At 43.7% G+C, this 142997-nt stretch overlaps 4 protein-coding genes and 1 long non-coding RNA gene across 12 annotated transcripts; 2 read left to right on the top strand and 3 right to left on the bottom strand.

Annotated features, from left to right (window-relative positions):
* Nucleotides 1-1564: 1564 nt before the first annotated feature.
* On the bottom strand, nucleotides 1565-16729 carry MCTS1 (MCTS1 re-initiation and release factor). Its single transcript, XM_075940986.1, has 6 exons — nucleotides 16527-16729; nucleotides 13483-13635; nucleotides 12632-12729; nucleotides 11659-11792; nucleotides 5283-5350; nucleotides 1565-1783 (listed from the first exon to the last, which is right to left on the bottom strand). Exons 1-6 carry the CDS (start codon nucleotides 16535-16537, stop codon nucleotides 1702-1704), a joined length of 546 nt encoding a protein of 181 aa, XP_075797101.1. The 5' UTR covers nucleotides 16538-16729; the 3' UTR covers nucleotides 1565-1701.
* A 4549-nt stretch (nucleotides 16730-21278) lies between these two features.
* On the top strand, nucleotides 21279-65441 carry CUL4B (cullin 4B). 3 transcript variants are annotated; one of them, XM_025180874.2, is made up of 21 exons: nucleotides 21279-21414; nucleotides 27106-27609; nucleotides 31239-31354; nucleotides 38492-38595; nucleotides 40185-40254; nucleotides 40725-40798; nucleotides 43275-43437; nucleotides 43542-43631; nucleotides 45194-45276; nucleotides 48400-48467; nucleotides 49643-49761; nucleotides 51409-51601; nucleotides 52754-52858; nucleotides 53169-53279; nucleotides 55273-55358; nucleotides 58187-58294; nucleotides 58601-58714; nucleotides 59277-59382; nucleotides 59456-59628; nucleotides 60312-60464; nucleotides 61796-65441. In XM_025180874.2, the coding sequence occupies exons 1-21, from the start codon at nucleotides 21396-21398 to the stop codon at nucleotides 61889-61891; spliced, it is 2655 nt and encodes an 884-aa protein (XP_025036659.2). In that variant the 5' UTR covers nucleotides 21279-21395; the 3' UTR covers nucleotides 61892-65441. The 3 variants fall into 3 exon arrangements, with proteins under 3 accessions (XP_025036659.2, XP_025036661.1, XP_006115461.2); XM_006115399.2 differs by lacking the exon at nucleotides 21279-21414 and adding an exon at nucleotides 25839-26205; XM_025180876.2 differs by lacking the exon at nucleotides 27106-27609 and having other exon boundaries at nucleotides 21286-21414.
* Nucleotides 61903-74131, bottom strand: LOC142831249 (uncharacterized). Of its 2 annotated transcripts, none has more exons than XR_012906926.1 (2): nucleotides 73739-74131; nucleotides 61903-63321 (listed from the first exon to the last, which is right to left on the bottom strand). It is a non-coding gene; the product is annotated as an uncharacterized LOC142831249 (long non-coding RNA). The 2 variants fall into 2 exon arrangements; XR_012906927.1 differs by having other exon boundaries at nucleotides 73715-74131.
* Nucleotides 74132-76434: 2303 nt separating this feature from the next.
* On the top strand, nucleotides 76435-99452 carry LAMP2 (lysosomal associated membrane protein 2). Of its 3 annotated transcripts, none has more exons than XM_006115401.4 (9): nucleotides 76435-76592; nucleotides 82047-82165; nucleotides 83323-83533; nucleotides 84167-84328; nucleotides 85105-85325; nucleotides 85964-86083; nucleotides 86809-86887; nucleotides 87911-88078; nucleotides 96979-99452. In XM_006115401.4, the coding sequence occupies exons 1-9, from the start codon at nucleotides 76514-76516 to the stop codon at nucleotides 97119-97121; spliced, it is 1302 nt and encodes a 433-aa protein (XP_006115463.1). In that variant the 5' UTR covers nucleotides 76435-76513; the 3' UTR covers nucleotides 97122-99452. The 3 variants fall into 3 exon arrangements, with proteins under 3 accessions (XP_006115463.1, XP_006115462.1, XP_006115464.1); XM_006115400.4 differs by lacking the exon at nucleotides 96979-99452 and adding an exon at nucleotides 93552-96001; XM_006115402.4 differs by lacking the exon at nucleotides 96979-99452 and adding an exon at nucleotides 89332-91604.
* ATP1B4 (ATPase Na+/K+ transporting family member beta 4) lies at nucleotides 92925-138617 on the bottom strand. 3 transcript variants are annotated; one of them, XM_006115403.4, is made up of 9 exons: nucleotides 138477-138617; nucleotides 138016-138080; nucleotides 130385-130547; nucleotides 117444-117572; nucleotides 114639-114743; nucleotides 113102-113298; nucleotides 112098-112154; nucleotides 111285-111380; nucleotides 92925-108659 (listed from the first exon to the last, which is right to left on the bottom strand). In XM_006115403.4, exons 2-9 carry the CDS (start codon nucleotides 138076-138078, stop codon nucleotides 108498-108500), a joined length of 972 nt encoding a protein of 323 aa, XP_006115465.2. In that variant the 5' UTR covers nucleotides 138079-138080; nucleotides 138477-138617; the 3' UTR covers nucleotides 92925-108497. The 3 variants fall into 3 exon arrangements, with proteins under 3 accessions (XP_006115465.2, XP_006115466.2, XP_075797103.1); XM_006115404.4 differs by lacking the exon at nucleotides 138477-138617 and adding an exon at nucleotides 138219-138446; XM_075940988.1 differs by lacking the exon at nucleotides 138477-138617 and having other exon boundaries at nucleotides 138016-138135.
* Between the last annotated feature and the right edge of the window lie 4380 nt (nucleotides 138618-142997).

Raw genomic sequence — 142997 nt, forward strand, 5'->3', positions numbered from 1 at the left:
ATAGCCCCAAGAGGAATAACTTACCCTTCACTAAGGCCATTGTATTTCGAAATAGCAGAAGTGGAGCATCAACACACGTCTTATTTCAAAATAGCTATTTTGGAATAGGCATTATTCTTTATAGAATGAGGTTTAAAGAAGTCAGAATAAGCCATCCATTTTTTTCGAAATTATTTCGAAGTAATAGAATTGCTGTGTAGATGCTCACATAGTTTTCAGAATAATTGCTGTTATTCTGAAATAACTTTGGTGTGTAGACACACCGTATGGGAACTTTGCCAATATTTCATCTTTTAACATCAACAAGGGAGTCAAAAGGAAAGTAGAGCCAATTCCCTGTGCAACCCCCCGACAATAAGTAGCAGGAGCAATATAATTGTGTAATTTCCAAAAGAGAAATCTTTAACTATGAAGAAATCATCAAGCTATATATTTCATACGCCATATTTGTAATACAAGTTTAGGATAAAGGAAGAGTATTTCTATTTCAATAATTGTTAAATTAGAGGATCCCAAACAAAACACACACATAGAATGAGACAGAAGCCCTTTGATACAAAATTAAAAACTGCAAATACAAATAATAAAAATATTCACATTATTAATAAATCCTTCAAAAATGAGTCATGTAGTGTTATTATTCTGTTCATTCCATAACTGTTAGAGGCTTCAGATGGTTCCACAAGACACAATGTTCTATCTGCATGCACAATCACTTAAATACAGGATGCATCTTGTGCATGCAATCCCCATTTATTAATAACAACAGCACGTGCACAGGTGAATGAGTGCACAAATGGAGGCCAAGTTGGTATTCCTTTTAAAGTTTGGCCCAGAGATATTAGTTTCTGGCTACATGATTTTCATCATTGTGTTTTGGTGCCACGGCTGTGTTGGACCGTTCTACAGCTCTCAAAAACAGGAAAACAAATTGAACAAGGAGCATGAGACAAGAGCCTGTCTGCACTTACCATTGTAGACATTTCCCTTTTACTACTACAGATTTCCAATGCATTGAAAAACTGATCTCAAATATCTTAAAGTAACTGATCATTTGAACACGATATCCTGTGTATCTTGGTAATGTCACGTGTCTCACAATTCAGTGTTTATTTCATAGTCCATAAATCCTATAAACTAGCTGCATCTTTAAAAATGACAACTCACCTGAGTAAAACATTCATACCATTACTGTTGGACAATAAGTTAAATTAGAATTTGACAAAGTATATGGAACATAGAAACATCCAGTCTGAATGTTTAAAAATCAGAAACTATATCATCTTTCTAGACTTCCTGTTACCAGAAGTAAATGCACTGACATTTCAGAAATTTTATATATACAAAAGTATTAAATATATCTTAAATCTAATTTAAATTGTGCTATGAGACAGCACAAAATTTTACATCTGTTAGATTTCTCTTTTCTTTGCAGGAAATGTTCTACTCACTGTTCACATATGACTTTTTCATCAGATATAATCTTCAAGCGTTCCAAAATATGGGTTTAAGATAAAAACTTAAGAACTGTAATAAAGTCTCAAACTATTGCTGCTAACAGGACTTCAGTATTCACTTGATTTATTTAGCATAGCCACGGAACAAAATTTGTACATTCAGTCACATTAAAAACAAAAGGAATTACAAAGCAGTCCATTTACTCTAAGTGCGTTCCTTTGGAGTCACACTGTTTCTTTTGCTTCACTTATATGTCTTCATATGCCACAGGCCATCATTTAAATAATGGATATTTTCAATGCCAATCCCTTTGTTTACTTTCTCACTGTGGAAGGAAAAATTAAATGTAAAAGATAGATATAATGGTTCATTACCATATACCTACAATTCAGCCCAACTCTTTGGGCTCATCTGCATTAGTTTGTAGTCATGTTTGATAACTCAAGGTAAAATATATTTGAAAGCTGTGTCAAAGCCTCTATGTAAGCTGATTTTGACTTTATACCTTAGTTTTTGAAGAGCATATTTACAAAATAATGACGTTCCAAATACATAATTCTTGGAGGAATCAAACTTTACTGGTCAGCTGCACCTTACATCGCAATCAGAAATATCTGATAATTAAGTGATATGAAACTAGAAAAACAAACACCATCTAACAGAAAAAGGCTAGAGATGTTAAAACGGTTAACCAGGTTAACTATAGCACAAAAATGGTTAACCATTTTAACTTGGGGCCTGCTGCCACCCCACCACTCATCCTTTCATGTCCAGGTTTACACCTCCCAGTATGTCTCACCACCGCAGTTCACTGGTAAGCATACTAAGCCTCATGCTTACCAGTTAACCATTTGACATCCCTCTAAGAAACAGCAATAGAAACTGTTAGACTGAAATGAAATATAATTAGAACATTACTTTTGTCATTAGATGGGTTGAGCGGAAGCCAATACATCATCTATATTAGGGATGTAAAATCCCGTTTAATTAGTTAACCAATTAAACTTACGTTTAAGCAATTAAACAGAGATGGACTCGAGAATCCATGCCAAAATAAACCCTGCTGCAGACAGGGGCTGCTCTGGACTGGCTGGAGTGCACCCCCGTCTGCAGTAGACCTCATGAGGCTCACACAGCCCCTTGCCTATAATTGCACCAGCCACCATCAGTTAATCATAACCGGTAAGCCTCATCCATTTAGGGATGTGAATCGTTAACTGGTAAGCCTCACCCATAGCTATATGCCTGCTTATTCTGCTCCCAAGTAAACTTCCATGGCTTCCTGCTGGGAAGGCAGGTTGCACAGTCGCCTCCAAATTCATTGTTCTTATAGTCTTAATGAAGCAGCAAGAGGTACTAATTATCTATGATCAGCTCTATCCCTCTGGATACCAGTTATCTACTGATTTAACACTTCATTTTTAATGGCCTAGATTTAAATTTTAATTTAGGGTCTTTGATCAACATGGCCCTTCCATATCAGAGTGCTAGGGACATTATAGAACTGAACTTCAGTCATCTTAATGACCATGCAATGTACCATTACCAAGCCACTCAGATATGTTTTAGGCGTATTTTAAATTCTAAGCCACATTTGTGCTTCCACTTATTTGTGGTAATTAACAGCATAGGCTGTTTCTATACATTGGAATCCTTCAATTCAAATTATCTAATGCCTGCTAAAGTGACAAAAGTAATTCAAGCAGCAGAATTCGCCCAGTTGTCATTCTGTCAATTTGTAATTGCACCCTTTTGATAAAACCCTCAATTATTCAATCAACCCTTCTATTACTTGATAAAACTGCTTCACTTTCTTCAAACTTCCAATTCATTCTGGCTGTGTCTACACTGGCACCCTTTTCCGTAAAAGGGATGCTAATGAGACACTTCGGAATTGCAAATTCCGCGGGGGATTTAAATATGAACATGGCTGCCGCTTTTTTCCGGCTCGGGGTTTTGCCGGAGAAAAGCGCCAGTCTAGACGGGATCTTGCGCAAAATAAGCCCTTTTCCGGAAGATCCTTTGAAAGTAGGAATAAGGGATCTTCCGGAAAAGGGCTTATTTTCCTCAAGATCCCGTCTAGACTGGCGCTTTTCTCCGGCAAAACCCCAAGCCGGAAAAAAGCGGCAGCCATGTTCATGCAAATGCCGCGGGGATATTTAAATCCCCCACGGAATTTGCAATTCCGAAGTGTCTCATTAGCATCCCTTTTACGGAAAAGGGTGCCAGTGTAGACACAACCTCTAGGTTTAAGAACTAGAAGAAATGTTAGATACCTCTGGGGATCTTTATTTTTCATTTTTTTAAACAGCAGCACATACCTCATTAAGCTAATGACTAACCCAACTGTAAGCAGTAATTTGGTTGGTTACTTTATCAACCTTCTGTCATTATTTTCTGCAGCTACAATCAAAGTGCTGGGTGATCTCAAAGAGTACATTAAAAAGTAGAAGATTATGAAACAGTATTTTGCATTAACCTAGGCACTACCTCCCACAGCAATGGGAGAATCCCTCTATCACTGTAGTGTCTACTCTGAGTGAATAGTGCAGCTGTAGCACGGTCACATTTTAAATATAGACATTGCCTAAGTTAGTTAGGTGTTTCTGAAATTAAGGATGTTAAGAAGCGGATAACTGGCTAATCGTGCAGTCGATACAATTTGTATTGGCTAGACAATTAGTCGATAAGTGGAAGCTCTCTGACCTGACTCATACTGGGTCCAGGAGCTACCCCAGCTGTGGCTCTGCAGTTGAAATGTAGGTGGAGCTGGGTGCACAGGCAGCCCAGCTCCTACTACATTTAAACCGCAGAGCCACCATAGCAGGGGTAGCCCCCGGAGCTGGTGCGAGCTGGGACTCAACAGTCCCTGTTCGTGCTGGCTCCAGGACTGCCAGGCTCTTATTACATTTAAAATGCAGAGACACAGCAGGAGGAGCTCCTAGGTCCCACTGACTCTGGGACCACTGTGGCTCTGCCTCCCCTTTCTCCCCCTTTCTCCCATACTACAGAGGCAGTGCTGGGGAGGAGCCAGCTCCTGTTTCGAGGCAGCAAGGGCAGGCAGAAAGCAAGTAGTTGAGTAATCACTCGACTAGTTGCTTACATTCCTATCTGAAATAACACATTAATAATAGTTAGAAGACAGACCCCCACCCTTCCTTTTGCAACTAAAGAAACATCCTGTTAACCATTCTCTTCTCTGCCTCCTCCTTCTCTAGTATTTTTTCCACTTTGCTTCTCTCCCACCAATAGGCCTCTTACTTAGCTAAGCTACCTAACCTCAGCAGTAGGAATTTTATGCATGGGAGATCAACTAGAGAGATATGACTAGATCAACTAGAGAGAACAAGATGAAGAAAACATCAAGAGCTAGAAAGTATCAGTAAGACTTCTAATCTTCAGAGCATGAAAAGCTTTCCTCATCACTGTGATGGACTCAAGCCTCCTAGACTTCAAACTACAACTCTCTCAGGACATCAAGTCCCATATGTTAGCACATACTTGTATACAGATGCTTCTTTTTTTAGGTCTTTATGAAAATAAAACAAGCTGACACTCTCCATATTTGAGAACTAGAGCTATCTTCCCATTACCTCACACACAAAATAAAATAATGGTTTGCATTTCTGCTGAGGGGGGGGGGGGTGAGGCAGGGGGGAAGGAATCAAAATAGACTGTTCTCTGTGCTTCTTAGCAGGAAACATGGCTGAATGAGTTGAGTCTAGCCACAATGAGAAACCCTGACTTAAGTCATTGTCTTCTAAATGTAATTAAGAATTAACCTACCCCTTGTGATATAGATCAATTTTAAAAATGAGACTCACATGTCCTCAGCTGACATCTTCATGACTCCAACACACAGTGCATGTTGTTTTCCTTCTGCCATTATTGCCTAAAACATACCGCTAAGGAATACCAGTGTGTGCTTGTTTTAAAAAAAAAAAAACATTTCAGAAAAATAAAAGCAGAACATTAGGAAACACCTTTTCAGAAATATCATAGTTACTAGAGTAACAGCACTTTATAGACTAACAAAACATGATCTTTCGTGGGCACAGCCCGGACGAAGAAGTGGACTGTGCCCATGAAAGCTCATGATGCCATCTATATGTTTTGTTAGTCTATAAAGTGCTACCAGACCATTTGCTGTTTTTTAAGTTTATCCTGTACAGACTAACTTGACTATCCCCTACAGCTAATAGATTAACAGTTATTCTTTTACTGTTCTCAAGAGACTAGTTCTTAAAAGCAACTGTATGTACAAGATTGTATTGTGGCAGTGTCTAACACAATAACATGGGTCAGAAAATTAAACTAGTGCTCTAGATTCACTCAACAGAAAAAAAGTGCATTAAACTGCTGAGTCAACATGCAAAGACACACACAACCAATTTGTATTGTCTTTAAACAGCAGTGATATTAAAAAAACAACATGTAACGTTAAACTGATAGCAATACAGGACTAACTACTTCCTCTGTGTCTATTAAAGAAAGATGACGTCCTTACCCTTCTTAAAAGAATGACACATTGATTAAAGTGGTGCATCTGGGATGTTTCTTTAAATACCAGGAACCAAAATCCTGAGGAATGTAACACCAATGACAGAACTAAAACAATATTAAGACAACAATAAAGTTGTGATATAGAAACTCCAAATCAAAGGACCCCCTGTTCTTTGCAAATAATTCCCCCCTTGGACCAGACAAACTCATTATGCTGATCGCAATTTGCAAGGTATTTATCCATAAATAATAATATGTAAAATATCTACAGGAAGCCCATAACTTATGAAGATTCATAGTAATTGTGAGATGTACATACAGATAATAATATAAGGAATAACGTAATCTATATTAAAAGTATGCTTTATGGGCTTCAAGAAAAAAAGTAAAGATTAATCACTAAGATGTCTTAATGGTCCATTTAGGCAAAGGGGAATCATCAACCTGCCAAGTTTGGCCAGTGGGACAATGCAAGGCTCAATTGTTTAGCATTATGCAATACATGGTTTCATATTCAAAGTCTATCAGAGGTAAAGAAACCTAAAGGTGAAAAAAGAACATTACAACAGAGCTTTATGCTGGCTGTGAGTTGAAACAAAAGCTTGTTTTTAGAATAACAGTGTTGGGAAAAAACACACTGGTTCCATTTACTGACTGGGACGGTTTCAAGAAAAATTTGGATCCTGGCTACCGAGGAACCACAATTGTGCACTGCAAAACAGACAGAATTTCGAGCTGGGGGAATTGAATAGGCAAGGTAACTATTGAAAGTATAATGAGATTTGTTTCAGATTTTGTTTTGCATCATAAGCACTTGTTTCCACCATACTCTATTGTTTCTAGTTAAATTATCAGTCTCTCTTAGAATAAAACAGAAGGTGGTTGAAGTGCTCATGAATACTGTGTCATTTACAGGAATGGCGGTTTAAAGTAAAACTAGTAAACTTTGGAATGCTGCAGAGGATTTAAATTATGTGAACAGCCAGTCTCAGGGGCTGGATATCACAAAGGGATTTGTGAAGTAGGATGCACCCATTGTTAACTGGCAGGCAAAGGAAGGGCTGAAATAAGATCAGAGGAGAATACATGAGTGGCTGATGGGCTCACAGTGTCACGGAACTACCAGAGACTTCTCCCTTGCTGAAGGCAGGGGATAACAAAATATCTGGGTAACTCAGATACCAGCAGAGAAGTCAGATGTCCTTTCTTTCATTACTAAAATGAACAATGACACATGCTAACAGCAGCAGCACAACAGGGGCATTTGAGTTCAGCCAAGTTGAATCTACAAATTCCATTCTCAGTAAGTGGAGAAGCAAGACCAGAGTCCATCACAAGCACAGAGTAAAAGATTAGCTGCACTCAATCACAAGAGTCTCTGACATCAGTGGGACCACTACTTCATCAATATACAGTTGAGCAACACTCTCAACTCATTTCTTTATATTTGCTTTTGTATTAGGAATGTTAAGTTTCAATCAACTAACTAATCAAATAGTCACTGGAATTTCCATCGGCTATTCGATTAGTCAATAAAGACTAGTACATTTCAAAGGCGGAACACCGCACAAAAGCCCCAGCAAAAGCCCTTGTGCATTTCAAAGATTGAAATGCCATGTGCAGCCTGGGGCCAGCGGGGAGTCCCACTGACACCAGGCTCCATGCAGGTGCTTCCACTTTGAAATACAAGAGCGCCATAAGAACATAACGGCCATACTGGGTCAGACCAAAGGTCCATATAGCCCAGTAACCTGTCTGCCAACAGTGGCCACCACCAGGTGCCCCAGAGAGGGTAGACTGAAGACAATGATCAGCGATTTGTCTCCTGCCATCCTTCTTCAGCTTCTGACAAACAGAGGCCAAGGACACCACTTCCATCCCCGGCTAATAGCCTTTTATAGACCTAACCTCCATGAAATTATCTAGATTCTCTTTAACTCTGTTAAAGAGCATAGCCTTCACAGCCTCCTCTGGCAAGGAGTGCCACAGGTTGACTACACGCTGTGTGAAGAACTTTCTTTTATTAGTTCTAAACCTGCTACCCATTGATTTCATTTGGTGTCCTCTAGTTCTTCTATTATGGGAACTAATAAATAACTTTTCTTTATCCGCCCTCTCCACACCACTCATGATTTTATATACCTCTATCATATCCCCCCTCAGTCTCCTCTCTTCTAAACTGAAAAGTCCCAGTCGCTTTAACCTCTCTTCATATGGGACCCGTTCCAAACCCCTAATCATTTTAGTTGCCCTTTTCTGAACCCTTTCCAAGGCCAAACTATCTTTTTTGAGGTGAGGAGACCACATCTGTACACAGTATTCAAGATGTGGGCGTACCATAGTTTTATACAGGGGCATTAAGATATTCTGGGTCTTATTTTCTATCCCTTTCCTAATAATTCCTAGCATCCTATTTGCCTTTTTGACCACCGCTGCACTCTGTGTGGAAGTTTTCAGAGAACTATCCACAATAACTCCAAGATCTTTCCTGATTTGTCATAGCCAAATTAGCCCCCATCATACTGTACGTATAGTTGGGGTTATTTTTTCCAATGTGCATTACTTTACACTTATCCACATTAAATTTCATTTGCCATTTTGTTGCCCAATCACTCAGTTTGGTGAGATCTTTTTGGAGTCCCTCACAGTCTGCTTCCCCTAAGACCCGTCCAGCTCTCCTTCCTTGAGGCCTCATCCACTCTGTTCCCCTCCTCTCCATCACTTGCTATCCCCAGCCCTTATACACTCTCACTAGGTTGAGACAGGAGGTGTGGGGTGGGAATGAGGGATTTGGGTGTGGGAAGGGATGAGAAGTACAAGCTCTAAGAGGGAATCTGGATGCAGGAGAAGGGGATGTTGGCTTGGGGAAAGGGATCCAGGCTCGGAAGTGTTGGACTCATGTGGACGGTTGGGGTGCTAAGCAATCAGTGGTTTGAGCATTGGCCTGCTAAACCCAGGGTTGTGAGTTCAATCCTTGCAGAGGCCATTTAGACATTTGGGGCAAAAATTTGTCAGGGATGGTACTTGGTCCTGCTGTGAAGGCAGGGGACTGGACTCGATGACCTTTCAAGGTCCCTTCCAGTTCTAGGAGATTGGCCTCTTAAATTATGGAGATTGCCTGTGTAGACAGGCAACATGAATTTCTTCCGCAAGAAAGCCCTATGGCTAAAATGGCCTTCAGCACTCTCTCAGGCAAGAGAGCGTCCACACTGCCATAGATGCTCTTGTGCAAAAGCACAGCTCGCACATGGCAGTGTGGACGTGTTCTTGCACAAGAACTCTTGCGCAAGAAACCGCCAGTGTAGACATAGCCTAAGAGTTTCCTTGCATGAGCAAAATGAATTTTGTGTTGTGCACCAGTACTGAGTTCATGTGGCTTGTTTGGATGTGCCACTGTGGCACCCAAGTTATTAATAAATATTTTTAAACCTTTATCTTTTCTCTCTGATGCCATATCTCCTCCCCTTCTTCCATCAGTTCCCCTGGTGCCTGCTGCCTCCCAACTCCTCACCCTCCTCTGCTGTCCTGACTCTTGCCCTTCCCACTGCCCTTATCCCTCCTGCAACCTGCCCCCTTCCACCAGCCCTTCTCTTCTCCCTGTGCCCACTCCTCCAGTAGCCCCACTCTGATCATCTGAGCTACCCCTCCTCATCCCCTCTTCTAACACCTCCCTCTACAAACCTGCCCTGCGTCTCTCCTCTGGTGCTGGTCCCTCCCCTGCCGGTGTCTGCCCTTCTGTTTCACCCCCAGAATCCCCTGGCACCTGCACCTTCCCTTACCCCTGCACCCTCCTGGTGCCTCCCCCTTCCCTTACTGCCCCTACCTCCTTTGCCCTTTTTCCCTGATGCCCACCCCACCACCCTCTGCCCCCGTTCCCATCATGCCCCTGTGCCCTCACACGACTTGCTCCATCCTGGCCTTCCTCATGCCCACCCCTTCTTTCAAGCCTTCTCCCAGCACCTCCCCCTCCCCCCTCTAGCCTCCAATGCCCTTACCCTCTCCCCTCCCAGCACCACCCTGTCCCCCTCCCACTGACACCTCCCCTCCTGCCTTTTTCCTCATTGTCTGCACTTGGCCCCCTGGCATTTGTCTCTCCTCTACCCTGTCCTTTTGGTGCCTTCCCCTCTTCCCCTTCTCTCCTTCCCCTCTGCTCAAGCTCCTTCCTTTCCCAGTGCTTCCCCTACCTTCTGCCTTCCACTTTGTGGGGCTGGACTCCGCGCTCTGTCCCTGGACTCCGAACCCGCAACTCAGCCATACGGCGCAACGCAGTGCCCAGCAGTTTTAAAATCCCAGGCCGTGACGTTACGTCACGCCTGGGTGTCTCCCCGCCTACAGGTTTGAGCATGCCATGCAGGGCAGCAGCACCCAGCAAGGGGAAGCTCAGTGAAGGTTGCGCACAGCAGGGACGAGACAGGACGGGACAGGGATGGGGATGGAGGAGAGATGCTCTAGGGCCGGGGTGGGAGGATGCGCAGGGGGGACCGGGGCCCACTCCAGTTCCAAATATTGGTGCAGCATGGGCACCACGAGCCCATACAACTCGCTGTCCATGCCTGTGCTAGCTAGCCAGCTCTCTCTCTTTCAGAGGGGGTGGGGGATTGCCGGCTCCTCACGGAACCCCTAGTTTCACTTCGCGGAACCCCAGGGTTCCCCGGAGCACCAACTGGGAAACACTGCCCTAGACGATCGAGATATAAAAGGAGAAATCAAGGATGATAAAGCCATTGCGGATAAACTAAACGATTTCTTTGCTTCAGTCTTCGCGGCTGAGGACGTTGGGGAGATTCCCAAATCTGCACCGTCCTTTATGGGTGATGAATCTGAGGAACTGTCCCGGATTGAAGTGTCATTAGAGGAGGTTTTAGAACAAATAGAAAAACTTAATGTTAACAAGTCTCCGGGACCGGATGGCATTCATCCAAGGGTTCTAAAAGAACTCAAATGAGCCCAACGGGGGGCTCTTGTGCATTTCAAAGAGGAAGCACGGCACGGAGCACGGGGCCAGCAAGGACTCCCCGCTGACTCCGGGCTCCATGCGGCACTTCTATCTTTGAAATGCATGAGGGCCCCAGTGGGGGCTCTTGTACATTTCAAAGATAGAAATGCGGCTGTGCCCCTGCCCCCTCTCACAGAGCTGGAGCTGGGAGAGAACCAGCTTTTAAGCCGGCTCTCCCAAGCACCCCTTCCTCTTTTCCCCCTTGCTACCTTTGTTATAGAGGCAACAAGGGGGGGGGAAGCGACTAGTGTATCAACTATCCAATAAGCTTTTGCTTATCGGATAATCGACAAGTCGTTTAGTCACTTACATCCCTATTTTGTATGATGAATTCTCTCTCCTCCCAAATTTCCTTTTATGCTCGTTTGGATGATTTGATGATAGGACCAAGTTGTGCATTAAAATAATTATGTTTAGATTAACAGAACAGCATCCCGACCCTCAAATAAGCACTTAAAAGAACTACAGACAAAACTGTACTCTTTTGTTATGTTGGTTTTGGTGTATACTTACTAAGAACTTCAGAAAATCTTCACTCTGCAAAGGATCTGAATGTCTCTGTCTCTTATCAGGCTATGACAAGAAGGGCCCTTGAAAAGCCAGGATAATTCATAACAAACTATGATTAACTTGTAAAATACAGTGATAGACAATTCACTCATCTTGTGGCCCGTGTGAATGTAATTGACCAAGAAGGATACAACAACTGTATCAACAGCAGCAGGGTAAAGTTTCGCTCCAGGAGAGGTAAGGCCAGGACACATTATGTTTGCTCCACTGAGTACAAATTTAATGGCTCCTTTATCAACCTGCTGATGTGGTAGAATAAATGGATCTAGGAGGGGGGGAAAAAAGAATTACCACACTATAGAAGCGATGAAAACATCAATAATCCATACCACTGACTCTGTAATACACCTGCATGTTCTAAATCAAATTAAAAAAGACAAGACAGATTACACATATCATGAATTTAGTTTATTATGGTAGGCGATTTACCATTATCCTGTCATTTATCTGGAGGCTGTGCTGTTTGGCAACACTGGCTCCACAGATCTCATCACTACTGGACCAAAAAAGCTGTTTCAAAAATACCTAAGTCACTTAGTAGCCCAATTCCATTGATTTTCCATTGGATTTAGGAGCTTTTGCAAATGTTCTCCTTAAGAATCAGAATAATGTAAACAAATAGGAACTCAGAGAAGAGTAACAAAAACAAACAATTCAAAGGGATAGTTCGATCAAAGATATGTTTTGCAGAATGGGCATGAGGGGTAGAGTTGCTAAATACATATAAAAAGGATGCTGACATGATAGCCACCTATAATTATTTTTTAAAATAATCAAAATAAATATTGGGTAGAACCAGGGGTCATAACATGCAGTAATAGGATAAAACAACAATTCAGAATAAATACCAGGGGAAAATCTCCCAGAGAAACTGGGGAACGCTTAGACTATTTAACAACAATACTACACAAAGCATCACAAAAATGCTGTTAGGGAACAATCCCTTATTTGCAGCAGAAAGAACTCAGTGACTTTGCAGCTCACTGACTGGGTCTATCTTCCTTTTATCTATGGCTGATAAAATTTACCACTTGCATCTGTTTTATATAGTAATTAAAGCCTATTTGAATTCCACTCATTATGCCCCGCTCCCAAGAGACTTACATTTGTGAAGTAACCTTAGAGTTGGGTAAAATGTCCCTTCTCTTTGCCTGAAGAACAATAACTCTCCATTTACTGTGAGGATTTCTATATGTTCATGACTGGAAGATAAAAAGAGTTAATTAATATTTTTGGGTAGTGCATCTGAGCATGTCACTTCATACTACTCAGTTTCTCCTGCATCTCAACATTTAATGCAGAAATGGGGCATTCCAGCAGTAACATTTCAGTCACAAGTTTCTTTACTAAGATCACATACCAATTTCCTCAGTATTCCCATCCTCCCCCACCACCACCACCAATATAAAAAAAGAGGCACAGTCCTTCAATCACTATGGATTTGCTTTCTCTGTTTTTCTAATTTTAACATTTGACAATGAAGTTCAGTACAGGTATAGTATATTGTGAACTGTGTAAAAAAACGGAATCAGTTAACTCAGAGTTGGAAAGCCAAATAGAGAAAAATATTCCCCAAGTTTCCTCCTCCTCATAATACAACTTTCCAACCCAACTTACCCAAGCTTAAGCAAATTAGATTTGAAGACTTCTACATTTATGTTTGTGTGTGTGTAATAACAATCTCAGAAATAATTATTTCCAGTAATGCCAGATATGTGCCAGGTGATGGATCAGTTATTCAGATGAGTTCTTACATAGCTTTCCTAAAGCATAACGAACATGGTTACTTTTGAACTAGTCATAATTTATAAACTCCTACATAAACTTACTTCTATGATATTCAAGAGAAAAAGCATTTCTCAAAATAGACTCAATTTTACTGGGACACAGAAAAGTATGCAATAGGTAAACATCAAGGCAATTTGGAAGTGGAGGTTACAAGAAGAGAAACTTACCATCTTACTATTTTGACAGGATCTTTCTTTGGCATAATTTGATTTAGCCATGGTTCAATACCAGGAAACTGATCTATCAGTTGGTTCTTAATACCTTTAATAACTGATGTCTTCAGCTGGATGCAGTTAGATACATTCTCCTTTTCATCGAACCTGCCAAGTCACAAAACAAGACTTCAGTGTCTGCAATCTCCCAATATGATGACTATTTTTTAAATGTTAAAGGGACATGTAATTTAGGTATCAAATGTCTGGCAGTATTTCAGTTGTACATTTTTCATAAAATTTTACAATGGAATGCCCACCTGTGCCACTCATAAAAACATTTCTAACTTTGAATCTGCAACTCATTTCTTAAAGGAAATACATAATCTGATATATGTAATACAACATAATTTGCAACATTTAGGTGGCACTTAAATAGCGTTTAGATGCAAACTATTTGCTTTCATAGCAAGTAAAGCCCAATTTTATAGTTTTGGACAGTCCCATTGAACTCAATCTTAAACATAAGGGTTTCCCCAAAGGCTGGATCCTGCTCCATTAAAGTCAATGGGGGTCTTTTCACAAACTTTCAGTTTTTAGGGCTTGATTCTGCTCCCCTTGAACAACTTGCATAATTGGGGCCTTAATTTGTCCCAGTTGGTTTCAATATTACAAGTTATGTTTTTCTGGGTTATCCTTGCTTTGCAAAGCCGCGGAGGGGCTCGGGCAGCGGAGCAGCCCAGGCGCGCCTCGGGGGAAGCCGGCAGGGGGGCATCCCAGGCGCGCCTGGGCTGCTCCGCTGCCCAAGCCCCTCCGCAGCTTTGCTCCGCGTCTTTCTGGTCTGCAGACCAGGGAGACGCGGAGCAGCTTTTCTCGCCCCGGAGTACACGGGCGGCGGGACCGCGAGGTCCCGCAGTCCGTGTCCTCCGGAGCAAGAAAAGCCCCGTTCATAACTGCGGATCCGACGTAAATCAGATCCGCGTAAGTCGGGGACTGCCCGTATATATATTTAGAGATTTGTGCATCTATCTGTTCGTGAGTCCATCCATCCCTTCTGCGAATCCGTTTGTTCAAGAACTCCTAAACGGTAAGAGCTAAGGCCACCAAATTTGGTATGCACCTGCTTCTTCTCCTACTTTAAAGCAAGGTCAGGATTTGGTAGTTCCAGGAAAATGGCATGTACCTGGAATGGGATTGTTTTCCATAACATGGAATGAGAGAGGGCTGATTGGAGGGACAACAGGAGGCTGGGAACCCCCACAAGAGACACACCAGGGCCAGGATCTGTCACCCAGAAGGCACCGAGGCCCACTGCATCTTCCTCTGACCATAGTTCCCACTAAGGTACATGCCTGCATGGCCACGCACAAAAAATTCTTCCTCCACCAACCTCCTTTGGAGAGCCGCACAGCAGCACTCACATGGCAAGCAACTGCCCCAGCAGGCCTACTGAGATGGTGAGGTGAGGGAGCAACTGGAGCAGGTGGCCAGGACCTGCCGCAGCCACGTGGCAGGGGAAAGGAGGCCTGCTCCAGCGGCTGGGGCTGCCATGTGGTGGAGGAGCTGGAGCCAGGAAGAGGACCTGTCACATGATGCTGGGGGTGCATCTGCTCCACTGGCCGGGAATGGGACCTGCAGCATGGCCGGGGGAGGGGAGGGAGGTTCTGCTTTGGCAGCTGGGAACATGTGTGTTAATAAATTGGGTGCCATAGCGGCACACATCCAAAACAGCGCACCTGACCTCAATATTGATGCACAAGCCAAAATTCACTCTGCTCATGGTGGAAAATCTTAAGAGGGAACACTGCTCCTACCAGAACCACCTTCACCTCTATGGGTGGCCCCAGTACCCCGCTCTGATCCCTTACTTGCTGCTCTGATTCCTGCATCCACCCCTGCCCTAAGCCCCACCACGTATCCAAACCCAACCATGTATCCCCCGACAACTCTCACCCCCTGCCCTCACTCTCACATCCCAAACCCCCTAACCTGAGCCCGCCTACCCCAAACCCGGTGTCCTGGGCTCCCCCACACACCTCCCAATCTTCTGCCTTGATTCCTGCACTCCCGACCCCCTGCCCTGAGCTCTCCTCCCCCCCCCCAAACACACACACAAACACCTCCCAATCTCCTGCCCTGATTCCTGCACTCCCCAACCTCTGCCCTGAGTCCCCACAAGAACCCAGGTAAATCCTCTAGTATAACTACATTAGACACAATAAATCAGCCCTCACTAGATCAATTGCTGCCCATTTATCCAGCCTACAGCAAAGACATATCCTCTGTAATCTACTAGCTAAATAATAGCAGTAAAAAACCTAGACATGAACACTTGCTTTTGACAGGCCTAACAATCTCAAGAAAAATTAATGAAGAAGAGTGCTAAAGATTGCATTGTATCAGTGTTTAAGACACTTCTTATTTGTATCAGTTACTGGACAATTACACTTTCAGAGAATCACAGAATTGTAGGACTGGAAAGAACTTCACGAGATCTAATGAAGTCCAGTATCCTCTATGCACGGCTGGACTATGTATTATCTAGACCCAAGCATTACCTAAGTACTATGTTTAGGTATAATTGAACCTATCAGAAGTCTTCATGGCCTAATTGTTAGGCAACATTCATTGTGTGAAGATCAGAAATGCACAAACTACAGCATTATGAAGAGAACATCAAGCCTACAGCACTGAATGAAATTGTCAACTATCCGTGTGCGTGTTATTCCCTACGGCAGTGAACACACACACACTACCCAGCCCCCTGCTTGCGGTTGCAGCTCACGGCACAGGGTTGCGAGGGCGGTTCTGCTCTCTCACACGCACCGAGGGGGCGGGGGGCGCAGGGGCGGGGAGGCCCTGCGGTGAGGAGAGGCGAGCGGACCCGCCCCTCGCAGGGCTCAGGAACTCGAGCCCGGCCGCAATGAACAGGTGATGAACCCGGCGCCCCGCCCCGGAATCCGCAGGGCTCAGCGCCGCCAAGGAGGGCAGGGCCCGGCCCCACGAGGGGCGCCCCCCGCCCATCCCCGCCCGCCGGGGAACACGCCCCCCTCACCTACTTTTTGAACATCTTGGGGGCGCTGGGTGCCGGCCGCAGGCGGCGGGCGGGTCCCTGGGGGCCGCGCGGACGGAGGGGCTGGAGGCGGAACTGGCATCCACGGGCTCCCTAGGTTCTTCACACGCGGCTCCGGACCTTCCGTCCGCCTCAGCCGGAAGCTGGCCTACTTTACGGCATTGTCGCACGGCACCATCGCAAAAAAAAAAAAAAAAAAAAAAAAAAAAAGGCGCGTGACGAGCGGCCGGAGGGGGGTTGGGGCGCGCACTACAACTCCCGGCGGCCAACGCGCGGCACCCCCTCGCCGGCAGGTCTGCCGCCCCGTGACGCAAATCTCCGATTCCCGCGCGGGGCCCGTCCCGCCTTCGCTCAGCCGGGCACAGAGCCCGAGCGTCCCCCTGGCTCTCCGCGCGCCGAGGCGGGACACAGCCCCTCGCGACACGCGCGTGCGCGTCGCAACCCCTGCAAGCCCCGCTCCCTCTGTCTGGCAAGCCCGCACCTTTCCTCGGGCTGGCTGTGGGGAACCCTGGTTACAGTGCTGGTCTATGGAGCTATACCTAGCCGTCTCATAGCGCTGGAAGGGACCAGTCCCCTGCCCTCACTGCAGGACCGAGAACCATCCCTGGCAGAGTTTGCCCCCGATTCCCTAAATAGCCCCCTTAAGGTTTGTGCTCGCAACTGTGGTTTTAGCAGGCCCATGCTCACACCAGTCAGCTATTCCTCCCCGCTGCGAAGGAGTTACTTCCTGAAGTGCGTGGACTCAGGCTCTGCCACTTAGAGACTGAAAAGCACGTTTAAGAAGTCAACATGCCCCAATGCTATCTTCTAACTTAGGGTACGTCCAGACTACATGCCTCCATCGACGGAAGCATGTAGATTAGCCAGATCGGCAGAGGGAAATGAAGCCGCGATTAAAATAATCGCGGCTTCATTTAAATTTAAATGGCTGCCCCGCTCTGCCGATCAGCTGTTTGTCGGCAGATCGGGGCAGTCTGGACGTTCCCCTGTCGCCAGAAAACCCTTTTGTCGACCGCCCCGTTATGCCTCGTGGGATGAGGCATAACGGGGCGGTCGACAAAAGGGTTTTCTGGCGACGGGAACGTCCAGACTGCCCCGATCTGCCGACAAACAGCTGATCGGCAGAGCGGGGCAGCCATTTAAATTTAAATGAAGCCGCGATTATTTTAATCGCGGCTTCATTTCCCTCTGCTGATCTGGCTAATCTACATGCCTCCGTCGACGGAGGCATGTAGTCTGGACGTACCCTCAGATGGCAAAGGAGAGAAAGGACAAATTTGGGGGGGAGGGTACAGTGGAGGGGAAATGAGGCCATGGCACCAAAATCAGGGGTGGGCCACAGATTGCCTATTTCAGTCAACTGAAAGGCGGCTGGGGGAGAGGCAGACTGGGACAGTGCTTCCTGGTGCTCTCATTGTCTGTGGACAGTAATCCGTGGATACCTGTCGAAGCACAGGTAAATATGGAGGTTGGGGCCCACCAGGAACTAAACCTGCAGGCTGGAATTTGCCCATCCCTGCTCTAAATCCTACTATGTGGCAAACAGGTTGGTAGTGTCAATATCTATACCATAAGACAAATACCCAAGTCCTCCATGCTTGTACTGAAATCCATGTTTCCTTAGGGAACATTCTACTACCTGCTGCACATGACAGCAAATTATGCCTTCTCTCTCCCATAGCTTCATGAGGATGAAGCTGAATGAATTGCAACTAAGAGTTTTCTGACTACTATGGGGCAGGGGGCGGGGGGGGGGGGGGAGATTCAAAAGGAACTCACTTTCATTGAAGACTAACCCTTGGTGTGGTTTCTCAGAGAAGCAGTTCTTGAGAAATTCCAAAATAACAAGTCTGAATTATTTTCAAGTGAGAAATCTGTAAAACAATCTGATTCACTTCAAACTGGGAAAATTTAAAACACACACACTAAAATAGACCAGAGTCAGATATCATGCAGATTGGTTTGAGAAAAAAAGTTATTGGAGAAGGCCAACTTTTCCTGCAAAAAGGGCTCCATCAACACACGTACAAGAGGAGACTTGGGAGGGTGGCCTTGTAGTTGGTACCAAGTAGGCATGAAGGAAATTTCAGTTAAGTTCCTGGCTCTCTTGATGACTTAATAGACAATCATAGCCAAGTCACTTAGGCCTGTAGTAAGTTAAAGGCCTGTAACATAAAAACAGCAGGCCTGAAATCTAGTGAACAAGACTTTGGCTCAGTGAAACCGGAGGCAGGAAAGAGGCTTGGCTAAAGAAAAATAATATAAGCCAGGTCAAGCATAAAGAATGCCAAAAGGTACCAGGCACAGGCTGCAAACACATTCCAGAGAAGTTGTAACAGAATGCCTGGCTAAGAAACATCTTGGTACCAACCGCTTCCCCACAAATAAAGTGCATACCAACCTAGGTTCAGGACCAGGTCGAAGTTGACAGCATGACGGGTTGGCTACGTCTAGACTACATCCCTTTTTCGTAAAAGAGATGTAAATTAGACGTATTGCAATTGCTAATGAAGCAGGAATTTAAATCTCCCCTGCTTCATTAGCATAAAAATGGCTGCCGCTTTTTTTTCGGCACAGAGCTTTGCCAGAAAAAAGCGCCAGTCTAGACACTGATCTTGCGGAAAATAAAGCCTTTTACGAAAGATCCCTTATCCCTCTATGAAATTGCTCTGGCCCCGGCTGAAGCCTGTAAAATCCCTGGGTTTCATGGGAATGCCTTCTTCAGGATAAGCAGTGGAATGAAGCAGGGATACAACCCCAACACACAGAAATGTCAGCGCCCCTTATTGTCAAAGTAGTTCCTCAAAGCCTCCCTGATATTGATAAGCCATCTTACGGGCTCCTCCGACAGCATGATTGTCTGGCTGTTCAAACTGTGCATCTGGGTGCTGTCTCTCACTGTTCCACCCACAGGCAAACACTTCACCCTAACTCTCATACAAATTATATGAGCAACAGCATGCAGCCACCATCTTGGGGATATGATCCTCCAAAAAGTCCACTGAGACACCTCCATTTCCCTTTCAGTCTCCCACAGGCACATTCAGCAATGTGGCATCAGCTTAGCCTGTTGCTGAACCGCTTCTTACTACTGTTGAAGTGCCCCTTGTAAGGCTTTATGAGCCAGGTCTGTAAGGGGTAAGTTGGGGTTACCTAGGATCATTTCCACTTCCTCCACTAATTTTCTGTTATGGAAAGAAAGTCAGCCTGAGGCTTTCTGTACAGCCACTGTTCCTGAAAACGCATGCATCGTGCACTTCTCCAACCACCCCATATTTATATCTGTGAAATGCCTACAGTGATCCACAGGTGCCTGAAGCTTCATGAAGAAGTACCCTTCCGATTGATGTAGTCTGTGGCAGGCGGGGTGGCGCTATAATGGGAATACATGTGCCAATTGCCCCGCCAGTTTAGAAAGACCATTTCAGCAAAGTCAACCACTATTTATGTCATCCACATTTCTCAGACTCCCAGTCCTACACAGCAAAATATGATTTATTGCCCTGCACACTTGCATAAGTGCTGTCCTGACAGTAGACTTCTGTTACCTACAAGCTCTGTGTTCTTGGGGAACCAGGGTGTGGTGCTCATGGAGGACACCCACCTCACTCCAGCCCTCTGCTTGAACCAAAGACAAAGACAGAGGAAGACACACCTAAACCCTCTAGACAAGGGTGATAGGATTAAGTAAACACCCCTATACAACAGCATGGAAGACAGGAGAGGACAGACAGACATCTTTATTTGCATACAGAATGGAGAACAGCACTTCCCTGGTGGGAAATCTCTGCTCTAGATGCTAATGAACCCATGCTCAAACCCAAATCAGTAATTATCAAACCAATTTTAGCAATAGGCCCTCTATTGATATCCATTATATGATTTACAATATAAATCATCATGCTTCAGAACATAAGCCAACTTCTGCATGAGAGGTATTAGGAAAAGTCTTTCCCTGTGAGCAGGTTATTCCATAACTCTTCAATCTTTCTTTACACTTTCCTGTGAAGCATCTGGCAATGACAGCTATCAGAAACTGGATACCGGATGGGTAGGAATACCGGTCTGATCAGGTATGACAATTCTTATATTTCTCTGATGCTAGGGTTGAGATTTCACAGTAAGATACATTGGACAGAGACCTTAAGTTCTCAAAAAGGAAGGCTTCTATTTTACATTTTTATGTAATTTTGTAAAATTAGCAGATAAATACATCCTAAATTGATCACAAACCTACTGCACTGTAATGGTTCCACATTATTTTTCCTTGTTAATTACTAACATCTGACTACATCCTGATACATGAATTGAAATGTTGTCTTATGTACCACTATAAAAATTTTACTAGCTATTGCACAACAAAGCCTTCATTATGCTTTCAGAAGCATTGCTTGTTTGTTACTTGCAGCCTTAACACTACTTTCCTGGGTGTTATTCCCCACACTCAAAAAATAGTCCATCAAAAAGAAAGGAGAAGTAATTATTAACATTATTCAACACAGAGTATTTTGAAACTACAAAATAGTCTTAAAAATTAACAGAACAAAAGCTATCCTTCTCTCCCCTCTGAATTCCAAATAAGGCCCCATGTATTGCAGGGTGGAAAAAGATCCGTTTCTTGAAGACTGAACACTGACACTGGTTAGGGAGTGTGTCACTGGAGGAGATCCTGGCACCAAAGGTAAGGAAAGTTAAAGAGCCATTTCTGAAGGTCGAGGTGGAGTGGAACAACAGTGGCCTCCTATGAAGATCCCAGCTGCTGGAAGGGGGAATGGGTTCTGGTGAAGACAGTTATGTTTTATATATTTGATTAGGACCAAATTATAGCGTATCTGGTGATGGTTCTGATAACTGGATGTACAGTCACCACCATGGTAATTAGCACAAAGATCATAGATTAAATAAGTTACAATAGATTAATTTAAGTATCCATCAATATTTTATTGGGTCAGACTAGACATAAATGCTTTTGTTCTTTATACAGCTGATAGAAAAAGGAAAACATACAGATGAGCTCCAATCCTGCTCCTATAGAAGCCAATGGTAGATTTCTAATAGACTTCAGTGAAAACAGGATCAAACCCATTGAGTATGCAAACTGCTAGGTTATTTTTCTAGGCAAAGTGAACTGAACAACCTTGATACTGTACAATTTACTAGGGCCTAATGTTTAATAAAATTATAACTATGATACACAGTATAAAATGATACCTGCATAAAAAGCAACATTTATTCAAATGGTAAAATAAACATACTCATGGAGAAATGATAAATATATGAAATTCAGAGAGATTAAGGAATTCCAACATTATATAAATACTCAAGTATATAAATAAGTAATTTAAAAAGCAATTATTTGTAGTCTCATTTGAAAAAAATAATTAGGGACCTCATTCAATACAAATAGTCTTGTTATTCTCTCACTGGAGTATAAACAAGGGGGAAATTTGACACTAACTATTCCAAGAGGATTTTCTTTGAGCTTTGTGGAAGACATTTATTTTCTGTAATACAGCTACATCTTAGTAAGCATAGCCTTGCTAGACATGGTTACCCTTTTTTAGAGGGCTACAGTTAAGAAATTACTGTATTCACACAATATGCAAATAGCATGAAGAACAGGCCAAATGTTGCCCCCAATAACACAGCCATAAACCTGGAATGATTTCAGTGTACCTAAATATATAACCAGTAAAACTGAGAGCATAATTTGGCCACAGGGATCACACAAAAGGCTTCCACCAGGAAACTAGTATCTCCCGTCTTCTGATAAGATGAACTCTTTCTGTCTCACTGGGTTCCAAAACAGGATATCCACCACCTCTGTTTTTCAGTTCTCCCAGGTTCTTTTCTGCATATGAGTGTCTTTGGAGGCACATCTGCAAACCAAGACTTCAAGGCTACTTTAATTTTTGCATGATTGGAATGTTTGCATATAGACTGAATAAATTCCAAAGCATTTATAATGAAGTTTTGTAATGCAACTGTTCATCATTATTAATCTCACCAAGATTTACACGGAAGCCAGGGCACTCCCTGTTTCTTAGCTTGCATAACACCTTAATTAGCAGTGGCATTTCTACACTGAGTACCTCATGCAAGCTACTTTGCACTCTCAACTCCAAATGAAATCACCTAGCAGGTTCTAAATAGGGATGTGAAAGGTTAACTAGTTAAACAGTGTGGCCTAGAGCAGCTCCCCACTTGCCATGGCAGCCCCATCCACAGTGGGCCCAGGCACCTGCAGGCAGGGGCTACTCCAGCCTGTCCAGAGCAGCCACTGTCTGCAGCAGGGGAGGAGAGGACAGTCAGGATGTTAAGAGGCAGGTAATTGTATTGACTACACAATTAGTCTATAGGGGAAGGTGCTAAGTCCCAGATCATGCCAGATGTAAGAGCTACTTCCAATGCAGCTTTGCAGTTTAAATGTAGTAAGAGCTGGGTGCGCAGGCAGCCCAGCTCAGTCCCAACTTGAGCCGGGTCCAGGACCTACCACAGCTATGGCTCTGCATTTTAAATATAGTCAGAGCCAGGTGCACATTTTACTACAGGTTGAACCTCTCTAATCCAGTACTCTCTCATCCAGAAACATCTGTTGTCCAGAATGATTTTAGTTAGCTGGATGTCCACCTTTCATGGATGTGGCCAAGTTTCCCACAGTCCAATAAAGTTTGTTTACAGCCACCAGTCCTAGCTCTCAGTGGAAGTGTTGGTAATGCTGCTAGACAATACTGACTTCCTGTAGTCCAGAAAATCCTCTCGTTCAGAACTGGTCAAGTCCCAAGGGTGCCGAACTAGAGAGGCTCAATCTGTACACTTAAAATGCAGAGCTGCAGCAAGGATAGGTCCCAAACCCACTACAAACTGGGACTGAGCCAAGCTTGCTCAGTCTTCACATCAGGTCCAGCAGCCACCCCCAACCCTCTACCCCTCGCAGACAGGGACTGCTGCTGGAGCAGCCTCTGCTCACTGCGAGCCTGAGCCCACTGCGGCCAACCTCTCCTTCCCCCCACTACACACACACTGCTGTACCTGATAGAGGCAGCCGCACAGGGGAGGGGAAGGCTTCACCAGAGAGACGGTGCTGGGGGAACGGGCTTTTAAATCAGCTCCTCCCAGCAATGGTTCCTGCTTCCCCCCCTTGATGCCCCTCATACAGAGGCTGCAAGGGGCAGGAGGGAATGCAAGTAGTCAGCCTAGGCTTATCGGGTAGTCAAGAATTTGACTGCTCTCTTACATCCCTAGAGGAGAAGCAGCACTGGGGTAGCAAGACTGCTCCACCCCAACTGGGCTGGGGCACGCCCCCTCCCTTTACTCAGTTAACCAGTTAAACAATTTGTTTAATCAGTTAACCAATGAAATAGCATTTTACATCCCTAGTTCTAAGTATACAGCATTTAAAATTCTCAAATAGCTTCGGAGACATGAAGAAGCAGACAGGGAAGAGCAAACTGATAAAGACTAGCTAAACTAACTAGACTAAAAAGTAATAAAAGCAACACTTATATTTTACCTTTCTTATTACACTATTAGTAACCACATAATTGCACACTTATTCTATTACACATCGGCTCAAAAGCAATTTCCAAAATATCTTGCATATGGAAAAAATGCAAGGTTTTAAGTCTGAGCTCTTTATTTCTAGTATTCAGACAAAAAAAGATTTCCAGCAAAACTCGGTAAAATTTCTTCCAGATCTCTGTAAACCATGCTTTCTGTCAAGAAACGTTAGTGTTATCTTTTTTTAGCATAACATAGCTGCCAGCAGTCTTTCTGAGGACCTCTTCTGTCAAAAAAAAAAAAAAAAACAGGTGTGAGCTACTATGAGGAATTCTTTGAGACTTTCTGCAACAGCAGTGTCTGATAGCACCCACAAATATCTCCCAGTCCTTAGTGACTCACAACAGTACATTCAGTGGACTATTTTTTATATTTTTTCTGATTATGAAAACATACCACTACCAAAAAAGGATGTTCTGAAAGGGATCTAATTATCTCCCTCTCAATGCCAATGGTTCTAACTCTAAAACCCAACAAAAGCCAAACTTATTTTGATTATAAAGTTTTGTGAAAATTTGCATTAGGCTAAATTTTAGCAGAGTTATAATGATATTAGTGGTGATAATTGGGAAAGCTATCTTTGTAATGGGGTAAGATAATTTAAGTCTTTATTCAAACTTAGGCGTAAAGTGTTGAATTTAAGCATGAATGATAGTTCAGAGGACTATTCTTGAAAGAGAATCCTCTGAACTGTCATTCATGCTTAAATTCGACACTTTACACCTAAGTTTGAATAAAGACTTTAATTATCTTACCCATTACAAAGATAACTTCCCCAATTATCACCTCTAATATCATTAGCTCACAGACATTTACCTCCCCGCCCCCATGCCCCTTCTGTTCTGAAATTTGATTTGTCCTTTTCATATGTGTTCATTTTTAAAATTGTATCCTTTGGTATATAAGGTTGTGACAATTTTCTTCCGCTATTTGATCTGAAGAAGTGGGTCTGGCCCACGAAAGCTCATCATCTAATAAACCATCTTGTTAGTCTTTAAAGAGCTACATAGTCCTGTTTAATATTGTCAGAGCATCCTCAGACAGAAGGCACCAGGGAAGCCCAAGTATTGCAGAATATTTCCCCAGCTGTCAAGTAGATAGCTTACAGTATGCCTTCATAGGCAGGGCAAGGGTTACAATGCACTTACATTATCTTGGCTTCAGGGGTAGCAGAGTTAGCCTGTACAGAATAAACTTTAAAATCATCAAATGGTCTGGTAGCACTTTATAGACTAACAAAACATGTAGATGGCATCATGAGCTTTCGTGGGCACAGCCCACTTCTTCAGATGATCTTGACTGTGAGTTTTTGCAGTAATGCAACCATTCAGGGTTTGGGTCAAACCCCACCCCCAGACATTTCTACAAACCCCTAAGAGGGGCGGTAGGAAGGCAACGCAATCTGCAGCTGAGGGCCACAAACAGCTGAGGAAGAGTGGGTGGCGGGCGAGGTTCTGAGACCTGCCCAGGGCAGCAGGTCAGACCCGATGATCAAGGCGGTGCTGTCCGGCTCGGGAGAACAGGCCCATCTGCCTGAAAGGCTCAGACCGGGGCGCAGGCAGCAGGGCGAGGGAGGCAGGGCCGTGGGACTATGGGCATCCCCCCGGCCAGGAGAGGCAGGTCCCAAGACTGCCCGGCCCCAGGGCGGGAGCGGCTGCAGCCCGCGAGCTAAGTGGGCGGGGAGGCGTCCCCACCCCACGGGGCCGGCTCTGCCAGCGGCTAAGGGGGAGGGAGCAGTTCTATGGAGCCGCGCCAGGGGGCGCCCCCGCCCACTGAGCGAGCGTGACAGAAGCCGGGCCCAAGCCGCCCCATCCCTGATCTGGGCAGCGGGCGGAGCCCAAGGACCACGGGGGCCTGCGCTTACCTCACTCGACAAGGCGGAGGTACGGCAGCCGACAAGGATCAAACCAACCCCGTCCACGGTGGGGTGGGCGGGCACGGGATCCTACAGGGAGCCAACCCAGCCCCTCCCCCTCCTGCTGCCACGCGGAGTCGGGCTGTAACCACGCCTCCTGCCGTCCGACGTACCCCACGCTCCGGAGCGCGAGGGGATAACGACCCGTTCCGTCACCCGGCGCGAGCAGCCGGCACCATGATCACTTCCGGTAGGTCAGAGGGTAGCGGAAGGGGTGCTAAAAGGTGGCAGGTTAAACTAGCCAGCGAGCGGGGAGAAGGCCCCGCAGGGAGACTGTTCCCCGCCCCGTTCTCCGGTCTGTCGGTGACGAGAGACCCTCCCCCACTCTCCGGCTTCCACTGCTCTGGGGGCCTCAGCCGAGTTTCCGGGCGGTTGCCTCCCACAATGCCTGGCGGCCGGATGTGCCGCCATCTTTAGGCTCCCTCTCTCCCTTGTATTGACAATAACAAGCCCCGATCCGTCCCGGGCCGTTCCTCCCTCCCGCGAGGGAGAGAGAAGGAGGGAGAGAGGGGGAGACGAGAGAGCGAGAGCGAGGGAACTCAGGCGAGAGGAGAGGGGAAAGCGAGCGAGGGGGTGGGGGCTGAGGAGAAGAGGAAGGAAGGAAACGGGGAAGGGAGGAGGTGGAGAAAGGGGTCTAAAGACCAGAGGGAGCGAGAGATACTCACTCAGCCGCCCCTTTTGTTTCTTCTTGGAGAAAGCGGGCAGGAGCAAAAGAAGGAGAGAGGAGTTGAGAGACCCCAGTGGGAACAGAAAAGGTAGAACCCGGGTATAGAGAGGACTGGGAGAGGCTATAGGGTGGAGAGAAGAAGAAGGAAGAGAAGCTGCTGGGAAGCATAGAAGCAAGAGAGGCATGAGAAACTGCTGAGAAGAAACAAAGGAGCAGTGAAGAGAGGAAATAAGTCATTCTGTTGTGAGAAGAAAGTGAAGGAGGAGGGAACTGAAAGACTGTCCTGGCAGAAAGGAGGAGTTAAGAGACTCCTCTGAGAGAAAACAAACCAGAGACTGACTAACTCTCTCTCTCTCTGTCTCACACCAAAAGAATTTGATGCCCCTCAGGCAGTTCACCTCTGTGTGTTCATGTTTCCCACAGGTTTCTCTTCCCCCAACCCCCCACCAGCAGCTCAGGAGGTCAGACCTACCACTGATGGTAATAGCAGCAGCAGCTCCTCTTCCTCCTGCAAGAAGAGAAAGTTAAACAACAGCAGCAACAACTCTGAAAAAGAAGAGTTTGATTCCATTTCCTCCTGCTCCTCTTCTCCTTCTAAAAACTCATCATCTTCCTCTATCATCACCGCCTCTTCTGGTGGCCCCTCATCCAACCATCACCTGCAGAAGAAGCTGCGCTTTGAGGACTCCCTGGATTTTATTGGACTCGATGTGAAGATGGCAGAAGAGTCTTCCTCATCCTCTTCTCCTGCTGCCTCTTCTCAGCAGCAGCACCAGCAACAATTCAAAAATAAAAGCCTTTTGATTTCTTCTGTGGCTGTGGGGCATCATGCAAATGGCTTGACCAAAGCTGCCTCCTCCACGGTCTCCAGTTTCGCCAACAGTAAACCTGGCTCTGCCAAGAAGTTAGTGATCAAGAACTTTAAAGGTAACAACAAACCATAATTTGATGAGTTGATACTCGATTATGTGTAATTTCAACATGACAAGCGATCTAGTTGGCTTGTAAATAGGATTTACTGGAAATACTCTTCTCTGGTAAATACCTACATGTGAATGTAAAAGGGAAAACTTGACAAATCTTGTACGCACTTGGAGGCAGACACCATAGTTTGGGATTACTTTTAAGGCAATTTTCACTGTTTCTTGAGAGGAAGAATTTGAGACGTTGTACTCCTGTTTTTTGCTTTTAAGTCACCCTTATTTCAAATGATAACGTTTGCTTATTCCTGAGGTAAAAATTTTGACTGAAAAAAATACATAGGTTAGTCCAGGTTGTTTGACAGGTCTCTGCAAAAGATAATTGTATAGGCACAGCACTTCTCATTTTGTCCATTACTGTCTGGTCTGTGCTTATTTTAATTCTTTTTAAATTAACTTACATTTTTAGGTGATTACTAAGATTTTTATGATGCACATGACAAAGTGGGTCTTTGCCCACGAAAGCTTATGCTCCAGTACATCTGTTAGTCCTGTGGCACCTTATAGACTCCTTGTCGCTTTTGCAGATACAGACTAACATGGCTACCCCTCTGATACTTGAGATTTTTATGATTGAGTTCTTCCTTTCTCTAGGCCTGTTAATGGATTGGCATACTTTTTTTTTTCTTCTCCTTGTTGCTCCACTTCCACCCTCTCACCAGTAGGATTTGTGCTGCTCTTGTTACTTGAGTTTCGGAGTGCTATGTGAGGCCAGACAAAATTATGGCAAAGCTGATTGCTGCAAAGCTTAAGATGATGTGATGTGGCATGTGAGCTATTTTAGCAAGTAGCTGCATTATGAGCCGCTATAGGAGCAGACAAGGAATGCGCATAGCTTTCAGTGAGCCGTCTGTCTGTGTACAGATGTGGTCTCCTCACCTCAAAAAAGATATTTTGGCCTTGGAAAGGATTCAGAAAAGGGCAACTAAAATGATTAGGGGTTTGGAACGGGTCCCATATGAGGAGAGGCTAAAGAGACTGGGACTTTTCAGTTTAGAAAAGAGGAGACTGAGGGGGGGATATGATAGAGGTCTATAAAATCATGAGTGGTGTGGAGAGGGCTGATAAAGTTATTTATTAGTTCCCATGATAGAAGAACTAGAGGACACCAAATGAAATTAATGGGTAGCAGGTTTAAAACTAATAAAAGGACGTTCTTCTTCACACAGCGTGTTGTCAACCTGTGGAACTCTTTGCCAGAGGAAGCTGTGAAGGCTAGGACTATAATAGAGTTTAAAGAGAAGCTGGATAAATTCATGGAGGTTAGGTCCATAAAAGGCTATTAGCCAGGAGATAAAATGGTGTCCTTGGCCTCTGTTTGTCAGAGGCTGGAGAGGGATGGCAGGAGACAAATCGCTTGATCATTGTCTTCGGTCCACCCTCTCTGGGGCACCTGGTGCTGGCCACTGTCGGTAGACAGGATACTGAGGTAGATGGACCTTTGGTCTGACCCAGTACGGCCGTTCTTATGTACAAAATCCAAGGTTCATGCAGTTTTCCATCTTTCTTCTCTTGGACCACCACATGCTAATCTGACAATATATTTCCCTGCCCCTCTTCTCTTCACTTTGAGCAAACAGTGGTTTATATAACATTTTCTTCCCAAAGGATACTGAACTACTTCATGTGCTTTAAAGACATATAAGAGTAGAGGAATTTATTGCCTTAATCAGGACAGTAAATTTGTCATGCATCTATATCTAGTGCTTATTTAGAATATTCAAATTAGATTATAACTTTGCTTCTGGTATTCCTGATACTACTTACAAAACTTCTTCCTTCCTGCGTCAGAATGCACTATCCACATTTAGTTTGACTCCGTTCTGGAATTTTAGGATCGTGGTACATGATAGAACTGAAATCTAGTCTTCGTTTATGGCTTCTCTAACAGCTCGTAGGTGAATGGAATATGTGCAGTAGCTTTACACAACTTTTGTAATGTTGGTTAAAATTGTAGATTACACATTCTTGTGAGCACCTGTTGCATATTATGAATTGTGTTGGCTGACACTTCAAATATTTATCAGCTCTGTGACTGCTATTAATTTAGTCAGTATTAAATGACAGGTTGAAAACATTTTTTTAAATTATAACCCTATCTGTGTTACTATTAGCACCTTATTAAAATTATAAAAAGTTTTTAAAACTGTAATTTCACGTGTTTTTTTTTTTAATTCATTTAACTTTGATGATAACAGGGGGCTAATTACATTTCTACTTAGTGCATGAGAACCTAAATAGGAAATGTATATTTAAAACAAAATGCCATCTTATTTTGACTCCCTCCCCCCAAAAAATGACAGTAAATTTTTCTGTTTTAATTTTGTTTAAAAAATGGATTTACAAAACCTAAACTGTGGGCCAAACTTTATCTGAAAGTGTATGCATCTTTCTCCTTAAACTCCTCCCACCCCTGGAACCTGTAGACCTGCATTGGTTCAAACCGGAAGGTTTTCTTTGCAAACAGAAGTCTATAATCATATTTCCTGTGTAAGTATAGCTTAAATCTGCATACATTGATGGGACGAGTCTCCTTCACCAGTTTCCCACTTGGGACCTAAAACACATCTCTACAAGGGCCAAGGAAGTGTAGTACATACTAATAATTAAAAATGTATATGATATGTATAGTTCTCTGTCTTGGAACGTGTGTTATACATAAAAGGCTGTCTTCATCTTACTGATGCACAATGATAAATCCATATGTCACTTTCTAATTATTTTCACTGTGCTGTTAGCTTGATAAAAATCAGTATTAATGAAAGTATAGACTGACAATATTTTTTCACTTGAACTATTAAGACCTAGGCATTGCAGAGTTTATGGACCAGTGATGGTATCTGTGCTACAAGCGCTGTGACGTGCAGGCACAACAGAGTGACTTAAACACTGTGAATCAAGTTGAAACTTAGAATTTCATTGCTCTACCCAATAGTGAAAGCAGAATCTGATTTATACCTAAAGATATTTTTTTCATATATGTTTAGTGGAAGCTAGGGATGTAAAAGTAGTAGGCTGCCTGATCAGCCTAGTAGTTCAGTCAAATGAACTACTAGCATTTCCCCTTCCCATCCACCCTCCCTCACCTCTTCCCCCCTCCCCCCATTGCTGCCACTATCTCAGAGGCAGCAAGGCGGAGGGGAGACAGGAGCTGATGCTGAGGGGAGCCAACTTAAAAGCCACAGCACTGTCTCTGTGGTGCCGCTTCTCTCCCCCACCTCGGCCATGCACTGCTGCCTCCATCAGAGGCAGCAGTGCAGGTGGGCCAGGGGAGGCTGCTCAGGCCAGCTCATGCTGGGTCCAGGAGCTACCCCACTGTGGCTCTGCAATTTAAATGTAGTAGGAGCCGGGCTGCCTGTGAGCCTGGCTCTTACTACTTTTGAACTGCCGAGCCACAGTGGGGTAGCTCCTTCTGAGCGCCTTATTGAGTAATAGTATAGTCTATACACATTGTACCCACCTCTTAACATCCTTAGTGGAATGTTTATTTGCGAATTTGTCATCTTTACATTATAAAACAACTAGAATTTTCTGTTTTCCTTAAAAAGGATCTCAAGTATTATTTTTATCTCCTAGATAAGCCTAAATTGCCTGAAAACTACACAGATGAAACTTGGCAAAAACTGAAAGAAGCTGTGGAAGCTATCCAGAATAGTACTTCAATTAAGTACAATTTAGAAGAGCTCTATCAGGTAGGTGGGCCTGGTCTCTGTTTAAAGCCCTTCATTCTAAATAACATCTGAACATGCTCTGTTCATTTTTCACATATTAAACTTATTTGTGATTTTAAAAATAGAAAGGAAATATGACATTTTGGAGCTGCTTTTCCAGAGAGCAAACTGTTTACTTAGAACAGTTTCTCAAAATGAATTTAAAAATCCACAAGAGAGGATTTTCAGAAGCTAAAGTTGAACTGAGAACTTTTTTGCCTGCCAAGAGCATAATCTAAGGTGTAGTTTCCCTTGCAACAGTTAACATTAATTAAATAAGGCAAGAAGCTGTATTCCCTTTGCTACTGTTTTTGAGTTTGTGCTGTGTAGCTGCTCAAGGAGAAACATGAACTTTTAAAATGTTTGGTGTTTAGATAAGAAACGGACAATTTGGATTAAAATGTAATCAATTTGTGTCTGTCTAAACGCAATCTATTCATAATTTGGAATCATGAACAACCATTTTTAATTTAAAAAATCGTTTAACTTTTTAAGTAGATATAAAATGCCACCATAGTTTCTCATTAAAATCATATTCACCTGGTTGTCATTGCTAGCCATTAGAATTATGTATATTTACCTGTGAAAATATTTTAAACTCCTTTTTTTTTTCTTATGCCTCAGTAATGATTATTTTGCCCTGATTTATTTTATTTTAAGAATGCTGTCAGGTCTAAACTGAGTAGTAGGCCTTTTTAAGCTCTTCACTGTTTATATAATTACATTTCTACTTCTTCATGTGTGGTTACATTCCTCAAACTGTTTAGGAAATCACAGTTACTTTGGCTAAACTTAGGGGAGTTTATACCACTTAGTGCTGCACCTAGTTGTAAATAAGTACACCTATTCTCCTCGAGCTTTTATCATTTAAAAAGGCTTTTATGTTTTTTTCAGGTGAATTTTGAATGTGGTTTTGGCTATAGTAAATATGTAATGGCATTCTGTATTGAGGTCTTATTGAAGTTGAATTGCCTGAACACGTACTGACCTTTTTTTTTTTTTTTTTTTTTTTTTGTCCCAATGTTTTACTGCCCGGTGCATATATTACATATACTTCAGATTCTTGTTTTGGACTTTTAGTCAAAAACAGAGAGGTTTTGAAATTTCACTTTTGGCATATACATGGTTCCACAGTAAAGCGTGTCTTGTTTGCAGCATTTGAAGGAATTGATGGCAAATTAGATACAAAAGCAGTTGTTGATTTCCAAGTATTTAAACTGTGTACAAATGAGGTTTGTACCATATTGAATAATGAACTGCAAATACGCCTTTAAGAAAAATACAACCTATCATAAGAATGTAATGGTGTAGTCGATTAACCGATAAGCAGAAGCCATGCATTTCTCTCTCCCCCCCCCCCCCCCCCTTCCCCTAGCCAGTACATTTTTTAGCAGGCTAGCCAGCAGCCTGCCTCACCCCTGACTTGTGATGTGTCCGGGACCTACCCTGCTGCAGCTCTTCATGCAAAGTTTATTAGGAGCCCCACGGGCAGGCAGCCAAGCTCATTTTCATTTTCAGGTCCAGGAGTTCAGACGTCCCCTAGACAGGGGCTGCTGCCATCTCGTGCTGCTGTCTCTTTATCAGAGGCAGCAGCATTGCGGACTGGCTGCCTGTCGCCCAAGGGGAGCTTGGCTTCTCAGGAGTGAGGCCGGAGCACACTGGTTGCACACTGCCAGAGACTTGGCACGTCAATTAACCAATATTTAACATCCTTGATCTACCACTCAAAGGACAAACTAATCAGTTAACTAGTAGAGATGGCCTTTATCTACAAAGTCTTACTGAGAATCTTGACATTACTTTAAAGTAATAAATGAAGTTAGCCTCTTAGAGGTTAGAAACAGACCAGGTTTCACTATGCTTTATGCTCATGGAGAGTGAGTCACAACTACTTTGCGAATTGTGACTTTGAATATCCTGGTATGTGTTGAAAATCTCAACTATAATGTTATAATTATTTAAATATATTTAAGTGAATAGAAATATTATGATTGTACTCTTAAGTTGAATCTAAAAATAAATGTCGTATTTTAAAAATAGTAATAGCTATTGCTAGTATTTAAAATGCTAAATAAGCCAGTGCTGCATGTGAACAGCTGCTTGGTAAATGGATCCGATTCCAAATATGCTTTGGCAGACGTTATTATCCAAGCAGAGACGGGAATGGCCAAAAAGAAGCCTATGGAAGTTCCTTCCCACAGTTTTCAAAAGGATGTATTCAGATTTTGTTTTTTAACAGAGTTAAGCTTCTTGGTTTTAGTTTGACATATCTGTGTGCCAGTAAAATCCCACTGAGTGAACATTTTTTTTTTTAAGCCTTTAATTTTTTAGACTACTAGCCATTAGGGCTGTGTTAGTTCATCTACTTCTGAAGTTGAAGTTGAGGAAGAGTGTACAGAGATAAGCAGCTAAATAATCCTGGAGAACTCAAAGCTTTATACAAACACTTATTTGCTGGAATAATTTTCTTAAGTACATCAATACTAAAAAGTAGAGGCCTAGACTTTGGCAGTAATTACCTGTTTAAAAAGTTGATTTTATTTGTAATCGGACATTTTAAACATTTCTCCAAGTGCCTATTGCTAGGGCCTGAGACCTGATCTCTCTCTCTCTCACCCCACACACACCTTATTATCCCACAAAACAAATGTAAACTAACCCATTGAATATCATGATGAGGAGGCTTCTTGGTCCCATGTCCTGAGTATGGCTAATACATTTGGTAGTGTGGAATCCCCAAGCAGGGCCTTAATACTGAATAACCCACTGCTGTGAATCACAAGTAGGAACATCTGAAGTCACAGACATCTTTTCAGTATAGTGTAGCTATTTGCAGCATTAGCAATAACAAAATGTCTTGAATACAATAATTTTAAATATTGATTTATTATAATGTTGCAATAGCAGTTGTACAGTATATATGGAGATACTTCCATTTAAAAAAAACCCACTGTTTTCACATGCTTGGCAATTCCCTCTACCTGTGTATTTTAAAAAACATTGTGTGTGGTTTTTCTTAAAATTTCGTACTTGGTGTGGAATTTCTCCATTAAAATGCATGTATTTTGTAATTGACATCTGGGGTCAAAACAAAATATTTGAAAATCCTATTTGACACAAGCGAGTTGTGACTTTTTTCCAATATGTATAACTGTATGGAACTCCAAATATACAGGTGCTCATGCAGGGTTGGATTAAGAAAGGGGCTTTAGGGTCTGTAGCCCAGGGTACTAGGCTAAGGGGACCGCTTCAGAAGATCTCCAGGCTACCAAAAGTGCAGATTTTTCTGCAGAGTCCACTTAGCCTAAGGCCTTGGGCCACCAACACTAAAGCCTCTGTGTTCCAGCTCTACCTGGCCATGGGGTTGGAGGCCATAGCTCTGTGCACTGCTGTCCCCCACATGTTACAAACAGGGCTGGAGTTGCAAGTGCTGGGAAGCTCCATCGATGCACTTCCCTTGCCTGCAGCTCCCATTGGCCAGTACGAGGCAGCACGCAGAGCCAACTGCTCTCTCTCTCTCTCTTCCCCTGTCTGGGGCTTGCACCAGCAAATGGGAGTTGCTCCCTCCTGCAGCCTAACTCCCTCCCCATCCCTACACTCCAGCCTCCAGCCCTGAGCCCCCTTCCCAGCACTCACAGCTCTAGACTAAACCCTTTTGCCCCAGTCTGAAGCCCCCCCGCTGTACCCCAGACACCTCATCCCTGGCTCCTTTCCAGAGCCCTCACCCTTCCCATGCTCAACCCTGCGTCAGCCTATAGCCACCTCATGCATTCTCTGAACACTCATTTTTGGCCCCACCTTGGAGCTTAGGAGGCTTCCGAAAAACTGACAGCCCTTGATCCGCACAGGAGTTAATCCAGCTCCGCATGCGTGCATATGTCATATATTAAAAATTTCACTTATTACACATTGAAATAAATGCACATGGTTTGAAATCCATCCATTCATAATGGACCTAGAGAAAGTCCTCCAAAGTGCGTAAGTCCCTGCGCTGATGCAGTATGGGAAACAGAGTCGCTATGCAGTGGGTATGTATGCAGCCCCTGTTTTCAAAAGTCAGGGGGTACAGAATTCTGGAACGTTTCAAAAGAGGCTGCCTAGGAGGGACAAAGCGGAGATGGATCAGGTGCAAATGGATTGGCCAGAAACCATTTTGCCAATGGAGTACAGAGGGCTAGACACTGTTAGCTGTGCTTATTAACTAAAAGATTGAGGACAGATAGGGTTACGTCTCAGAGGGGTAGCCATGTTAGTCTGTATCTGCGCAAAAAAAAAAAAGTACTGTAGCACCTTAGAGTCTAACAGGTTTATTAGGGCATATGCTTTCATGGATAAAGCCCACTTCATCAAATGAATTGGAGTGGAAATTACAGTGGCAGGTATGTGTGTGTAATATATATAACCTCTCCTCTCCCCCCCAAAAAAAGGAAATTATCAAGTGGAGGACCAGTGTTAATGAGGTCAGTTAAGTCAGGGTGGATGTTGTGTACCTGGCTTGAGGGTGGTGTTCCATCTTTACATATCCAGTTGTCATTTCTCCCAATCTCAAAGCCCATGTGGATGAAAGAGGGGTTACATTTTGTATCCTGTGTTTACTTGAAAGTTTGATCTGGCTTTTTTCCACTTGTTAAAGATCTGTAAGTTAGAAGCTGATAACATAGGCTATAGACGCATGAGAGAATGAGGGGGAAACTTATGTGCCATCTGAACAAAGAACTGTACAGTGTTTTCCTGTTAAATCAGTAATTTTCAGCCTGTGGTTCACAGATTATGCCTAAGATTTCCAAAGGAGTCCTCTCCTCCATTCAATTTCTGTTAAGGTCAGCAAAGGAAATATGGTTGAAAATCATTGTTTTTTAAAAATTATATTGATGTAACTTAAAACCGAGAATTTAAGCTCTCAAATATCAGAAAATTCAGTTGTGACTTTCCCAGCAGCTTATGCTTATGTAGCACGTTGTATGATACTTTTATTCATGAAAACAATGTATATTGAAAATACTATGAACTCTAACTCAGTCAGTCTGCATCCCATATATTCCGAGTTAACTGTTAGTTTCTGACACAAGAAGTTCGCACTATTTTTTTATTCCTTGTTCTCCCTTTAGAGTTAATATAATTATGGGTGAGTGAGCAGCATTCATTTCACAGAAATGCTAACTTCAGACTGTGGAGTCTTTACTGCTGGTGCTTGATGCAGAAGCTAGAAAGAACCGGGCTTAGCTGTCAGATCCCATGCTGAGTTAGTGGCACTGGCAGAATGCATTTTTACTTTGAACTGAGTAAATGCAGTCTGAAAATCACAGAGACGATGCATGTGGAACTAAAGATTAGCTACCCACATATTCTGATACCCATATATTCTGGTACAAAAAACCTTAGTTAACCTAACTGTTACAGTTGTTTGTGTGCATTCAGTATAAATACAATCAATAAAAGGAAAGCACCAAGGAAGGGGCCATCCACATAATAAGCAGGGTCACTTCACAATGCTATTATTCCTACTGACTTTACCTTAACTGCCTTTTACTTTCCACTTAAACATTGAGGATGCATGCATCTGTGTTTTTTTTTTTTTTTCTAATTCACACCCAAATGGTCATAGTTAACAATGCCCTCAGATAGCTTAAGATAGTGATTCCCAACCTCTTGACTGCCGGGCCACAGTGGCTCCAGAGACCAGGGCTGAGGTACACCACTCTCGCTGCAGCTGTTGGGAGAAGCGTGCTGCCCTGCTTGTCAGCTAACCGGTGCCACGCAGGGAAGTGCTCTTCCGTGGTCAGGAGAAGACCCCACCCCTACCTGGCACTGGTTGGTCAAGAGGCGGGGAAGGACATGTATCTCCCAACAGCTGTGGCTGGAGGAGAGACACTGGGCAGTGTACCCCAGCGCTGGCTCCCAGAGCTGCCACTACGTGGGTACCAGCGAAGGGCTAGGTGAGTGGGCAGGGCTAGTGCTGGGAGGCTCTGGAAGTTGAGCTAATAGTGGAGGGGAGTTATGGGTTAGGGCTGGCACTGGGGTCCTCTGAGGGCGGGATGCTGGAACGGAGGGGGGGGAGGGAGAGGTTGAGTGCAGGAGATTCTGTGGCTGGTGCTAGGGATAGTGGAGGAGTTGGGGCTTTTGAGGTTAGGCCTGGCACTGGGGGCTTGGCTTTTGGTGGACTGGAAACATTTTATTTGTATAATCATCATTTGCATAATTAGTATTCAGATATGCAAATAACATGTTACTGATCTGCCAGATGTTTTTGAATGGGTTTGCCAGTTGCTGGTATCGAAAAGGCTGGGAACCACTGGCTTCAGATATATATACTGAGAGAGTATAGAATACAGAGCACTACCAAAAAAGTCCAAGTCATAATTAAGCTTGTGTGACCTGGCGACATGTGGCAGAGTTTAGAGGGAACTTGGGGTGGGTGTGAAAGGGTGAACACTCGCGAATGTGCTTTCTTGCACTTCCCTGTCTCTCTCAGTGGAAGTACAAATGGCTTAGTAAGATCAGTAGCTCATAAAATAAATCCTGAAGTGTCTGTACTTCAAAATAATAAAACCCAAAAATTGCTGGAAAATTGATCCCCTGTAGGGACAAATCATACACTTCTCACTTAGGCAATTAAGGTATGTCTACATTGCAGTTAAGCACGTGCAGCCAGGATGGGTCAGCTGACTCGGGTTCACAGAGTTCTGGCTGCAGGGTTGTAAAACTGATGCACAGACATTTAGGCTCAGGCTGGGGTCCCTGAGCAGGGAGGATCCCAGACTCTACCATAAGCCTGAACATCCACACAGCAGTCTCTAGCCCTGCTGCCCAAGCCTTGTGAACCTGAGTCAAGTAACCCAGATCAACTGCAGCTGTGCCACAGATCTTATTCCAACACAAACATAGTCTGAGTCCCATGAAGTCTGTAGATCCATGGATTGTGAACTATTTAGGAGCAAGCCCTTTTTGTCTCGTTATAGCTGTAATGTCATTTATACATCTACTGTGCTCTAAGCAGCAGTATGTTATGTAAAGTTCAAGAGTGGGCGAATCTTGCTCAAGGATCAAAAACTTGTCGTGCTATTTTTTTATGGAAGGGATAAATCCATCTTACTATATCTGTTTCATTATTTATTTTAGGCTGTTGAAAATCTCTGCTCCTACAAGATTTCTGCAAATTTGTATAAACAATTGAGACAGATTTGTGAAGACCACATCAAAGCACAAATTCATCAATTCAGAGAATATCCTTTAACTTTAGGTGAACTGAAAGTCTGTTCACCTGAGAGTCTCGTGTTTCTTTTGCATCAGTTGATGGTATTGGAAAGGTAGCATTATCTTATAGTTTGGCATTGTGGGTGTTCTTTCCATTTCTGCTAAACTACTAGATAAATGTTTGTAGAGCCATTTGAGATCTTCACAGAAACAATGAAGTGTTACTTGTGCAAAAAGTGTTACTGAAGGGGAGTGCAACAATATGGTTAAATGCAGTCCGTGAACTGTTTTAGTTACAACGAGGGTATGTCTACACTGCCACCCTAGTTCGAACTAGGGTGGCTAATGTAGTCATTCGAACTTACAAATGATCCCGGGATTTAAATATCCCGGGCTTTATTTGCATGTTCCTGGGCACCACCATTTTTAAATGCCCTGTAGTTAGAACTACCTGCCCGTGGCTACACGTGACACGGGCTAGGTAGTTCTAATTAAAGCTCCTAATTCGAACTACCGTTACTCCTCCAGCAATGAGTTCAAACTAGGGTGGCTAGTGTAGACATACCCCTAGGGATGTAAAAAAATCATTTAAAATGTAACCATGTAACTGCTAAAAATGCTAGTAGTTACATGGTTACATCTGTTGCAAACTTACATGTGTATATAAGCTTTGCTACTGAGCCCGCAGTAAAGCCTTCCCAGAAAGCCAGAGTGTAACCGTAACGGAAACCAATAAGCTGATTCTTATTGGTTAACCATTTAAACGGTTACACTTTTACATCCCTAGTTACAACACCCTTCAGTGACACCTTCTAAGAATTAGCAATGGAATCAACTGTTGTAAAACACAAGAAGACTCCTGAAACTGCTTTACGTGCAGGTAAGAAGAGGCAATTAATTTCAGCAACTTTTATCTTAAACTGTATTGAGTCTAGAAATAGCTAGTACTCAGTTACTGGTTTGGGATCTTTAGCAATTTTTAAAGCTTTTCTGCTTAACTGGAAAGTCTAGTAGTTTATTAAGAGGCATACTTTCAATAACCAACTAATATTACACCTGCATATTGTATGCCCACAATAAAACATAATGCAAATGGTACATTTAGACATGTACCTATAAGATTTGGGGTCATGTGTCTGGCATTAGCACCTTAATTCTGGCATTTGTGCTTGGAAATGATCTCGTATGTAAAATTTAATTTTGAGTCCCTGTGAAAATATGATCTGAAACTATAACATTCTTGTCTGTTTACATTTTAATAAATCATTGTGTTTTAATTTTAAAAAATATGTAATTAATGTTTTTCATGTTAGCAAAGTACAATCATTAAAGTAGATTAAGCTTCTAAGTTTTTGGTTTTGATAATGTTACTGAGGGACTGGAGTGATTTTTAGGTGCTTTTGATAATTTTACCCTGGCCCTGAACTGTTAATCATGACTCTGATATAAACTAAAAATAAGTAAAATATGAAAAAAATTGTGATCTTTTCTAAAGGTGGCTAGTAAATTTGTGATGCATTCTTCTGAAAACTGTGAAAAAGTAAACAAGTTCTCAAGCTTTTTAGGTAGCTAATGTCAGCAATGAGATTTGTTGTAATTTTCTTAACTGCTTTTTCATGGATTCGCTGGATAGTGTTCTTTTTCTAAAGAAAATAGACAAATGTTGGCAAGATCACTGCAGACAAATGGTAAGTTTTAAAAAAAACCTTTTATATTCCTAACAGTTTACTTTTTTTTTTTTTTTTTTCCAAATACACTTTGTGCTTCTGAAATGTTATCTAATGTCTTATGTAAAGGCTTCCTTTATAGGAGGGAATGACACTGACTTAGTAGAAATGTAGCTTTGAAAGCACTTCCCCTAGCTGAATCTTTGAACATATGACTTTGGTCTTCAATAAACATTTTTTTGGGGGGTGGGAGGGAGAGAATCTTAATTTTACCCTTGGTTCATGTCTAAATACTACCTTTCATTCTTTCCCACTCTAAATTAAATGTCATGTTGATCATCTTATTTAAAACATCTCACTGCATACTAGTAAATGCAGAATACTCCAGAAATTGTAATGATTTTGGCACATATGCATATAGAGGTTTATGACATTTGGAATTTCAATTTTAATGGATATAGAAATGCTGATAATTTTTCCCCCTCCAACAGATCATGATTAGGAGTATCTTTTTGTTCCTGGATCGAACTTATGTTCTTCAGAATTCAATGCTGCCATCAATTTGGTAAGGATGCAAAGAATAAAATTGATGTTTTTTTTTTTTTTTTTTTTAAACTCTTTCATACTGTCTTACTACAGGATGAACCTCTCTAGTCCGGCACACTGTGGTCCAGCAACATCTGTGGTCTGACATGATTTCAGTTTCCCATGGTCCATAAAGTTTGTTTACAGATACCAATCCTAGCTCCCAGTGTTCTGTGCTGTTATTTAGCTCTAATTTACCCCTAAGTGTCTTCTAAAAGCCAGGTAAGCAGTGGGAGTGTTGGTAATGCTGCTAGACAATAGTGATCTCCTATGGTCCAACAAATTCTGTGGTTCAGCACCAGTCAGGTCCCAAGAGTCCTGGACTAGAGACATTCAACCTGTATTTTGAAATATAGGGATTTCCGTTAGTTTATATTTTTCACTCCTTGGAGAGAAATGTTTTGAATTTCATTTCCATGAAATGTGTGAGTTTTGCAGTGACTAACACCAAATTTTAACTGAACTGGTATAATCTAATTCCAGTTTGCATAATAAAAGAAAGCCTATTCAGTAATTGAAAATCTAGGATTTAGGGTCAAAGAGTTATTTGCTACACATCTGCTTATCAAAGGTAATAAGGATATTTAGTACATATGTAACTTTCTAAAGATAAAATGCTTTAAATATATTGGATAACAAATATGAACAAGTTCTACTTTTATAAAGGGAGAAACTAAGGTTACATCTACAGTACCAGCTAGGGCTGTGATTCCCAGGTCTCCTAAATGTACTTACACTAGTTCTCATTGAGGTAATGCAAGTATAAATAGAAGTATAGCTTCAATAGGACAGACAGTAATGGCATGGCTTACCCATTTCAAGTCCATATTTACAGGTTAAGCCATGCCACTGTTGTCATTGCCTTTGCTATGCTACTGTTTATACTTTCAATTGCTCTCATCACACTAGTGCATGGGTTCTCAAACTGGGGGGCATGAAGAAATTCCAGGGGGGGGCGCGAGGCAACCCAGCCACACACCCCCGCCTCAATCCCACCCCAAGTTTTGCTGCTATTTTTTTGGGGTGGGGGGGGCGTGAGGGTTTCTCAAAAATCAAAAAGGGGGCGTGATGCCGAAAAGTTTGGGAACCACTGCACTAGTGCAAGAAAGTGTATGAGCTGGGAAATCATACCCCTGGTTCCAAGATTCACAAACTGTTTGGCAAGCTCCATTTAGGTGGTCTAAAGTGCATTTAAGTGGCCACACACAAGAGAAGATTGCCCACGTAACTAGTGGCTTGCAGGCATGAATCCATTAAGTAGGTGCCTGGACCCTGGAGAAGATGCACATGTAAAGTGAGGTGGTGGCCTTCACAGGAATAGGGAGTAATTGGGAGAGCGGCAGTGAAGTGGGGAAAATAGGTAAGTGGGGGGGACAGTAGGGAGAATTTAGGACATGCAGGGCTGTAGCGACCAAAGAAAGGTGACTCTTCCCAGCAACCACAGCTCTGGATCTGGGGAAAGCCAGCCCTCTTTTCCAGCCTCAGCTAGCCCTCTTTTCCAGCCTCAGCTGTGCGGTTGCTGTGGCAGGAGAGAGACCACTGCTGATTTTAAATGAGTCGTGTGCTTTTATTTGTAGAACAAAAAACATTTATTGTTAAGGTTTTTTAATATATAGCACTTTTACACAAAGCACTTTACACTACTTTGCTAATGGTACAAACAACATTTGGAAAGATCATCAAGGGGTCTGGTGAAACAATCTGCAATTTTCAAGTGGTCTGTGGAGGAGAGGGGGAAATTTGAGAACCATTGCCATTATCTCATAGTGAAGACATGATCAATGAGAGGTTGAGGTCAGCTTTTTTTTAAAGTGAATTCTGATGACTGAATTGCTTGAGTTTGGACTGCAACTTGATATACCTTAGTAAAGGTCTAATTTTTCAGAAAGTTATGAGTACCCATTCACCAATCCATTTAAGGTGTCAGGTTGGACAACCAAAACTGAGACCCTTGCCTCCAAATTGCCATTCTCCATTTAAAATCTTTGCCCAAGAACACCCAATGACAGAGTTGAGATTAGTACCTTGGCTTACATTCTATGTTTAGTTCTTTTGACAAATCTGCTTTATCTTTGAATAGATGCTAGCATTCATATTAAATTGAGGAAATAGTTTTTAAGCAACATGAGTTTTTAATCTTTCTGAATCCAGCTAATTCAACCCAAGAATGGTTAACTTCCTAAAATGAAGTGATTATCAAAACTAAATCTCTTACTTGTATGCACAGATATGAGAATGTATACATGAGTTTTCCTTTGGTGGTTGTTTGCTGTTTGTTTGTGTGTATATGTGTGTGTATGCATTTACGTGCCTCTGAAATGTCTTGGGAAACTGAGACAGTAAATACTCGAGCATCAAAATCGACTATGTACTGTTGGTTTTTATTGTGATAGTTAAAAATAAATCAAGGATGGTACTGATGTCAATTATTTAAGAGGTTTTTTAATCCTTTTTAGGGATATGGGTTTAGAGTTGTTTAGGACTCATATAATTAGCGATCAGAAAGTTCAGAACAAGACCATTGATGGCATTCTTCTCCTGATTGAGAGGGAAAGAAATGGTGAAGCTATTGATAGGAGTTTGCTCCGAAGCCTTCTAAGTATGCTTTCTGATTTGCAGGTGAGTAGATTTTCTTCAGTTTGCAGAAAACTGAAAAAAAGCATCGCACTTGTATTAAAGCATAGTGTGTTCTTAAAACTGAATTATTATTCTTCATTCCCTAGATTTATCAAGATTCTTTTGAACACAGATTCTTGGAAGAGACTAATCGTCTTTATGCAGCAGAGGGACAGAGGCTTATGCAAGAACGAGAGGTATTTTGTTTTAATCTTTTTCCTATTAACAGCCACCGATGAAACTTCTGAGCTCCAAGAGAGCAGAATGTGTTCCTGTACTGCATTCTCTGTGTGCTAGGATAGCTGGAAATAGTCTCAGCAGTAGTATAACCTACAAATTTACCTTTTAAAAGATGTACTCGTGCTAGATGTACTCAAGCACCATTGCTCTAGGGTAGGGATGGGCAATAATTTTGGATGAGGAGGCCACTCCAAGAATTTGGAAAGTGGTCAAGGACTGCACTCTTCTCCAAAATGTAAGGTAGGAGATACAGAGTCTGGGATGGAGGTAGGGCACAGAAGGGAGCTCGGGTTAGGGGATTGGGGTGCAGAAGTGGGTGTGGGGTGTGGAAGGGAGTTTGGGTGAAGAAGAGGGTTGTGACAGGGAGGGGGTACAGGGTCTGGGAGGGGGTTGTAGCCTGGCGCAGGGGTTTGGTTTGTGACCTCTAGGGCAGGGGATGGGGTGTGGGGTCTGGGAGGAGGTATGGGTGCATGAGAGGATTCTGTCCTGGAGGAGGGGTATAGGAGGGGGTCCAGGGTCTTGGGAGGTGATTCTGACCTGAGTCAGGGTGCAGAGAGTTTGATTTGTGACCTCAAGCAGGGAGTTGGAGTGCAGGAAGGGTTGGGGTGCCAGGTGCAGGGTCCCAGCCAGCAGCCCAGTGTGACCCTCAGGCATGCTCCCTATCTGCTGCAGCCCCACATGTCGCTCAGAGCAACCCAGGCAGTTTCCTAAACTGGCCAACGGGAGCTGCAAGATTGTGCACCACGCTCATTCCCAACACAAAACCCATCCCTTCCCCCTGGAGCAGACAGAGATCCCATGTCCCCCATTGCCAGCCACATTGAGTAGCATGCAAGTGTATGTCAGGCAGGGAGCCTGCTGGGCCTAGGGATGTAAACGAATAGTCCACTACCCAATAAGCATGCGCTTATCAGGTAGTCGAGTAGTGACTCGAGTAGTTGCTTCCCCCCCACCTTGCTGCCTCCATCCGGGGGAGCAGGAGCCAGTGCTGGGGGGGAGCCAGCTTAAAAGCCGGTTCCCCCCAGCACCATCTCCACGGGGGGCAGGAGAAGCAGAGATGTACTGGGGGGCGACCAGGCACAAGCTGGGAATCAGCTGTCCTAGCTCATGCCCGGTCCCCCCCATGGTGCACATCTGCCTTGTAAATGCATTAAGAGCCTGATGGCTCTTAATGCATTTAAAAGGCAGAGCCACAGCAGGGTGAGCTCCCGGAGTCAGGAGCTAACTCTGCTACGGCTCTGCAGTTTACCCACCTTATCAACTGAGTACTTGATGGAAATTCCATTGACTGCTCGATTAGTTGATTAAACACAATTTAACATCCATAGCTAGGTCATGGGACAGTGCCAGGACGGGTTTGGCAGGACTGATGCAGCCCATGGGTAGTATTTTGCCTGTTCCTACTCTAGGGCCTGGTGTTATTGGACCTAAAATTATCTGTAGCTGCTGTTAGATTTTGGTCCTTGCATCTCTTCAGATTTTCTTCATAATTTAAACAGTATTTTCTTTCATCTTTCAGGTTCCAGAGTATCTTCATCATGTCAACAAGCGATTAGAAGAAGAAGCAGACAGAATTATCACATATTTGGATCAGAGTACACAGTAAGTGTGATATGCCTTGACTTAGTCATTCTGTTTTAATTCCATTGAAGGCTTTTGCCACACAAAATAACTACATTCATTTTCTGACTTATTTGCATATGAATGTAATGTAGGCTGCCAAACGCTTCTCCTTTTCCCCAGAATTACTAGGAGCCAATTTTGTTATCTTGTACAGCTAACTGGGAGTGGTTGATTTTTAAAAACTGATTTGACTTTGGGCGATTAATGTGACTTGTTTGGCATTTTAGGAGGGAGAGCCTGTATTCCTACTAGCAGTGGCAACTACAGGCAGTCCCCGGGTTACGTACAAGATAGGGACTGTACGTTTGTTCTTAAGTTGAATCTGTATGTAAGTCGGAACTGGCGTCAGCCGCTGCTGAAACTGGTCAGTTTCAACCGCGGATGAATCTGGATGCCAGTTCTGACTTGCATACAGATTCAACGTAAGAAACCCAGGCATCCCAAGTCAGCTGCTGCTGAAACTGATCAGCGTCTGATTCCAGGAAGCCTGGGGCAGAGCAACTCTGCCTCGGGCTTCCTGTAGTCAGCCGCTGGTCAGTTTCAGCAGCGGCTCCTCGGCGCTACTGGAGCAACCCAGCAGCACCCCAACTGCTCTGCCCCAGGCGTCCTGATTCAGCCGCTGCTGAAAGTGACCAGCAGCGGCTGAATCAGGACGCCTGGGGCAGAGCAGCTGGGGTGCTGCCGGGTTGGTCCGGAGCGGCGCTGCGGGACCAACCCGGCAGCCCCCAGCTGCTCTACCCCAGGGGTAGGTAAGAAAAGCCTGGTCTGCTGGGGGGGGGGGGGGGGGCACTAGCTGCACCCCCTTCCCCCCCCCCCCCCCCCCCCCCAGCAGACCAGGGAGACGGGGGTGGCGGGACCGCCCAAGTCCTCCACGGCTTTGCTCCGTCTCCCTGGTCTGCTGACCTGGGAGACGCGGAGCAAAGCCACAGAGCACGTGGGCAGCGGGACAGTCCAGGCGTGCCGCGGCTGTCCCACTGCTGGCGTGCTCCGAGGCTTTGCTCCCCATCTCCCTGGTCCGCTGCTCAGACCAGGGAGACTGGGAGCAGCTTTTCTCGCCCCGGAGGATGGGGGCGGCGGATCATGGCGCATCTGGGCGTCCCGCCGCTCCCGTCCTCTGGGGCGAGAAAAGCCCCATTCGTAACTGCGGATCCGACATAAGTCGGATCCGCGTAACTTGGGGACTGCCTGTACTCAGTTAACTTTCCTAATGAAAGTAGAGCAAGACCAGCAAAAATTATTAGGTATCTCAGTGGGAAAATTCCAAGGAGGTAAATACCATTTATAGAAGAAAATGTTTTGAATATCCGTTTCTCAGACAACATATTCATCATCCTGGAAACTTAAAATGAAGATTATCTTCTGGGGTGGCCTCAAGCGTAGGAGGTGGCTGGCAAGGATGCTGGAATTCCCCTAGAGAGATGTACTCTGGGGCCACTTCTGTGGTTACTAGGAGGGAGAGGAGCCCTGCAACAGGACATCTGGCCTCTTTGAGTAGATGGGCAGCAGGACTTACGTTGGTACTGGAAGTGAGCAGGCCACTGAGGCCTCTTAGGGTACATCTAGACTGCATGCCTCTGTCGCCAGAGGTATATAGATTAGGCTACCAGACACAGGAAAATGAAGCGGCAATTTAAATAATCGCCGCTTCATTTAACTTTACATGGCTGCCGTGCTGAGCTGACAAACAGCTGATCAGCTGTTTGTTGGCTCAGTGCGATAGTCTGGACGCGCGGGTTTCGACATCAAAGGCATTTGTCGACCACCCAAGGTATGCCTCCTGGGATGAGGTATTCCTGGGTGGTGGACAAATGCCTTTGATGTCGACACCCGCGCGTCCAGACTGTTGCGCTGAGCCGACAAACAGCTGATCAGCTGTTTGTCATCTCAGTGCGGCAGCCATGTAAATTTAAATGAAGCGGCGATTATTTAAATCGCCGCTTCATTTTTCTATGTCTGGTAGCCTAATCTACATACCTCTAGCGACAGAGGCATGTAGTCTAGACGTACCCTTAATGTAGTGCAGGGGTTCTCCCAATAAATATTTTGGTGGCTTCAAAGTGTGGCCACCAGCCCTCTGACAAACCAGTCTCTGTCACTGACCCTCGTAACTCTTCAGGAAGTGTCTGTCCCCGAGAGTAGGGTCAGGAACTCGCCAGCTGCCTGTGGAGTTCCCCAGGTTCCTCATGCCCCAGCAGTTGGGAACAGGTAAACTGCCCAAGGGAGAATCTCAGTGACTGAACACTATAGCTACTTCCAGTGCTGTGCATACCGGCCCCATGTGTCTCCAGAAGTGCTACTTAGAGCCCCTGAGGAGGCTGTGTGGTCCAGGATGCCAATCTCTTCTGGCAACACCAGAACAAACACTAAGGCAGTACATCTCACTGCCTTTGGTGACTGTTATTCAGGAGCAACAGCTGAGTATGGCAGGGAGAGGCTGCTGCTCTCCTTCCCCCTCCCCCCCCCCCCCCCCGAGTCTTCACCCCACGCTTTGGAGGCTGTCCTGGCAGCAAAAAACACCTGCTGGTGGCTGCATTTGAGGAATGCTGGATGAGGAAGCAACCCCAGGGATAAACTCTTTGGGGGAAGAATTCGGGACTGCTGTCTGTGTGTGCTGTTTCTCCAGGCTTGCTGTCTCCTCACACCACCACCTCAGCCACCAGCATAAGAAGCTGCTAGCTCCTTCAATGGATCCTTTCTTCCTGCATGCATTATTAGCAAAGTTCCCTTTTTAAGGAGCAGTTGGTTCAGATACCTGTTGTCTTGCTTTGTGAGGGCCTGAATGCCCTCTTCCATGAGATCGGAGGAAACATATTTCTTAACTTTCTGCCCTATTGTTGGCTTCACCTTGAGGCACTCAGATACCATAGTGATGAGTTTACTATAAATCTCTAGTGAACAACCAGACAATAGGGTCACCTACTGAGGGAAATAAGTTAAATATATTTATATATAATTTTGTGAAACACACAGTCCTAAGTTATGCATCAGGAGTCTATCAAGTGCTACATAGAGATTTAAGACAGGCTAGTCTGTTCTCCAAATAAGATTTAAAGCTGTCAGTGATAGAAAAAGGAAAAGTAATTGTAAACATTTCTTCTATAGGAAGCCACTAATTGCTACTGTAGAAAAGCAACTGCTAGGTGAACATTTAACAGCCATTCTTCAGAAAGGTAATCTTTCTTCTTTATAGAAATGTTTCTAATTACTGCTTCGGGGCTTTCATTCCTGTGCTGAAAAGAAAGTGACACATTCAGGTGCTGGGGGAGGACACAAGCCACATCATTCTTTAATACCCCTTGCTACTCAATTCATGAAGTAGCACTGGAACATTTTGCAGAAGGGCAAGTCCCATTCTCCTTTTCAGAGGTAAGGAGCCACGATGGTGTCTTCAAATACATTGCAAAGCAGAAGGAAAACTGGAATTCAAATAGAGATGTTGAGTTGAGGATGTCCAGTAACATTTTGAAGACCATGATTGTAGGTAGCTTTTGCATTAGGCCAGATATAATAATAGAGACGATTTAGGATTAGCAAGCAAACATGCTACTGTACTTTAAAGAAAGTAAAAGCAGTCAATGTGAGTCCATGTGTTGCTCTATGGCTGGTGAATAATGGATACATGAGTTCAGCCTACACAAATAGTGCATCTGATCTCCTTTTTAATATTTTGTCCTTTGACTTGAAAATTACTAGATCTGTGTTTGCCAAATGCTGTAGTTGTATTGGTCTGGAGAGAGGTCTTCTGGTGAGAATCATTGCCATCACCTATTCGCAGCTACTAGAAATGAGGGTGTTCGGGGATTCTTACTTACATGATGTCCCTGGACTCTGCTGTAGTTTTTTTTTTTTAGAACAAGTGATTAATGTGAAAGATGAAGATGCTACTTGGCTGCGTGAAGAGAATTATATTTTTATAATGTTTATAAAACTTAATTTTCTGCAGAAATTGAAGTTTAAGACTTCTAAGCTTCCAAGCAAAGCTTCCCAGAGACTATTAGAGCTTAAACTACTTTATTACTGAATTTAAAGTAGCAATGAAGTATAAGTGATCAAAGCTTATGTGATGACACAGTTACATATAATGCAATAGTCCAAGATATCCATGGCCCAATATAACCAGGGATTTCAGGTACAGAACTAATTCAGATTACCATTCTATTTTTGTTGTCTAGCCAGTTTGACTGCAAAAAATACCAACAAATTAATCTGTTGGAGAAGAAATGGAAATATTGAGTGATATGAATGGGTTAACATGAGATTTGAAGTTCTTTACATTCTGTTGGCATGCATGGTTTGCTTCCAATGCTTATACCTTTTTTAGATGTTTAAACTTTCAAACTCACAGGTTTAAACCACCTTCTTGATGAAAACCGAATTCAAGACTTGTCTCTTCTGTATCAGTTGTTCAGTCGGGTCAGAGGTGGAGTGCAAGTTCTCTTACAGCATTGGATTGAATACATTAAGGTATTGATATATATCCAGGGGCTAATACTGATTTTTTTTTTAATATAATCACTGGGGATTGTCCATAACATTTTTCTTTGTCTAAACAAGTGTTGGAGCTTAGTAATACAACTTTAGTTTTAACAGATGACCTGGGAACTTTTAAACAGCATACATATATGCACCTGAACAACCTCTGAAATTGCACTGGGAATGATACATTGTTTTAGATCAATTGAATATTGTCTAAGGATCGGTCATTTTTTGTTTTGTTTTATATACAGAAAAAACTTGTAATAAGTTCTTTCCTCAACCACTACTAAGCCAAATGTACTTTGTCTACACTTAAAGCATTGCAGTGCTCAGTAATGACGCTACCTAAGCTGGTGGAAGAGCTTCTCCCATTGGCATAGGTACTCCACCTCAAAGAAGTGATAGTGGCGATGCAAGGGGAGAAGTCTTCCATCAACAAGAGTGCTGTTTGTAGTGGGGGTTAGCTGGGATAACTGTGTCATTTGTGTGTGGATTTTCTACACTCCTCAATAATGTAGTTATACTAATATAGGCTTGGTCCACACCACCATCTTAAGTGATACTTCAGTTATCATTTTTTTTTAAAGCGTTAACATGTTGGATTACATTAATTTGTTCATAAAAGTTCACTTTAACATTTTAAATCCCAATTTTTATTCATATGAATTATGTGTACCAAAGGAAAAACACTTGCCTATTTCTAGCAATGAAGACTGCATGAATGTATTTTGATTACTTTCATCTGTGCACTAGCATCAAGCGTATTGCCAGGGTAAGAACTTGTCTAAAAGAGCAGTTTGCTGCCAACATCGCGTGTGGGGTTATGTTAGTTTGTTGATGCCTTGTGTTGCACATAGTGCTTTTGGGTTTTTTTCTAACTTTCAGCAATAAATTTAGTGTGTTTCCTGATTAAATGGGAATACACTTTCATACATGCAGCATTTGTATTCTTGTGTGTGTAAGTATAGTGCCACTATCTGTATTGCTCCAGCCTAAACTGAAATTCTCTGATTTCACTGAGTGGTAGATTTAGGGGGGAAAGCTACTTAAAAAGCAAAGGACATACATACCAGATTACAACACTAAAGACCTTTTATTATCTTTCATTTATTCATAGGCAAACTCCCATTGACTTCAGTGTTCAGTGGGCAGATGATTCTGTACCTTTAATAATATTGTCACACAGGCATCCTAATTTTGGTAGGAGAATGCTTTCTTTGTATTACTGTTGTGGTGAAATTGACTTCACTGGGAGTCTTACCTATGTAAGTGTGCAGAAATGAGTTCTTGCAGCATGTAATATTTTGGCTGTATATAATTTGACTATCATCTAAGTGTTGTACCATAAAGTTGGCTTACTATTGTGTTTGCATCTCTTCTGAAATGCAAGTTCTATTATACACTGACTTTCACCAATTTTTTTTTTTTTATTATTATTATTATTATTATTATTATTATTATTGCTCTCTATCTTGGTATGGCGATTCAAAATATAAAATGCTATCTGAATAGCAAGTACATTCTACCATTTTAATCACTGTGTTAGGGAAGCAAATCATCTAACCTTTGATTTGAAGATTTCATGCAGATCTGGTATTTAGAATTTTGGTTGAAAGATGAATTTTTGTTTTGCAGGCATTTGGTAGCACTATAGTAATTAACCCAGAAAAAGATAAAACTATGGTCCAAGAACTGCTAGACTTTAAGGATAAAGTTGATCATATTATTGATGTCTGCTTTTTGAAGAATGAGAAATTTGTCAATGCTATGAAAGAAGCTTTTGAAACCTTCATTAACAAGAGACCAAATAAACCAGCTGAACTGATAGGTATACTTTTCAGTCCCTCTTCCTACATAGAAACTGTTCTCCTGTGGTGATTTGTTTTTTGTGGGTTTATTATTATTATTATTATTTTATTAATTTTGGGATTTTTGGTTTTAGACAAACAGATTAGGGGAATGATGGGATTTTACATATGAAATGAGATTTAACAGAAAGCATAACTAGATAGTAGAATCTCCTCCCACAATGTATATTTCTGAAAAAGATTATTAAGATTCCAAAAAGCATTGGATACCGTTGTGAAGTCTGACCCTTTATCATTTCATTGGCTAGGTTGTTTTGTTTTCAGAGGGAGGCAGGGAAACAGTTGAGGGATGTCAATCACTAACAGAGTTTAGGCAAAAGCTTCCCTGATAGTGGAATTAGTTTGGTCTTCAGGAGTCCCCATGTGACACTTCATATGTGCACAGAGCAATGTAGGTAGGTGTCTGCAGCCCGAGCCATTATGGATCCACCAGTCATAAAACCTTCCTGCCTGTCCCCCTCCCTCCCCCCATCAAAGTAAATGGAGCCCCAGTGGCATACAGAAACTCTCACTTTCTTGTGTAATTGAGCCATACCTGTTAAGTTATCTGTTGGACTGTATACATTTGTGGGGGAATATCACTGTCATTTTAGTGGAAATTCACTTGAGTGCCTTAGTTTTCAATTTTCTGCGTTTCAATCATTTTAGCAAGTATTATCCCACCATTTGAAACTGAAACTGGCTGTTGAAATCAGCTATCATGTGCAGTTTTTCTTCCCAAGTTTAAATTTCTCGATCAATTTTAACAGATCTTACTCTGGTGCCCAATGCCTTCTTTTGCTGCTACATTAGCTATACTAAGCTTGGGTCTTTAGTTAAGGACCTTTATGTGATTATGATAGTTACAAGTTTGTGAATTTTCATTGTCTCATATTTAAAGTGGTATCTCACTCATATGAGAAGAGGACCTTGAACTATTGCAATTTAATATTGTTTTCACAGCGTATATGAAAATGCTGTCAGAATGGCACTGCTAAATTTGTTCATAATAATGGCTCATTGTTCTGATTTTCCACAAAGATCTTGTGTTTTGTCACAATTTTAATATAGGTTCATTCTGAATGCACAGCAGACTCAGGTTTTCAATTTCTTTTACCTGTTTTGCTTTTTAGCTAAGTATGTGGATTCAAAACTACGTGCAGGCAACAAAGAAGCTACTGATGAAGAACTTGAAAAAATGCTGGATAAAATTATGATTATATTTAGGTTCATTTATGGTAAGGGTTACAGTTTTGTGTTTAATTATTTTATGTGTAATAATATAATATTTCCTTCCAAGTTGATTCTAGTCTATCTGCCTTTAAAAAGTGTACAGTATCTCCGTGGACTTAGTTTTTCTTCCAGTCATTTAGTTGTAGAGTGCCCATAATGCTCATTTGGTACCTGATTCAAAGCTAATTGAAGTTAACTGAAAAGTTCCCATGGACTTTAGATGGGGCCCATTTAAGAAACCTTTCATTTAAATGTTGCTGTTTTCACAAACAAGTTTTATCTGATTGTTAACGAATCATATCTTTTACATTACAGGAAAAGATGTCTTTGAGGCCTTCTATAAGAAAGATCTAGCAAAGCGGCTTTTAGTTGGGAAAAGTGCATCGGTAGATGCAGAAAAATCTATGCTTTCCAAACTCAAACATGGTGAGTATCTTGCCCTGCTTTTTCCTGTTATCAGTTTAGACCAGTGGCGCCAGCTGGTCGATCTTAGTGGCTTTCCCCATCTATTCTGATCTTTGGTGGCACAGTGGAGTTGCCCCAAGGCAGGCCTCCTACCTGCTGCGTCCCCACACCACTGCTGGAAGCAACCAGTGTGGCCTCATTGGAGTGGGGAGCAGTGGGCTTGGCGCATTGCTCCTGCTTTCAGACACCGCCCCCACAGCTCCTATTGGCCAGAAACAAGGAACTGTAAGAGTCGTGTTAGCAGAGAAGGGCAGCATGCAGAGCCATGTGCCCCCTTGCCTCCCTCTCACAGGGGCATGTTGGCTTCTTCTGGGAGCAGTGTGGAGCCGGGGCAGGCAGTTGGCCTCACTGCACCTACAACTGAAAGCTGCCCACAGGAAGTGCCCTCAGCAGGAGGTCACACGCCCCACCCTTCTCCAAGCCCTAATCTGACCCCTTTCTGAACGCCAACTTGCCCGAGCCCAGAAAAGTGAGTGAGGGTGGGGGGAGAATGAGCAATGGAGAGAGGTGAGGATGGAGTCTGAGGGGTGGGGCCTCAGGGAAAGAGTGGGGTAGATTCCGAGATGCCCTTAATTTCAAAAAGTTATCATGGGCATAAAAAGGCTGGAGACCACTAATTTAGACTATAATTTCTATATTTTTCCCCTTGTCAGGTTTTTATTTTAATGTTGCCTTTTATTTCCTTTAAAAAAAAAAAAGGAAAAGTGCATGCGTATGTACGTACGTACACATCTTTTTCTGCACTGCTGTGTTTATATAATTCCATTCTGTTTTAAGGAAACAATTTCATATAAGCAAATATATTAGTACCAGGCATAAGTCACGAATTTAAAGTTCAGACTGATCATCTAGCTCAGGGGCAGGCAAAATAAGGTCCATGGGCCAGATCCAGACCACCAGTCATTTGGATTTACCCCACCATGGGCCTCTTGGGCAGATTCCCTGTCTGCCATGGTCCCACACGCTGCTCAAAGTGGCCAGCTGCTGGGGCCAGCATGTATCTCTGTGAGGTGCACCCCTTGTGGGGAGGGAGGTCTCCACATTCTGTGCCTACCCCCTGAATAGTCCTCGCAGCTCTCATTGGCTGGAAACACACTAGGCCCAGCAGCCAGTCTCTTTGAGCAGCATGTGGGGCTGCAGCAGACAAGCAGCCCTGAGGGTCACAGTGGGCTGCCGGTCAGGAGTCACCTACAGTAAGCACCTCCCGTCCAGAGCCTGCACCTGGCACCCCAAGCCCTTACTCCAGGTCACAACCTTTCCTGCCCCAGGACACAACCCACTGCCCTCTCTCCTGCATTCCTGCCCCAAGTCATAATCTCCTCCTATATCCAGGCTTCCTCCTAGACTGCACTCCCTCTCACACCTCTCCCCCAGGTCAGAATCTTCTCCTACACCCCAGTACCCTTCCCAGATCTCTACCCCAAACTCCCTTCTGCACCCAATCTCAGTCCCAGACCCTGCACTACCTCCATGAATATTGTAGAAAAGTGTGGCTCATGACCAAATTTTTGGAGTAGCCAGCCCCTGCTCCCCCAATCAAAAATGATTGCCCAGCCTTTATCTAGCTTGTACCATTTGGGTCTTTGGGGGTAAATCAGAGGGCATCTAGTACAAAATACTTGTGCTATGAGAACTTAATGTCCTGCTTCTTCCTGGGTCATTGTTTTTATCCAATATAAAGACTCCCAACCCTGTATCATTGCCAGTGAGTTCTTACTGATGGTCGTTCATTGTTTCATAACACAAAATCTGGTGCCTGGTCAGCCAGAATTCCTAAGCTCTAATCCAGGCCCAAATTTAAGGAGATAAAGATGACGCAGGAATTAGGAATGAGATATTTTCTGAACCTGTACGTGTGTGCTGTACTTGAATGGCTCTCTGACATATGGTTTAACCATTTAAAGTGTTGTTTCTTAATTTTTGACTAGCTTTTTATTATAAAAACCTCTTACAGAATGTGGAGCTGCTTTCACCAGCAAGCTTGAAGGAATGTTTAAAGACATGGAGCTTTCAAAAGACATCATGATACAGTTTAAACAGGTATAGTTGTAAAGCCTGCCGTGGCTTGTCTTTTAGTATTTTATTACTTTATGGGTATGTAGGACCTACCCCAGGGGAACTCACTACTACCTGCTTTTAGCTTGAAGGAATCTTGGCCTGTGCAGCACACAGAGACCTGCTGCATCCCTTCCTTCACAATGTAGACACATATGCTGGCCTCAGCAGCTGGTTGCTTTGAGTGGTATGTGGGGGCACAGCAGGCAGGGAACCTACCCAATAGTCATGGTGGGCTGCCAGCTGGGAGCCACCTACAGTAAGTGCCTCTTGGCCAGAGCCTGCACCTGGAACCTCATGCGCTGTGCACTCCTACTCCTTGTTCCTGACGCCACCTGTGTCTGGTAGCACAAGCGCTATCCTTCAGGCCTCACTACCTCTGGAATTCACAATATATAGACACAAATTCTGGAGTCTTCAGAGCATTTCCTGCAATGTCCATCATCTTATCCACTGAACACTCAGAATTACTAGGCCTTGCTGTTCCCAGAGGAGCAGTACACACCTGCTTGTGAGATTCAACTCAAGATCACCAATGTACTTACCTCCACAGCACTTAAATTCATTATGGAAAACATAAATCTCTGTTCTTTGATCAACTTAAGTGGTAGTAAGAATATTGCAAACAAGCAGTTACATATAAAACAAAATCATAACATGCTTTCTACTGACTAAACAATTTATACTCCTTTAGAAAAAAAGCTTACTTCAGCCAAAGTTCTAGCCAGCATATTCAACAAAGCCTGATTGAGGCCTGTTTTTAATAAAGAAAGTTCTGTCCATCTGCTTGCTCAGTGAAGGATGTTAGGGTGTCATCTTTGTGTCCCAACTCCCCAAAATACAACAGAGCAAACCATTGGACTGCATCTGAAGAAAAGGTTTTGCTCCCACCCAACTGCCGTTGTCTTGTTTTATGGGTATTTTGGTGTTTTTTCTCTTCCTGTTGGTATTTCTTAAGTTCCTATAATCTTTCCCTAACATCCAATATGAGACCCAAGGTGAACTATACTTTAATTTACATCTAAACAGACAGAAAATCTGTTGTTCATATTTGCTGGTGATCAGTCCCTTAACCAGTACTGAGCAATAACTGGCCTGTGGGCCGGACATGGTTCACTAGAGTTAGCCCCTGGCATGCCACCACTGCTTTATTTACTTACGCTGCCCAGCTGTGGTCGCTTTTGCAGCTCCCATTGGCCACAGATCAGAGAATATTAGAACTGGAAGGGACCTCAAAATCATCAGGTCTAGTCCACTGCTCACAGCAAGACAAAGCACAATTTAGATCGGGGTGGGCAAATTCCAGCCCACAGGCCGGATCCAATCCATAGGGTTAGTCCCTGGCAGGCCCCCTCCGCTGTTTTCCTGCGTCTCCACAGTTAGTGGATGATCACAGCTCTTGTTGGCTGTGAATCACCATTTGCAGCCAATGTGAGCAACAGGAAGCAGTGTCCCAGGCCACACTGCTTCCTGCTGCTCGCATTGTCCGCGAACAGCAGTTTGCAGCCAACGAGAACTGCAATTGTCCAATGCCTGCAGAGGCACAGGAACTAACCTTGGTGAACTGCTGCCATTATATTGCCCACCCCGATCTAGATCGTCCCTAATAAGACTGAGACACTGCTTCCTACAGCTCTCCTTGGCCAGGAAAGGTGATCCATGGCCAATGGGAGCTGCAAGTGGTTGTACCTGCAGAGGTGCAGGTAAATAAAATGACAGTGGCTCACTAGGGGCTAACCATGGTGAACTGCTTCTGGTTTATTGCCCACCCTTGCCCTAGACACAGACCTTCAAAACAATTTTCAGTGTAGATATACATGCATTTTGAGAGATCCTGTTGAATAGCATGACATTGACTTGTATTTAATACTCTGAACAAGAATGTACATTGCAAACCCAAGAGATTCCTATAACCCTACTGTACTTCTTGCCAGTTGGCATTGGGGGGTTTTGGGGTCACAGTGTGTTATGGCCAAAATGTTTTGTTTAAATATATAGAATATGTCCTAGTTGTAAATTATTTCCTTACTATTTGAACTTTACTCCTTCAGAAGACACAGAGAATAATGTGTACTTGCAGGGTGCAGTTTTTAATGTGTTTCTTTTTTGTACAAAAATCCGTGGGAGGGCATGGTTTTTCAAAGGCAAAATGCAGTTGGAAGCACAACTCCTACTGAAAAGTCAGTCGGCAAGTATTCAATATCCTACTAAATACTCCAATCCTGTTTGTGCCTTTGTAGAATCTTCCACTTTAGTTTACTCTTTGATTTCAGACTTATTAGTATTAGTATTGACTAATAACAGAGGAAAAATCAGCAGAAAATGTACCTATAGTGGGAAATACATTGAAATAAATAAGCAAACTTGTTGAATGTGTACCTTGAACAGCATTACAAGCTGATGAGCCAAGAACTAATGGATGGAGTATACCACAACTTAGTTGTGTTTCTGGATCTGCCAATGATTTGGTGTGTTGACATTAAATAACTTTAACTTTTGCAAATTCTTGGCTTCAGTTTCTCTCTTTTTTTTTTTTTTTTTTTTTTTTTAAAGAGTCTCCTACTCACAATGGTGGTATAAGGGTTTCTTTGTGCTGTTTGTAAAGTGCTTTGAGAGCCTCTGCAAGATGCTGTCATACTCGTTCTAATACTCATGTCATTAACTGGCATTCTGTGCAGAGAATATATAATGAGGTTATTTGCATTCTGTGCAGACATGGCACTGATAATGCCAGTTTAACTTCCTGGTAGTTTTACCTGTAAGAATAAGGAAACAACACAACTTTTTCAAAATGCTTTTGTTTCTCTACACAGTATATGCAAAATCAGAATGTACCTGGCAACATTGAACTAACAGTGAACATCCTGACTATGGGTTATTGGCCAACCTATGTGCCTATGGAAGTCCACTTACCACCAGAGGTAAGGATAACTTTGCTGCACTTTGCATACAGAAGTAGAACACTTCTTACTTGAAGCTTGCCATTAGTTAACATTTAATGTTTAACTGCCTTTCGAATAAAGGGTTTAGGAATATAGCCACTTTTTAAAATAGATCAATCTTCAGGACATAAGTATGTGGTTAACATCTTTTTTTAAAAATAAAACCTTAATGTGTTTTTTGTATCTAAACTTAATTCTTCCTTAAACTGTTTTATTTTAATTTATTTAAGTTTTTAAATAAATGGAATTCAAAGTGGAGTTTTTCTTTTCTTTCCTGTTCTCTAGATGGTAAAACTTCAAGAGATTTTCAAAACCTTTTACCTGGGAAAACACAGTGGTAGGAAACTTCAGTGGCAATCAACACTAGGTCACTGTGTGCTAAAAGCAGAATTTAAAGAGGCAAGTACTTGGGTCTCTAGGTTATTTTCTGCTGTGGTATTCATGAAATCTGGCTTTTGTCAATTTTGAGGTACTTTGTAATAGTGGATGCCTCTAGGAAAAATTTATGCAGTATGGTTAATATTTAGCATTGGTAATAGCCACCTTGAATATATCTTAATATAATGACTGTGTGGTACCATCTAGATTGGGTAGCTCCTGCAATGGCACCAAAGTATTGCGTGTGAATGAATCTGGGTATCTGGTCTTGGATGGTATAATTCTGTCTTCTGTCATAGATAAATTACAGGAATTTTACTTTTTTCTACTTTCAGACCTATACATTAAGTATATATACCATATTTGTAGTTGTTGGGAACAAACTGTCTAAGACTGGTGCTGTATTTCATAGTTAGCACATAGTGGCTAATAATATTCCTTTTCAGACTCATGAGCTGAGTAAAATGGATAGCTTTCCTTCAGGCTTAGTTTTCATTTGAATTAATGTACAACACATGAAGAATAATTTTTTACTTTCTTTTCAAGAAGACTTAGTAACATCTGGTCATTTCAACCTCAACAGGGAAAAAAAGAGCTTCAAGTCTCTTTGTTCCAGACACTGGTGCTACTTATGTTTAATGAAGGAGAGGAGTTCAGTTTAGAGGAGATAAAGCAAGCTACTGGGATAGGTCAGTATTAAATGCAGTTAATGGTGTCTGAATACTGTTGTCTAAAATACTAAACAGTTTGTTTATGTTTTAGAGGATGGAGAGTTAAGGAGAACACTCCAGTCATTAGCTTGTGGCAAAGCTAGAGTACTGACTAAAAGTCCAAAAGGCAAAGATGTGGAAGATGGTGATAAATTTACATGCAATGATGATTTCAGACACAAACTCTTCAGGATAAAGATCAACCAAATCCAGATGAAAGAAACGGTATGGGTTTGGGGTTTGTTTTCTTTCAATTGCTGCCCTCTTGCCCTTTCTCCTGATCCATAGTTTGATTATTTTTGCATGTGTTAAAAATACAGTAAATTTTCTTTGTCCAGTGTTGGGTTTGCATATTTGGTCACCTTCATGAAGTATGCAGGTGTACTTTGTGTGGCAAGTGAACCATAGGGTTTAAATTTAAATTTGCAAACAAAATCAGATTCCCTTGCAAATATCCTATTAATCCAGTCTCATGATCTTCCCATATTTCTAGGAATGTGACAGACTTTAAATAGAACTTGTAGTTTGTGCCATTTACCTTTTTATTTTCTGAAGCTGTACTAAATAAAATGTTTGCAAACTGCTATGGCTTAATCTGATTAGATTACATGGGAATAAGAGAATTCAGAGCCTTCATTGAAATTTTGTTTTCTATATTATGGCTAGGTGTTAACTTGTCACTGGATTCCTCCTAATATCAGAAACAAACTATTTTAATCACCTGTATGAGCGTGTTTCTCTTTGTAGACAGCCTTCCAAAAAGGACTTTAGAAGGAAGTCAGACAAATATTTGACACCAAAAATGCTGTGGTATATGTGCAGCTGTCTATAGGTCAGATAACCAGAAAAGGATTACTTTGACTATTTTAGTGTGCTTTTTAAAACTTCTTTTTAAACTGCTCATCCAGGTAGAGGAGCAGGCAAGCACTACAGAGAGAGTATTTCAGGACCGGCAGTACCAGATTGATGCTGCAATTGTGCGAATCATGAAGATGCGCAAGACTCTGAGCCACAATTTGCTTGTGTCAGAGGTGTACAACCAGCTTAAATTCCCAGTAAAGGTAAATTTCTGATTTTCTTTTGTTTTATAAGTTATGGTCCCTTACTATACTTTCTCCTAATTGGTGTTATTGGCTTTGTCTATACTTACCGGAGGATCGACACTCCGGCAATCGATCTTCTGAGGTTCAGTTTAGTGGATCTAGTAAAGACCCACTAAATCAAATGCTGAGGATGCCCCTGTCAACTGCAGTACTCCTCACAGTCACAAGGTGTAAGGGAAGTCACCACCTCCCATTGTGGGGCCACCTCATAAAATCGATGAAAGGTGTATCAACTCCAGCTATGCAATTGTTGTAGAAAGAATTGCATAACTTATATTGATTTTTCTCTGCCAGTGTAGATCTGGCCACAGAGATCTGTCAAATAAATAATACAGCCAGTGAAATACTCTTATTTGGAAGGGAAGCTATTACTTCTAGGAATTTTGTTAGATGTGCCAGTATTGGTGCTGCTTCCCAACTGCTTACTTCAAACTTCTCTATAAAGAAGAGACCACCATATACCTAATACAACTTTTCAGACAAATAGTTCTGGCTAACACTTTGTGGAAATTAAGATTTAAAAACACCTTTAGCTGATGGTTGTTTGAAACAATGACCAAGATACCTGTATCCATAGTGAGAGATCCATCCAAGTTCATATTGAATTCGGATCTTAGTTTGCGAATAAACGTGTACATAACTTGTTTCATTCTTAAGCCAGCTGTAACTTCTGGTATTCTCCAGTGCAAGAAATGTAAAATAGAAAGTATTGCTACTTTCTTCTGTAGCTTTCTTGAAAACACCAAGGTTGAGGCTTATGAGTTAAACATTCACATCCCTACCAGGCACGCTCTTTCTCCCTTGTTCATGATGGGGGTTTTGCCTTGCAGCAGCCTAGATATATTGCAGTAGCCTAGCATTAAGCAATATGCTTCCAAATGTACAAAGTACATCTCTGTTACTGGGTGAGAGCATGGGTCAGAAGCATTTTTTGTTTTGTTTTGTTACAAAATACCTTTTTATGATCTAATTTAGAAAATACGCAAGCATTACATTATGGGCAGTATGTTTGCCTGAACTCCAGTTTTAATGGGGCTTTCTGTTTGACAATCAGGCTTTGGCTTTTTATTTCTGTGAAAAACATTTTAGATCTATCATGCTTTTGTACTTACAGAAATGCCATGGAAAATCCTTTAATTGATCAATAAGATATTTAAGTATTCAGGTGGTAATTTGAAAAGTGTGTTGATGTAATGTTGAAGTAGAAGGAATTGAGTGATCAGAAACTTTGTAAAGATGTCTGCAAAAAAAAAAAAAAAAGAATACTGATGATCTGCATTATTTTACAGCCTGCTGACCTTAAGAAGAGAATAGAATCCTTAATTGACAGGGACTACATGGAAAGAGACAAAGAGAACCCAAACCAGTACAACTATATTGCATAAACATATGTTGGCCTTTGTTTTTCTGCACATTTGGTGTATACTAAATTGCCGGTGGATAAACTAGCCTGTTGATCCCATTATTTGACTTTTTATACTACCGAGGAATGAATGAAAGCGGTGTAATGGAAAAGTATAGTAGAGTGAACTTTTTTCAGTGGTTAACATGCCCATTTAAAGAGTACTATTTACATTTTAAGAAGAATGCTGTTGAACTCTTTGCATGTTATTTAGTATGATGTGCAGAAAACTGTAAGAAAGTACCTGGTCTTTGTGATTCCATTTGTCTCTGAGTCTGAAGAGGAGTCCCTTGGTATATGGCTAATGTTCTTTTACACTTGTATGAAGCAGAAGGTTAATTAACATACAGAAGAGAGCCTTTAAAATGCTTAAACTGCATGCAAACTTTTAATTTACTGTACAGAATACTGGATATATCTATCAAATAGCAAAATGACCAATGATTTTGATTCACTCCTATTTGGATTTCACCCTTGGGGCTGGATAATAATTACCAAGTCAAGTTATGCTTATTATGTAGAAAACATCTTCTCTTCCAATTCAGACAAAATGTAAATGAATTCGTAACAGCATAAAATGATTTGTAAGGTTACAGAATATGTGCCATTCTTTAAATAACTGTGCTATAGTAAAACTCTAAACAAGCTTAGACTTGTATTTATATGGTTTACCCCAAAATGTAAAGTATTTGCTCTCTTCTTAATATAAAACAGCAGCAACAGAAACTCAGTTCTTACTAGCCATGGGCAGGAGAGTACAACTCTCTGCAACAGTACTCAGCAAAAAATGTATTTTAAAGTGAGGCAAAAAGCAACTGTTTTTGCCAAAAACAACAACAACAACCCTACATGAATAAAAATTACAAATGGATTTTAATACTATTTTTCTTTGCAACAACCTAAATGGCTTGAACTTCATCTTAGGTTTAGAAAGGGTGAGAATCTTATAGACGTGTCCTGCCTTGTATTGCTTTTAGGTATTAACTCAATCCAACCTAAAGCTTTAAGAACTCAGCCCTGGACAGTAGCAGGCTTTGCTTCCAAGAGCCCAAAGTCTACCTCTCATACAGAAAGATACTTAAATATTACTTTAAGACACCTAGATCCTGTTTTCTTCGTTTACATGAGCATTATTTGGATCTTTATGAAACCTGGGAGTAAAAAATTGCTTGAATACAGAGACTCACCAAACAGTGCTTGACATTTTTGCAACAGGAACCTTTTTTTCTCTAAGCAGAATATTTCAAGATCATAAAGTGGCAGCATAAGTTATTTTTTCCAGTTTTTACAGATATTTGAACACTCCTCTGCACATCATCTGGTCAGTCATCTAGTTTCAGCCATGCTGCATAGCAGGATGAAGACTCTGATCCACTTTCAGGCATCTACATCCCTGAGAAATGCCAGACAACCCTTGGAGGCAAGAAAATGTTACTTTATTTAAAAATAATAATAATGGCCTTTCCTTAACCTGTCTGATTGGCACTCACCTATTCTTAATCTATTCTTTTGTCAATTTAAGGCCCTGTGGAATACATAATCCCTATAGTGAGTGTGTGAGCACATATGTATGGTATAAGTTGTCTCAATTTTTTTCCTCAAACTTTTTACCAAAAGTGCTCACTTGATAGAAGAAAAGAAGGTAGCTTGTCCCAAATAAACAGTACCGCTTATTTCTTATCCTTCCCTCAAAGCTGACTTCCTGTAAAATGTGCACAGCTCTCCACATGAGCCATAGTAAAAAACCTGTTAGTTTTTTTGCCTACTTGTTTGTTGTCATTCTGATCCAGTGAGAGACATTCAGAGCCACCTTTACCTTCAAGAGGGATAATTTTTCCAGGCGGGTGTTTCTTGCTGGAGACTGCTTTGGCAGGGAGTCAGACAAGCCTTTAATTATTAGCTCACAATCAGAGAGCCACTAGGGAGAGTATAACAATGAAATTAAGATCATGGCTTTTCTATATTATTTTTAAATTTCTTTCAGTATCAGTTGCATTGTGTGTCTCTTCTCCATGTATGTGGGGATTCTTTTCTCTCTAGGATATTGTTGGGGGAGGGGCATCAAAAGGTTCCCTTTTAGGGAAGGATGGAAACCAACATATTTGACTGCCCCTGCTCCAATCTGTTGCAGCAGTTAAATACAACCAAAGCCACATATTGAAAAATGAGATGGTTAGACTCTCTAATTAGATGGGTGTTAAATTTCAACTATAATTAGCCAGAAGATTTTGTGAGGGTTTTTTGTTTACTTTGATAATTCCATTTATTTCAACATGTAAATGCAGAGACTATTGTGTAGGAAATTCATGTCCTAAATTGTCATCATGCTTCAAAGATTTGACACTGAAAACCAAATTAACCTTTTCACTTGGAGTTCAGCTATTCAAGTAACTCAATGAATGGCTTATGAGAATGCTGGCTAAACTAGATACTGAAGAAAAGCAGGGGAAAGTATGTCCTCATATCCCTTTATTTACCACACTGGCATATCCCCCAACAAATTGTTCATTTCTTCTCTAGTGGTTTTTGCTCCTGGTTAGTGACAAAGCTGTAGCCAAGATTAGCATCCAGCTATACTTGCTGGGATCATGTGCCTGCCTATTGAGCCACAATATTAATTTTGTTTTAGTGGGCTTGGACCACAACTCATTTGGCTATTGAACAGATTGTCTGTCTGGCCACATTTTTAATCCTGACTCTTGCATGCAGTTTATAGCAGACTTGTTCATAAGAAAATGCAGTTTATTCTTAGAAGTATATATTTTAGGTTTTTAATCTTTATACCCATAAATGGACTTTTTTTTTGTCTTGGCTGGTTTAAAAAAAGTGACCATTTTGTTTAAATGCTGTAATTGCGAAAGTGTTGTAAACATTGTTTTGTTCTATAGTTCACACAAAGGTGCCAAAGTAAATAGTTAATAAGAGACCTAACAAATTTGTTAAGTTGCTTTAGCTGTGGTTTATATTTTGATCTAATGCTCATTTTTGTCACAGTATTTTTCATTTCCCTAAACATATCATTTGCCCTAATGCTTTCTTTTAAACAATGTTTTATTTGTGCATCTAAAAAAAAGTTGAAATGCCACTGTTTTTTAGTGATTTCATATAATAGGAAGAGTATTTTCTTTGAAAAGTTACAGTAAAGTTGTAAGAGTACAGCAGCATTCAAAAAAAATGTAATATACTTTTTGTATAACAATTCTTCAGAAGTATGTCTGGAGTGGGAAAAAACTAACCCTGTTACTTTTAAAAAGCCTCTTCACTCGGCCACTAGACTATAAAATTGTGCTTGTTTACTGCATCAAAATGTTATAGTTATGCAGATTTGCAAATGGGGCATGTCACCTTTGCGTCCTCTAATGCAAAAAGCAAAACCTTTTTAATGTTTCATAACAAGTCTAAAATGGGTACAGAGAGTCTTTGTTAAGTTGGTAAATAATGTAAATATATGTCCTTTCAAAGAGTGAGTCTGTTATCTAGGTATTTTGTGTCATTTAATAAATATTAAACAGTTTTGTGTTGATAAACTCTTATTTGTGTGTGTGGTGTGTCTTTTTAATCAGACTTGCACATATTGGCGTGCTACTGTGTTTTAACACTCCCTTTAATATCTTTGGGAGGTATTTTGATAACAAGATTTTTGCTGTCTTCCTGATTTCATCAACCTTTTGTTGAGGTATCCTGCTCACTTGGGTTTCCATTCTTTGATTCACTTTTTGTTTTAAACATTGTTTTCTGAGAATTTTAAACCATCTATACCAGCCTAATGGCCTGCTCCAAACCCTATTAAATACAGTGACTTCACTGAGCTTAGAATCAGGCCCAGAATGCACCGGAGTACTAAAAACTGTACTAAAGTATTGAATAGGGCTTGCTGCCTGTTTTCACAATATAGAACCCAAATACAAGGTTCCTAGGCTAGACTGGGGAATGACTCTTGAGAAAGAAATGGGTGAAGCTAGCCTTAAGTCAGTGTTTCTTGTCTTATGTGAGAACTTGCTTGGATTCATTGTAGAGCTTAATCTGAAATATGAAGGACACTTTTGAAAGTACACATTGATACTTACTTCTGTATTGATGCTGGGCCACCCTTATGGTGTGTTGTGCCATCTGAAATTTGGTGCTTCTTGGGAAAACTTGTTACAAGCATAGGACTTGTCTGTGCAGACTTCACTACAGTGACGCTCTCCTCTCACAAAGCAAGCCCCGCTGATGTCAAAGGGTAAATAAGGGTTTGCTAAATCAGCTGCTTTTACAGTGAAGGCATGAGGCATATGTTTTGAAAATATATTATGGCAGGCTTGAACAGTTTGGCAGCTTGGAGCAAAGCAAGTCACTCATTCTTCGTGCAATGCTCTATGCTGAAAACTAGGATGTACTGCAAGAACAGCAAGCCTGAATGATAATGCTGAGATGCCGTCTAAGAAGTTAATGCTACTTACTCAATGTGCATTCTCTATGTGAGTATAAGCTGTCCTTGTGCATTTGGAAAGGTAAATCTAAAGGTAAAAGTTGCATGCAGTGCCCTCAGACACATCCACCTTCCTTCCGTATGCTGTAAGACACCTGGTACTTAATATATTGTTTTAGCCTGAATCTGCCTTCATGTAACAGAAACCTTTGGGATAAAGTGATAATTCTTCAGGCTTTCCATAACCTTATCGGTGTAGCTGGTATTATGAGAAGAAAGCGTGGTCCTGAATTGCACTGAAATTTCAGACTGCAGAGCCAGGGTTAGTGGCCCCTATGCTGTAGTGCTGAATTTGTGTTCCCAACAAGGTCTAGTCCTTACAGATCCAATCAGGTCCTAGTTAACATGGCTATGAGGCCAGACTGCTTCTGTGACCAGCCACAAGGTTTCCAAGAAGCCTGGGTCAGACTCAGTTCCTGCAGTTCTCTGTCAAGCCCCTGAGGCTACAGATGTCTGAGTGAAGAGCCATGTTACTGGATCTGACTGTCATGTTTCTAGAAGTATGGTTAAGAGTCAACTCAGCCATGCCCAGCAGTACTATACCTTGTGCCTTCTGATTATTGGAAGCTTGTGGAAACCCTGCAGTTGCAGATCAGGGTCAGTTCCACCTTCTGCTTCTGGATTCAGAAAGATGGAATTGATCCGTCTGCCAGAATCTGAGCTGGCAGCTCCTTTGGTTCCATCTACCACAGCACCAAACAAGAAGCACAGAGACAAAACGTCTGCTGTTACCAAAGCTGGCTCCTGTGCCAACAGTTGGATCTGTCTGATTCTGACAGGACTGGTACGGTGACAAAGTGGATGTCTGTTCCACCTCTGACTTCATAATAAAGTAGATACAGTTGGGGAAAATGTTGGATCTGAGATTGTCCATGTCTTTGAATCTATCATTGGTTCCTGGCCAGTCTCAGCTACATCTTCTGTTCCAGAGAGTTCTAGACTGATGACTGCCCAAGTTCATCTTCCAGCTCCACTTGATTCATCAGTTCTGAGTGGAGGAAACAGTTTCCAAAAGGAGACATGTTTCCCTAGTTCCACATTCTTCATCATCCACTGTTAGGAAGAAAAGCTCAGAGGTTGCTATTGGTCTTCCTCCAGAATTCTTTCCTCCTCTGGACTCTGATGGAGACTCCAAGACCTGGATCTCACACCTACATTCAGACCTGCTACTACCCTTAGTACAGTCTTAGTAAAGATCTTTACTGGGAAGAAGACAAAACAAGAATATAGCGATCTGTGGCTTGTTTTGAAACACATGCCTGCAGAATGCGGATCATATATGTTTCCTGCACCCTGGTTCTGGGGAGATTGGCAGTCCTGGGGTTCATGGCTGTATTGGGAGGCCACTTCAGCAATTTTTCAGTTATCCTCCAATCACATGGAGAAGGAAATGTTTTATCTGTTAAAGATCTGACAATCCCAAAATCCGTGGGCCCAGCTCCTGATCCATCTACTTTACCAACAGAGATGCCCAATAAAATGTCTAAAGGAGAAGGTGAAGCGGTAGTGCCTCTGTTTGAACAGAAACATTCCAAAATGGTTTATGAGCCCATCTTATCCCCAGGTGAACAGGTAGGAGTGGCTTTGGACTCCTTCCCCTTCTGAGGATGCTACACAGTTCCACAATTTGGTCGATCGTATGCAGTCCCTTTTAAAATCTTCTTACAGTGCCTGCAGAAAAGACATGTGGTGTTTAATATCGCTGATGCTACTTCATCATCCATTGGTATTAGGTTGGTTAATTATCAGGTGGTCACTACCTGTTCCATTTTCTATCTGTCAGCTGCTGGTCTTCTGCACCAGAGGTCAGACTTGAAATATGCCTTTCCTGTGATCCATCTACTATATATTTGAGAGCGTTCAGTTTGTGTGTCAATTATCTGTGTGTTTATCTGTCTGAGAGACCGTTTGTTCAAGAACTCATCCTAAATGGTAAGAGCTAGGACTCCAAATATGTATCTTCATCCTCTTATCATAACTTAAAGCAAGGTCAGGGTTTGGCTGTGCCAGGACAATGGGATGTGCGTGGAATGTGATTTGTTTCTCATCAAATGGAAAGGGAGGAGGCGAGACAGCAGCAACAGTTATACTTATGAATGATCACAAGGGGGCAGCAAGCATATGGGACAATTGTAACACAGAATGACCATGGGAGCAGCTGCTGGCCAGGAACACAATCCTTGCCACTGGCTACCCCAGGAGTACAACTGGCAGCACATCCACCACCCACCCCAGGCTGGCCCCTACCATGCAGCCCCTGCAGAGCATCTGCTGCCCTGAGCCGTTCCCAGGGAGCTCCCACACTCTGAAAACCTCCTCACTGCCCCCAACCTTGACTCCTACACTCACCGACCTCCTGCCCTGAAAGACCCGAGCAACACTGGGTAAGTCTTCTAGTAAGGTAATGAGAAAGATATATACTATTTACGTAGGATTTTTTCCAAACTTAAAAATAATGTACAGCTGTCCCTATTTTTTACAGGACCTAAACAAAATAGAAACACAAGATGCTTTGCACAGCCATTTTTCCCCCCCCCCCCCCTTCCTAGATGTTTCTTTTGCTTTTTAGGTTATTTTTTTAGACTTGCTAGCCACTAAGTTTACTGTGGAAAAATAATATTAACAAACATACAAATATCTTTTTTTTTTTTTTTTTTTTCACAGCAGACTTACTCTGCCTCAGGAAGCCTAAAGACAACTTAAGCCTTAGATGGGTAGGTTGGTATGGAGGCATGATAAACTTTGGGTCAGATCCTACCACCTCTTAGCCAGAGCACAGAGCCTGGAGAAGCCACGTGGATACAGCCTGCCATTTTAGACCTGAATCCTGACTGCACCAGCCCCAGGAAGGTGGGCAGCTCCCTGGATGCTTTTTCATCCAACTTTGGGGTTCCACAATTGGGTCCTGCCCCCCGGCAAAGCCCCAAAGCCACTGCATTGTTCCCACTCCCATCACCAGGCAGGAGGCTGTGGTAGCAAGAAAAGCCCCTGTGGCCACATTTGAGAAATGCTGTCCTCAAGAAGGAAGAGCTATGTGGAGTCCATGTGCTGCCTGTGCTCCACCTCACCCTGAGTGCTAGCTGTGCAGTTCCCATTAGCCAGGAGTCACAACCAATGGAAACGGGGGGAGGGGGAAGGTGCCTGCAGACAGAAGCAATGCACATAGCTGCCTAGTTGTGCCTCCAAGTCGTAGCAGCAAGGGCATGTTGTCACTTGTGGAGATTGCCCAAGGTGAGTACTGCTTGGATCTAGTGCCCTACCCCTTGCCCTAAGCCCCCTCCTGCACCCAAACTCCTTCCCAGAGCCCATCCACCACACCTCCTTTCACATCCAAACTCCCTCTCCAAGACCAACCCCACTCTATCTCCACACTCTGAACCCCTCAGCCCCATTCTGGAGCCCCACTCCTGCACCCCAAAAAACTCATCCCTGGCCCTGCCCCAAAGCCTGCACCCCCAGCTGGAGCCCTCACCCTCTCGCACACTATCTTCCCATCTACATCCTGAACCCCTCATTTCTGACTCACCCTGGAACCTGCCCTCCCATACTAATCACTTTCCCTCGCTGCAGAGAAGCCAGCACCCTCCATCGCTGTCTCCAGCGTGCAGACCAGGCTTTTCTTGCCTACCCCTGGGGTAGAGCATCTGGGGGCTGCTGGGTTGGTCCCACAGCACCGCTCCGGACCAACCCGGCAGCACCCCAGCTGCTCTGCCCCAGGCGTCCTGATTCAGCTGCTGCTGGTCAGTTTCAGCAGCGGCTGAATCAGGACGCCTGGGGCAGAGCAGCTGGGGTGCTGCTGGGTTGCTCCAGTACAGCCAAGGAGCCGCGCTACTGGAGCAACCCAGCAGCACCCTAGCTGCTCTGCCCCAGGCGTCAGCCACTGCTGAAACTGACCAGCGGCTGACTACAGGAAGCCCAGGCAGCTGACTTGGGGACGCCTGGGTTTCTTAAGTTGAATCTGTATGTAAGTCAGAACTGGCATCCAGATTCAGCCGCGGTTGAAACTGATCAGTTTCAGCAGCGGCTGACGCCAGTTCCGACTTACATACAGATTCAACTTAAGAACAAACCTACAGTCCCTATCTTGTACGTAACCCGGGGACTGCCTGTACTGCAGAGCTCACAGCCTGGGTAAGCGTGTAACCGCTGAAATGTTCAGCGATTACATGGTTATCCTAATCACAGGTTTTCACATCCTAACTCTATAAACATGCTGTGCCCAGAACAGATCTATACTGAAACTGATGCTGAAAAAGACATGAACGAATCACAAGACCTGGGTGCCATTTTATTTAAAGACTGATAATAAATCGCTATGGCCTCAAGGAGAATCAGACAGGTAATGCAATCAAGTTTAAAAGGATCAGCTACTGATTACTCAGTTATACAGCTCCCCATGTTGAAATATTGTCTGACACACACACACCCTTATCATTCTAGTCAGCTCTCACAAATCATGTCCCCATAGTTTCAGAAAAATTCTACTTCTGAGCCTGTTCCTTTTTGCTGGAAGTTTGGGGTTTTGGTGTTTTGAGGTTTTTTTGTGGGTTTTTGTTTTTTGTGCAGCATGATGTAGTTTCTCATTAAAATGCATCAGGTGACAGCCAGAGTCTTGACTAATCATTTTCATTAAGGTGATTTGAATTTGTGTGGTTGACTGTTCCTGCCTCTTTCAGACAATCTACATTACTTACTACTATGGTTATTAAGAAATTGCTTTAAATATACCAATATGGCAGTCCAGACCTTTCAAGATCTAATTTTTTTCCTAATGTTAAAAAGCTAATGCTTTCATGCAGAATCCTCATAATGGTAACATCCTAGTGGATATTATCTGATCTTGATTAAGCTGTTGTCCAGACGATAGCCAAATCCACATTGCATAGCCTGCATACTGAACCACGAATTTGGCCTCAATGGGAAAAGAAATATTCCTGAAGTGGCTGCAATAATGCAGAGGTGTCTGTGTCTGATGTCTCTCTATTGTGCATATCCATAATCCCCTCTTTCTTTTCCCTTCCAGGGTACAGACTCCTTGTTATTGTTTTGTTTTTTGTATGCCAGGATTAGCTCTAGGCAGAAGAGGCTTAAAGTAAAAGTCAAATCAAATGACTAAACTTACCAGGATAACTGTGATAACCATTGCATTTCATGTATATTATCTCTCCTTTACTGGCGGCTTGTATATTCCAACACTAGAACTGTATGGCTACGTCTAGACCGGCATGATTTTCCACAAATGCATTTGCAGACAAGAACGTCTAGATTGGCACGGACGCTTTTCACTTTTTGTGGAAAAGCGTCTGTGCCAATCTAGATGCGGTTTTGCGCAAGAAAGCCCCTTCGCCATTGGGGCTTTTTTGCGCAAAACAGTTTTTAGCTGTCTACACTGTCTACTCTTGCGCAAAAACCTTTCTGGAAAAGGGCTTTTGCCCGAACAGGAACGTCAAAGCATTTGAACAAGAAGCACTGATTTCGGACAGTAGAACGTCAGTGCTTTTGCGCAAAATCAAGCGGAAAAACTTGCCAGTCTAGACGCAGCCAAAATCTTCTGAACATTTGGTAGGATGTTCCAAACCTCCATTCTGAAAATTCAATACATCATGGAGCACAAATGCACTGCCACATAGAAATATCCCATTTGTTAATTTCAAATCACACTGTCCCAATGGGAAATGTCTCATTAAATCTGGATCAAGTGGCCATCAACCAGGACTTCCCTAAATCATACCAAATGCACATGAAGTCTTTCTCGATACAGTCAAATGCAATTTTTTTACTTACTCCTCATCTGCTATCCCCTACTCCTTGGTTGTAAATAATTGATCATATAGGCCTGAGCCTTGATGTCTAAAGTCAATGGGATTCACCACCAATGTCATCAAATCAAGAAGAAAACTATTCATGTTGGAGCCACTAGGCTTGTTCCTTCCCCCCACCCCTATATCACCTTCTAAGAAAATTGCAGAGGAATCAGCCAGAAACTCCAGCTGGTAAGAAAAGTAGGTTTATCAATTTTGATTGGACACATTCCTGGAGGTTTCATGTGATATTTAATGAAAGATTAATATCGAATTTTCGGAGGCTCCAGGACATTCCTAGAGGGTTGGCAACCATAAATGCAAGCCAAAGCAGCGATCTTGGGACATTCCAAGAACTTTTTATAGTTTTGATTAGATAGCCTGGCTGCTCCAACCTCCTCATCCCTCCACAGAGTCTTTTCATCCTGAGCCTCTTCTTCCCTACCTTATCTCCTTTGTCCCTTTCCCTTCAGCTTATCTTCTCTTTGTTATTAAACCCTCCCCCCCCCCAAAAAAAAAAAATCACAGCTCTAACATGCCATTTGCTGCTATCGCAGTCTTCATTCTGCTGATGTATTCTATGCATTCCTTCACTCTGTTATGTCTTGTCGATTTGGATTGTAAATCCTTTGGGGCATGTACTGTGCTGCTCTGTTAGTACTTGGTACAATAAAGAACTAGTCTTGATTGGCTCTTAGACACCAGGGTAATAAACAGAATTAAGAGTAAGTACTCATCAAAGGCTGGATCCTGTAAGGTCCTCGATTCCTATTCCCTTCAGCAGGCCGAGAAAGTGTTCTGCACCTTTCCGGATAGGCACCCTAAGTCTGACCCTCACCAATAAACCTTGCCATCATGCTTGAGGAATAAAAATGGGTGTGGGTTTACAAAATCAACCTGACAGTTTTTGTTAAAGGGAGGATTTATTTTGTCCCTTCCACGGTGGTGGGGAAAGGTTTGGGACTTGCCAGAAAGAACTGTCATGCAGACTCCATACCAGCCCTTTTGGGGCCAGAGAGAATGCCTTGAAACCCAGCCATTGCTAGTAGGATCAAGATAGCTAGAGTCAGATGAGTGAGAGAGAGAATGAAGATGCTGTTTAGAATATGCAAATGTCCGCTGTTCCAGACTATACCCAACACTTAAATGGTGCTGAATGGTAAGTGAAAGCCCTGAATACTGCAGACCAAATTCATCTCTGGACACAACTCCATTAGCCTCACTGGAGCTTGCATTAATTTACACCAGGGTAGAATCTATCCCTGTGTTTCCACAGGCCAGGCTTACAGAGGTCCTCCCAGACTCTACATTTAGGAGCTGGGACCTACAGAGATTTTCCCATGGGGCTGTCTCATCATTATCACTACAACTAACAGAAATTTGCAACCACAGACCCAGAGCAGCCATCAGTATCTCTTGTTTCAGAGTGTGACAGGAAAATAAGTTAACTAAGACACAGTCTGTATTTTTGTACTGTGTGTGGGCTTGTCATTTTTATTAAGACAAATTAAATCCTGTTCCCTCTCCCACTTACTTTAATGCAAGTTTTGCCACTGACCTCATTGGGAGCAGGATTGGGCCCTTCAGTTGGGTGAGCAAAATTATCTATCCCACAATTCTCAGGCTTGAACTGTCTCATTTTTCTCTTGCTTGAAACAGCCAACAGGACATACTAAGAAGCAGTTTCAGCCAACCTCAGAATGCACAAATGATAATGCACAAATGCACGTGATAAGCTCATAATGAGATGAGGTGACATCACAGTCAGTCTTACAAAGGGCGTTCTTAAAATTAAAGGAGACACTGTTAAGGGGGCAGTGGTAGGTTAAAAATGAGATATATGTTAAGAAATCCCTTACCTGTTTCTAATCATACCCTGGCATATTTGGTGATAAGCAAATCTTCTTAACATTTGTTAAGTTTTAATAATCTATTTGGTCACTTCTATGAATCTGCTAAACTCAGACAATAAAACAGGCTGTTATCAGGTTCATTTTAGTTTCTGCTGAATTCCTGGTCCTGCTCACGTTCTGGTTCTGATGTACTAAGTAAAGGCTGTCGTGTAGAATACAAATGTCACAAGGAAACATTTAAATTCACATGCATTTAGGAATTAATCCAAAGGCCCTGAAGTAAAGCTCCAATTGATTTAAAAAAAAGGAGCATTCCAGAACACAGACTGCTACACATATATTAACCAAATGACCCCCTTTCTTTAGTGGCTCCAGGTTAATTACAATCATAGTCTAGTTGAAGGTCTCTGTTTTGATATTCAAACTGCTTCCTGCAAATGGTCCTATGTGCCTGAGAGATCACAGTTCATGATCCTGAAAGCTGGACCTCGACTTCCTGCAGCTCCCCTTGGCTGCAAAGCACAAAACGGAGTGAATGGGAGCCACAAGGCTCTGTGGCTGCAGCACCAGTAAATAAACAAACTGGGGCGTCCAGTTAATGTGTTTCTGAAAGTGATTTCGCAGAACGCTTTCAGAAACACTGCTCTAGAAGGCTGACCCACACAAGGGGGTGGATGGGACACACACTTTGCCAGTGTGTTTCCTGGATATTTGTTGACAGCAGAGATATATTGAGATTCAGGAATCCTGAGTTCTATTTTAGGCTCTGGAGGGAAGTGTTCTGCCTGTTTTCACCAAGACTGACACTGTCTGCTCATGCCCTTCTACCTGTCCTGGTCCTGTCTCTCTCCTTTCTTGGCTCCTTATCTACCCAGGTCCAGCCTCCATAACTCTGGCTTCTCATCCCAGTCCCACTCACTTTTTATAGACTCATAAGACTGGAAGGGACCTCGAGAGGTCATCAAGTCCAGTCCTTTGCACTCATGACAGAACCAAGCATCATCTACACTAGTGGTGGGCAACCTGTGGCCCTTGGGCTGCATGCAGCCAATTGGGGATCTGTGTGGCCCATGAGACTTGAGTTTACTGTTGCCCATGGGCAGGGTTGCCAGATTCTGCTATTTTCTGTCTGCATAGAATTTTTTTCGTGCTGGCATTACTAAAGTGAAGCAAAGGCATGTGAAGTTAGGTGATGTTTGCTTTTTTTGTAACAGTGTCACATTATTGACTCACATTTAGCTTGCCATCCACTATGGCTGCCCCATCCCTTTCTGCAGTACTCCTTCCTAGACCATCATTTCCTATTTTGTATGTGTGCAACTGATTGTTCCTTCCTAAGTGGAGTACTTTTCATTTGCCCTTATTGAAGTTCATCCTATGTTTACCTCAGACCATATATCCAGTTTGTTGAGATCACTTTGAATTAAAATTCTAAAAAGTACTTGAAACTCCTCCCATCTTGCTAGCATCCACAAACCCACCCAGTCTGAGTCTTCTACTCCAAATCATTTGTTTGACTCCCAATTTTCCCCTTTCCACAGCCAGTACCAAATGCCTATTATTTCCACCCACCCACCGCAACTTCTTGTCCACAGTCTCCATGCCTCCTCCTTTCCCTTCCCTTCTAGCTCTCTGACCAGTCTCATTCCCAGGACGACGACTCTAATCTCAGTGTAATCTGTTTACCCACCCACTTCCTGATTCCCTCAATTGTCTCCCCTTCCCGGTTTCCTTGTCCCAAACTCGCCCACACCTTGTCCACCCTCCCAGTCAACTAGTTCCTAATTCCCACTTCTTTCCTCTGCTCCCAGTCCCCCCCCCCCACACTTAGTCAGTTTCTCTCCCTCCACCTCTTTAGTCCCGTATCAGTGGGCTCCTTGTCCCGTTCTAGTCCCTCCCGCTATTCTGATAGAAATGTAGCTGTGTTAGTCTGGGGTAGTTGAAGCAAAATGCAGGACAATGTAGCACTTTAAAGACTAACAAGATGGTTTATTAGATGATGAGCTTTCGTGGGCCAGACCCACTTCCTCAGATCCCGCTATTCTAGCACTAGAAATTCTTAGAGAAAAAGTTCTTCAGCACTTTCTAACACGGGCACCACAACTTAGTTTCCCCTCATGTCATTCTGGGAAATGGTCTGGTGTTAAAATATTAAAAAGTGTTTTCAATGTATAAGGTAGGTCGCACGCAGTTGCTTGCTGTGTGAAAGGGGTCCCTAGCACAAACGTTTGGGAACCGCTGATGTAGACCTTTTTCCCCCTTATTCTCAGATGTCCCCTTAGTCTTATATTGGACCCTTAGTTTGCCGCCCGCCCGCCTTAGTTATAAATTCGACTATGCCTGTGACCCATAAAATTAATGGTGGGGTGAGGCGCCTCTGTGATTGGTTGCCCGCCGAGGGCTCCTCCCCTTCATATGACCGGCCTTGCGCTTTCACTGCGCCCGCCCGTTCGTCACGCAGAGCCCCAACGCTGGTGAGCATGGCGACGCGCTGCTCTTGGTCGCGGCCCCTCAGCCTTACCTGCGGCTGCCTCCTGCTCCTGGTGCTCGGCGGCCCCGGTGAGTGCTCGGCGGCGGCTGGCTCCGCAGCCTGCGGGCGGGGGGGGCGAGTCCCTCGGGAGGGGTCATGCCGGGGGGGGCGGGGACGCTCTGAGGGGGGGCGCTCTGGGGGCGGGGACGCTCTGAGGGGGGGGCGCTCTGGGGGCGGGGTTGTGAGGAGGGGGGCGCTCTGGGGGCGGGGACGCTCTGGGGGGGGCTGTGCGGAGGGGGGCGCTCTGGGGGCGGGGACGCTCTGAGGGGGGGGCGCTCTGGGGGCGGGGTTGTGAGGAGGGGGGCGCTCTGGGGGCGGGGACGCTCTGGGGGGGGCGCTCTGGGGGCGGGGCTGTGCGGAGGGGGGCGCTCTGGGGAGCTCTCTGAAGGGGTGGGGGTGCCCCGGGATAAGTGCAGGGGCTGTGGGCGCGGGCTTTCTGCGCGTAGGGGCGCTCTGTGCGGGTGGGGGTGGACTTTGGGGGGGGCTCCTGCGTGTAGCGCGAATGTGTTTTGGAGGGGCGGGGGGGTCATGTCTGCGCAGTGGGCGATGGCTGCTGGGGGCCGGGCGTTGCGTTGCGGATCTCGCTCGCAGGTGCGCCAAGTCCCGGAGCTTGGTCCCTCGAGGCAAGGCTCAGACCACGGGGAGAGGTTTTTGCCCTGGGAGTGATGGGGATGAGTCCCCTGCACTCAAACCAGCTCTGCTGGGCCCTCAAGGGTGTGCTGGGGGGTAGCCCTGAGAAGGAGGCGGGGTGAGCATTCCTGGCACTTGTGTGAGAGCTGAAGTGTGGCTGCTTTTCTGGCACCTTTGGGAGGGTGCCCTGAGAGCACAACTGGGCTTCAGGCAAAAGCACAGTAAAGATGCTCCAACATGATATTCGGGGCAGTCATAACTCTCCATTTCTTCTTTTCCAGGGTGTGCTCCCTTCCTTGCCCCCCAGTCTTCCCTTCTTCTATGTGTTAAACAGACCCATGGTGTCTGTGAAATGCTTCTTTAATCCTTCCTAGTCTACCTAACGGCTTCATTTTTTTGTTTTGTTTAATGTGGCATTTCAGTTTGGACTCTGTACTATAAGGCCTGGATTTTCTCTCACTGCAAACTCAAACTGGCTTTAGGTTTGTTTTTGCTACTGTTTAGGATAGAAGTGTGTACCATTATATAGGGATGAACAGACATGGACTAGAAGTGCTAACTCTAGGTCTTCCCAATGTGATCTCCTATGCAAAGTGAAAATGGTGCTGAATTTGATTTCTTCTAATTAATTGCAATCCTGACTTGTTGAAAAGGCTGTTTCCAGCCTTGGTGTATTGATATTTTTACAGAATTATGCTGTCAGGTTAATATTAAGTTATCCAGAGGGATAGGAGAATAAAATGAAAAAGGATAGGGGAGTAGTCGCCAGCTTTTTGTCATATATCTCTCAACTTATTTGGACCAACAGACTGCATTTTGATGGCTTTCTGGGCTGTTGGATTAACATTGTTACTTGAAATACTGGGTATTCCACAAGAGCACTCTAAAACTGTAACTGTAAATACCTGAACAAGAGTCTCCTCCTGTAAAACATGTTCTTACTTGTAGCCAAATTGGTCTTTACAGTTTTGCAGGTCCAAATAAGCCAAGTAGAAATCCAAACTGTACAGAGTATGCTGGAGTAATACTCTGCTGGGTAAACTTTAAGTGGCATCTTTCCCCACACCTTAATGGATGCAAGTAATTCTTCATTTGGTGCGTTTGGCACAATATCCTTTCACACTGGGTGAACTAATCCAAAGTGAGAGTAGCTAGCCTGTGGTTTTCACCAGACAACTCAGCAGGTGAAGTGTTTTTCAAAGTGGCACTTCTCTTTTGGATCAGGAGTCTGGTCTTTGACATACTTCTCTGCCAGAACAGCTATTTCAGTCACAAATCACACTTCATCACACCTCTCATTGGCCTAGCTATTCCAGCAAAACTTGTAGTGGTAAGTGCCGCCACTTGCTACTGCTAGTGTTACCGTATTCCAGATTCCCAAAATAAAGGATGCTTGGGGAAGAAGAAACCTGGGGGATACTCAGTGGAGTTGAGGAAAGTGTCACTTGGTGTCAGTGTAGCAGGGCAGCTGGCACAAGCCCTTTGGGATTCCTCCCCTAGGACTGGGGTGAGTGTGGGAGGGATCCAGCAGCTGTGGCTTGCAGGGAATGGGCAAATCAGATGCAGGGAAGGGAGCAATAAGCGCTGTTTCTGAGCTGCAGCTTGCCTGCTCTGCAAGCCTTCTCCCCACCCCCCATGTTTGAAATCTTTTCTCACCCAGAGAAAGCAGGCTCAAAGAGGCTATTTCTGGAAACTTTTGATGTATGGTAACCCTAGCTTCTGCTGCATCCACATCACATCAGAACAAATTACTTTCCCAGAGGAATCAGAAGTTATCATTGTTTTCAAATTTATTTCTGCAGGTGGTGATGGGTGGGTTAGAAAATGTAGGCTTGAGGTAAAACCAGGTTATCCAACTTTCCATTTTGAATAGGGCCCACCACTATAACCAGACATCCTTTGTAATTGTTAGTAACAGGAAGAGCACTTTTTACATATATAGGGTATTGCTCTAAATTCTGCTGTCATTCTTCTTTCTTATTGGAATAGTTCAGCTGCAAGACAAAAGGAGAATGCTGCACTTCAGTTGTACTTTTGTTCAAATATCTTTACTTTATTTGAAGGTGCATCAGTAGCTTTTTTTTCATAAAATGAAAATGAGGCAGACTTATTCAGGTGCTGCAGAGCAAGTCAGCAGCACAAAATAGAACCGAGTCCTTGCTATGAGTGTCTTGTCTTAAAAGCAGCATAGGATTAGGCAATATGAAGATAGTAATTTCAGTGCTACATGCATTGTGCTCTGTGGCTCGTAGAATACGTATGAAAATTTGGACTGTCTTAATAAATCATGTTGTGGTCTTGAATAACTGCCATGGTTTTAAAGAACTATCATAATCTTTAATATATAATAATGTGAAGATTATGAAGTTTATATTACTGCCACTCTTATGTCTATACCTCTGGACTTTATTTCCATGTGACTTCTTTTACTAACATCTTGCTGTAAGACTGCTCTCCTATCTTATCTAGAGCAGGAAATGGTAGCGATTCTTATCGAGCAACACTAAGCATCTCCCTTACTGAATGTGATGGTAAAAAAAAAAAAAAACCCACACGAAAGTGAAGCATTCTATAACTGCAATATTCAGGTTTCCAGTCTCTAGAAATAGTTTGTTGAGACAAGTTCTGGTAATGGTCACGTGCAGAGGCGTTTGGACTCTCTCTGTAATGGGTACAGTCTGCTAAGCTCAAAGATGCATGATAGCCTGTCATATTAGAGTAGAGGGGCCAGGAGCATGGTGAAGGCAACATTTTTGAGAGGTTAAAGAAAAATGTCTAGTACTAGGCGCAAGTTTTTCTCTGAAGAATGGGGGGGGTATTAAGTAGCTGAGGGCTGACTAGTACTTACAAGGTCTGGTAGGGAAGCTTGAATGCTTGCTTAAGACCAGGTTTCGCAATTCCTTACAGCTCAGTCAATGCTTACATATGTGCTCTCCAGTGGAAGTTGTTTTGAAACTTGTACATTACAGACTTTGTTTTGGTTTTTAAAGTAGAGTGTGTAGATCAAAACTGTAAACCCTTAAGTACTAACACTGACTTTTTGGAGTTTTGACTGGCTTTTTCTGAACACTGAAACGTTATTAACAAATGACCATGCATAGGCAAGCTGGCTTATGCATTGCGACACTTGTATTTAAAATTTCTTAACACTTACACTTTTTGGATAAACCAAACTGGAGTCTTAATCACTTGCTATACTAAAAGCATCTAAGTGTAATCTCCCTAATTTATAATCTCTCTAAATAAAAATAATTTGTAGTGGTAACAAGTACAATTTAATATTTCAAAGTTCCTTCAGTAAAGCTTCTGAAACTTGGTGTTTGGTGCTACACTTTCCATAATAAGAGTAAGTCAGTTCTAGCTTGTCAATAATGATAGTGTGTGACTCACTATCACACACTGGCTATCACTATCACTTAAATCACTGGATTTAAGTAGTCATTTGAATATAAAAGATAATATTTGGGAAACAATAGCAAATTGTAGCCCAGTCTCAAAGCTGATTTACCTGTCAGCAGCTAGGGAGTCTACAAGCTGAACCAGTTTCCACTGTTAGATTTTTTTTTTTATATACTGTCTCTCTCAAAATGCCTTTGAGAATAACTCAGTCAAAAATCTTCAGCATTCTGTAGGAAAAGAAACTTGAGATCTATGCTGCTAAAACAGGGTTTGTGGTGGTTTTTGTGGAATGGCTTGTTTTTTATTGGTCAAGTCCTGCATTTTTAGTCTCTTTTCTGGAAGACTGGTCATCTGGTAAGCTAGTAATATAATGTAGATACCAAGTAAGTGAAGTCTGACTAAGAAGTGCCCATAAGTTAGACTTTTAAACACCTGTAGCATTGACAATCTATAGTCAGAAGGGGAACTAAATTTACTAACTAGGCTCTTCGGTTAAAGTCCAGAAACTAAAACACAATTTTAAGAAAGGTACAGAGCCACAGACTCTCAATTTGCAGGCCACCTTAGTTCAGGGGCGAGCAAACTTTTTGGCCAGAGGGCCACATCTAGGTAGGGAAGGTGGGTGGCAGGCTATGTGTGTAGGACTTGTGCAGAGTTGGGGGCACAGGAAGGGGTTCATGGCTGGAGTTGGGGTTCAGTTTCCCCATTCCTGGCCAATGGGAGCTGCAGGGATGATGTCTGCTAGTGAGGGCAGCACATGAAGCCCTGTTGTCCCCCTCACTCCTCCCAGGGACTGCAGGGATGTGCCAGTGATTTCTGAGAGTGGCATGGGGCAGGAAGTCGGCCCTAGCCCCAATGTGCCACTGGCCTGGTAATCCTACAGGATGGGTCAGAAGCTCTGTTGGGCTTCATGCAGTCTGTAGGCCATAATTTGCCTAGCCCTGCCTTAGGTCATATCTGTTGCTAAAACAGAGCATAATGACTCTTTACGGCCATTCTTACCATCTTGTTTAGGGAATTCTGTCTTGACATACAAAACTTCTTCAGTGTTCAAATATTAATTAAATGAATTAATGACATAACCTCTTAAGATCTGACAAGCTGCTTATCTCAAGTACAAATTCCAATGTGCTCAAACTTTCTAAACATCTTGCTTCCTAGCTACCTTTACGTAAAATGTGAATTCTGCTGAGCTAAATGTCTGTGTGAAATGTTCTTTACTTTGTAGCAAGACAAGATAAAAGCTCCAGAACTTAACTTAAATCTAGAAGTTATATCGTGTTGCTAATTCTAGTATTAGAAAATCAAGTAGCCTTCATGTCTCTAGTAAAATTAATGTAAACCCGAAAGAATTTGCTCTGTTTAAAACATTTTGTAGTGAATTAATTTGTGAAATACACTGTAAAATGAAGTATCAATGTCTTACATGCAAACAATTACTGTATATATTATAGGGGTTTTCCAGTCACATGCAGTGGAAGTAGAGGTGAAAGATTCCTCCAATACTACATGCATATATGCAAAATGGATGATGAGCTTCTTGATAAAATATGAAACAAACAGTAGTGAATATGTAAGTATTGAATTTAATGCTAACTTCTGCTGTTAGAAGTACTATTCATTTCATTTCCATGTTCAGTCTTGAGAAACTTCAAAACAAAATTTTCTTTCTCCAATAAGTAGGCTAAGTATCAGGCTGCTAATCTTGTAATATTTGTAATATTTGATTTCTAAGTCCTTCCTAAAACTCAATCACACCATTCAGTCATGCTTAGGGCCCTACCAAATTCATGATCCATTTTGGTCAGTTTGTCATGGGATTTAAAAAAATAGTAAGCTTCATCATTTTTGCCTTTTTAAACTTAACATTTCATGGTGATGTAATTGTAAGGGTCCTAACACACAAAGCAGTGTGTAGGAGGAGGGGTCACAAGATTATTTTAGAACAGGCCTGGACAAAATATGGCCTGCGGACTGAATCTGGCCTGCCAAGCCACTAGATCCAGCCCATGGGTGCAGTGGGGAGCCCCAGGCAAACTCCCTTGCTTGCCCCACACACTACTCAGAAAATCAGCACCTGGGCCATTTCTCTTGCAAAACTTTGATCCAGGGCGGAGGCTTCAGGTACTGCCCCTGCTTCCAGCACAATCCCATTGGCCAGTTTCTGGCTAGAAAGTGGCCATTGGGAGCTGCCTGCCTGAATAAAAGCCAGCACACATAGCACCAGGCTAGTATCAGAACATCCCTAGTTCTGATACTCCTCAGTCAGCACCACTCGGCTCCTTTTGAACCCCAACCCTCTGCCCCAGCCCTGTTAAAAGTCAGTAAATGAGAGCAGGGGATGGAGTGAGTGAGGTGGGACCTTAGGGAAAGGTGGGGCACATCTTGGTTTGTCCTTACACTTGGAAAAATACCAGGAATAAAAAGGTTGGAGACCACTAATCTAAATGCTAGTGTCTTGCAGGCAAGATAAGACCTTTGGCTAGATTTTTCAACTTCTATTCTGAGTCCAACACAGCACTTTTCTAATTCCAGTGGTGGTAAACTTTAGAACAATGTGTATAATGGAGTAACTTTCTTAACCCTTCTTTGAGTTCAGTTAGCTGTTCCACACAACATTTCCTAATGGAAACAAATAGGAAGCTTCCACTTCTACAGAATTGAGACTTTCCAGGAAATACTCCAGAATGAGGGGAATGTCTGTCTGAATTAACTACCTTTCTCTTCTAGAAAAATGTAACTCTAGAACCATCTACCAATGTAACGCATAAGGGAAGCACCTGTGGCAATAAGACACATGACCCACTACTAGCAATACAATTTGGAGCAGGTCATTCTTGGAGTTTAAACTTTACTAAGACAAATGAAACTTATCGAGGGAACATCATCACATTTACCTACAATACCAGTGATGTAGCCTTTAAAGATGCTAAAAAAAAAGGTAAAATGTGGGATTTTATCTTGCGATGTAGCTGAACATGACCAAAACTAGCGTTTACTGCAGTGTACCATACTGCTACTGTTTTTATAGCTATTCGTATCTCTGCCCTGGTCTGTTTTTCTTACAACTGTTGTAGACCAATAAGAGCATCTTGTCAGTTCTTATGAATGTTGTAGATTCAAGTTACTGTTTATAATTGCAGTGATCTACTAGAATCTTTCTCAATATGGATGAGGAAAGTTTTACATGCTTGCTGATTTTAATGAGTTGGTCAGTCTCTAAAAATACTAGTGCTACAATACAAATCTTTACAATTCACAGCACTTCACTAAAAAGATTATGAATCTTGCACAGTTAGTAACAAAGCAGTAGCTTTGGATTCCTTTCTTGTACCTTGATAACAGTTTTAAAAGGAAGTATCCTGCTGGGATGAGCAGTTTATTTTCTAAGACTTGTTTAGTTAGCTCTACAATACTTGAAAAAGTAGACCTGAAGGGAAATGCATAGCAAAGAGATGTTAAAGGTAACTACATTTATGGGAATTCTGCTCCTTGCATTTAATTCAGTTAGCGGTCTTAAATTGTAAACTTTTCTCTCAAACACATGAAGATTAAACTGTACTCTTGCTTATAGAAGTGATTACTATTGTTGCAAATGACACTCTGCATCCAGTCCGACTGAATACTGTCTACAGATGTCATCACCTGGACTCTGTTGAGGTTGCAAATGTGTCTCAGTTCTTCTGGAATGTCACTCTGCAGGCTTTTGTTCAAAATGGCACTGTTAGTAAAAATGGTAAGTCGCTTAAAATTGCATGGTGGCTCTATCCAATGTGACTTTCATGTTGCAAAATCGTGAATTGCTACTTACCTTGACTAAACTCTTGAAACAACATTAGTATGAACATGCATTTGTCCTTGTGCACATCATGAGCTAACTGCTGATATGAAACTAAATCAGTGATGCAGACACATTAGGAAAAATGCAATTCCTAATGAGTATTTACTAGCTGACTTGGTATTTTTGAATATGCTGCTGCAACTAATTCAAGTATCACTAAAACTAGATTATATCTGAATCTTAAGGTACCTCTGTAAGCAAGTTATACTGCCTGTTTGTTATATCCAGTATTTTGATTGTTGGGGGCCAGTTTGGCAGTGGCTAACAAATAGCCTCATATGCTTTGTGTGCATCTTAGTATATGACACCTTTTGTCAAAGGCTTATATTAAGCTTTTTTCCTTTAAAGCCAGTAGCTTGGCCAGAACTTCCTCTGCCTACTGCCTTCATCTGCTATATTAGCATGGTGACCACTTCCTAACTTTGCCAGTGCAGAATGGAACTATATTGCTGCTTCTGTTACTCTTAATGGAAAGACTATTCTGTTTGAAATACTTCACTGTTACTGCATGCTTTATTGTGAAAGATTTTACCAAAACGAAACAGAGCAGGAGACACTGTAGTATACTTAAGGCTAAAATACTCCCCTCTGCAAAAAAGACAGTAGAACAGTCAGTTGTTGGAGGTTCAGTTTTGTAGCTGTGAAGTCATGTTACTCTCTTTTTTTTTCAGATTCTATATGTGATGCTGATAAACCTACTGTTTCAACTACTGTTATGCCCACTATTGCCAACTTCACTTCTTTACCTAGCACTACTGCTTCATCACCTTCCCCAACTACAACTTCTAAGCCAGCGGAGAAACCATTCATTGGAAACTATTCTCTTAAAAATGGTGGTAAAACCTGTCTTCTGGCTACAATTGGGCTGCAGCTGAATGCCTCCCAAGAGAAGGTGCTGGTTTTAGTATCTTAAAAGCAATGACCTCTTCTAAGATTGCTGCAATAGTGGGGGATTTTGCTTAAATATAGATACGTGACTAAAGTCTCAACCAATATTTGGCATTACCTTAGTGTTACATATGTCCTCTCTATTCCATATCTATCTGAGGGATACTCTGTAGCTCCAAAACGACCTACCTGTTTAAAATGGTAACTTGCTGAGGCATACCATGCTTGATATTGTAACTTAACCAGGGCATTTCAGTAGCTTAAGGCTGGAGTCTGCAGATGCTCTGCTTAACTGCAGGGGGAGCTCGAATTAAGGCATCTGATTGCCAGAGCTATAATATCTGATGCACAAAATAAACAAAGGATATGTCCTGTGCTCCATAACCGTTGAATGGGGGAGTGTCGGTGGGCAAGATCTTTTCCTATCTTGTCCAGTACTGCTAGCCTTTAGTGCCACTAAAATGTTTTGGCTAAATAGGATTCTTCATGCTGTGGTAGACTGACTTACCTGGTTTGATTCTTTCTTCTAGAGTAAGACGAGATATTGAGAGAGAAATAGGGAATCCTTCTGACAGCAGCAGATTGTCTTTTTTTGAACAGCTAGAAGCTTCTTGATTGACAAACGTTTGGTTTTAATTTCAGCCTGCTTTGATTAACATCAACCCAAAGACAACTGCTGCCACTGGTAGCTGTGGCAACACATCTGCTACTCTGCAATTGAACGACAGCAACAGAAGGTTTATTGATTTCACCTTTGCTTTAGTAAGTAACATATTACGAGTGAGCACTAGACTTCCAATAAAATCTTCATTTCTTGTGTAAACATTTGCATAGTGCCTGTGTCTTAAATGCTTTTTCATTGTTTCTTACGGGGTTGTAGAGGTGGCTGGCATCTTACACTTCAGGTGACGCAACTGAGTTTCTTAATTGACTGCCCAAGATTACTTTTTACACCCCCTACTCTAGGAGTAATTTAAATGTAACCACATAATTGTTAAAAATCCTAGTGGTTACAGAAACTGCACACTCAGTAGTATGAAGCTTGTGACGGGGGAGGGTGAGCTGGACCTCCTATAGGCAGGGGTACTCTGAGTCACTGACTGGAACAGCCCTTGCCCATGGTGGGTCCTGGGGGGCTGGAGCAACCCACTTCTCAAGGAGGGCAGGGAGCTGCTCTAGCCAGTACTAGTTAGCCAGAACCAGTAATAGAGTGAGGCTTAGTCGTTAACTGGTTAACCATTTGCATCCCTATCCTAGCACACATTCTAATTTTTTGCTGCTAGGTGTCCTGGTTCAGTAACCTGTCTAATGCACAGATGTACGTCCTATTAAAGTGACTGAACTCACATGTAGCCTTTCAGTAAATGCTTTTTCATGCTTGTAGTTTAGAAGATCATTCCTGCAGTATGTACTTTTAAATGTATATGTACTTGTGTGTATGGGATAACCTTCAATTTTAACATCATGGGAGTTTTCTCTTAAAACAGAAAAACACAAGTGGAAACGTACCAAAATTCTACCTGAGGGAAGTGAACGTCACCCTGATCAGCTTTGTAAATGGCTCTGGTAAGATGCTTTATGGCTTAGTATCAGAGGGAGGTATGGGGGATCATTGCTGGGGGAAGAAGGGATGGACTGCTGGGAGGGGAGGACGGCCTTCAGAAGTCCTACCAAGGACTAGGCAACAGCACAGAAGTAAGGGTGGTAATGGGCACAAAGTCTGATGTGAAGTGATATTGATAAATATCACTTTACCATTCTCTTCCCCCCCCCCCCCCCACACACACACACACTTCAGCACTGCTGCTGACACACAATTGCCTTCAGAGCTGGGTGCCTGGTAGATATGCAAATCCACAGATATCTGCTTTTTATCTGGGTCTCTACATCTGTGGATGCAGATATCTGCAGTTTTTTTGGGGATACAAAATTTTGTATCCCCACAAGTTTCTAGTGCCTGGTATATGTACTGCCCCTGTACAAGTATAGATTTTCAGGAAGGCGGAGCCATGAAGGATACAGATACAAAGGGGGGGTGCTATGAAATTCAGAACCACTGTTCTACTAAAACACTTGCTTAAACATCAAGTTTCCCATCCATATAGAACAGCCGTCTTCTAGATCACTGAGATCTCTGTAGCACTCTAGAAACCAGTTTTTAATTTTAAAATTCTTAAATAGGGGTTGGGGGCTTGGGTCATGCAGGCCTACTGTTAATATGTTGGCAATTAATATCTATAACAAGATGTCTAAGCCAAAAAGTATAGCTGTATAAGCAGTTTACATTGCAGTGATGCAAGGCAATGCAAGAACACGTGAGTAGATTAGTGACTTAGATCTTCTGAAAATGTAACTGCTTTAAGTCGCCGCCTTCTGTACAGAAGCTGAATTCCTCTAGTCAACAAACTAGTAAATCTTCTAAATTGCTACATGACCACACCTCAGAGTGAACAGTGCTGAGAAATGGACTTGGTGGCCTTCAGCTAAATAGGCTTATTTTGTTAGCACACCTTTTGAACTTGGCACACTTGTAGGCTTTCTTTAGTCTAGAGAAAACTCAAGTGTCCATATTAAAATCTTTATTTTAAGAACCTTTAAATGCTGGAAACAACAACCTCAGCCTCTGGGACACCTTCCTTGGCAGTTCATACATGTGCCAAAAAGAGCAGTCTGTTGTGGTGACTGAAGACCTTCAAATACATACTTTTGATCTAAGGATTCAGCCATTCAGAGTGGAAGACGACAGATATTCTAAAGGTAAGACTAACACAATATCAAGCAGATTTGTAGGATGCTCTAACAAGGTTCATAACATAGGGGTGGATAATAGCTGTATGGATACTAGCATAACTAATTGGCTGGTATGTTATTTTTGCTTAGGCTAAAATGAGCCTCAGACTCCCATTTGGAAACAGCACCAGCCTTCTCTCCTGGTTGATATGAACACCTGGCTTTTAATTAGTGATTAGCCCTGAAGTAACTTGCTTTAAAAAAAAATCATATCACAAACTGACAACAGGACCTTTATATAAAACCTAGGGAGTTAGGATTTCCATACTATTACTGAAAGCTGCAAATGCTGGGAGTGAGGGAGGCTATCCAGACTGCCCCAGAAATAATGGGATGAAGCTTGGAAAGACCACTTCTGCTGAATGTTATCCAAGCTTTTTCATTGGGCTAGAGGAGGAAAGGATGACTCCAGTGATAAGAATCCCAAAAAAATGGAAAAAGCTCTTACTGCAAAGAACAATCTTGCATTGACTAAGGGTGTGGAAAATAATCTTGTCTAGTAATTCTGAAGAGATGCAGTATAAACAGTTCTAGTTCTCATTGTGGAAGGCCAAATGTAACATACTGTACCTAGTTTTCAACAGATGCTCATTAATGCTTGCAGCTCACTTCTGAGTTGTAGACTGAAAATTGTAAGTTAGAATGGGAGGTGAAAAGCGTCTCAAATCTTTTTTTGGAAGACCTCACCTCATAGTAATGTTGAATGCTGCCTTAAACATTACTAAATGAATTCTTACTACAATTGGTGCTCCCTGCTATCATCATCCACATGTTAGCTTAGTGCATCTTCATCTGGATTTTCAACACTGGAACCATACATTTGTATTAATATAAAACATCTGTGTATGCACTTCAGCCTGGCTTGCACTAACCTGGCTTTTTTCTAGCTTTGCATTTAAATCTCCAATAGAATTGATACTGTAATTTGATAAACTGACATAAACTTACGCCCTACAATATCTTCAAAGCCTGTTAAACATTTTTTAGTAAATATGCTACTTTCTGCACCAAAAGTGCATTGATCTGCTAACTCTGAATAGCACATAGGGAAACTACCCATGAATCTGTACAGTATTCTTACTAAACTATACAGATATGAGAAATATTTCCAGTAACTTTGAGCCTTCATGTTAAGGAAAATAGTTTTGTTTCCCAAGAGAAGTACCATAGCATACTGTCTCTTTATTTATTTCTTGTTACCACCTTTTTCTCATCTACAGCCCAGGAGTGTCCGCTGGATGATGACACCATTCTAATACCAATTATAGTTGGCGCTGCTCTTGCGGGCTTGATTATCATTATAGTGATTGCTTACATAATTGGCAGAAGAAAAACCTATGCTGGATATCAAACCTTGTAAATCTGAATGTGATTACTGTTCCAGTCTCACTTTAAATGAAGCAAGTGCGAGTTCCCAAATGCAAACAAACTTCAAGTAAACATTTGCATCATCTATTTAGGGCTGGAGACTGTGGGTGCTTTCTCTTTTTGATTATTTTGTCAGATAAACACTGGGGATCTAACTCTGCTTCCTGAACAAAGAAACAGTTTTATAACTACTAGAAGTGGCATACAAGTCTTATTTGACAAATTATTAGGTTCAAGTTATTACCTTGCAAGTAACTTGAGAATCATGTATGTATTACGAATACTAAGTGACGCAGGGAACAGCCTAAATTGGAGCACTAAAATGATGCACTGGACAACTTGTAAAATTGCATTAAACTTGTCTCACCTGCATTCCTCAGTTACTGTCACAATTTGCAGGATAACCTGGGTGCCTTTAATGATGTATTAAACCTGGAATGCTTGCCAGGGTCTTCAAAGTGCCTAGTACATCTTTGGCTCATAGCACTAAATGCCATGCTAATGGCTTTTCAAGCAAGCTTACATTGAAGTGACAGGAGTAACCCATTTAATTCCAATGAGCTGCAGTAGCCTCTCATTTTGGTAGCTTCATTCCTGTAGTTTACATATGAAAATTAAGGGGGTAACTTAAATTTAACTTGGCTTACCTTGTAGTTAAAGCCGTTTCAAAATGCTTCAGAAAATTGCAGTGCACAAGTGAACAGGAACCAATTTACTGTTTTAACCTGGTATCCTCTAAGATATCAAAACTCAGACAAATCTACCGTGGTACAGTATTCTTGCTGGCACCAGTCTTTAAAAGGGAATAAATAATTATTTCTAGGACTTAAAGGGCACTTAATTCAAGCATACCTTGCTCAAAGTCTGTCTTGTCACTTCCTTTGTCTGTTAAAGAAGCTCTCAGTTTAATGGTCTAAAATCAATTCTCACAACTTCACCTGTTTTAAATATCCATATTAAGTATCCATATTAAATGGTTCTTTGCTAACAATTTGCATTGTAACTGTCACACGATGGCATCTAATTGCTGACTCATGAACTTTGTACTTAATTGTGTGCTGTGCAGAAATGTGAAAATTGTGCATTTGTGTGTAGGAGTTACTAATGCGGTGAAGAATGCAAAAGTATGACTCAGTGCAACTTTCTCTTTATTTGCAGTAGGTCCTCCACTTAAAACACAAACCTGTAATGCCATTGGACTGTTCCTTAAACTGCAGCTCTCCAGGGACTAGCCCTCACTATCTAAGAGCTTATTTTCAAATCTCCTAATTAGTGGTGTAATTCATAGTGCATCATATAAAAAGGTGGCCTTTCCAAAAAGGAATAAGTTTTGTGTGATAAACTTGGATTGGTCATATTAATGAACATAGGGCAGGCTGAGTTTCATGGGGAAATCTAGTTACAAATTTCTTAAAATTGGCTTGGAATTGTCATGGTGGTAGATGCTTGTTAAAGTTATACAGAGCTATATGACTTTTGTGCTCTTAAAAATCTAATACTAATTGGGTCTCAGTAACAACATGAGATTTAATAGCAGCTATTATATATTTAAGACAGTTCTTCTAAAATTGAAGGAACAATTAGATAATGCTTATTCCCAGCAGAACTCAGGCTTAAGTCTATCAACCTTAACAAAACTAGACATGTAAATGGGAGGAACTATTTTCAAACTTAATTCTTATTTTGCAAATTTCTCCAAAAACATAAATTATATTAAAATATTTAATTGTAACACTGTCTTCATAGAACGCCAGAAATTGTTGTTTACATGTGCCAGTTAAGTGCTGATTAAAAATATACCTATTACAGCTATTTTTGTCCATCTAATATTTTATATTTCCCATGTTTCCATATGCAAGCTCTATTTCTGAATTTCAGATTAAACTTTCACCATCTCTTGAAGGTGTAAAAATATTAACTTAAGAAAAAACACTGGATTTATTCAAGGAATTAGCTTTCCAAATACTAGATTCAATGTGCAGGTAACTAGCTCATGTAAACATCAAGTTTCATACATGTGTTTAAACCACTAGTTTTCTGTATTGTATTTCTCCGTGGGGACTTGCTTGTCGGCTTAATCTACATATTCCTTTAAACAATAAAGATTCTTCTATTTCTTAAGGAATCTTGGTAACTTTTTTAATTAAAGCAATGATTTCTTTGAATTGTAGTAATCACAAAAAAGACTTCCTCTTGACTAAAAATGATTGAGTTCTTATATTAGATCAGTCTCCAACCTAATTGCTGGAATTGTAGGACAACTTTTCTTAATCTTCTCTTGTCCTGTTGTTCTCCATCTTTCTGAAGTGCATTAGCAGGGATTGTCTGCTTATAGAGTAGTCTCTTTTCTAAAAACACTAGTATAAATATTAAATTACTTTCTTTAGAATATTGACTGTCCCACTTGTAGTGAATTGTAATACCTCTCTATTCAAGTGGACTTACAAAATATAATTAATTTCAGTAGTCAAACTTAAACAGACTAGGTTATAGCCAAGATTAATAGGTCAGTCTCTTTACAATGCTTCTCCTATCAAGCCTAAATTTACCTAGGGATAACTTCATTCACTATAAGTAGAGAACTATATGGACTTCTTTCTTGCTGGAATTTGTGCATGCTTTGTAAAGGCTCTTCCTGTACACTAAGATCTAAGTACTGTCCTTGAAGGGGATAAGCTTTCCCAGAATACTGCAGGAAGAATGTTACCTAGAGCTGATTCTGCTAGTTCAACTGCCAGCAAGATGTAGGTGTCATTTACAAAGCTCAGAAAAGGTGCCTAGCAATTGCCTCAGTTATACTCCAAGTGGTTGCATGCAACTTTCATGTTGCATAAATCTGTCTTGCAGAAATCCAAAGAGCAGGCATAAAACTCGTTCTGAATAAGGGAAACTTCTCCTAACATTTCTATAGTTAATTCAAATGCAGTACTTGATGTAAGTGCTTTCTTTATTGCTTTTAAGTTAGAATTGATCACTTGTTGCAAAACTCCATAAGAGCTTTTTTGACTAACAGCTATGTCATGGGAAAATGTTGGATAGGTAGGTCTACTCTACCCTGGAGAACTACTCTTATCGTTTCATTACAGATTCGGTGCATTAGCTGAAACGTCACACCATGCACTAATAATTATGCTGTAACATATGTTTCTTGATTCAAGAGTGAATACTAAAATCTTCACTTGCCCACCTCTGTTACTAGTCTGACTTGACAGTGGGGTTATATGTTTGGTATACAGAATCGAATTGGCAATAGTCTGATTAGGGAGGGGGGATGAGTAAAATCAAAGATCCTTTTCTTTTGACTCCTGGCTGTTGGCCTAGGGTCAATTAGTAAGATAATCTCACTTTCATATCCTCCAGGCATCATTAGTCACAGCCTGTGGTGTGATTAAAGTCAAAAGCAGTTTAAATTTAATCTAAGATCAGTGAACCTTCACACTTTAAAAAAAAAAAAGTTCCTAGAAAGTTAGGCAAAGTCTAAACTTCAATGGTGATTAAGCACCTAATTCCCTTAAGCTTCTCTGAAATATCTTCCAGGATGAGACCAGATGGTAAAATTGCAAATTACTAGATTTGCATCTTGTAATGAACTTGCTCATCTTGCAGTGCAAAAACTTGGATGACTGTTCCAAAGCATTTTACTCTTGATTAAAAATTTAAATAGCTTTAATAAAGAGAAGCAGGCTGTTCACATCTTCAACTGCACTACACTCAGATGCAAAGCTAACAGTTTTCAGCATCACTGCCTTATTTCCATTTAACTATGGAAAATCTGCCGAAATAAGGCCTGCAGGTTCTGCGGAGTGGGGGGAAGACAAGTGGTAAGCTCCAAGAAGGGATTTGGAATATTACATTTGTTAATCTCATCATACACACACAATGGATTCTATGGGATTTCCTATTTAAAGTCTTTGAAATGGGGAGGGGTAGCATTGAAAACTATAAACAGGGTCTGGCTGAAGGAGAGCTCTAATACTAGATGGAAAGCTATGTGAACAGTTATGGAGAGGTTGCAATGTTCATTATTTCTATTCATCTGGCTTTCTTTTCAAACTTCCCTTTTTCCATCTAGCTGAAGACTGCAGCCCAGATGTGGACAACTTCATTGTGCCCATAGTAGTGGGAGCAGCTTTGGGAGGATTAGTTGCTCTAGTACTTATGGCTTATTTTGTAGGCCACAAGAAACGCCGTAATGCTGGGTATCAGCAGTTTTAAATACGGGAAAGCTTTTTTTATAGGGGAAAACAACTCTCCTTACATCTGAATAATTTGACAAAACCATTTATTGAAAGTGACTCTTGTTTAAGAAACAGATTTTTAATTAGTACTGTGTGAATCTGACAACTCCTCTTGAGTGACTTATTCTGGTCAGTCATACTAAAGTTTGTTTCATCTTCTGGATATGGAAACAGTGCTGCCAAAAATACCACATCAGTAATTCTATGATCTTATGTACAGTGTGATTATATATGAATGAAGTTTTGTTCCTAATTGCTGTGAATGGCATCAGTACTAAACTAGCTGTGGATGTCATCAAGTATTAACATACTATCGTACATTGCAACATCCAATACTAATAAAGGTTAGTGCCTTATATGCAGTTTGTCAAATACAGCTGTTGTGTGGCTGTCTCTAATAGAATGGTTAAAACTGACTTTTGCAACTTAAAGATGCTCTGTATATGCAGTTCTCTGGATACAGCTTTGAGTATGCAAGCTTAACTGCACTTTGGTTCATTTGCTTTGTACAGCTGGTCTACAGATCAAAAATACTGTTAAGGATATTATAGTCTTTTGAGCTACTAATTAATGGCATTCATGACTCTCTCTCCAATGTCAAAGCTGATATTCAAGAGAAGGGAAGATGGGTTGGGCAGGAACTTAACTCCACAGTCTTTGTGAATTCACATGGCCAGTCTGCATAGCTTCCAAATGCCTCAGAGAATGTACCCCTTCTGTCTTGAACAACAGACTTGCAGTGATTATGGGTTCATCTACATAATGCTGCATTTAGCTTGTGTGAACACTGCTTGTTGGCACTTTTGCTAATAAAGTTCCATCCTCTAGGGGAGAGTTTTGGTCTGTTGGCAGGAGAGCATGCCTGCTGAGAACAACATTCACGTGTGCATTTGCCATAGCAAAACTTTGTTCATGGGTCCTTAAACCATGAACAACAAATTTTGTCCAAGTGTAGACACAGCCTTAGTAGTAGAATCAATGTACAATTAGCCGTATTTCAATTTGCAAACTTGGTAGCCACACCAAGCTTTGAAAGGTTAGGTTCCAAACCATTTATTTGATCTGAGAAAACTAACCTGATCTCCCTGCCTTGCTAATGTAAACTTAATCTATTGGTGGCTACTTGGCACCTTTCAGTATTAAATCAGCTTGTGTTCATATTAATGACTTAGTACCGATGTGCTACTTAGTGTTCACGTAATCTTACCTTCCCAAAATTCAGAGTAGCAGGTGGCCAAGATGAAATTGTAAATACTATATAGCAACCTGAAAGAGTTGTGATCACTTGTAAAAATAGCTCGTACCATAAATTGTCCCCTTCACAATGCTGTACTGCACAGCAGCGGCCTCTGAATTGGAATGAACACAGAGGCTAGACTTTTACGTATTTTGGTTGGATAGTAGGGAGGAAAATGTAGTTTGTATCCATTTATTCTCTGAAAGCTGGGTTTATAAGTGGCAGTTTGTTAGCAAGTGTCTATCTGAGATAAATTTGTCTCAGTATCTCTTCTAAACCTGTGGCTTTCAGTCTGTTTGGCATGTGGGCTATATGTGCAGTCTGTGTTGTGGCCTACATCCACACAGGGCAACACTGAGGGTGTAGCTGTGCGCTGATTGGTCTGCAAATGGCCCACAGGCCATGGTTGTAAGTTAGATTCAACTTATGGGGGAGTACTTAAGTAGTAGCTGCTACCTTTTTAGAGTGCTACATCTGTCCAAGATGCATCTTCTGTTCAAACGTAAAAGTAAACAAACCCTATTCTTCAGCAGCAATCTCCCAAGCTTTTACAACTGGTTTCAAAATCATACCACCTGAATTGGGGTGAACTAGATTGCATGTCTATAAAAGTTATTTTAACTCCTGCCTCTTGGTAGTGGTCATCCAGCAAAGACCAATAGCTTGGGGGATTGGATGCTCACTTTGCTTTAAAAAGAACAGCAGTGTTAAATGACGTCCTTGCAATTGGCTAGTGAGGGTAAGTTTCTCCCTAATTTACCAATAGGGAAAGTGAGCTAGGACTGTTGTATAACTTGCCAAGGGATTAGAGTTGGCATTGGAGCTAAGTCTGAATCCTATGCTCAGAAGCCCATACTGACTCTGAATTTATCATTTATAACAGAAGAATTAATGTGTACTCCAAAAACTGTGCAAAACCACTGTGGCATTACAACAAATGTTTTTATGATGCTGTTGATTTCAATGAGTTACTTAATTCTTCAAGTGATTATCTCCATGATCTTTGTACTGAATGGATGGAAAAAAAATAAAGCTATATGCGCCTGTGGTGTGTGTTCAGTATTTTCAGCTGCCCTGATATATTTTTGGTTCTCTTACAGCCATCTGTACAGTGCTGCTTTCTATATCCTTTGTGTTCTCATTTTCCATACACTTCTGAAAATGCAGTGATGTATGAAGGAATGAAATCAGTTGGGTGGGGATAAAATGTGCCATTTTGATGCTTTAATCCTGGTAAAATTTCTCTTGCATAGTGATCAACTAGTATGTTCTCTCAATTAATACTTTGTCCTGGGTTGTGGCTGCCATCAGTGAGAGAGCCAGAGGTCTGGAGAGAGCAAGAAATTGCAAGTGAATGCTAATGTGAAGATCTGAAGACACCTTCACTCAGAGTGGTATATGGGGCCAAATGTGACAGATTGCTTTGAACACTTCAAATGAACCTTCTAGCTGTAGGCAACCCAGGGATATTCATTGTCAAGGAAAACAGAGCAATGGCCTGAGAATGCAGTAATTTGACTTAAGATACATTATTCACATGGCTAGAGTCAAGCAACTGGCGTTGATATACCTTAAGTCAAGTTACTGCAGGGGGAGGGGAGGTTGACAGGATAAATTCTCCCATCCACTAACTCAACTTTTTTGTTAGGGGTAGAGTACAGGGGTCAACTGCAAAACAATCTGTAGCTGATTTTGTGGGTCTTCAATCAACCAATGGTTGATTTGAAGGGTCTAGTGATTTCAGGCTGTGTACACGTTTTTTTGCAGAAGAGGATATGCAAATGGCATGCTCATTTGCATATCTTCCAATTCTTTTTGCGGAAGAGGTTTTGCTGCTAAAAAGCCCCATGTAGATGTGGCCATTTGTTGGATAAAAACCCTTTTTTCGCAAGATCCCTTATTCCTCAAAAATAGAATGACAGGTTTTAAAAAGAGGGAGGGATTAAATGTTAAAAGGGTCTGTTTGCTCCCTGCTTGTTTGGTTTCTAATGCTTCCTCTCCCTCACTTTTTTTTTCTTCTACAGCTGAAGAATGCTTTGCAGATTCTGACCTGAACTTTCTTATCCCCATCGCAGTGGGTGTGGCGCTTGGCTTCCTTATCATTCTTGTCTTTATCTCTTATGTCATTGGAAGAAGGAAAAGTCGTACTGGTTATCAATCTGTATAATCTTTCGTGCTGCCTCTGCTGCTTTTTTCCCTTAACAAAAGTTATTAGTTTATGGTTTTCTTCAACTAGATATATTAAAACAAAGGATAGTATATTTGTGCATATGATTGTGAGAACAGACATAGCTGAAGCTACTGTAAGACGTTGAGGTAAAGTAAAACAGCTCCAGGAAACACTTATGATGAGGACCAATATCTGTCCCTTGGGCAATGTTATTTGATTGAAAAGACATGATGGGAATGCCGTTTATATGCAACATTTTTAAACTCAATTCTTTTGCATAATCTCACAGTTGGCAAGTGTTACATGCAGCAACTCAGTTCACTTCTGATAATGCTCAAGTTAAACACTGCTAGATGTTTGAATGCTGTCCAGCGAAGGATTGTATATGCTGTTGGAAAGAAATGCAAAATCTTTCCTACTGTACTACTAGAAGCAAACTTACTACTGCTGCCTTTTTCTGTTTTCCATCTAACTGCTTGTTCTCTGGGGTTAACTTAAAGCTGCTTTTCCTGTTGTATCCAAAGGTGGTCCTTGTTTTTACAACACATAACCCAGAAGTTTTCTCTTAGTAACTAATGTATTTGATATCAATCTGGAAAAGATGTTTGTGTAGATGGATTGGGTGAGTCCTAGCATAAGTTGCCCAAGAACAGAAGAACCTGATCTTAGTGAACGGACAAAGTTAAGGAAGCCTGCTACTAGCTCTAGGTATTCTGTACTGATCTTGTCCAAAGAGGACCACATTAAGCATCTTTGTGTTAACCAAAAGGTGGTTCTGCTTCCTGACTTTGGGCTAATGAAAATTCTGAATTCACTAGGTCCAAGTTTTCATTCAGTCTATTTAAGGAGAGGGTAATTTTGATCTTTCAGCTTGCATTTCTATTGAAGGAACTAATTTTAAAACTTTCTTCCAAAGTAATCCTGTATACAAAATGCTGATTTTTCTAGAACCTCGTTCTTTACAACCATAGTAAAGAAGTGATCCCACCAAAGAATGGGCTGGTACATTGTATCCAATTAAACTCCCTACCTTATCATTAATGTTGTCATACAAAGGCCTTCAACATGTTCCACAGTTTGGCTGGAGCAGGATGGAAGCTAGTTATTATTGGCTAAATTATGCCACCCTGAATGGATCCATTGGGATAGGAGCATCTTCCTTCATGGACCTTTCTGATGCAGATCTGCAGAAGCTGCTGTTGTGCTCTTACACTAGGTTTTGGGACTACCTAATGGGCTGGCAACTTTTTAACCCTCTTTGCATGGCTGTTAGTAGCTGGTGGTTAGACATTGTAGGGAATGTGTTTAGCAATCTTCTGTATTACAAGGTTAAAATGTTTCTGCCCCAGCAATGGTTCAGAAAGAGCATCTCCACCTGATTTACAGATAGGCTTTGGGCCTTAACTTTACAAATTGTTTGGATCTTGGAAATGGATGCAGGTAATTGTGGAAGAACTAAGTCAAATCAGATGAGAAGTGAACTTTCATTTCTGGAATGACTGGTTTACAGAAGGAGTGCTCCTCTTTGGATGGGCCTACTGTCAAAAGAGCCCATGAAGTAAGCTCCAATCTCCCTTCTCATTTGATACCATGAAGGAGGATATAGCATGTGAGGTGCTGAATGTAAAGTAGAGTTCATACGGAATGTGGCTTTCTTTAGAAGCATAGGTGCCTGAAACAAAGTTTAGTAAAAGCATATATGGGGTTGGTCTATAGAAGGTGTTCAAATAGACTTAGATTTGAGTAATATTGGGGAGGAAAGTTCGTTCAATGCTGACTTACATTTCAAAGAAACTATTTAGGCTCTTATCACATTGTTAGTTCTATTCTGACTACAGCATCATACATGAGCTGTCACTGTTCCTTCTAAGGGACAGAATTAGAGCTCTGAATGGATTAGATCCTTTCCAGATGGGGACTTAAATTAACCCTTGTGCATTGGAGTTTTTGTCTCCCATTTTTACTGTACTCTTGCAATGCTTTTCCTGAGGGAAAGTGCTAAATGGGCTACTTTGAACATAAAACACCCCCCTCAAAACATCACCTCCACAGTGACATGAGTAGGTTCTATTCCTGCTGTTCTGTTAATCAGATCTGAGATTCATGCATTGCATCCTTTTAATCCAGCTGGTGACATTATTAAAGTGCGGCAATTTCCTAAAAGTAAAAATTATTTTTTATTTAATCAGAAGTCAAAATCAAGCAAGCACTTTAAAGTTACTGTGCCATGAAGAGTGTTAGAAACTGAGTGTTCTGGATTTTTGGAAAAGACTGTACAAATCTGCCGATGAAAACAGAGTGTATATATATTAAACAGAGTTGACTATGTTTTGCTCAGTGTTTAATATTCTTTGATAGAGGTGAACGCATCTTTTAAAAGCTTTGCATAAGGGGCTGGTGTGGCTTGAATTTCAATGGATTTGCAAACACAGCAGTCTCTTGCTCTTTTACCCCAAACTCCTTTCAGTTAAGGACTAAACCAGGACAGATGGGTGGCATTTGTGCTGCCATTGCTTGGTTATTCACAGAATGTGGCTCTTGCAAGTTTAAGAGTAGGGGGTTAATAAAACTGAACAGGAGGAAGGGTAACTTATTTTTTATAATTGCACACTAAAGATTATAGTCAGTATGCTGTTAATATGAAAAGGATTTTAGCATGTGGTGATGAAAAGAAATATCGATGTGCTCTCCATGGCTCTGGTGCCTTTCAACTTCTATGAAAGTTTAGCAGCAAGGCTCAGCACTCAGTCTTCAGAGTTCCATCTTTTTAGCTCACCAATACAACCAATAGCAATTATAAAAAGTGTTCATGTGTCATCAAAATTGCCAATAAAACTGATTACTGGATCTTTATTACCTATGGAAGCCTTGGCTATATAGCAAGCACAGCTTGATCTTCGGCTGCTGGGAGGGAAGTTCTAATACTTTTGCCTTATTTTATCTACCCTAGATTAATCTAGGTGGTGTTGACAAAGGGCTCATTAAAGGTAAGTTACTAGAGTAATTCTACAAAGTCCTATTTAGTGAATGCCAGGCCACATTTTTACAGCTAGGTGCTAAACCTAAGTATATGGAGATACCTCAATATACAAGTCTGAATATTTTTCAGAGATGCTGAGTACCCATAAATCAAGATGTCTTGGGTGTTGAAGATGCTTATTTAGAAGTCTGTACACTTAAGTTTTTGAATACCCAAGTTCCAAAACTTTGACCAAAGTTAGTATCGCATGATGATCTGTCTTTTGCTTGGAAACCTAATGTGATTACAGCAGTGGTGATTGTTCATTATGATTAAATACCACCCCCTCCAAAAGACTTGTGCTGGAAAAAAAAGTTAGTGGTCAATACCCAGTTATAACGCTCAAAACTTAAGGGGCCACTAAGGCTGCTAGAGATGTCATACCTGTGAAGTTTGGATTGTGGACAGCTGGGTTTGCCATGGCCAGGAGTACCACTTGGTGACCTGCTTGCCTGCTGTGAAGGTGTGGATCTTTTGAGACCTCTAGATAGACTTATGTATAGTGCTGAGGAGGAGCTGGTGGTCATACATGTACAAAGCAATGATGTAGGGAAGGATAGGAGAGAGATCTTGGAGGCCAAATTTTAGGCTGCTAGAAAAGATTGAAATACAGGACCTCAGTGGTTGTGTTATCTGAAATGCTTCTAGTACCCCATGCAGGGCCAAGTAGATAGGCAGAACTGAAGGCTCTCAATGTGTGGATGAGATGATGGTGTAGGGAGGAGGGGTTTAGATTATTAGGAACTGGCAAAACTTTGGGGAAGGGGCAAGCCTACACAGGAAAGATGGGCTTTACCTATAACAAAATATCAGATTGCTGGCGCTTACCATTGAAAGAGCTGTAGAGCAGTTTTTAAAGTAACATCTGGGGAAAAGCTTCCAGGTACAGAGAAGTACATGGATCCTACAGAACATTACTAGGATATACAGAATCTCTAATAGACCCTTCCCTAAGGAAAGAAGAGAGGATGTAATATAAAATACAGGTAAGTTCAGCCGTCAATGTCTGTCATGTGTCTGTTTAGTTATCTGCCATTATAAGTTTTTAAAAGTGCTTATGCACATTCTATGAGGATAGTGATCCTAAACTTGGTGGAATGAGGCTAATCAGTAGATAGCTCCTTCTGGCACAAGAGCCTCTTCTGCAAAACTAGTGGCTCATTAGGTATGCAAATGAGGCTTGGTGCTATTCCATGCTTAGCCTCATTTGCATATTTCTGCCACAAGAACCTGAGTGTAGACATTGCCTATAGAGAACCACAGAAGTGCCACAATGGCTTAACAAAGTAAAAGAAGTAGAGATGAAAAAGGCATGGTTCAAAAAGTGGAAGTTTAAATCCTAGTGAGGAAAAATAAGAGCATAAACTGGCAAATGAAATATAACTATGATTAGAAAGGTCAAAAAATTTGATAGCCAAAAGTAGTAAAAATTAAGTACATCAGAAGCAGGAAGCCAGCTCAATAAGCACTGTGGCCACTAGGTGATCAAGCTCCTAAAGGAACACTGAAGGATGATGTCATTGCCGATAAACTAAATGAATTCTTTGTGTTTTTCACTGCTGAGGATGTGAGGGGAGATTCCTAAATCTGAGCCTTTTTTTTTTTTTTTGTGACACATCTGAGAAGCTATCCCAGTTTGAGGTGGTTTGGGAATAAATTGATAGTGATAAGTCATCAGGACCAGATGGTATTCACCTGAATATGAAATCACAACACTTCTAACTGTGGTTTGTAACCTATCCTTAAATCATCTTCTGTACCAAATAACCAGAGGGTAACTAATATGGTACCAATTTTTAAAAAGGGATCTAGAGGTAATTCTATCAACTATGGGCCAGTAAGTCTAACTTAGGTACCTGGCAAATTAGTTGAAACTATATTAAAGAACAGACTAACTGGACTCACAGATGAACATTATGTCAACACCATTTCTGCAAAGAGAGCATCCCTCAGAATTCTAGTAGGTTTTGTATCAAGCCTGTGGCCAAGAGGGAGCCTGTGGAAAGCCTTTGACCAGGTCTATCAGTGAAGACTCTTAGGCTGCATCTAGACTGGCATGATTTTGTGCAAAATCTTGCTGCCTGTTTACACTGGCTGCGAGTATTTGTGCAAGAACACTGACTTTGTAATGTACAAAATCAGTGGTTCTTGCATAAATAGTCTGATGCTCTCGCTCAGGGATAAGCCCTCTTGCACAAGTATTCTTGTGCAAGAGGGCCAGTGTAGACAGCAATGTTAATTTATTGCGCAAGAAAGCCCGATGGCTAAAATGGTCTTTGGCACTTCCTTGCACAAGAGAGCTTCTACACTGGCATGGATGCTTTTGCGTAAAAGCAAATCTTTTGCACAAAGGCACATGCCAGTATAGACGCTCTTGCGCAAATACTTTTAACAAACTTTTCCGTTACAAGTATCTGCGCAAAATCATGCCAGTTTAGATGCAGCCTTAAAGTAAGCTGTCATGGATTGGTAACTGGTTAAAAGACAGGAAACACAAGGTAGGAATAAATGGTCAGTTTTCAGAATGGAGAGAAGTAACTAGTATCACATGGGATCCAACAGAGGTCCGGTCCTTTTAAATTATATATAAATTTTAGAATGCCTGTCTGTTTCTCTGCAAGTCCATGGCTGTGTCTACACTGGGCCACTTATTCCAGAAAATCAGCTGCTTTTCCGGAATAAGCTGCGAGCTGTCTACACTGGCCCTCGAATTTCCGGAAAAGCAACAATGCTCTACTGTACAAAATCAGCCGCTATTCTGGAAAAACTACTCTGTTCCCACTCGGGCATAAGTCCTTATTCCGGAACGCTGTTACAGAAAAGGGCCAGAGTAGACAGCCCAGTAGTCGTTTCCGGAAAAAAGCCCCGAGCACGAAAATGGCAATCGGGGCTCTTTGCCAGAAAAACGTGTCTACATTGGCCACAGACGCTTTTCCGGAAAAGGGGCTTTTCCGGAAAAGCAGCCTGCCAATGTAGATGCTCCTTTTCCAGAAAAACTGAAAATGGAATAGTATTCCATTTTAAGCATTTCCGAAAATTCATGCCAGTGTAGACACAGCCCCTTTAAGAACTCCTTAAACGATAGGATCTAGGGACTCTAAATTTAGCATGCAGTTTCCTCTTCTAACTTAAAGCAAGCTCAGGCTGTGGTTGTTCCAGGGCACACAGAAATCTTGGGAAAAGGACTGTTTTCCATAACATGCAGAAGGAGGGGCTGATGTTTGAAAGAATGTGATGTGAGAATGTCCATAGAGGCCAGTGAGCCTGCAGGGAAGAGCTAGCCTGCAGTGTTTACTGGGGCCCACCACACCACTAGGAGTGGCTGATGGGCTGGGGCTTTGTCATCTGGCTTGCCAGCACACCAAATCGCTCCCTTTCCCACCTTCTTGCCCCTTGCCTAAGGTGTCAAAGAGGGAGGGAAGAAAGACAGACAAGCCCCTGGGGGCTAGGAGGAGGTTGCAGGGGAGAAGAGGCCTGTGCCCTGAGCCCCTCCACACCCCACCCCTTCCAGCCTCCTCTTCTCCCCCATCCACATCCCCAGGTCCTGCCCTGACTCCTGCACCTTTCCACCACCATCAGCCTTCTGCTCTGAAGGATCCAGGCAAAACTCAGTAAGTCTGACAGTATATTAATAAATTATTTGAAGAAAGGTTTATAGAAGCATGAGATATTTGCTCTTATTTTCTATTCCTTTAATAATTTACCTATCATACACCTACATCTTGAATATGGCATGCCTTGCCTCAAAAAAGGTATCTTGGCATTGGGAAAAAGTGTCAAAGGGCAACTAAATGAATAGGGGTATGGAACAGTTGCTGTATGAGCAGAGATTAATAAGACACAGATTTTCCAGTTTGGATAGGAGATGACTAATGGGGAGGATATGATAAAGATCTATAAAATTCTTTGGTGTGGAAAAAGTGAATAAAAAAGTTATTTACTCATAACACAAGAATGAGAGGATCCACCAAATGAAAGTAATACATTGCAGGCTTAAAATAAACAAAAGGCAGTACTTCACACAACACACAGTCAACCGGTGGAACTCCTTGCCAGAGGATGTGAAGAGCAGCAATTTACCACGGTTCAAAAAAGAGCTAGATAAATTCATGGAGGTTAGATCTATCGATGGCTAATAGCCAGGATGGTCAAGGAATGGTGGCCCTAGCCTCTTTATCAGAAACTGGAAATAATCAAGAGATTCATCTTCTGATGCTCATGTGTTCTGTTCATTCCCTCTGGGGCACTTGGCATTGGCCACTGTTGGATGACAAGATACTGGGCTAAATGGTGCTTTGGTCTGACCCAGTACTTCTATTCTCATGACCTAAGATAATGGGCTGAGTGATCCCATTCATCACACACATTGTAGATGGTATTAGTGTTTTTTTAAAAAAATCACTCCTAAATGGGTCAGTGAAATGAAGCCACATGAGTGCAAGCACACTTTCAAGAGTATGTTGTCTTGCTGCAACGAGGGAGGCCTGCACGGTACATGTGGCTGTAGTGAAGGCTACGCTCTATTCCTATGGGTACAGGAGGGGGTACTCGGACCACAGTGACGTGGGTGGCTATGCAGAAAAATTAATGGTTGAATAAGTTGGGATACATTTTTCACAGATCCAGATACTAGAAATAAACATGCTCCACTTGCTGGAGGGAGAAGGAGACTGTAATGAGCAAAGACGTGTTTCCTGCACAGCCTGGTAATGATGGGCGATTGCTAGTTGCCAAGTATGATCATGTTCCATGGGCCCTCAGGTGACTGGTAAGGCTGATCCTTGAACCTCAAGTTCTATTACAGTGAGGACAGATGTTTCCAGGTACAGCAGGAGGCTGTTGACTATGACTAGAAGCCAGTCTCTCCCTCCTGCACCTCTTCTCAGCATGTCGGCAGGCAAATTCAAAATGCAGGGAGCCATTGCATAGGACTTGTCTCTATTTTGAGTGATCCTGCGTGAGAGTCACCCAAGTGCCAACATCAATGTTGCACTTTTTTAAGTTATCCTTTAGCAAGTCCTTGTAACACGTCCGTTGTCCTCCCATGTTACGGTATCCTCCTTTCTGCTGAGAAAACAGGATCTGTTTTGGGAAGTGATGGTCTGGCATCCGAACAACATGACCAGTCCAGCGAAGTTCCTGACGGATGATCATTGTCTCAATACTGGTGGTCTTTGCCTCTTCTAGAACATTGATGTTAGTGTGCCTGCCTTCCCATTTGATCTTCAAGATCTTGTGCAGGCAGAGTTGATGATACCGCTCAAGGACTTTCAAGAGATGTCTGTAGGTTGTCCAGGTTTCAGACCCACACAATAGTGGTGGGAGAATGACAGCTTGATAGACAAGAAGTTTGGGGTCTGTTCGAATGTCATGATCTTCAAATACCTTGTGTTGTAAATGAGCAAAGGCTGCACTGACACAGCTCAGATGATGCTCGATAACCACATCGATATTGCCTTGGATCAGGGTTTCCCAATCTATGGGTCAGGACCCAAATATGGGTTGCTATTACATTTCAAAAGGGTCGCCAAGTGGTTCCCCGGGTGGCTCTGCACTCCCTCCTCCCCCCATTTTTTAATTGCCTTAGGTCACCAAGTCTTCCTGAATTGTCAAAATGGGTCCCCATCTGGAAAAGGTTGGGAACCGCTGCCCTGGATGAAAGACAACGTCCAAGGTAGAGAAAATGATCGACATTCTCCAGTGTGCCTCCATTGATTTTTAATAGATCGGGCACATGGTACCACATTTGGAGAGGGCTGATGGAGCACTTTGGTTTTCTTGAAGTTGAGGGTAGAACCAAGATGTGTAAGCATCAGCAAATAATATATAGAGTATACACAGTCTGGTAATAGCCAGCTAAAGAACGTAGACACCCAGGCTGAGTCTACACTGGGCCACTTATTCCGGACAAGCAGCCGCTTTTCCGGAATAACTTGCCAGCTGTCTACACTGGCCGCTTGCTTTTCTGGAAAAGCAATGACGATCTACTGTAAAATTGTCAGTGTTTTTCCGGAAAAACTATGCTGCTCCCGTTCGGGCAAAAGTCCTTTTCCGGAAAAACTGTTCTGGAAAAGGGCCAGTGAAGAGAGCACAGTAGTCTTTTCCGCAAAAAAGCCCCGATCGCGAAAATGATGATCGGGGCTTTTTTCCGGAAAAGCGCATCTACATTGGCCACGGCCGCTTTTCTGGAAAAAGTGCATTTCTGGAAAAGCATCCTGCCAATGTAGACGTGTTTTTTCCGGAAATACTTATAACGGAAAACTGTTCCGTTTTAAGCATTTCTGGAAAAGGGTGCCCGTGTAGACGTAGCCCCAGTCCTTGGGTTTCTGTCCAGGGAATGGAGAAGAGGGAGCACTTAACCATGTGTTGTGATGACTTTTGTAGTCAACCTAGGAACTAGCACCAATTGGCCTTTGACTTCCATGTAGCCCATAGGAGCAGTAGTGCTGGCTTGTGCAATGATTCCAGGAGCAGCACTAAGGTGTCTCAGAACAAGCCCATTCAACCTTCTTTGATAGTGGTGGGAACCTCTGTGCAGAGTGTAATGCCACAGATCTCATCATGTTGAAACAAAAGGGGAAGAGAGTCAGATCTGTAGGGCACTCAGCAATACATTGGCATATAGCATAGGAACAGAGGGTAAAACCCCCAATGCCACAGCTTTACCAGAAGGGAGAACCCCAATTTCTAAAGCATAGGGTGAGAACTAAGGAGGAAAGGCTGTTACTCTATTTAAGGTTAACAGGGTTACACAAGTGTCATTATGAACATGATCTGAAGCCAGTGGGGTTACACAGATGTAGCTGGGGGCAGAATTTAGCCTGCATTGCCTCCATTATTAATGCAGGTGTGCACAGCAGAAAGACTGCTGAATTGTCAGGGCTCAATGTGAATTTGCAGGACTGTCAGACAAAAATATTCATTTCTCTTTTGACTTACAAAATCAGTGAATGAATTTGACACCACCACCCCTGACACGTACAGTTGTTAGTCATTGTATAGGGCAGAACTTCTCAATAGCCAGACCGACCATTTGTGATAAGCCCTACAATAATAAACCAAAGATCAGAGCCTAGCACTCTTGATGAACCCTAAAGTAACAGCAACACTGACAATCTTGTTCTCCCAAGCAACCCCATATAAACAAGCTGCACAGTTTCCATGAGGTTGATCTAAACAACGACGGGTGAAACAAATCCTTGTGAGGATTCTGAAGGTGGAATTGATGGTGCCTATTTAACCAACTGGCCATACACCAGGAGGTATAAAAGAAAACCCCCATACAATATATTAAGAATGATATCACACTGTTAATTTCACCCAGACAGATACAGGCTCCACAATTCCTCACAATTCTCTGGTTTTAAGGGACATTATCACTGTGATCTGTTGGTTTCTGAGGGGTGAAGGATTTGGAAGGTTTTGTGGTGGGGGAGTGGTACTAGTGAGCAGGACTCTGCCTTGCCATAGAGAGAGTCAGCTTGAATTCCCAGCTCTGGGCTGGGCAGAAGGACACCTTTGTATTGTTTCCCAGCACTCTCTTTCTGCCAGTGAGAGATGCTGGGGGGGAGTAGGGTGGAAAAGCTTTCAGTCTAATGTACTCCTAGGGCCTTGGGAAGAGAGGTTAAGAGTGTATTAGAGAGGAGGGGGTACATCTTTGTCCTCTCAGGTCAGTTGTGCAGGCAACAATCTTAGTGATTCATAAATTATCATTCTTCCTTATTATGACTTTGAAATGGCAACAAGTATTTTACCTGTATCAAGACATGCTTGATGCTACCCCTGCGAATGCTGCTGGGCTGAGTTGGGATGAGGTCCCCAGTGGCCCCCACTGTCTGGGCTCAAGGGATTTTGAGATGGGCCTTTTTATTGGTTTTACACATGTAACCCAAAGAATCAAGGGAATACCCCAGACAAACGATTAGTGTCGTGTCTACCTGGGAAATGTACCTGCAGATACAATTAAAAATAAAAAGGTCAGGAATGTTCCTTTTGAGGTGACCCTATGAAAATAATATTAAAACATCCTGTAAGTATTTAAAATCAATCTTGAAATTGCTAGTGGGCCCTCTCTACCTGTAATTAAAAGGCTGGATCTTTGCTACCATTAATATTTGTTAGGCCCTTTGCATTTTTAAAATGTAGCTCTTCTGTGTATATTACATGACAGTTGGCTCTAGCTATAAATATATATTTTAAAAAGTCCAATAAAGACGTCTCAGTTATATGGGAAACAAGGTGTCTGTTTCCCTAGCACAAAAGGTGCTATATTCTGATGTCATGGATTCAAAGGGGTGCGGAAGCCCCTGATTGCCATCAACAGAGTTAAACAAAGTGCCCAATGAATACATGGGCTACATTCCGATGCTGAGTGTAAAGGTGATTCGGCCCAGGAAGCGATCGTTACTCGCATCATTCACAATTCCTTCCCCTTTCAGTCGGCATTGAATGGGGACAATATCATTCTTCTTCACATCTGTGAAGTGCATTGCCACCAGTGGGGAGGTGTAGTTGATCTGAAAAGGCGAGACACTGGATTAGGGATGTAACTGGTTAATCGCCAGCCCAGCTGTGCTGAAGGAGCCCCCACCTATGGGATCCTCATTAAGCAGTTAACCGCTTAACTGGTTAAACAGGAATTTACAGTCCTGCACTGGATAAGCACAACAATTGAGCAGGGAGGAAAAACATCAAATATCTTGTTGCCCCAGCCAGTGAAACAGTGTTCGGAGAAAGGGCCCTGCTACTGCTGTGGTGTCAATTGATTTAGCAGTACAGATGCTACAAGGATTAGGAAAGCTAATTTGTGCTAGGCTGCAGATCTGACCCAATGTGTTTGAAAGTAATGAGGACACATTTGAGTTCCTAATATAATATTCCTTATGGATTGATTTGCTACTATTCAAGCCTTCCATGATCAGAAGGAAAGGCTAATGAGGTTATAAAATACCTTTGGCCACTTTAAATTGTGGCTTTTTTGTCTGCAATAATAATGAAAAATAATCATGCTCTTTGTGATCCGTGTGCCCAAGGTACAGGCTCCTGAAAAATCAAGGTTGGAGCATGCATCTTATGTTTCACAAGGGAGCTGTTGTTCCTTTTGGTTTTTTTTACAATGGGAATTTTGTTGCTCACACATCTCAATCTGAACTAGGGTTGCCAGGTGTCTGGTATTGGCCTCTGTCCAATTTTTTTTTTTGCTCAACAACTTTGGTTCCCTGTCATGTGATGGGTTTTTTTTTCCTCAACTAATTTTCTGAACTCTTATTTGAATGTGTACTGCTCATCTAAGCCTCCCCGCACCAAATGGAATCTTAGAGGTGTAGGCCTAGAAGGAACCTCACTCGGCCAACTTTCTAATCACACAAAACTGAAGACCTTTGCCAGGCCGCTCTCCCATGGCCCCAACCCTTTTCTGGCCCCTGCTCACTCCACACAGAAACCATGGTCACTCACTCTCCCCCACCCTCACTCATTTTCACCAGGCTGGAGCAGCGGGTTGGGGTGAGTGAGATGAGGACTCCAACTGGGGCCAGGGCCTCTGGGGTGCAGAAGAGTTCACTGGTCTGGGGCCGAGGACTTTGGAATGTGGGAGGGGGCTGTGTGCAGAGGCAGGGGATTGGGATGCTGGAGGAGTAAGGTGTGGGCAGTGGTGGGGCTGGATTTGAGGAGGTTGGGATGCAGGAGGGGGCTCTGGGCTGGTGCAGGAGGGGGTGTGGGTTCTCACTGGGGGGGCAGAACTCTGGGGTGCAGCTGGGGAGGAGGATCTGTGGTGCAAGAGGGGGCTCCAGGCTGGAGCAAAGGGGTGTGGGATGCAGGAGGGGGTTCTGAGTTGGGGGCAGGAGTTTGAGGCGCAGAGGGAGGTTTGGGGTGCAGGCTCTGGGACAGAGTTTAGGTGTGGGAGGAGTCTCAGGGTAGGGGCAGACAGTTGGGGAGCAGCTTCCAGGTAGTGCTCACCTTGGGTGGCCCCATGCAAGTGACACCATGTTCCCTGGCTCCTAGGCGGAGGCAGAGTCAGGAGGCTTTGCGTGCTGCCTCAGGCCACCCCTGCAGTTCCCACTGACTTTGATTCCTGGCCAATCGAGGCTGTGGAGCTAGTGCACAGGGTAGGGCAGAGGGAGCACACAGAGTCCCCGTGGCTGGAAGCTTGACCACAGGGCCCCACCAACTCTAAATCTGTCACTGCATCAGACTTTTAATGGTCCAGTCAGTAGTGCTGACTGGAGCAACCAAGTTCCCTTTTCAACCAGGTGATCTGGTCAAAACCTGGACATCTGGCAACCCTATCACTAAGTAATCTAGTCAGTCCCCTACACTCAAGGCAGAACTAAGTAACAACTGGACCATCCCTGAGAGAGCTTGTCAAACCTGTTTTTAAAAACCTCCCTTGATGTAAATTCCACATCCTCTCTCCAGTGTTCATGTGCTTAACTGTTCCCTGACAGGAACTTTTGCCTAATGTCCAACCCAAAAATTCCTTTGCTGTAATTTTAGCCCATTGCTTCTTGACCTAGCCTCCGATATTAAGGAGAACAATTATTCCACTCTCCTCTGTGTAACCCATCTTTTATATACTTGAAAAATGTTATATATTTTTTTCAATCTTTCCTGATAGATCATGTTTTCCACATCTTTCATTTTTGTTCACATCTTTCCTGAAATGTTCTGCCCATAACTGGACACAATAGTCCAGATGTAAATAGGTCCATTAAAAGCAAGGGCCAACCTTTTCGGAAGTTGATTTGGGGTAACTCAGTTTTTCTCTGCCCAACTTGAGCATGTTGTAAGAAACAGGGCCCTACCCATTTCAAGTTGGGCATTTTAAAGCCCAGCCACCTCAAATCAATGGCTGCTTTGGAAAATTTCAGCTTATGGCACTACTGCTGTCAGCAAACTGAATAGAACTGAGCCCCTGGTAAATATCATACCTATTTTACAGATGAGGAAACTGAGGTACATAAGTTGCTCACAGAGCAAGTCAGTGTCAGAGCTAGAAATATAACATGGAAGTCCTAACTACCAGCCCACAGCCTGCCAACTATGATCTCACAGTGTCTCCCTGTTGGGTCCTGCCCCCTTCCTTCCCCAAGGAGAGATTAAAGGGAAGCCAATAGAGAATTAGCCCCCAAGTTTCTACTTACGTGAGTGAGCTTGCCATAGTATGGATAGTACATGAGATCAAATGTTCCATTGCCTGGATAGAAGTCCACTGATCTAAGAGCACTTTCATTGCCTTTCTGTAATTAAAAATAAGCAGGTGTGTAGTATGTGTGGGCAGTACAGTACAGCTCCCCTCAGCTCAACAACACAACTGGGCTTTGGCAGGCATCTCTGGAGACCCCAGCACAAAAGGCCTAGGTACTTTGTCACCTTTTTATACTGAGTGCTTACCCGTAGCACCAGCTGTTGCTGGAATGCGTCAGAGAACCAAGTGCACAATAACAAACAGGACAAAGGTTCATGTTTACTTCCTATAAATCTGTCTCCAGGCTTCATTGCCTCGTTGTTACTAGCTAAAGGCCTGGGCCAGTTCCCACTGAAACTAGAGGAAGACTTACCAGGCCTTGAGTGCTGGGTCAAGGACAGAGAGGGGGCAGTCTCAGCCCCTCTCTGTCTGTGTACCTGTTCCTAGGAGGGGTGGAGCTGAAGATGAACCCTCTGCTATTGGCATCCCAGGAAGCTGGAAGGGCTCAGCATTCCCATGATGTTTTTGGCAGCTCACACGGGATCAGGTCCCAAATGGAGAGAGGCAAGATAACACTCAGCACTAGCTACCTTCACAGAGCTTTGCAAACCTGCAGCCCTCGCTCAGTCAGTGGTCCCTACAATGTCCTTCACACAGGGGCTGGTGAAACATTTGTAACTGCATTGCAATTCATCACCAACAGGGACGGAGTGGGAGAGGCAGCAAGGCCCTTTCTGAAAAAAACACTCAACATATGTGAAAGAATTACCTGAATGGCACAGTTCACGCTCACCGGTATCCCAGAGCCAGGCCGATAGCCTATGATCTATGAAAAGAAAAGCATTCATGCAACTGTGAGCTGCGCAGCTTGTCCTGTGACACCCAAGCGCTATCACCATCCCACTCCAGAGGTTCTCTCTCCCTCTTAAGCTTATTTAGCTGATCAGATTGCAAACCAATGCAAGTTACTTTGGAGGCATTTTCTGCCATGAGCCAGTGGGGTCATTCACCCCAAAGTGGGGGGAGGATGCACCTGCCCACTTGTCCTCCTTGTGGGTCTGACCCCCCCAGAACTCAGGAATGGAGAAGACTAACAGGCTTTCTGCCCCTTCAAGGTGAGGCTCTCCAGTGAACTCTACATGAAGGGACACCACCCCCAACAAAAACATTTTCTGAAAGTTTTCCACTTTGGTGGTCACCCATTTCAGAAAGAGCCAGGTCTACTAGGCAACTAATTTCTGCTGTTTCCTCACATGACCATTTGATCTTAGCTTGACACAGATGAGCCGATACATCACATATTGAAAATTACTACAACGATCACAATCAAAAGGCCAGCCCCTCGTTCTTTCAAAGCTTTTCCAAGCAGCTTATGTATTCTACATTTATTTTGCCAGCAACTTGCCCTTTGATTCTAGGATATTTAAAGATTTCAGATTATGCACTGGTCTTTAGAAAATGCACAACTATAAAGAGAGCAGAATAGGGGACATGACCTCCGAAAAATAGCTTAATGCCTGGAAAGACATCCCAACAAAGAATTACCTTCCTGTTGCCTGCTTCTTGACCAAATCAAGGTGCCAGGAGCTTTGCAAATTTTCTTTGTTGGAATGTCTCTTCCTCTGAATGAAGCTATTTTCCACCTGATGTGGGGATCTAATTTTAGAGCTGATTGTACTAGCTCAGAAAATTAGCCTAGTTTCAAACTCAGCATAATAATTAATTTATAGTACTATCCAAGGAAGGAATTAAAATGACCAGGTTTTTCGATACCCGGTTCATCTTCAGTAAGATGCACGGCTGGCCCGTAGAGTAGCCAAACGTAGGATCCTCAATCCCAGAACAGTTCTCCAGTTGAGAGCGCTTGAACTGGCAGGCTTTCTTCTCTTCACTTTCCTTTCCATCTTGAACAAAGTACCGGCCAGCCGGGCACTCAATATTCTTTTCCTCTTGAATGTTGTCATTGTAAGCTAAGGTGAACCAAGAACTGGTTAATACATTATGCACTATCACAATCTATCCCTACATCAACGCTGAAGTTGTCAAAGGCCTTGAAGGAGCTGGAAAATCTCTTCCCAAGAGACAAAGTTTAATACCAGATCCAGCAGTCATCATGTATAGAAAATGCACCAACTTTAGCAATGGTAAATTGTTCATAATAAGTAGGGATTGGCATCACCAAGTTACATGATGGACACTTGACAGAATTTCCATGCTTAGAGATGGATGGTGGAGGGTGAGGGCTATGTTATTCAATTTTTTTGAAAAATCACCATGGACCTCAAAAGTTTTACCACTGACACTTGTGTCCAAGAATGGATGTGCTGCCGACCCTTCATACTGAGGCAAGTATTACGGTCCTCGCTTTAACGGGGAGGATTCAGGGGGCACCAAGTGATGAGCTGTCGTGTCAAGATTATACACTTGTGACCCAATTCTATAACTTCAGTGGACCTCTACTCAAGGACCATGCAGCTGAAAGCTAAGTACATGCAAAAATCTTCATAGGGTTAGGGAACCTTACTCAACAGCAGGGCTGGAAATAGAGCCTAGACATTCATTCCTCTCCCCATCACATTCCAGCCCCTCTCAATGAGAGTCTTGAGCAGGGAGAACCTTTGGAAACTAATGCTTCTCCGGCCTGAAAAATGAATGAATGGGCAGGGAACTAGGAGCATTGATTTTTTGGGATAGTTTGTGCTTCACCTTTTCTTTAGAGTACTTTCATATTTATTGCAAAGGCAACTGAAAGCAAAGGGGTTGGACTTGCTGCTCTGCAGTCTACTAAGCCTTTCCTGTGGACTTCTGTTGACATGCCTTCCCCTGTCCTCTTCTCCCATCTTTCTTGGGGTCCCATGTGGTTTGTTTCCTTGCAGTTTATTTTGACAGTGGGGGCTTAGCTGCAGCAAGCCTGTGTTCTTATCAGGATAGCATGGCAGGAGCAAAAAATAAAAGGAGCGAATGCTCAGGTTCACTTCACTCCAAGGAAGCTGCCCAAGTGCATTGCAGGAGGTTGCAGGAAAGACCCTTGGAAAGGGGTGTGTTCCCCCACCACATTTCCTACGCGGCTTGGCCTAGATTGGACATGGTCACTGTCATCTCCTAACATCTTTATAACATCGGATCTTTTGGAAATGTCATGGAGCTATCAGCCCCAGTTTAGCTGACATGATGTGTGGGTTGGCACCACCTCGTCCATATTGCCCAGTGTCTGCAGAGTGTTTTACTGTTTATTAAAGGTAAAATAAAAGCTTCTAGAACAAAGTTCTATAAAGACTGTGCTTTATTTTTAAAGAGCCAACCAGTTTACCTTGCAGGAAGTGATGCATGCTGTTCACATAAGGTTTCCATGTGCTGGGTTCAGAGACATTGAAGGCAATGGTAAATCCATGTAAGTATGGTCTAATCATTACTCCTGGTAAATAAAAAAGGCCTTTGTTGTATTAACAAGTCATGGAGATTCTGTTGGCTCAGGTATGTAAGTCTAAGAGGTTAAATTGGGTAATGCAGATTAATACATTGCATTATTTTATTATTTATTTACATTGCAGTAGAATCTAAGTGCCTATTATGGAGCATCTGCCTTACACTGGCCCACAAGGTGTTAATAGAGGCACAAGAGGCAGCCAATTAAAGAGGGCCTTTGGGAGGCTACAAGAAGCAGCCAATCAGAGCCAGGCAGGCCCAAATAAGGAGGGCTGCAGGGCACAGCAGCGTCACTTGCTCCCTGGAGCTCAAGGAAGGAGAACAGGCTGCCTTGAACAACAAAACTTAGTGCACACAGGACAGAGCAATGATGCCACCAGTTCAGGGTGAGGTAAGGATGGCTCTTCCTCAGCTGCAGGGATTCACAGGCCGAGGCCCTGAAACAAGAGTGAAGAGGGTGCCAAAGTCCATGGGAAAGTGGCCCAGAGAAATGAGCAGAGGGGCCGGAGGGGGCACATCAAGTGGAGGCCATCTACAGGGTCCCTGGGGTGAGACCCAGCATAGTGTGCAAGCCCAAATCCTCCTACCCCTCACCACTGAGGACATGGCCAGACACTGGACTCAACTGCAGTTCTCCTGAAAGGGGGAAAACAGAGCATGACATGTCTGGTGGGCTGTGTCATGAAGAGGATGCTGTGGTCCCAAGAGTAATGTGGGCCATAAGCGAGGGCAGCGAGACACCACCAGAGGAGGGCACACTGTGTGTCAGAGTTAACTCCTGAAACAGTCAGCAGAAGATACTGCAGTGGCGAGAAAACCCCGTTAAAGGGCCATAACCAGGTTCTGTCCCATTGTGCGAGGTGCTGTAGAAGTACATAAAATATTACAGTGTTACCTTGTGAGTTAGCAAATAAATTTAAGCTTCCCCCTGATTTTATGGAGGTAGTTTAAGACCGAGGGGCTGATTTTCCTCTCGTATTCATTTTACACCAGTGTAATCCATGGAGTTTAAGGGGGTGCCTGATAATTTGCCACAGCAAAAGTGTGAGGAGAACCCACCCTTTTGGGACATGCCTATTCTTGGTCCCCAAGATCTCAGTAACGCATGGGGAAAGCAAGGGCACCTGGTGTTTCAAATGGAAACAGACAAGCAGGAAAAATATATTTAAAAAAAGATTTAAACAGTGTTTGCATTTCACCAAAAAAAGGAAAAAATGTAAAAAAGGCAAAACATTTTTATTTATTTTTTTGGCCTGGGTTTCACCTTTAAGACTTCAGTTTAAAAGGGCATCAGTGGAACTGAACAACCAGTCTACTAATAGCTTGTCATGTGAATGTTAGGTTATTTGTACATCTTGGGAAAAAATTAGAATGGATACTTCATGTTTGGGTATTTAAAAAAAATAGCATCTTCTTGAGCAGTCATGTGATTTGAAGACCTGTAGTATCATTCATGACACCATTATATCAGCATTTATACTTGGTATCACACATGATTACAATAATCCTAGTTACTGGTTTCTGAGTACGTGCTTGACATTATGCAAACATAGTAAGACACAGTCCCTGCCTCAAGAAACTGACGGTATGTCTACATTAGCCCCCTAGTTCGAACTGGGGAGGCTAATGTAGGCATTCAAAGTTGTAAATGAAGCCTGGGATTTAAATATCCTGGGCTTCATTTGCATGTTCCTGTCCGGTCGCCATTTTGAAACTCCACTAGCCCGAAGTAACTGCCTGCGGCTACACGCGGCAGTGAAACGGCAATTCGAACTAAGTCCTTAATTCGAATTAACTGTTACTCCTCCTGGAATGTTACTTCGGGCTAGTGGAATTTCAAAATGGTTACCAGATTGGAACATGCAAATAAAGCCCGGGATATTTAAATCCCAGACTTCATTTGCAGCTTCGAATGCCTACATTAGCCTCCCTAGTTCAAACTAAGGGGCTAGTGTAGACGTACCCTGACAGTGTAATTGACTCATCTTTTCACTGAGCTCCTAGAAATGAACAAGAGTCCTGAGCTCCTAACTGACACACACCAGGCGAGATCTTCAACTGGGGTCAATGGACACACTGCCACTGGCTTGCTTCACACCAGCCGAGAATCTGGCCCAATGGAAAATTAACAGTCTACAAGTTCTCAGGGAAACAACCTCTGTCTCTGGCTGCACCCTTTCACATTAACACATATCGTTCCTGCAGACTCTCCTCAATGCGCCTCACCTTTGAAAAGACTGTTCCAGGCATGACAAGAAATGTGCCGTTTAATCTTGTCTGCAGAATTTCACATTAGATTTCTCCATCAAGGAAATGGAATTGCAGCTGCCTAACGCCCTTCCAGCAGCCACAAAGACAGAACATGCATGTGGGTGGCTATTAGGTATATAAAGGGTTACCGGTCACCCAGTAAGCATGTGCCTTACCGGCATGCTCACCGGGGTACTGGTTAACCGGCGGTCTGCCCCGGATGGAGCCGTGCAGTGGGCTCAGCCTGCCTGTCCAGAGCAGCCTGCAGCACAGTGGGCCTGGCCAGGCTGGAGCAGCCCTCCACCCCGGGATCCCAGTTAAACACGCAGTTTAACCGGTTAACATTGTAAATGGGATTTTACATCCCGAGTGGCTACCAAGACCATTCCTGCAGTCGTAGGTCAGCAGGGGGCTTGGAGGGCTGTGGGAATGTGCTTACCTGGCGGAGAGACTCTGTCCCTGTATGTAGGCGTGTAGGGACTCAGCGTGAGCAGCATCCCGTACATACAAAAGGAGAACATGCCAGCTAGAAACATGTAGAATATGAGGTAAAAGAATAAGATCAAGCCTGAAAGAGAGAGAGCACATGTCACTGTTAGCACAGTTGCTTTACTTCCACTGTCACAAAGGACAGACCCAATCACTCTTCTTTGCATCTGGTTTTTGCTAACCCTGCCTAGAGTCCTTAATTACAGAAGTAGCCTTCCCCTGATGCAAATCCCCTCAAACTCTAGCAAAGTCTGGGTCAGAGTCAGCGTTCCCTGTAAGTTGGGGGCTTGTGCGACCGCTCAGGAGAGATTCGAATGGTGCCCAACTGATTAGCACAGTGCCCACAGGGAGGTTTTTTGCTTCCTAGTGGTGTTGCACATGCAACATGCCTCAGTGCACATAAAAACGTATTCTGCACACGAATGGAAAAAATCCGCACACGGATGGAAAAGATTAGAGGGAACATGTCTGTTGGTCTCAGCCAGCCACTATCTGCAGCTGTTCTCACACAAACCATGGATCTGAATCCTCCTGGGAGCTGGAAATTCTCATATTCTGAGCTATAGCCACAGTTCATGGCCTGGCTCATCAGTCATAGGTGAGTCTAGACAGGATCTACATATGTACATTCCTACACTGGTGTGACGGCGGGTTGGGGGTCCCCCGTCTCCTGCACCCCGAAATGGCACAAACAGACTGCACCAGCCGGTGGAATAGAGGAAGTTTATTGCCTCTCCAGGATACAGCACAGCACAGATGTAATATGGTCACAGAGCTGGGCTAGGATGCCTCAGGCCCCCTTGAGATGGCGGAGACTGGGCCCCTAAACTCAAGCCCCTTTCCCTAGGCTGTCTCCTCCATGCTCTCAGACAGCAACTAACTAAGGGTATGTCTACACTACCCCGCTAGTGCGAACTAGCGGGGTAATGTATGCATACCGAACGTGCAAATGAAGCCCGGGATTTGAATTTCCCGGGCTTTATTTGCATAAGCCGGCCGGCGCCATTTTTAAATGCCGGTTTGTTCGAACCCCGTGCCGCGCGGCTACATGCGGCACGGGCTAGATAGTTCGGACTAGCAAGCTATTCCAAACTATCTGTATGTCCACGAGGCGTACAGATAGTTCAGAATAGCTTGCTAGTCCGAACTATCTAGCCCGTGCTGCGTGTAGGCGCGCGGCACGGGGTTCGAACAAGCCGGTATTTAAAAATGGCGCCAGCCGGCTTATGCAAATAAAGCCCGGGAAATTCAAATCCCGGGCTTCATTTGCACGTTCGGTATGCATACATTACCCCGCTAGTTCGCACTAGCGGGGTAGTGTAGACATACCCTCACTCTCTTCCAGCCCTGCCCCCCAGCCAGGGCAGCATTCCACCTTCCTTTGTTCCTCTCCATGGGGGGTGTCTGGCCATACTGGTTTGCATAGTGACTCATCCTGTTTTGCTGGGTCGTGGTACCCACGGCAGCCAGTGGGGGTTACCCCAGAGCCAGCAGCATAGAAACCAGCCAGGTACCCCCACTACATCACAACAGGATCAGACTGAACCCAGATCCCACCTACAACAGCTTCATACCCTTTCCGAATAGCAACAGTGACATTATAGACATAAAGAGACAATGGATAGCCACCCTCTAACACATTTTGAATTCCTTGGGACATCTCCACAGATAGGTAAATTGCCTCTCTTCTTATCCCACCATCCGCTTTTTGATACCAGGAACCACATTTTAAGGGAACATTACAAATAACATTGACTAGAAATTCAGCTCCTCTGAGATACATTTTACACTTGGATACTTCACAAGATCAATGTCCAGAGCTATTTGGGGTTTTCGCTTTTCCAGGACCAGACTGAGAGTTGGGGTTGTCTTGGGAGAACAAAGCCTTGAATAAAAACCAGTAGTTTAGAAAGTAAAGTGAAGCCATAACACAGCCATTTCCCAGGGGAACCGTGATTCTGCTGGCGGAACAAGCCTTGAGAACACAGATGTGCACTTTCACCTCTGCATTCTCTAGGGCTACGTCTAGACTGGCATGATTTTGTGGAAATACTTTTAACAGAAAAGTTTTTCCGTTAAAGGTATTTCCGCAAAAGAGAGTCTAGATTGGCAAGGATGCTTTTGCGCAAAAGCATCCATGCCAATACAGATGTGCTTTTGCGCATGAAAGCTCTGATGGCCATTTTATAGCCATCGGGCTTTCTTGCACAAAAAATTAAGGTGCCTATCTACACTGGCCCTCTTGCGCAAGTATTCTTGCACAAGAGGGCTTATCCCTGAGCGGGATCCCTGAGGACTTATCCCTGAGCGGGAGCGTGAAAGTATTTGTGCAAGAGGCACTGATTTTGTACATTACAAAGTCAGTGCTCTTGTGCAAATTCAAGCGGCCAGTGTAGACAGCTAGCAAGAAATCTTGCTAGTCTAGACGCACCCTTCGTGTTTATGTTGGGTGGGATTGTAAGTGATGGGAACTACATGGAAAGGCAAATTCAACTGAGCTCTGAACAGGGGCTCAGCGGTAGGGTTACAGTGCAGCAGGGCTCCAGGGAGCTTGGCAGGGAGGATGAGGTTAGGGGGGACCTCTGGATGCCAGGGCCCTTCTGGAGGAAGCTATGCTTGAACTCTGTTCTGGAACAGAGAGCAGGTTCCAACCATGAGAGAGACCTGAACACAATTCCTGGCTTTCTTCTCTGGAAAAGTCTGGGATACTGCAGAAACAACGTGCTAACCCCCTGGAGAGGACAGAGCTGTTCAACAGCCACCTGCCTAAGGTCTCTCTGTGCTGGACAGGAGCAAAATCACAGAAATCCTGGGTGGTGAGCCAGGAAGCTGCAGAGGGGTGGGAGCTGAGAGGGACAGATGTCTGTGTGTACCCTACCCCAGATCTGCTGAGAGAGGAACTGCTGTGTCATCAGGCAGCAGGGAGCCCAGTGAGTAACCAGGTACCTCAAGATGTCTCCCACAAGTTCTCAGCACACCCAGACTGGCCATAGGCCAGATTCTGCTCTTGGTTGCACCAGGGTGAACGCAGTCACTCTACCACCGTCAATGGACTTACCCCAGATGTACTCTTGTGAGCATGATTCTACTCCCAGTTACCTGACTGCCCACCCAGGAGACTGCATTGACATCAGCGGAGTATCTGAGAGCTGAAGCCAAGTGAACCCCACCCTTCCCCCTCCCGTAAGGGTCTTCCATGTAAGGAGATAGTTTTAGGCCTACCAGGGGTGAAAGTAACTTACATTTCTTACAGGTACTGTCCAATCGCATCCCAGGTCACTGCCAGCTGTTTAAGTAGCTCCCTACTGGCTTTTGCCACAGCTCAGCCTGCTCTTGCTGGAGCTACACACTGGGGCGCACCCCCTTACTTTCACCTCTGAGGCCTACACTCCCCGTGTATCTTGCTGTCCTCACCCTGCCTTGTGAGTCTGATCATGCAGCCTTTCCAACACTGCTAGTTTTTCAACCACCATTATTTTTCAGTTTTGCTTTGGCACACATGGGGCAAAACACTATCACAGAGGTAGCCTGGGCTCTTGCAAATCCTCACTGTAAAGCACAACAGCCGGCAAAGCAACCAGTCGACCCGCCGTTCAGGAAGGAGGAATGCTTATAAAAAATAGACTCTTTGAAGATTGGCTCATCCGCCTTCATCATATGCCCTGAGAAGCCATCTGGACCTGGAATACTCTTTCCCTTTCAGCTGGTATTTATGCACAATGTGAAAGCTTTGGCTGATTCCTTGCTTAGTGTTTATTATGAGGCCCCCTTATTTTAAAAGTGGGATCGACCCAATGCATAGATCTTGTTAGGTGCTCAAATGCCATGCTCTGCAAAAACCTATCGAGCCTGCTCATGTGAGCAGGAGAATGAGTGGGTATATGTGCACAAAGGTGTGTTACCAAATGTTGTACACACCAGGATGCTAAGGACCAAATAAATACAGTACATTGGTTGGTATAAAAACAAAATCCATGAAGGAAGAATTTAAGCATGGCTGGGGTCTAGAACCATTGTTTTTAAGATGTATGTATAATTTATTGTATACTAGGTGGCGAGGCCCATTGTTGACCAGGCAAAGTCATTTTGCACAGATTACACTTCAAGAAATTAAATATATAATAGAATTTTTGATTAATGTGCTTGCAAAAAGGAAATAAAAGAATAGTTTTAAATTTGTAGGAATTCAAACTTCAAACATTTTTCATTTTATTGAATAATTTCCATACATAGTAAATTTGAATCAGAAACTCATAAAGCTTGCATTACTCTTTCCATAACTAAATTGAATTATTTTGTGAATTGTAACTAAAAATTTTCTTGCACTAAAATGACAGTTGAATAGGTGACTCGATTTTAATTGTTAGCAAATATTTGTATAAACTCTAATCATAAGTCATGACTTTTTTCCAAAGAAAAACAAAAAAAAATTATTTACCCAGCATATTCCAGTCTAAAAAGTAGTGCATTCAGCACTAATTTATGTGGCAAGATTGGTTATGTAAAATTTGGTATCTGTAGGTAATCACGAAGTATGACTTTATTTTTCACAAACAAATTCATAAACAAACAAACTCTTCAAAATATATAATAGATGTAACCCACCCATGTGCATTCACGAAGGGATGGGGAGGTGATCCAGCATTATTAATTAAAGGTTTTGCCTGAAAGAGACACCACCACGGTTCTGAACATTTTCAGAAAATGAGGGTTTGATGCTTCAAGACCCACTGGGACTTTGAGTTAATTCACAGGATATGTCTACTCAGCAAGGCTAAAGTCGGATTAAGCTACACAACTTCAGCAATGTCAATTGCAAAGCTGAAGTTGAAATAGCTTAATTCAACTTTTGATTCTGTCTACACAGCAGGAAGTTGAAGGAAGAACACTCTTCCTCGACTTCCCTTACTCCTCATGAAATGAGGGTTACCATGAATCAGAGTAAGAAATCCTCCAGCTCTACATTATTTCAAAGTAAAGGCTTGTAGAGTACACAAGCGCTGTTATTTTGGAACAATGTCAGTTTTTCCAAAATAACACTGCTGTGTTGATGTACCCCCAACGCTTTGTCTACACTGCAGGGTTTTTGCACAAGAAGCTTTTTGCAGAAGAGATCTTGTGCAAAACCTTCTTGTGCAAAAACACGTCCACACCTCAAAAGCTCATCACAAAAGTGATGTGCTTTTGCACAAGAGAGCGTCCACACTGCATGGATGCTCTTGTACAAGAAAGTTCTGATTGCCATTAACAGAATGGCCATCAGAGCACCTGTGCTTTTTCTGATAGGCTCTTTTTGCACAAGAAACCCCAATGGAGCATCCACACTTGCCTTTTTGCACAAGAGCTGAAGTGCAAAAAGGAATTATTCCTCATGAGGAGAGGAATAACTATCAGCAAAAGCCCTCTGTCCTGTTGATTTACTGTATTTTTTTTTGCGCAAAAATGCACTTGAGGTGTGGACGCGCTGCCGTTTTTTGCACAAAAATGGCTGTTTGTGCACAAAAACCTTGTAGTGTAGACATAGCCCCAGAGACCCAGTAAGAGCTTGCAGGTTCAGTCAATGCATCTGTCCTGGTTGGGTGTGTACACAGAATTGACTCAACCCATTCTAGCACACAAGCAACCTGGATAAAATCAGCACTAGATGCTTTGAAGATCGTCTCCCCTGTATTTCAGTTAGTCCACAATCTGGGTATGGAAATGCAGAAGAGATTTTTGCTTGATTTTATGTCCACCAAAAACCAGGCTCTGTGTTTGGCCGGAATGACACATGTATTATGTCACCACACTATGCCACCCAAATGCCCTGAGAGAACCTGCAAATGCACATCCCTAGCAATCACTACCACCCCACACTAGAACCTAGATGAGGTATCATTAAACAGCTACCACCTCTAGTTAATGGGAACCACATCCTGAAAGAAATCTTTCCCAAATCCCCTCTTCTCGACATCAGACATGCCCCTCCACCCAGCAGCCTCTCCATGTTCATCACCAGAAGCAAGGTCCCCACAGACCAGGACACATCAAATGAAAGCTGCACCAGACACTGCCAGAACAACAGATGCAAAACCTGTAGGCATATCTCCACAGCTACAATGATCAACCCACCCCCTCCCCACACACAGCACACCTTTCAAAAGCAATGTGTCCTACACAGGCCTGTCACAACATGTGGTGCACCTCATCCGGTGCACTACACACCCCATTAATAGCAACTATGTGGGACAACCACTACACTCTCGAATTAACTCATACAGGAAAATGCTGAAAGCCAAAAACGCCCTATTGCCTGTGAGTGAACAAGTTCACAACGTGATCAGTCTGTCTGATCTCAAAGGAAACCCACACAAGCCCTTCAGAAGATGAGTTGGGACCTTGGTTGGTCCCTAGTAATATATGTTAACTACATATGCTAAACAATCCTGTCCCACATTGTATTTAGTTGTCACACTTCCCAGAGCTCTGTGTGAACTTGAAAGCTTGTCTCTCTCACTGACAGAAGTTGGGCCAATAAAAGATATGACCTCATCCCCTCATATTTCTAATATCCTGGCACTACAGCAACGCTATAAAACTATCATTGACTCACCACTGAACCTTGGCACTCAGCTCACTGGCTGTGTCGCTTCTGCAGCGTCTGTAAATCACTCCCTGTTTTCTCTTGCTTCAGTTGATTTCCCACAACAGGTCTCTTGGCTTACGTGAAGCTAGTCACTGTGGAGTTTGCAGGAGACGCGGAAAACTTGGCAGGAGAAGCAAACAAGTTGCGAGGCCTTGTAGGCTCATGACCGGTGCCGAGTACTCTGTGCCGCCACAATGTCTGTCCTTTGCTTTTTGAACACAGTGCAGGGCAAGATTTGGTCTGGGCTCGTTTCACTACTTAGGAAATGGACTAAGAACATGATTGGCTGCATTCAGCTGGCGTAAAGCCAAAGGGTACGTCTACACTACAACGTTAATTCGAACTAACTTAGTTTGAATTAGTTAATTCGAACTAAGCTAATTCGAACTAACGCGTCTAGAACTAAAAACTAGTTCGAATTAGCGTTTTGCTAATTCGAACTAGCAAGTCCACATTGAGTGGACCCTGAACCGGGCTTAAGGATGGCCGGAAGCAGTGCCGGCAGGGCATCAGAGGAGGACTTAGAGCGTGGAGATGCCGTCTCAGGCTAGCCGAGGGCTGCGCTTAAAGGGACCCGACCCCCACCCCAGACAGACAGTTCTCAGGGGTGCCCCGCTTGCAAAGCAGTCCTGGCTTGGAGTGCCCTGAGTGCCCATACTGGGCACATCACAGCACTCGGCCATCAGACCGGTTGCACTTGCCGCAGGCTGCCATCTGGGGAGAGGGGGCAATTGGGGGGCTGCAGGAGAGCTTCCACCCCCAGAAGCCCGCAGAGCCAGCCCAGTCCTCCCCATCGGGGACTCGTACCCCATTCCTCCCTCACCTCCTTCCACTTACCCTTCCCTAGCCCCCCTTCTTATTGATGTACAAAATAAAGATAACGTTTCTTCCAACATTGACTCTGTCTTTATTGAACAAAACTGGGGGAGACTGGGAAAAGGAGGTGGGAGAGGGGAAGAGAAAGGCTGGGAGAGGGGAGGGCAACTAACATGATCAGGGGTTGGGAACAGGTCCCAGATGAAGAGAGGCTACAGAGACTGGGACTGTTCAGCTTAGAAAAGAGGAGATGGAGCGGGGACAGGATAGAGGTCTCTAAAAGCAGGGGTTGGGTGGAGAGGGTGCATTCAGAAAAGTTCTTCATGAGTTCCCATAAAGAAGGACTAGAGGACACCAAAGGAAAGGAATGGGTAGCAGGCTTGAAACTAGTAAGAGAAAGTTGTTCTTCTTGACAAAGCAAATAGTTAACCTGTGGAACTCCTTGCTGCAGGAGGCTGTGAAGGCTACAACTAGAACAGAGTTGAAAGGGAAGTGAGATCAAGTCATGGAGGTTGGGTCCATGGAGTAGTCTTAGCCAGGGGGTAGGAGTGGTGTCCCTGCCCAAAGTTTGTGGAAGGCTGGAGAGGGATGGCACGAGACAAATGGCTTGGTCACTGTCTTCGGTCCATCCCCTCCAGGGTCCCTAGGGTTGGCCGCTGTCGGCAGACAGGCTACTGGGCTAGATGGACCTTTGGTCTGACCCAGTACGGCCATTGTAAGCTCAGGGTCGGGGGGTCTCAGTGGACCCCCTTGATTTTCATGCACACCTGCTCCTGGGTGGCCAGGCTGGCAGCTCTCCTGCCCTAGACGGCCACTTTCCTGTGCCTAGTGCGGAGATCGTGGACGAGGTCCACGATGTCCGCACTAGCCCAGGAAGGTGCCCGCTTCTTGCGGTCCAGGGCAAGCTCCCAGGAGCTGCCAGCTTGGTCCCGGGAAGAGGGGGTGAGCTGGGGGACATCGGGTGGGTGGCTCTGTGCCGTGCCAGGTGCAGGGTCTGCTGGCTGGGTGCTGGCAGGCTTGCACCTGGCACGGGCACCGTAGCCAGCCCGTGCCCCTTTAAGGGGGCCGGGAGGGGGGCATAGAGTTTCCCTGGTGTTGGGCAGAGTGGCCACCAGGGAAAGCTGGGGAGGGCTAGCCTCCCACTAGTTCGAATTAAGGGGCTACACACCCCTTAATTCGAATTAGTAAGTTCGAACTAGGCTTAATCCTCGTAAAATGAGGTTTTCCTAGTTCGAACTAAGCGCTCCGCTAGTTCGATTCAAATTTGAACTAGCGGAGCGCTAGTGTAGCGGCTATGAATGTTAGTTCGAACTAACGTCCGTTAGTTCGAACTAACATTGTAGTGTAGACATACCCAAAGTTATTTGCTCTACTTTACTCCAGTGCAAAAGTGCTCATCACGAGGTTCAAGACTGACCATTTTCATGCTCATGAATGAGTTGTTTAAGGCTAAGAAAACAGAACCACAAATGCCCATCACAATCTGTGTGCTGTAAGGGAGCAGCAGCAATGTTTATGGCTCTGGGTCAGGCATTCTCAGTCTACCACCCCACAAGGCCTGTTTTTAATCTGTTGAGCATGGTTTGCCCAGAGTACAATTTTTTTGAAGGCCATGAAAATGGCTGTCAAAACAAAATCCTAGCTTTTGAGCCAGCCCCTGCTTCCCACACTCATGTGAGTAATGTCACGAGTTATTTGGCTACAGTCTCCACTCATCCAAAGGGATGGGCAGGGATGCTTTGATCAGGCTTGCCTTTGTATCTCTGGCTTCACTGCTAGAATCTGAGCGTGGGTGTGTAATTCTGATTTACACGGCATGGGTTTGAGCCCAGGGCAAGAAGCAGCTTTAGGAGAGTAGGGACTTGGGAAGTCTTCTCTGGCTTCCATCAGTTAAACATCGGGGTAATGCCGCCACAGGAACTGCTCTTTATTTATGCTCATGTAAATGTGAAGTGAATCAGATCCATCCACTTTGAGATACTTGTCTGGTCTCTCAATGGCGCTAACACACTTACCTGGACCCCACAGCGTGTCTACTGATCTCATCTAATCCACAATCACCCTTCCCCGGGACATCTGGGCACCACTTTACACGCTAAGCCACACAGATGCACAAGGAGCTGATTCAGTCATTTGTGGGAATTACACGTTCATCAGAAAAGCCCTACACATCCCTTCAGGGCCTGATATTTCACCAAAAGTGCATGCTTTGTCACTGTGAACAGAATGTGCAAATGGCCACTTACACACCTCACCGGACAGTGGTACACTTACAAACCTAAGTGGTGTTCAACCATGATCGGTGTGCGAGCCATCTAGGTGTGCAGCCCCAGGGAGGCGGGAGGGGAGTGCAAAGTTCTTAGACCACATGGAAGTGCTGCAAACATCACCAAAATGGAGACGTGTTTAAATGTTTTCCCTTGGTGACTTCAGTGCTTATGAAAGATCCTGGGTTGGCCTCCTGGAGCACCAGTGCCGGCTTCCTTGTCCCCCTTAGTGGCACAGAGACCACTTACAGAGAGAATAATGAGTCTGCTACAGCCTTAGCTGAGAGCCAGCTGGCTTTTTAGAGGCTCGTGCACTAAGATCCCTAGCTGCCAGGTTCAAATTTACACTAGCTCCAGAGAGAATGGAGCTCCGGTCTAAATGCAAGGGCGTCTACTACAGTGCAATGGCTCTTCCAGTTGCCAGGCAAATCCATTCTATGAATAACCAATTAAATGTTCTTTCCTGTCCACTTGCTGAAGTCACTGGTGAATTTTTTCTCCTTTAGCTTTTAATGCTACTGCGGAAAATTGCTACTAAAACCCAAAGGTCACACACTGCTGTCCAGACCTGTTTAGCTGAGAGCAGCGATTGGCTTGAAAGCTGCACCAACCTAATGGTTTTGGTCTCAGTTTACCAGTTGAAAGGACGGGAGTGTAGGCTGAGACCGAAGGCCATGGAGCACATGCAGGGCCAAATCCTGCTTCCGTTACATGGCAACTTATCCACACCGGAGTAGGATCCCATTTACACTGCTTTTTAGACCAGTGAACTCCATTAACTTCCCTGGCGTCACTCTTGATTTATACCAGTATCAGCTTAGAAAGGACACCCACGGACATCTGTGGTGATGCAGGCGTACTGCAGGGCAGATCTTTAGTTCAGTCTAAGTAAAATCACTCAACCTTGGACATCTCCTGCAGTCTGTGCATTCTGGCACGAGTCTTAGATTTGCCTCAGCGCCACCCTCCACCCCCGTGTCTGGTAACTTTAGGGCTACAGATTGGTCAAGGAATTTTTTTTATCAAAAATTATGGCGCAGTCATGGGGAAATTTACTAGAAGTGCTGAGCTGGGGGAACTGGTGTGTTAAGTCATGGGTATGAAAGTTCAGCTATATCTCTCTAACTCTAACATAGAGAAACCTTTCCCTCACTGCCTCCTCCTCCTCACTCTGCCAAGGGGTCACAGACCACCTGTAGCAGCACCTCCTGCTTCTGCCATTGCAAAAATCGCAGCCCAGTGAGGAGAGCTTGGAGCCAGAGGCAGATTTACAATGAAACATACAGTACCCTGACACAGGCCCCCCAATAGCATGGGGCCGCCAGAGCCGAGCAATCCAGCACCATGTGTGGCACCTCCTCCAGTGCAGGGGGAGGATGCATTGCAATGGGGGGAGCAGTCCCTCTGTAGAGAGGGATATGAGGGGCAGAAGGGCAGAAGGAGCAGAGAAGGAGGCAGTGAGCAGCGCAAGCACAGGCCAGAAGCCTTCAGAGTAGCATGGGGCAGCCGCACAACCGGCCAGAGGAAAGTGGCGCTTTGAAGCCAGAAAGTGCCGCTTCTGTTCAGCCACCAGCTGTGTGGCTACCCAATGCTCCAGTGAAGCCTTCCAGCCTCTGTTCGTGCTGGTGAGTGGCAGCTGCCCGCGGGCGAGGGGGAAAGCGGCTGGGGGATGGAGAGCCCGGGGCGCTCAGGTGGCCAACGGAACTACCTTTAGTTCCCCCCATCGCCGGGCCAGCCAATGCAAGGCCACCGGGGTGCCTGAAGCTGTCGTCCACAGCCATGGAGATTATGAGGTTTTTTTTTATAAAGTACCCTCAACCAAAGCACTTTGCAATAGTTAGCTAATGGTACAAACAATAATTGGAAAGATCATTAAGTGGTCCACTGAGACCCTCAGTAGTTTTCAAGTGGTCTGTGCAGAAAAAGTTAGACCCCCAAAAACAATCCAGGCACCTCACTTTTTTTTCATTTACTTTTTATAACTTATAATCTAGAAGTAGGATGAAGAATAAAGAATGAAAAATGGGAGGGGCAGGAAGAGAATTTCTTTTTCTTATCTGGGTCCCCAAGGGGGCTCCCAAAAGGAAGCTGAGCACAGGGCCCCACTAACTCTAAATTCGCCACTGGTTGCAGCACCTCTCAATTGCATTCCACCTGGCCACCCTGCATTCATGGTGACAAAGGGCAGCCAGGCCAAACCGCGGTGTCACTGCAGCCCCAGTGGAGAGCAGGGTTCCCAAACCGCCACAGATGGCCTGGCGTCTCCCGGAATGGTGACTATTGAAAGCAACTCTGGAAATTTTCATAGGTTCTTTTAGGAAAATGACATTACGGCATGTTGGGGGTAGGGCAGGGAAATCTCCGGGAATAGCTTCAGGCACAGTTGGCAACCGTAGTGGAGAGCTAGGCCAGCCCCACGGATAGCAGCTTCCATTGTGGGAGGTGGGCCTGCACTCCCGCTCCGCCCGCAATGGAAGTCTCCTTTCCATATCAGGTCTGCAGTCCACCTAGCAACATCCTGCCACCCACTGGTAGGTCACAACTGCTTGGGGAAGTCTGCTTTATTAAAACCCCAGGCACCACAAAAAGCCACCAACCAGCTGAAAAAAATCACAGCATCTATGATGTGTTTACCACCAGAGCAAACGTGCAGCCCTCATGTCGGAATCATATTTCTGGCACAGGAGAAAAAACACGAGTAACTTCCCCGTGGCTGTAGGTGCCATGGGCACATCGACAGCGAGCATTTTATAATTCCTTATTGAGCCATCTGCTAGATGCATGGATATGGGTCCTTTAAAAGGTCTAGGATTTGGATTCCCTGCTGTGTCCAGGCCTGCTGACAGGGTGGAGGGAGAAGGGGAGGGACAAAGGGGATAATTGCTCCAGGACCCAGTGATTCAAAGACGGCAGCTGCAGCCGGATTCCTGAGCTCTTTAAATTGCTGCCAGAGCACTATGCTGGAGCGTGCCACGGGTGGGAGGGGCACACAGAGCTCCAGGCAGTGGCTCCATCCTTTCTGCTCTCAGCCCTGCCCCTTCCGGGAGCACGGAGCCGGGCCCACTCCGACACTCCCAAGGGGCCTGCAGAGGCTGCTGGCTCCAGCAGTGTGTCAGCAGGGAAATTCACAGAGAAGCACATCAAGAGAAAAAAGAAAGAAAGAAATTCAGCCATTTAACCTACCCCAGCTCTTAACTGTTCTTCCCATACATTCTCTTGTCTCTGAATTCCAAAGGAAAGTTTTCATTTCTTGAATTACATCAGCCAGAGTTTTCTTCCCCATCTTTTTCTTGCTCTCTTCCTGCTCGTCTTCAGAGTGGTGTGCACTCTCTTCAGCTTTATTTTCCTAGAATAGTTACAGAACATACACCCCCCCCACACACAATGAGTGTCTCATGGGCCAAAAATAAGTGCAAGAGAACTTTCACATCTGGAGATGTTTCAAATTTCCATTTCCCCATCATTGCTCCTGGGTTACGAAGAGGCACTTTTTTTGGCTGCGGTTTATACTCATTCATTTTTCCAGGGCATATATGGTTCTGCAGTCACACTGCATTAGCCATGCCCCTTTGCTCAGTGAGTCTAACCGATGGTAACATGATGAAAAGAAGCACCTCTGTCATTAATACATCCTGCACTGTGATGTGATATGCACCAGGAAGTGGTGCTGATAAGTTTTTCAACTTCTTTTTCTGAGCACGCTTGCGGAAGGGGACTGGGTATGTCTACACTGTGGGCTAAAGGTGAGTTAAGATTCACAGCTTCAGCTACATTGATTACGTAGCTGAAGTTGAAGTACCTTCACTTGGCTTTAGGCGCTGTCTGCACAGCAGGAAGTTGAAGAAAGAACACTCTTCCTTCGACTTACCTTACTCCTCATGAAATGAGGGTTACAGAAGTCGGAGTAAGAAGTCCGTTATTTTCAAATAATTTCAAAGTAACGGGCTTGCTGTGTCAACGCGCATTCTGTTGTTTCAAAATAACATGAGTTATTTCGAAATAAGTGTGCAGTGTAGACATTGTGACAGGGTGAGGCAACCCCACCACTACAGTCAACGGGGGGGTCGGGACGCCGGAGGAACACGTGCTCGCACCCCTCCAGAAGCTGCAGTGCAAGTGCCACAAGTACGCCTGGGGAGGGAGCTGGCATGCGCGGCACAGGAATCTGGCAGGAGGGGGCAAGGGAGGCGTTCGGGCAAAACACCCCGCCGGTCACAGCGAGAGACGTCACCTGCGCAACAGGGAGCGGGGCGGAAAGGGCGGCGGGGCAACCAGGGAGGATGATGTCACCCGCCGAGTGGAAAGGGAGGGAGGAGGATAAAAGTTTGGGGAAGGACACGAGCAGAGGGGAGAAGGCGAAGGTGGCAGGTAATGGGGCAGAGGGGGATGGTAGTGCACGGGGACCTACCTGAGGGGTTGCCAAGAGGGTCCCCGGTGGCATTGAACAATGACCCAGAGTGGGGTTGCGAAGCCCGCGAGTTTAGGGGTAACCCCCTGTCTGCTACCACAGGGAGCACGGTTCCCTGTGTTAGGGCTCTGGGCCAGGGTCCAGGAGAGTGGGTGGGCCCGGACCCTCTGTCCCCGCCGCCGGCAGGCGATCTAGGGACTACAATCAGAGGCAACTTTCCGCGTTTTTTGGCCTCTACAGCGTATGCGTAGAGGGCAGGACGGGCACCGCGAAGTAGCCCGGGTGTTGTGGGTGAATAAAACAACTGTGTGGAACAGACAAATGGATGCAGACTCTTAACAGACATAGCCTTGGAGCCTTACTGAAAATTAGTGGGAGGGGGTTTGGTTGGCCATCTCCTAGCATCACAAGAAATGGGAAGGGCCAATGAGAAAGCTGGACCCTGAGACTGACAGTTGCCAGGGCCAGAGGGGAGAGGCCAGCCCCCTCAGGTCATCCTGGTTGACAGGCAGGCCTGGCAATAAGAGGGGGAAAGGGGGCAACTGTCCCGGAGCAAGGCAATTCAGAAAGGCCCCAGGTTCCCATACACTGCTGCTACTGCTTCTACTGCAGCAACAGCCAGAGCCCAGGGTCTTTACATCGCTGCTGGAGGGCTGCTCCAGGGCTGGCGGGGGGAGGAGGAGGCTAGTCCCAGCCCCGCCCTGTCTTCCAGAGTCCCCGCCCCCTTCTGGGAGTGTGGAGCCAGCCCTCCTTCCACCTTGCCCAGGGGCCCTGCAATTCTGTGGGTCCCCTGTTGACAGGGTAGGCCAGCCAATGAGGGAGGCGGGGGGTCCCATTCTCTGTGTGAGCGGGAGCTGCTGGAACGAGTGGGCCGAGCTAAGGAGAGAGCAGGAGCCGGAGCTAAGCTGGGGAGCAGGGCTGCCTCAGTCAGAGTGAACCAGGGAAGCAGCCGGAGCTGGGCAGAGCCTCAGGGTCCAGAGGAGCAGCCCCAGGAGCTGAGCTGGAGGCAGAGAAGCAGCAGCAGCATGGAGGCGGAGTGGAGCTGCTGCTGGGGTTGGAGCAGTCTCTTGCTGAGTGCAGCGAGTAGCTGGGACCCTGGCAGAGGGCCCAGCGCAGGGAGATGCCACCAACCAAGAGGCCTTGCAGGCTGGACTTGGAGTGGGATCATAACCCCAAGGGGAAGGCCAATACTGGGAAGAAGGGGCCCTGCCACCTACAGCCTGAGGGGGACTGGCCACTGCCAGAACAGGTGTCTGACCCAAGGCATCCTTGCAGCACAGCCAGTGCCTGGAAGGAGGCCTGGGAGGGGTGAGGAGCAGACTGAGAAATGCCCTTCCCTCCCAGAGACAATTGTTTCCCTGTGTCCACAGGGTTATGTTTTCCTTTAACCCATCCCATGTTGTGATGGTTAATTGGTTGCTTTGAATTATATACAATGATCAGTGGGGTCAGGGTAGCATCCAGGGTGGAGAGCGCACCCCAGAGTGGGGACACCCTTGCCCCTGTGCTAAATGACCACTAGATTGGGGATCGCCCCCTCCACTCCAGAATCATGGGCCCAGTCTTGTGAGGGTTACACAGGAGGGTGAAAGGGAGTCCTGAGGCCAGGCAGGCCTTTGGGTAAAGGGAGTGTCAGTAAGGACTCAGACCCTTTTACTAGCCAGTTCCACAGAGGTAGGTATAAGCCCAGAAAGTTCCCCGCAATAACAGGGCCATACCCCCACTTACACGAGACTGAAGAGCCATTTGCTTCCCACCTAGATATTTACAGACTGTAATCACGTCACCCCACAGTCTCCTCTTTGTGAAGCTAAACTGAGCTCTGTGAGCCTATCACTTTGGGTACAATATATTGCAATTAAAAAACCCACTGCGCCAAGTCTTAGCACCCAGGGCAATGGACTCAAATGCACAGATCTAGGGCTCTAATGCTAAAAACTGTGATGCACATGTTTTGGGCTCAGGCTGGAGTTGGGCTCTGAGATTTTCCTCCTTATGGGGATTTCACAGACCAGGTCCCAGGCCAAGCCCAAGTGTCTACACTGCACAGCTGGTCAGCTGTGGGTCTTTTACTGCAGTGACCTACCCTACAGGATGAATTTTTCCAGCCCTTTTATGGTTCTTCTGGTTCTTATTGGAACACTCTCCAAGTCTGCCAACATCCTTCTTGAATTGGGGTCACCGGGTTAGAACTGGACAGAGGATTCCAGCAGCCATTGCACCAAACATAAAGATAAAACAATCTCTCTGATCCCTCTTGGGAGTCCCTTTTTATGTAACCCAGGATCATATTAGCTCTTTTGGCTGTTATGTCACATGGGGAGCTCATGTGCTGATTATCTGTTCTAAATATTACATCCACAGTAGTACCTTTATCATCCAAACGTGTAATGTCAATAAAAAAAATCAGGTTACTTTGACAGAATTTACTTTCTGCAAACCTGTGTTGATTTGCACCAATCTCATTACCTTCCTTTGATTCTTTATGAAGCAAGTAACATCAGCCACTCCGTTAACTTGTGAGCAATCAATGTCAGGCTGAGAGGCCTATAATTACCTGCGTCATTCTGTTTGCCATTTTAAGAAATGACACAACATTAGCTTTCTTCCCGACTTCTGGAACTTCCCTACTTCTCCAACACATTAAAAATCGACATTAATGGACCAGTAAGCTTCTCAGCCAGCTCTTTTAAAACTCTTTGATACGAGTTATCTGAATCAATTGAAATAAAAATATCTTACTTGAGTAGCTTCCATTTAACATTCTCCACGGATACTAGTGGAATGGAAAGATTGTTATTCCCTCATGGTGAGACTAAATTATCTGTTTTTCTTTGCATCCGCAAAGCTGAGAAAATCTCTCTCTCTCTCTTTCTCTAGTCCTGATGTAACAGGGTAACAAACTGAACATCTGCACCAGTTGGAGTTTGAGATCACAAATGATATGCACACAGCAGTTTCAGGAGTGTTGTGGCTAAGAGATGTGCATGTAGCAGAAGTCACAGACTTTTCATAACCTCTTATTTAAAAAATTCTTCTAAACCAAAGGGACTAAAACTCAGCTCAGGTGCATAATCTGCAGTTGATCCATTGTTCTAGGAACTGCTTTTGCACGTGCCAAATGTCATCCTTGATGAAGTCCCATGAGAGGGAAAGGAAAATTAAAACAATCTTTGAACTAGATCTAGAGAGGCATATGCATTCTTTTGTTTTATTTCACCCTTCCACTAGCATCTCGGGTGACCTCCTAACACAAGGTACTGGGAATTTTGTACTGTGACAAAACTGAGACCTGTGGGTGAAATAAAAATATTTAACTCATAGATAGGCCTGGACCAACCCCTCTTCCCCTTTATTTTGGTACCGGGAATCCTAGGTCAGATCCTCAGCTGGTATAAAATAAATCAGAGTAGCTCCATTGACTTTGCTGATTTACATTAGCTCAGGGTTTGGCTCAGTATCTTGCGAAGGTATGTGTGCATCTAATTGTTAATGTACATACAGCATTGCATGCAAAAGAACATGGGATCCCATTATACCTCTAGGCTGTGTCTAGACTGCATCCCTTTTCCATAAAAGGGATGCAAATTAGACACATCGCAATTGCAAATGAAGCGGGGATTTAAATCCCCCCCCTGCTTCATTTGCATAAACATGGCTGCCGCTTTTTTCCATCTCGGAGCTTTGCTGGAAAAAAGCGCCAGTGTAGATGCGGATCTTTCAGAAAATGAAGCCTTTTCTGAAAGATCCCTTATTCCTCTTAAAATAAGGAATAAGGGATCTTTCGGTAAAGGCTTTATTTTCCGAAAGATCCCCATCTAGACTGGCGCTTTTTTCCGGCAAAGCTCCGAGCCGAAAAAAAGTGGCAGCCATGTTTATGCAAATGAAGCGGGGGGGATTTAAATCCCTGCTTCATTTGCAATTGCGATGTGTCTAATTTGCATCCCTTTTACGGAAAAGGGATGCAGTCTAGACACGGCCCTAGCGCTAAACTGTTGAATCCCTAACACTCAGACCCCTACCAATTCCCAGTTCTGAATTCATAGGCTCTCTTTAACTCCACAAGCAGTGATTTTGCATCAGAAAGTTTATTCCTTTGGGTCATGGTGAAATCAGGAGATTTTACAGCTAGCCAGCAAGGAGCCAATATCTAAATGTGTGAGATGTAATAATTGCCTTATATTGAGATCCCACAGAGGGAGGGAGAATGCAAATGATTAGAAAATTCTCCATCCCCCATCTCCACACCCCAAAAAAATGCTATTAGAAGAGATTCTGGAAACATTTATGAGTCCGCCTGTATTCCTGCGATGGATGCAGTAGACAAAGAGTCCATTAGTAAAGCCATTCCATTTTAACCTGGATTTGAGCCCAGATGAAACCTTCACAGTCTGCTCCTGCTCTCCTTGTTTCCTGCTGTTACAGAACCATCTGGTAGTGAATGCCTAGGACAAATCACCCAGACAGCAATTAGCTAAGAGCTCTGTACGTATCTGGAACAGGACATAGTGTCCTGCCAGCCAGGGGGTGCTGTGGGGTGCTCACGTGCATTTGTGACCCTTGTATCTCACTGCTCTTCATTTATGGAGCTTATGCAGTCAGGCCTGGCTCTGTTGGCTCCGTTTACACCAGTGGAGAATTTGGCTTTTGGTGCATAAAAGGGTTTTGTGATTTGGCAGGTGGGGAGACACATAAACAGGGACATAGTGTTTGACTGCAACAGCCTCCTTCATCCTGCATTCCGCAGGTGCTCAGCACCCTCTGCTCCCATTAACGTTAGAGGGCATTTAGGCACCCAGCAACCTGCAGGATCAAGTCCCATTCTCAAAGCTAAAAGAGAGGAGCGCGATCCAGATGTAACCCTGTGCAGCATTTATCCCGAAATAGCATTCTGTGCATCTGAACAGCAAGGCTGTTATTTTGAAATACATTCGAAATACTGGGCTGTTTATTCCGACATCCTGTTAACCTCGTTGCACGAGGATTAAGGGACTCGTCGGAATAGCGCTCTATTTTGAAATTAGCGCTGCTTACACAGCACCAAATTTCAAAATAGGTGATTTTTAAATATACTAACGCAAGTTGCGTAGTTCAAACTGCATAGCTTATTTCGAGCTACGTGCTACTGTGTAGACGTACCGTAAAGAGGTAACCAGTTAACTGATGCCTGGCCCACTACACCATGCCACGAGGGGGGGGGGGGCTGCTACAGTGGCTCCCTGCCCACGGTGTTACACAACAGGCCAGTTAACCAGTTAAACGTAAAGTTTAACCGGTTAACCTTTGAAACAGGATTTTACATCCCTAATGTAGGTTGAATTGACAGCGCCCCACATGCCCCAGCAGAGAAAGACTTGGGAGCTCTGCCAGGGTGACTGATCGACCTGAACGGCACTGCCCTGGGAAGGGCAGCCAGCCACTTACATAACCCTCTTAATCTCTCTTAGGACAGTTTGTACTTCGGTGGCTCGTGTGTGTGTCTAGGTTACCTTAGGTAAGAGAAGCTCAGATGAGTCCATCCGGCCTAGACCAGGACTTAGCTGCTGTGTGAACCTGCAGAGATTCAGTATGGACTGTGCCTGAGAGGGCTCAGCCCAGGGGTCCCCATTTATGTTCCCAACTCCTAGCTGCTGGAGCGTTCTGCCTCCCTGCTCCTGTTAATTGCTCCTGCCGGGGCAATTGTATAAGACAGGTGCATCTGTGGTGCATTAAGATGGGACACTCAGGTCTCGAGTCTCACTTCTGTGACATCTGTGTACATCTGGACTTCTGTGGAGCTGGGGGATAACCTGGTCCTATCACCATTAAGAAGAGTTTTCCCATTCATTTCAATGGCTCTTAAACACCAGACTCACTCTGGTGCAGCAGAGCTCAGCATCTGCCCTTCTGTGTCTCCTTGAAACCTCACGCTGGAAGCAGCGTTGGAAGAAGTGATGGTCAAACAGAACTGGACCCAAGCCAGGGTGATGGACCCAAGCCAGAGGCAGCACTTATTGTGCTAAATGAAATCACTTTGGTTCACTCAGGCTGAGGATCTCTTGTGCCCCACATCCTGGGAGCACTTGACCGGTTTCCTTGGTTTGCTCTCACTACTCCCAGTCCCAGCTCCTTGGTTCTCCATGTAAAGGGCTAAACCTCATCCCGGTTGCATCAGGAACAGCTTGACTTTGTTTGCTTTTTCCAGTCCTGTTTGCCTATGGCTCATCTCTCCCCCCTGCTCCCCACCTTTCCAGCAGGAGGTCACTGCAGATCAACAGGGAGTGCATACACCCTGCATTAAGGGACAGGAGCAATCCCTAAGGCAAAGGCTCTATATTTATCACCCTCAGACATGAAATGGGATCTCCCTCCTGCCACCTCCCTTCATTTCTATAAGGGGCAGTTTGCAGCCCCCCCAAAGACTCACCAGCTTCTGGTGGTAGCTCTCATGCTGGCCTTCCGCACCTCCGGAGGTGGCATTTATTTCCATGGCTTTATGTAAAATGCAGAAAAATGGAACAATTAGTATCATAAAAAGCCACGCCAGAGGTTAATGGTACAAGCTGCTCTCCATGCAGTATGTGCCACCCTGCTACAGTCAGCGTGCTCCCATCACTTATTCCAACTAACCGGCAAAGGAAAGGCGTGCAGAAGGTTGGCTCAGCCCTTAAATTAAATGCAAACGATGAAAGGCCACGGCTTTTTCTCCATGAGCAGGAGCAAGTGGGACCAGCTGCAATCTGCGGCTTTTTTGACTTTGCAAAGAAGAGTTGAATGGTAGCGAGGGGATGAAAAAAATAACTCTCTTTCATCCGAAGTCTTAGCTCATGCAGCAGGAAATCGGACAACACTTAAGGTTCTCTTCCACCTAAAGCCATTTGCACTTACAACACAGTCAGCTATCTCCAAAAAGATAGCAAGGAAGCCTTCCCCTCAGGCTTGGGAGACCAGCAATCGCTTGATAATGATTAACAAATTAGCAGGCTGCGGCTTAGAGGCTGAATGTGTATGTCAATGTGTGCTTGTCAGTCACTGTGAGCCCTGTGTGAATGTTTGCAAAGTCTCTTTGGTGGTGGCCAGGGGGTTCTATATTTAGCCCTTTGAATCAAGACTTGCTGCAGCTAGGACTCTGCAGTGTCAGTTTCCCAGACATTTATAACTCCAAGAGTCAGCCCTGACCAGCTGGAGAAAATCAGAAGAAACAGCCAAGAATACCAGGTAGCCCTGCTGGGTTTCTAAGTATGTCATGTGATCTGACTACAGCAGGGGTGGGAACCTGAGGTCCAGGGGCCGGCCAGATGTGGGCCCCGGCCTGTCTTGATCTGGCCCCCGAGGCTCAGGATTCCCCCCCAAGCATTGGGGAGCCTGCACTGGTGTTCCAGCCTCTTCCCCCCACCCCTCACACACAGTAGGGCTGGAGCACACAACATCTACTAGCCTGGGCCCCACTAGGCTCTGGTGGGGAGGGAATGTGGGCAGAGTTTTTCTCCTTCTCAGTCAGGGCTACGTAAGGGAGGATTTGGTTTTCGTTTTGTTTTTGCTTCTCACTTGTGTGCAGCGTCCAGCTGATTTTTCTGTGAGTCAGAGGCCCCGTCATGGTTAAAGCAGGGGTGTGTACTATTCCTAGGGAGACTTGGCATGGAAAATGAGGTGGGAGCATGTGTCAGGGTTAAAGGATTGTGATTTGCATTATTTGGTGTTTTGTGGGTATGTGACCTGGCATATCTGGGGATGGAGTCTGTTCTTGGATGCCCACTGACAGCAGTGTGGAGTGACTCTGGCATAAGAGATCTACATTCACCCTACAGGGGCAGCGCTAAGGAGATTTCACCCCATTAGGCTTTCTATGCACCGAGGTGCCCATTTTGCACCATGCATTCAGCTGGTATCAATGCTCCCTGCAGTGTGCTGGACCCACTCCGCAGGCTGGTGTAGACCAGGGGAGCCACCTTCCTGTCTGCCCACCTGCTTTTCTAAGATTTGGGACAGTGATCAGCCCCCAGAGTAAATGGGCCCCAAGACTGCTGCAGTGTGCAGACCCAGAGCAGCTGGGCACACACCCAATCTGGCCCTGTCAATTCTCCATCCATGTCTATTTTTAGCAATGTCGGCATGTTTCTTCCTCTGCTGGCAGTGTCTCTCCTGGGAGAGAAATTTAGCCCCCACTCATTTCACGTCAGAAGAACAATTTCGTGAAACCTTTGTGGCAAATCTCCTGACGGATCCAGCCGTCGGATCCAGCTCTGTAGAACGTTATCTGTGTCTAGACTCCATGGGCCAAACCCTAGGCTAGCTCATGCTCCATGCAGCCCCACTCAAGCCAATGGGAGCGCAGGACATTGGGGAAGAGGTGGAGGGAAACTTTCCGACTTATTTCCTAGCACTTTCTATGGGCATCAGGAAACTACAAGAATGGCCCCAGGCTTTGGCAATGAGGATCCATCTGTGAAGGAACACCAGCTCCAGGCTGCACCTGGTAAGAGCACATTCACTCACAGTGCAGGCGGTGGAAGGGGACCTGGCTTTAGAATGCCCAAGAGGTTGGATCTGAGGTTTTGGTTCGGTCCCTGAGAGAAGGAGGAGCCAGCTACAGAATCTGGACCCAGAGTAGGGACAGGGGATGGTTTGGGCACACAGGAATTCAGGTGTGTGGGCATCTGGGGAACCAGTTAATCTCTTCCATGAGACACTTTTCCCTCTTCTGGATACATTCTTTGGTGACTTTTCATCATAGCTAGGACCTCCAGCGCTCTCCAGCCCAGCCTGGCAGCGACAGGGCTTTCCTGACTCAAAGAGGCCCTGGGAGACAGACCCATAGTCTCCTATAGACAACCACCTAACCTCAAGATGATTCTTACCAACCACCACAGGACATACCACACTAATACCAACCCTGGTACCTTCCCTTGCAATAAACCCCGTTGCCAGCTTTGTCCACATATTCATTCTGCTGATACCATTATTGGACCTAACCAAGTGAGTTATAAGATCAAGAACACATATTCCTGCGCATCCAGAAATATAATCTATGCTATCATGTGCCGAAAGTGTCCGTCTGCTATGTACATTGGACAAACATCTCAGACACTTCGCCAAAGGATTAATGCCCACAAAACAGATATCAGACAAGATCACAAAGAGAAAACAGTTTCTTGCCACTTTAACCAGAAAGGACACTCTCTAAATGACTTAGCCACCTGCATTCTGCTACAAAGACCTTTTACATCTGCACTTGAAAGGGAATCCTCTGAACTGTCATTTATGTTAAAATTCGACACTTGCCAACAAGGACTTAACAAGACTTTGAACTTTCTCACCCATTACCAAGACAGTTTCCCCAATTATCACCTGTAATACCATTAACTCACAAACATCCCACTCTCCCTACCTTTAATATCAGCAATTCACAGACACTTACCTTCCTTCCTCCCCCTTCCCACCCCCCCCCCCCCGCATCCCCCTTCTGTTCTGCAATGTGATTTGTTCTTTTCATATTTGTTCATTTTTTTAATTGTATCCTTTGGTATATATGGTTGTGACTACTTTCTTCCACTATTTGATCTGAGGAAGTGGGTCTGGCCCACGAAAGCTCATCATCTAATAAACCATCTTGTTAGTCTTTAAAGTGCTACATTGTCCTGCATTTTGCTGTGCGTCAGAGGCAGGCTTTGCAAGACTTGATTTTTCAGCTGTCTGATAGGCACAGCAAACTCTGATCAGTCTTCTCTTTACAGCCCATCCCCTGCTCTGAGAGCAAGGGGCTGGGACATATAAGAACTGCTGAAGGGGGAAATGGTGTTGGCCATCTGGTAGCCTGTGACGCTGGTTGCCACAGGAAGCCTCTGTGTCAGTTCTGCCCTGGTGTAATCATAGACTTCAAGAGCGTTGCATTTGCTGAGTATGGCCTGCTCTGGCTGTGGCTGAGTTTTCAACATGACTGAGGGCCTCGCTCACAATCTCACTGTGCACTGAGGTAATGCTTAGGGATGTGAAGGGTTAACCCGTAAGCTTCACCCTTAAGAGGCGAGGCTTACTGACTAAGGTTAATGGGTGGGGCTGGAGCAGCTCCCCACCTGCCAGGGCCAGGAGGCTGCTTCAGGCCTGTGGGAGGCCAGCGCAGCCACTACCTTTCAATGGGCCTGGGTGCCCCACAAGCAGGGGCTGTCCCAGCATCCCAGCCAGTGCAGCCCCTGCCTATGGCTCGATTAGTCAATTAGCCGATAGTTCACATCCCTAGTGCCACCTTGACCTACACCAGTTGAGGACCTGGCCCTGGGCCATCAGTGGAGTTGCTCCAGATGCAGGAGAAGAAACAAGTTTTGTGCCTGGAAAATGTAGTTACTGTTCTGGCCTGTAGCCGAGGAAGCTCAGGGAAGGGTCACTACTTAGAGTGGAAGCGTTCGGAGGCTGGGACTGTCTGTTCTGTGTTTGTACAGCACCTTGCACAATGGGGTGGAGGTGTCATGGTCCATGACTGGGACACCCAGCTGCTACTGCAGGATAAATAACTGTAATTTGATCTCATTCTTGGAGCACTAACCGACCCCTGGCAGACATGACACTGGCCTTGCTAAGTGTAGGCGAGGGATGCTCTGAGATCTGAGGTCCTGACCCTTGGCAGAGGCCGAGTAGCAGAAGAGCATCAGATCAAAGCTCCGATAATCCGATATGACAAGAGCTTTTGTGCTGATCTGTTTTTGTACTTGTCTCTGGGGAAGTGTTTTGCCAGCGACGCGTGTGCATGCATCTGGCTGCTTTCCTCACCTAATTCTGCATTGAATAATTCCACTCGGTGTGAAATGGGCCGAAGGAGAAAAAGGAAGAGACTGTTTGGCCTGATCTCCGTGCTGAGACAAACCCAGCTTCTCCTTGATAGCACCGATGGACGTTCATGCCAATTGCTCCCACTCATTTTCCATTCCCAGGAATTTCCATTTCAGCAAATCCCAGCCCCCACTCTCAGAAGAAGCAGTAAATGTTTTCAGAGCATCTGGGAGCCCAGCTCAGGGTTAAATAAACATCTCCTGGGTGCAGACAGACAGCTAGGAGAGAACTCAACATCCTCCAGTGGCTACAGGAGATGAGTGGCTGTTTTGAGAAAGGAAGGCAGGGTCTACACTGGCCGGTGCAGGCCCTCCATTTGAACAAGCCTCTGGCTTCCCTCTTAAACACTTTCTGGGCATTCATCTCAGGCTACAAATAAAGTTATAGATATAACCACTAGCAATTGCTGAGTAGCCTGAGGCTCAATCTCCGTGGGGGCTGGTTTCCAGCATCCCTGAGCTCCCACTGAAGTTGATAGCAGCTGGCGGTGCTTGGCACCCCTGGAAACTGGTCCCACAAGTTTAGCATGGCTGTGCAAGATATTCTGGTGCAATGTGTGTACTTAGCGTAGGCAGCCCTGTGAAT

Source organism: Pelodiscus sinensis, chromosome 13 (assembly GCF_049634645.1).
Source record: "Pelodiscus sinensis isolate JC-2024 chromosome 13, ASM4963464v1, whole genome shotgun sequence".
Lineage (NCBI taxonomy): Eukaryota > Metazoa > Chordata > Testudines > Trionychidae > Pelodiscus > Pelodiscus sinensis.

What these genes read in the sequence shown, in the direction of transcription:
- MCTS1 (XM_075940986.1), bottom strand. An exon ending in TCTAAGGTTACTTCACAAAT is followed by an intron (nt 11,793 to 12,631) that starts GTAAGTCTCTTG and finishes CCCCCCTCCTAG; the next exon opens with ATCCATTTATTCTACCACAT. An exon ending in CTGCTGTTGATACAGTTGTT is followed by an intron (nt 5,351 to 11,658) that starts GTATCCTTCTTG and finishes GGTATGTTTTAG; the next exon opens with GCAATAATGGCAGAAGGAAA.
- CUL4B (XM_025180874.2), top strand. An exon ending in TATTTGGATCAGAGTACACA is followed by an intron (nt 45,277 to 48,399) that starts GTAAGTGTGATA and finishes TTTCTTCTATAG; the next exon opens with GAAGCCACTAATTGCTACTG. An exon ending in AGCTTAAATTCCCAGTAAAG is followed by an intron (nt 60,465 to 61,795) that starts GTAAATTTCTGA and finishes ATTATTTTACAG; the next exon opens with CCTGCTGACCTTAAGAAGAG.
- LAMP2 (XM_006115401.4), top strand. Translation starts at nt 76,514, where the DNA reads ATGGCGACGCGCTGCTCTTGGTCGCGGCCCCTCAGCCTTACCTGCGGC. An exon ending in TGAATGCCTCCCAAGAGAAG is followed by an intron (nt 85,326 to 85,963) that starts GTGCTGGTTTTA and finishes TTTTAATTTCAG; the next exon opens with CCTGCTTTGATTAACATCAA. An exon ending in TTGATTTCACCTTTGCTTTA is followed by an intron (nt 86,084 to 86,808) that starts GTAAGTAACATA and finishes CTCTTAAAACAG; the next exon opens with AAAAACACAAGTGGAAACGT.
- ATP1B4 (XM_075940988.1), bottom strand. Translation starts at nt 138,120, where the DNA reads ATGATACTAATTGTTCCATTTTTCTGCATTTTACATAAAGCCATGGAA. An exon ending in TCTTACTGAAGATGAACCGG is followed by an intron (nt 112,155 to 113,101) that starts GTATCGAAAAAC and finishes TTCTTTTCATAG; the next exon opens with ATCATAGGCTATCGGCCTGG. An exon ending in GCGTGAACTGTGCCATTCAG is followed by an intron (nt 111,381 to 112,097) that starts GTAATTCTTTCA and finishes TTTTAATTACAG; the next exon opens with AAAGGCAATGAAAGTGCTCT.